A 121,896-nucleotide genomic window follows, 5' to 3' on the forward strand; every position below is an offset into this window, starting at 1 on the left:
CACTTTTTCAATACGGAAGCCAATCAACATGCCGTTCTACCCCATTTACCTGAGGCTCACTATTACGACCCCGACAACATGCGTACCGAACAACGAGAAGCTTTCTACGCTTGGTACCAGGCTCACGCCTCGGACCCTTTCGACTTTCAGGAAGAAATGCTAAAGTATTGTCGTTCCGACGTGGACATTTTACGGCGTTGCTGTGGAAAATTTCGAGAACTGTTCATGGAACACGGAGGGGTCGATCCTTTGAAAGAAGCTTGCACCATTGCCAAAGCGTGTTCCTTAGTGTATCGACAACGATTCATGCCTGAAAACACCGTGGCTGTCATCAGTCCTCAAACGACCCACTTTGTCAAACGTCAATACTCGGTCAAAGCCCTACGTTGGTTACATTACTTGTGCGACAAGGAAGACAAGTGGATTCAGCATGTCCGCAACGGAGGGGGCGAAAAGACCATCGGAACGTATTCGGTCGATGGCTGGGACTTAGAAAACCCCAAGATCGTGTACGAGTTTAACGGTTGCTTATTTCACGGATGTCCCGTCTGTTACCCTGACCGTGGTACTAAAAATCAGTTTTTGCAACGAACCATGGAAGACTTGTACCAGGACACTTGTCAGCGACGCCTAAAGTTAGAACAGGAAGGATACCAAGTGGTGGAAATGTGGGAACACGAGTACGATCACCGTATGAAAACCGATCCCGAGTTTAAACGTCTCGTGGAAAGTTACAAGCTGATGGACCCGCTGAACCCGAGGGATAGTTTGTACGGAGGAAGGACCAATGCCACCTGTTTGCTGTACCAAGCCGACGAAGAGAAAGGAGAAGAAATCAAATACTTGGACGTGTGTTCGCTGTATCCCTACGTGTGCAAATATTGTCGCTTTCCTGTAGGGCACCCGCAATTGTTGACGGAACACATCGACCTGGTCAACATTCGACAATACGAAGGCTTGATCAAGTGCAAAGTTTTGCCTCCCACGAACCTATACCATCCCGTCTTACCTCACCATTGTCAAGGCAAACTGATGTTTCCCTTGTGCCGTACTTGTGCCGAAACGTGCAACCAAGACCAGCCTTGTCAGCACAGCCAGGAAGAACGGGCCTTGACGGGAACCTGGGTCAGCGTGGAATTGTTCAAAGCTCTGGACATGGGATACCAACTGTTAGAAGTGTACGAAATTTGCCACTTTCCCAAGACACAACAGTATCGCAAGGGTGACCCCACGCAGAAAGGCATTTTCGCAGACTACGTGGATGCCTTTTTGAAACTGAAGCAAGAAGCTAGCGGCTATCCTTCCTGGTGTCACACTCCCGAAGACCAAATACAATTTAAAGAGAAATATTACGAACAAGAAGGTATCACTTTAGACCACATCGAGAAAAACGAAGGCAGGCGATCGTTTGCCAAAGTGATGTTAAATTGCTTGTGGGGTAAAATGGCACAACGACCGTGTTTACCCAAGACGGAATATTTGACAGAACCTTCCCGCTACTTCCAGATGATTCACGACAAAACCAAATACATGAAACACGTGGACGTCGTTCGAGAGAATTTGATCTTGGTCAATTACGAAGAAGATCTGGACTTTGTACAAGACGACCCTTTTGGAAATGTCATCATTGCGGCTTACGTGACAGCCCATGCTCGCTTAAAATTGTACGAAGCTTTAGAACTGTTAGAAGAACGCGTCCTGTACTTTGACACGGACAGTTGCATCTACATCCATCACCCGATTCAACATCACCCTAGCATCGAAGGAGACCGTTTAGGAGCCTGGACAGACGAGCATCCTGACGACAAGATTCTAAGTTTTGTCAGTGGCGGTCCCAAAAATTACGGCTACCAATACCGGGACAAACAAGGAGAAGTGCACACGACGTGCAAAGTGAAAGGACTGACTCTGAATTATCGTACCAGTCGAGTGGTCAACTTTGGGGTAATGAAAGAAGCCTTGCAATCGGGAGAGGATGGAAACTTTAAAGTGACCACTCACCAACCGAACAAGATTGTACGTTTACCCACTCATCACATCGTCAGTCGGCCCTTGGAAAAAGTCTATCAAATTGTATACCAGAAGCGAGTTCGACTTCCCAATCATTTCACCTTACCGTATGGACACGTTGGTATAAAACATTGGTTGTAAGAGGATAGCCACCCACCAGAAAGATGACTTCGCCACAGCAAGAATCGAGTGAGAAACCCGATGAGAACTCCAAGTTCAAACCCTACCATTTTCCAGTCTTCTTACCTGACTATTGTGATTGTGCCCGTCGATTGGACACGTTTCAGAAATGGCCTACGGATAGGGAAGGATTACCTTCTTCGCATGTTTTAGCTAGAACAGGATTTGTCTACTTGGGACCTGAGTCAGGATTGGGATACGAGGTACAGTGTTTCGCTTGCGGACTGAAGTTACGAATGGATCTATGTATCTATAAAGATTCAGCTATTCTGGAGCATACTCGATGGTCTCCGAATTGCCCTTACCTTTCTATGGCCTTTCCACCCATCACACTACGGTACAATGTTGACGGTACCTTAGAGACGGTACCTTCCAGAACAGGACATAAAAAACGTAAAAAAGGAAAGATGTACAAGTTGGAGACTGCATTGAGACTAGTATAAAAAAGGGGCTATGGTCAAGATCGATAGTTCATTGTGACTACCAAGACCGAGCGAACAAGATGAATACTTTGAAAAAGACATCGTTCCAGTTTGGGGATTGTAAAAAAGTTGTATCTTCCTCTAGTGTGACTAATACTGGATGGATAAGACCCATGCATTGCGACGGAAAATGTCCGGAAGGAAACTGCGATTGTCCATGTGGTTACCATTGTAATTGCGTAACGGAGTTTGCAGACGAGTGCGATTGTGAGCCTTGCGATGGGACCGATGCTGCACGTTGTGACCTGAGTGATGCCGTAAAGCATCATGGGAACTTTGTTTTCACTGCCCCTGTCATGGAAAGTGATGCTGTGCGTGTCAAACCTGAGGGATGCGAAAGCGATGCCGCTCGTCCTCTTAGACATTTTACCGGGTTTAAAGGGGAATGTTCACCTTCACGTCTACCCCCCTACGGATGTCATCCAGCCCTGAGCAAACTCCTGTTCATGTCACCCAACCCTTATCGAAACGAACCTGTGAAAGACGAATATTCGTTTCCTGTGCGTTTGTCGGAATACTGCGACTTTGAAAATCGTCTTCAATCGTTCAAAGGAAAATGGCCAAAGTATCTGGGAGGACCGACCCCCGAAGAATTAGCCAGAGCCGGATTTTTCTACTTGGGCGAAGGAGATAAAGTCAAGTGCTTCAGTTGCGGTGTGTCACTTCACCACTGGGAACCGCAAGATTCGGCCTACGTTGAACATGCTCGATGGTCACCGAATTGTCATTACTTACCCTTAGTGGGACCGAGACATTGAAGAAACTTTTTACCATAATCATCTGTTCATGGATACTTTACAAGAGAACATTCGTGCTTTGCCTGTGGAGTTGAGAGAACGCATTTATCGAGAACTGGTCAAAATACAAGTGAAACGTAAAGAACAATTGCATCCGATACGTCACCGGTGTTTGAACCACTGGTACCTTCAGGCTATACAAGGACTGATTCAATTGAAAGTGTTCCATTGGACAGACATTGATCAACGACCTCCTGGTTATAAAAAGGAATGGTTTGGTATTGACGATTCTATCTACTACATTGTAAACGTACTGCATCGAATTCCAGAGGAAGAGTTAACGAATTACCAACATCTTTCACGCAATGTCAACTTGGTGAAAGAGGAAACTTCTGAACGAATTGTAATGTGTAGATTAGTGACTCAACGATTTAAATTCGACACTGAAGTGAAACCATGTTTGTGCAAAGAGTACATTTCTTGTGTCAGACCAAAGAGGATTTAGTATGACCTATTCATGGATACTTTACAAGAGAACATTCGTGCTTTGCCTGTGGAGTTGAGAGAAAGGATTTACCGAGAGCTGGTCAAAATACAAGTGAAACGTAAAGAACAATTGCATCCGATACGTCACCAGATCTTTAACCACTGGTACCTGAATGGTATAAGAGAACTGATTCGTCAGAAATTCTTTCAATGGTCAGACATTGTTCAAAACTTTGAGGTCGCTAATGATCGACATGTTCATGATTATGGTTACTTCGAGATTCACCTAGTGCAAGGCATTGAGGAAGACAAGTTAAAGGATTACCAACATATTTTACGTGGAATCTACTTAGAGGAAGAGGAAACACCGAAACGAACTCTGACGTTTCGGTTACAGTATGCAAGATTTAGATTCCCTACTGGAGAACTAAGATCTCTGGCTAGAAAGTACGTGTATTGCATCCGAAAAAAAGAGAATATAAAAAGAGGCTGCCATGCCAAGGTTTATGTCACATGTCATCCAACAGATTCCGTGGAAGGAACTCAATGACCATATTCAAACCGTGGATCATTACCATCAATTATTACAAGAACTGTATCCATTCAATTTTGGACGACAAGTGGTGTGTGTCTTAGTGACTTGTTTTCTGGGATTTCGTTTACCAGCCGATTCTTTGTGGACTCTTTACGATCAGTACTTACCACCTCCATGGCCTTAAATGGTCACGAAAAACTCCTTTTGTTCAAAGCCTTGCGTTTTCATCTGGATACTTCTCGACCTCAACAGGAAAAAAAGATTCGTCAACTTTTAGCGACCCAAGACGTGTATGACGATGTGTGTGTAGCTTGTGACTTACACCCTCATTGGACAGATGTTCGTGATTGGAAAAAGGGGGGTTTTGAGGCTTGGACCCAAGAAGTGGCCCAGTATGCACAAGAGTTGTTCAAGGAAAAAAGTTACTTTTCAACCCGTGTTAGTGACGGTGCCAGAAGAACCCGTCACCGAGAACAACCACTCGCTTCAGGACAGGACTGTCATGGACATGCCTGAAGGTCATTCCGGGAGGACACTTGTGTGACAATACCTCATGTAGAGACTGTAAGAACATTACACACTGTCCCTAGGACATCTTGGTTACCCAAAACATGTTGTACAGACACTTGTTTATATTCCACTTTGATCGCTTTGCTGTGTTTTATATTCCTGTACATCACTATTTGGGTTGTATGTATTTTTGTCTTTCGTGTTCATATTTGAAACATTCAATAAACGTGTTCTGAAAAAGTATATAAACTCTTGTCTTGTTTGTTTTTCGTGTCACAAGTGACATTTCTCACACCATGGCTACCTCTGCTGTCTCTGCTCCCTCTTCCTCTACTGTCAAAGTCATCGACGAACACTTAGATCGTGCCAGTTGGGAGGCTTTGTATCTTCGCCATCCCTTTAACATGCTCATTGCTGGACCTAGCGGTTCTGGCAAAACCGAATTCGTCAAACGTTTGATCGAACATAAACATCATTTGATCGATCGGCCCCCTCAACGGATCGTGTGGTGTTACAAAGAGTGGCAATCGGCGTACAACCTCTTGCGAGAAAGTCAAGGCGATTCCATCGTGTTTGTGGAAGGCATTCCTAAAGAAGACGATGGCATCGTCTCTGACTCCCGTCTAACCCATTTGGTCATTTTCGACGACATGTTAGGAGAAGACGAAGAAGAAATTAAATTGTGGTTCACGCGCAAAGGGCATCACCGTAATGCCAGTGTCGTTTACATCACCCAAAATTTGTTTCAACAAAGTAAAGCCCATCGCACCATCAGTCTCAATGCGCATTACGTGGTCTTGTTTAAAAGCCCTCGAGATAAATCGCAAGTGCAAGTCTTAGCCAAACAGTTAGGAACGCCTTGGCTGACTCAGGCGTACGACGATGCCACTCAAACGCCACACGCCTATTTACTCGTCGATTTGAAACCTACGACCCCCGAGGATTTGCGATTTCGTACCCACTTGTTTCACCACTGGTGCCAAGACGGAGGGCCTGTCCTGTACACGTCTCCGTCCTCGACTTCATTTCACTCCTCCCATGAAAAAAATCTATAAAAACCTCAGACCCTTTTTCGTCTGTCTCACACAGTGTGAACATGACGTCCCTTCAGTCGCATCTTCCCGTCAAATTGATTCGTGCCTTGTATGGCATCAGCCGAGAAAAAGATCCACAAACACGAGCTCGTGTCTTAGAAGCTAGTCTCAAAGAAGTCTTACGATGGTTCACGGTGACGGCACGTCAATTACTCCAAGGAATCATTCAGATTCCTCATCAAACCCAACGCTTTTTCGATAGAAACAAAGTCGCTTTGGTCCAACTGGCCGATCCCCGCATCGACACTCAAACCAAAAAACAAATCATTTTGAAACCTGGAGGGAGCGGTACTCTAGGAGGGGTCATCATTCGCTCACTCTTAAGATGGGATCCTAATGCCCCCAAAGTTATCCCTAAGACAAAAGTTCAACGAAGCCCCAAGAAGAAAAAGAAAAAGACCAAGTCCCCAAGAAGAACTTCTCCAGTGGCAGGACCCTCCTCTTACCAGACACCACCACCATCACCCCGGAAAAAGAAAAGAAGCCCCCAGAAAAAGAAACAGAGAAAAAGTCCCCAGAAAAAGAAAAGTCCACAGAAGAAGAAGAAAACTAGTCGCAAGAGAGGCACTTCGGCCAGGACGCAACCTTACACTCGCAAGCCACGACCTGCCACAGCGTCTCCGGCAGCCTCACGTTTGTCCACTTCTCCGTTGATGTCACCAGGAACTGAAGAGTACTTGGAGACGTTGATTACACCAAGAACTTCTCCGTTGATGACCCCCAAAAGAACTTCCCCAGTGGCAGGACCTTCCAATTTAGCGGCAGTGGCTGCTGCTCACAAAGTACCTTCTCCCAAAATCAAAGTCCAAGAAAGATCGGGCATGTTACAAAGTTTACTGGATTTGTCCAAACAAGAACTGGCTCGATTTAGTCCGTTACGTACCCCTGCACGACGTGTCATGCCTGTCCTCAAACTGATAAAACGTAAAGACAATCAGTGGCGACGCGTTCCAGTATAAAAAGACCTGTGACCAAGTCGGGGTATCAGTGAACTTGTAAAAGATGTCACCTCCAAAAAGCCACAAAAGAAAGAGACAAAGGCAGACGCGTCATCCGACAAAGCGCTTAGCCAAGCATCGACGTTACCCTAAAAAAAGACACAGTCGTTCCAAGAAAAAGAGGCGCCAACAAAGGGGAGGATTCCTTGGCGATTTTCGGAAAAACATTGTTACCTTTATGACAAAGCGATAGTCCCAAAAAAAGATAAAAGGGTGTGCGTTAAGTCATCGACGTTAGTGTCTGTTCGGTGAATGTCCCGGAACCCACAAGCAAAAAAATGTCACCCTCCAGAAAACCCCAAGGAAAAAAAAGGAAAGGACTGCCACCACGTTTAGCCAAACATGGGGACATGTTATCTGTCCTGTCCAAAGCTTCTCCACCCCTACGAAAAAAACTCATTCAAACAGCCTCCAAAGAGGTCATCGATACCGTGTGCGAATGTTGTTTGAACGTTTTGAAAGGCACGATCCCTTTGTCCAAACACCAGAAACAATGCTTAGGCAAACATCGTCACGTTCTTCGGAAAATGGTTCAAAAGAAAATTCCCATTCGTCAAAAAAAGAAGATGTTGGTCCAACGTGGAGGCATTTTACCTCTCTTGTTAGGCCCCATACTAAAAGGAGTCTTGGGAACCATGTTGGGAGGACTGATGGGAGCAAGATAAAAAGGCCTTCGGAAGTCCCAAGATCTCAGAATTCACCCCTGACAACCCCATGGAAGGACGAAAACTAGCTTTAGTGCCTTACAAACGATGGATGGAATACCATCGGTGGCAAGAACAACGCACCCCGCATTTACCTCCCAATCCCAATTTGAGCGAAATGTCCCAGTTACAACACGAATTGCAGTCCTTGATGGATCGTCAAGATTTGTCCGAAACAGAAAAATCGCAAAAGTATGGTCAACTCTTGCAAAGACTGCAACTCTTTCACCAGAAAGCTTTAGACGAAACAGCTCTACCCACTCTAAAAGATTTTAAGACCTTGATGAAAAGTCCAGCACCATCATTACCACCACCACCACCACTACTGTCATCCCCAACCGTCACCAGAGATGCTACCCCACAAAGACCTGAGGAAGAAGAGACGCGCGAAGTGTTTCAAACACCGTCAGCAGCTCCCATTTCGAGTAAGATTGCAGGATCCTTGTTGACCCCGTCCCCCACACCCCAACGAGAAGAAATGAAAGCTTGGGTTAAAAAGATGATGTCCACGCCTTCTTCGACAGAAGTGAAAAAGAAAGAAGGGAAACCAGAAGTGAAAAAAGAAAAGAAAACCAAAGCCATTCCATTGCCACCTCCACCACTACCTTCGACTTCTACTCCCGTAGCCCATCGGACACGTAAATCCGTTTCCAAACCACCCTTTCGACCCACCCAAAGTAGCATCACCGAAGAGTGGGTGACTTATTAACACAAAAATGGAAAAAGTCTTAGCCAGCATTTACTACGATCCCTCGCATCCTGCAGGTTACGCAGGAGTTCAAAAATTGTATCGTGCTGCCAAAACGCGACTGAAAAGTCTCCGTTTACCTCAAGTGCAACGATGGTTACAAGAACAAGCTACCTACACTTTACACAAACCCATTCGACGCAAGTTTGCCAGAAGTCGCACCCGAGTGGAAGGCATCGATCATCAATGGCAAGCCGATTTAGCCGATGTCTCTCATTTGGCCAGCTACAATCGTGGTTACAAATATTTGTTTTGTGTCATCGACGTCTTTTCCAAATTTGCCTGGGTCGTGCCCTTGACTTCCAAATCCAGCAGTGAGTTAGTGCGAGCCCTGCAACGGGTGTTGAAACAAAGCGGTCGTCGCCCTCTTCGATGGCAAACGGACAAAGGCACCGAATTTCTGAACCAAGCTTTCCAAAAAGAATTAAAGAAACGTGACATTCATTTTTTTACCACCGAGAATCCCGAAACCAAAGCCAGCATCGTGGAACGTTTTCAACGCACTTTGAAAGAACGCATGTGGAAATATTTTACGCATCACCACACTCTGAAGTACATCGACATCTTACCGCACCTGGTACAAGCGTACAACCAATCTTACCATCGAAGCATCGGACGTGCCCCGCAAGACGTGACTCCCGACAACGAAGTGCTGGTGTTCGAGCGCCTGTTCGGTACGTCCCCGACGAGGGCTGTCCCCGAGAAAAGTGGAGAGTTGACCGTAGGAGATTGGGTGCGCATTGGCAAAACCAAACGCACTTTCGACAAAGGTTACTTACCTAACTGGACGACCGAATTGTTTCGCGTCACTGGACGAGTGCATGGCCGTCATCCTGCCGTCTATAAATTGGAAGACATGAACGGAGAAGTACTCAAAGGAACGTTTTATTTGCCCGAGTTACAACGTGTCACCAAAAAAGAAGACGACGTGTACGACATCGAAAGCATTCTCGAACGCAGAACCCGTAAAGTGGGCAAACGACGTGTCAAAGAAGTCAAAGTACGTTGGAAAGGATATCCACCCAGTTTCGATTCTTGGATCGACGCTTCGCAAGTCATCGACTATAAAAAGAAGAAGTGACCATCATGCCCTTTCACACATCAGACGCAGCTACGTCGACCACTCCTTCTTCCCCTAGTTCTTCTGTGCAAGATTTACAAAAACAACCCTTGTGGGTGTGGTGTGGAGAACGTGTGCCTAAAACGCAAATCGTCTTTTTCTGCCAAATCTTCGTGGTGTATTGTGTCATCGGGGCAGCCATTGCCAATTTGAGTTTGCAACAAGGAGACAAACAATTGTGGACCATTTTATTGAGCAGTTGCATCGGTTACCTGCTTCCTAATCCCTCCCTGAAATTCTCCTCGAACGGGAACGTTGTGTCCAGTGCCAGTCACCACTCCAACAACCACAACCAGAACCCCATTTTGGGCGGAGACACACCTCTGACATCCACTAATATTCCCTCGGACAGCCACAGAACTCTGGAATTATGAGTCACCAAAACCAATTTTACTTAACCTTACCCAGTGACAGTTCCATGGAGGTGTTTCCCAACAACACGTTGTGCTGTTACACGGCCAAATTACCTCAAGCCATCCCCTTAGATCACGAAGCCCATTGGGAAGTGGCTTTGGTAGAAATGATTCACCCAACCCAAGTCCACAATGTCATTCCCAATCAAAATTATTTTAAGGTAGAAGTTCATGACAAACCATTGCAAGATGAGTTGGATAAGATTGGCACATATACCAATAAAACCTATGATGACAAAACTAAAACGTGGACCTACAACTTGTCCATTCTCCCAGGCTATTATTTCAGTGGTCATCATTTGGTCAGCGCCATAGCCTCCAAGTTTAATGGCGTGTTTCTGAAAGCTTTGGGGAATGTCCAAAAAAGTGTCACCCTGGAATACCACAAAATAGCTCGTCGCTTTCTGATGAAATTTTCTGAGGGGTCCAAAAAATTCATGTCTTTCTTATTTTGTCCTGAATTGTTTGACATATTGGGCGGTGACACGGAGATGAGGAAGATAGGAGAACAAAAAAAATCCCCCGAATTACCAGTCATTTATGACAACGACTCTTTTGCCAAGTATTTTCGTTTCCCGGTAGAACTGAACCAAGGACTGAATTTGATCTTCGTGTACTCCGATGTGGTGGAATACAACGTGGTGGGACACACCTCCGTGCCGTTACTGCGTGTCATTCCTTTCAAAGTGGATTCTGCCACAAACGCTGACGAGGAAGGTGGAAACACTTATCACGTCCACCGCGAATTTGTCCATCCTCACTATTTGCCTGTCAGCAAGTCGTATTTGGACACGGTCAACATTACTATAAAAGGAGATTTGGGACAAAATATTCCATTCACCAAAGGAAAAGTCACGGTGAAACTCCATTTTCGAAAACGGTTCTCTCACGACTCGTAAGTAAGTCATGTATCCAGTGTACCAAGGGGTGGCTCGACAACGAGGACACGGTTTAGGAGACATGTTAAAATCGGCCTTTCGTTCGGTGGCCCCAGTGTTGAAACCGATGGTGACACGAGGATTGCACGCCTTGAAAGATGCGGCACTGACACAAGGCAAAGAATTTCTCCAAAATGTCATCATCGACAAACAAAACCCTAAAGAAGCCTTCATGAGGGCAGGCAAAAATGTCTTGCTGCAAACGGGAAAAGACATTTTGGGCCGACGAGAGACACCTATAAATGCCCTGCACGCTACCGAGTCCAGCATTCAGCAAGGACAAGGCAGAAAGAGACGACGAAGAAAACACCCTTTCACCAGACTTCAAGCGAGAAAGGCCAAGAAAAGAAGAACCGTTCGAGACTTAGACGTTTTCGATTATTGAGACACAGCAACAACAAAAAATGATGCACCGAGAGTCTTGCGCCTGTTCCAAGACGGAACTGGATCTGTTTGCCATGCCCCCCACCATGATGACCATGCAAGAATCCCAATGGGTGGAATTTCATCCCGTCTCCTCACTGACCGATTCCGCTCCCATCGAGTTTGAAATCAAAGGACAGCCCGAAGATTACATCGATCTGAATAGCAGTTACTTGTACTTGAAAGTCCAAGTTCTAGATAAGGATGGTAATGCAGTAAAAGACGATGACGAAATAGGTCCCGTCAACAATTTCATGCATTCCTTGTTCAGCTCAGTGGATTTGTACTTGAATAACAAACTAGTTAGCAGCAGCATGGATACATACCCTTACCGTGCCTACTTGGAAAATCTCTTGACGTACGGAATAGATGCCAAGGATAGTCATCTCAATGCCTGTGTGCTGTGGGTAGCTGACGAAGCGGGCAAGTTAGAAAAAACAGATACATCCAATTCCAGCTTTGAGACAAGAGCAGACAAAATCATAAACAAGAAAAGTTTAGAACTGATGGATCGTTTGCATTTGGACATGTGGTTGCAAGAGAAATATTTGCTGAACGGGGTGAATGTCCGCTTGAGACTGAATCGCAGCAGTGCCGCTTTCCATTTGATAGCTGCTGATCCTACTAAGTCTCCTAAAAGCACAATTTTAGAGGCCAAACTCTACGTACGACGCGTAGAAGTGTTACCCAAAGTAGGTAACGACATCAGTCAAACGTTGAGCAGAACAACCGCCAAGTATCCCATACGACGTGTGGAAGTGAAAACGTTCACCATTCCTGCTGGACAGCATTCTATGATCGAAGATCATCTGTTTCAAGGACAGCTACCCAAGCGTTTAATCCTTGGTACGGTCCTGAATTCAGCCTTCAACGGAGCCTTCAAAGAAAATCCTTTCAACTTTCAACACTTCGACGTGAAGAAAATCGAAGTCAGTCGTGATGGCAAGACCTTGTGTACCCGACCTTTCGAACCTGACTTTGCCAACAACAATTACTTGAGATCGTACTTGTCCCTGTACGAAGCCACGGGTCAGTTAGGAACCAACACCAGTCACGGCATTGAGTACGAAGATTATGCAGGAGGTTATGCTTTGTGGGCTTTTGATTTCACTCCAGACCAAGGCAGCGACGAGGGACATTTCCACCCTATAAAATCAGGCCAGATTCGTGTGGAACTTCAGTTTGCAAAGCCACTGGACAAGACAGTGAACGTCATCCTGTATGCAGAATTCGATAATACCATAGAAATCAACAGTTTGAGAGAAGTCATTCTAGATTATTAGAAGTCATGGAAGACTGTTATCCCTCTTTACCTAGTGAAGAAACTTTGGACATGAAATGTGAGGAGACTGTGGAAGAAGAAGAAGTGATCATGATGAAATCGAGATGGCCAGAACAAGAAGCCCATTTAGTCTCCTGTTTTGCCAAACACTTGGTCGACAAAATAACAGAATTGATCAAGAAAAACTGCTATGGATGTCAAAACGATCATCCCAGTCAAATTCAACACGATAAATGCCTGATGTTAAGTCAAGAAGAAAAATTGGACGAGTATCTGGACGAAGCTTGGAGTCTCATCTCGAACAAAGACGTGTTGCACCAGTGGTATAAAGACTTGCGTGAACATTCTTGTCCACCATTAACCACTCAAGAGATCCATCGTATCGAAACTCTCCTGAATCAGAGTGAGGAAACAGAACGAATAACCGTTTATTCGTCAGACATTTTCAAGCAAAAAGTCAGGATCGAATTGACCACTTATTATTACCTGTGAAGAAGAAAAAAAACACAAATCAATGGATACCTGGGAACTTTATTACCTTTTGAACCACAGTTCGTATACGGCTTCTTGGAATCCCGTCGTCTGTGCTAAAGATGAACTCCCTCATCGCAAACCTAAAGACCATCAAGCTTACGTGATCAACACGGACGACAGTCATCTCCCAGGAACCCACTGGGTAGCCGTCTACTTTCCTCAAGAAGGCTGTGTGGAATATTTCGATTCGTACGGATTGCCCCCTTTGGAAGACGATATCATCGACTTTATGAGAAGAAATGCTCAAACCACCCGATTCAATAACGTGAAATTACAAGGCACAGATTCCTTGGTGTGTGGACAATATTGTGTGTATTTTCTGCATCATCGCAGCCTGGGCTATTCCTTAGAACATTTAGTGACTCATTTTGATCCTCGTTCTTCTGCTAGAAACGATGTGAAAGTAGATCGATGGTTTTGTGACCATTATGCTTATCTTTTGTCTCAAGCTAGGAAACGTAGTGTCCATCAATGGCCTAATGATTTCCAACAGTGGAAATCACAATTTCATTCACAACGTTGTCAGCCTTGTTTAAAGTAGATTGTATTTGAAGAAAAAAATGTTTGTGATTTGAAAAAAATTGTTTGATGTTATAGTGTTGGATTATTGTTAAAAATGTTGTTGTTTAGTGTTAAGTGATTTTTGAATAAAAAATGTTGTGTTTAGAAAAAATGCCTTTGTCTTTTGTTTAGCTATAAGAATGTTGGATTGATGCTCTTTCATTTCTTACTATCCCTCTCATGAACGTTGCGGCTCGAAAACCGTGTGGGGATGTTTTCCTTCACGTCCGCGCTTTCACTTTAAGAAACGGGTTGTTCCCAGTCTAGCCATCCATTGTCGACTCATCCTCCTAAGAAGATGTGCTCCAAACTAGCTAAGCTCAACGAAGCCTACGTGAATTTGCATAGGGTCAGACACAGTCTGATACCGAAGCCAGAAGAAATAGAGAATGTGAGAATGTTAAAAATCACTGAAGACCTGATAGAAGAGCTCTTCAGAGAAGAAATGAACAGGGAGAAAGAAGAATGGACAGAGAAGTACAGACTTCAAAAACAGCAGCAACAGCAGCAACAACAACAGCAACAGCAGCAACCTGAAGCTGACAGAGGCTTTGTCGATTGTCGTATCGACACCAAAGAATTCTTCTTCTCTTTCCGAAGAAGCAGACCTATCGCCAGAAAGTCTATCCTCAGAGGACATCGCATTCTTAGAAACTAAAAAGAATGCCATAACAAAACAAAAAACAGCCCTTTTCAGGGCTACCCAATACTCTAGAAAAGAAATAACGATCGATTTGCCAATGTGTAAAGGTAGAGTAGTGTGAAAATAAACACTAACTCTTTATAAACATTTTGAGGGTATGTGTTAGTGTGATTGTGTTTATAAGTGATAAAGTAGGTTGGTGTGGATAGTAGATTAAAATGATGTTTGTTTTTTGGGCTGTTTGAGGTGTATATTTGGGGTTAGATTGGATTGTTTTGTGTATGTGGATAGTCTATTGAAGTGATTTATAAAAAAATTTATAATAGTGATGGGTAGCATAAAAAAGTGAGCGAGTGTTTCTTTTAGGTCGGCGCGTTGTTGTTGTTTTTTAGGTCATGATCTAGGTAAGATAAATTTTATGTTTTTAGGGGGATGTTTTCCTTCACGTACGCGCTTTCAGTATAAATTGAAACTCGTTGGGCAGTCCAGCTACCCTTGTTGATTGATCAACACAGCCAGAAGAATGACTAGCAGAATAGTGAAACTGTTAGAACTCCAGATGCACCTGGAATATGCCAGGCGGATAGTAAACGAACTATCAGCGGAGGCTATAGTAGAAGAAGCAAGAATAAAGAAGGAAGAAGAGGAGAGAAGACAGAGGGAAGAAGAGGAAAAGAAAAGAGAAGAGAGGATGTCATTTAATATTCCTGAAACAGAGGATTGGGGTGCTGAAGCGAACCATCCTCCCTCTGCGCTCCCCAGAAGAAAGGTGAAAGAAGACTGGGGAAGAAGATGCGTGTGCGGCGCAAGGCCAGGAAGGTGCAACCATTAGATAGGTGCATCTGGAGTTTTAAAAAAAAACAGCCCTTTTCAGGGCTACCCAATACTCTAGAAAAGAAATAACTATTAATTTGCCAATGTGTGTAGGTAGAGTAGTGTGAAAATAAACACTAACTCTTTATTAATAGTAGAAGTGTATGTGTTTGTGTGTTAGTAAGAGCTCAGGTAAGTTTGTGTGAATAGTAGATTATGGGTTTCTTAGCAAATGTGGAGAGTATAGTTAGGGTTATATTATATGAAATGAGAAAGTAGGGGGATGTTTTCCTTCACGTCCGCGCGTTGTTGGGTCATGATCTAGGTAAGATCCATTTTATGTTTTTAGGGGATGTTTTCCTTCACGTTCGCGCTTTTCGTATAAGAACCCACAGTATTCGTCGTTCAAACCATTCTGCAAAGAATAAAAAGAAGATGGCATCAAACCACCTTAACAAAATGGAAAAATTGCAAAACGTGATGGACAATTTAGGAATGTTTGAGCAAATGTTGGTTAACCTAAACGAGGATCACTACTCATATAGTCCCCATAGAGTGAAGATGGAGATAAACAATTTACGAAAAATGAAGGTAATCATTAGTGATCTGTTGAAAGAAATAAAGGAGGAAAAGGAGGATGAAGAGGAAAGGATAAGGATGAGAGAATGGAATGAAAAAATTGAAAAAGAAGAGGAAAATGAGAAGAGGAAGAAAGAAGAGGAGGAAGAGAAGAAAGAAGAGAAGGAGAAAAAAAAGAAGAGAAAGAGTGTTGGAGATAAAATAAGAAGTTGGTGGAGGAAAAGGAGAAATTAGAAGAAGAAGAAGAAGAAAACCCAAAGGCCCTTTTCAGGGCCAGCCATATTTCTCGAAAAGAGATAGTCTTTGAATTGCCTACCCCTTTTTTTAAAAAAAATTTTTAAAAAAAAATCCCATGTTAAATTCCCCTTGTCCGTAGAGTGACCCACGATTTATTGCCATGTTAAATTCCCCTTGTCCGTAGAGTGACCCACGATTTTCTCCATGTTAATTCCCCTTGTCCGTAGAGTGACCCACGATTTTCTCCATGTTAATTCCCCTTGTCCGTAGAGTGACCCACGATTTTTCTCCATGTTAAATTTCCATTGTCCGTAGAGTGACCCAGGGGTCCCTGTAATGCTAATTCCCATTGTCCGTAGGGTGACCCCTTTCACTACTAACAGCCTTACTAATTATAATTCTGTTCGTCTATTTACTCTTAAATTAGCTGCTTTAGTTATAATCTTTTTTTGAAAAAGTCCAAAATTGTCGGGCCCACGACATCCACCCTCAAGCTTGCGGTCCCGGTGCGATCGCACTTTTCGCACCTCACTAAGGCCGCTACTACTACATGCAAACGTAATAGCATAGCAATGTACTACCGGCAAAGACTACAATTATTTCATTTTGCGTCGTTGCTGCACCTCCTCTTACTTTGCACTGCTGCTATAACGTTCTCGCTACACCTCCTTTCCATACTTCACACTGCTACTATAACTCTGTCGTTGTACCTCCTTCTACTTCACACTGCTACTACAATTCTTCGTTGTACCTCCTACTTCACACTGCTATTGCAACTCTTTCGCTGCACCTCCTTCTCTTACGTCACACTTCTACTACAACTCTGTCGCTGTTTTTCCTTTTCCTACTTCACACTGTTACTACAACTCTGTCGCTGTACCCCCATCTCCTACATCACAATGATACTGCAACTCTATCGCTGTAGCCCCATCTCCTACTTCACACTGCTACTGCAACTCTGTTTCTGTACCCCCATCTCCTACATCACACTGATACTGCAACTCTGTCGTTACGTCTTCTCCTACTTCACACTGCTACTACAACTCTGTCGTTATGCCTTCTCCTATTTCACACTGCAAATAAAACTGTTGATGCACCTCCTCCTACTTCAAACTGCTACTGCAACTCTGTCGCTGTATCCCCATCTCCTACTTCACACTACTACTACAACCCTGTCGTTGCACCTCATCCTACTTCAAACTACTACTGCAACCCTGTCGCTGCATCTCCTCCTACTTCAAACTGCTGCTGCAACCCTGTCGCTGTACCTCCTTCTTCTACTTCACACTGCTACTGCAACCCTGTTGCTGCACCTCCTCCCACTTCATACTGCTACTACAACCCTGTCGCTGTAACTCCTTCTTCTACTTCACACTACTACTACAACCCTGTCGTTGTACCTCTTCATACTTCAAACTACTACTGCAACCCTGTCGCTGCATCTCCTCCTACTTCACACTGCTACTGCAACCCTGTCGCTGCACCTCCTCCTACTTCATACTGCTACTACAACCCTGTCGTTGTACCTCCTTCTTCTACTTCACACTATTACTACAACCCTGTCGTTGCACCTCATCCTACTTCAAACTACTACTGCAACCCTGTCGCTGTACCTCCTTCTACTTCACACTACTACTACAACTCTGTCGCTGCATATCCTCCTACTTCAAAATGCTACTGCAACCCTTTCGCTGTACCTCCTTCTTCTACTTCACACTACTACTACAACCGTGTCGCTGCACCTCCTCCTACTTCAAACTACTACTGCAACCCTGTCGCTGCACCACCTCCTACTTCAAACTGCTACTGCAACCCTGTCGCTGTACCTCCTTCTTCTACTTCATACTGCTACTGCAACTCTGTCGCTGCACCTCCTCCTACTTAAAACTACTACTGCAACCCTGTCGCTGTACCTCCTTCTTCTACTTCACATTGCTACTACAACTATGTTGGGGGCCCCGAGTGGCCGAGTAGTCTAAAGCGCTCACCGTTCCGGATCACTGCCATCTCACCTCTGTCTGCGTGGGTTCGAGTCCAAGGCTCGGCTAGCGTGGGTACGTGGGAAAGCCTGCCAGTAGCTTCTCGTGGGTCGGTGGTTCTTCCCTGGGTTTTCCAGGGTTCTTCCTCCACCAGTTATACTGGCCGCCATGTATAGCCTATCTTGTGCTGAAAAATGACGTTAAACCCTAGATCAACAACAACAACAACAACAACTATGTTGCTATACCTTCTTCTAGTGATTCGTGTGTGTGTATGTGTGTGAGAGAGAGAGAGAGAGAAATAAGATAGGAGAAAGGAAGGAAAGAAGGCGAAATAACTGCTTATACATATCTGTTTAAAATGTACATATAACGATTTATTATATTTGTGAATCAGCTTGTGAAGAAAGCTACAACATTCACAGCTCACTACACTGAAATAAGTTTTTTGAACTGTCATATTCTCTACGGAGTATCGTTGCAATACATATACTTTACAATACATGAGAAGCGCCCTTTCAGCAATACATTTTTAATTCCACTTAATTCAATCCCGCCAGGTCTACCTATCATATCAAATTTCAATTTAAAATACAGCCTTTTATGCCCAGCATATTGACGTACGAAGAAGGAATTAGATCAATTCATTGTTGAAGCAAATAGTTATTGAATGTCTTTTTCCAATGGTGACCTTGGTACGGGATCTTTTCATAATGGGACTTCGGTGCTAGCTCGGAAACGATAACAGAATGTTGTATCCTTTATGCCCTGTCGATCTTGACGTAACCAGAGTGCGATGTGTCCTTGTGAAGCGCGAGGAATGGCGCTATATAGTTATTACTGCTGATATGGATGATACGAAGAACGAGGTAAAAAAAACATTACGTTTTAGATGCTACCACACCAAAGGTTTAGAATCATATTCTTTTCTTCCCTTAATTCCTTGTTCTCTCTTTTCTTGCTTTTTTTCCATAATAGTAGTTTCTGACTGGCGCCGACCTTGATCATATGTGAACCTCTGTATTTATCGTAGGAACTGAAATTATATGATATTGAAAACGAAGGACCTGTAGGAAGGAGATGAATCAATTGGGTTCAGTTGTATTGATGGTTGCGACCATCATTCAAAGAGTGGTGTTGGCATCATTAATCAAAAGGCAATGAGGGTGGGGGTGAATCGCTATGCACAGAGCACCAAAATAGTATATGGACCTGACAATATATGATCGGACCTATATTAATGGTGATGAAAGAGGGCGTTCATCTTTTTGAGGATTTCTTTCTGACTATAATATATAAGTAAAAACAAATTATAGGGTATATCCTTAAAGATATTACATTCAGTAACATCCGACATAAATAAAACAGCTTAGGTCATTCGATTGCAATTTGCTATTGCGCCATCTTAAGAACACGCATAGAACAGATGATATGAGTGTCTGCATCACCTAGCGTTTTCCGAATCCGTACTTTAGCAGCCTGGCAATGGAAACTATTTAATATCACACCGATACTTTCTTCTCCAGTACCTTCCCCCCCCCCCCCCCCACCAGTTTTAGAGATAGTAAACATCAGTTATAGGATTGTAAGAATGGGTTTGCAGCATAATTATGCATAATTACCAATTTTCATACAACTACAAATATCCAACAATCTTTCAGTCAACTTGACTTTGTAATAAAACATGCACAGCCACAAATCAGCATTCCCTCGGAACGCCTCAGTGGGCAAGTCTGATTAATTGCAACATCGCTCTTAACCGTGTATTCCCTAAAATTATCCAAACACGAAGGCTTCGAACTATTCACAATGATCGTACATGGAGTAAATTCAACGTAAACACGTTCGTGAATATGTACATAAGTTTGGTATGCAAAAGTAAAGGAGAATATCATACAGCGTTATATGGTGCATTATTACATACCATTCATCTTAAGTTACAAAAAGTAGTTCCAGTTTTAACTTTTAATAATTTTTTATTCTGCAAAGGCATGTTATTAAAAGTATAATCAGCAGTGTAGTTTGATCTGGAAAGCTTTAATGTCTCGAATGGGTATGTCTCGTGAGATCTGCTGATATCACATAACCATTCGAGATGATGTAGCCATCATATCAACATATTATGTTAACGAGGAGGTAGCATTTTGGGCCTTTGTTCTCACCAAGAACTAATCAACAAAGACATTCTCAAAATCCATAATCCATTATTTCCTTGACTAACGGGATCTCGTTTAATCAAGTGTCTTTAAAAATACTGGACATCGGTTTACTATTGGACTAAACATATCTCTGAAAACCCAGTAGACAAGTACATAGAGCGACACACTTATGTACTCGTAATCCAAGGGTTGCGCGTTCAATACCTTCCAAGGCCAACCCTGGTCGGCTGCTTTTCTGTGTCCCATTAGCTTCAATTTGCTCGGCATGATATAAGTAATAGTGTTAAAAAGTGCAGACAAAACCCAACAAAGGATCTGAGGAATAAAATAAAATATATGTAAATAACTATCTATACCAGTTACAAATCACACGGCAAATAACATTCTTTTCAATGACACTGGATTAAAAGAGATCGTGTTAGTCAAGGAAATAATGGATATAATAATATAATAGAAAAACTGACAAACAACAGTGTAAAACTGGTGCAAAATCAGTCCAAGCACTTTCAGAATGTACCGATTCCTTTTTGCAGACAAAACAACACACGCGGCGAAAATAAACTGGCTATTTTCTATCTTTATCTTGAGCTAGCGCATCCATCATTTTATATATATATATATATATATATATATATATATATATATATATATATATATATATATATATATATATATATATATATATATATATATATATATATGACTTGTACATGACTTGTAAAAAGACCTGCGCGGGACGTTAGCGTTGGATAACACATCCTCGAAGAGTATAACTAACGCATTCATGTTTATCGCTGGCTTGGTTAGACTGATGTTCCACCTACATTCAGTCGTGTTTAGCACCACCGTAAGATGTCAAATCGCACTAGTGTTCTCCATATACTCTGTTGCCGGATCATGCGCGCGAGATCTGCGTGGGATACGTTGTTGAATTCTGTAGAGAGATATAGCCGATGGTGAAGCATCCCTTATTCGAAGTGATTTGGCCAACTTGTCGTTAAACACCGGCTCGAATCTGAGGCGGTGTGAGAGGCTGGACTAGTAATATGGAACATTATCATTGAGTAGTATTATGTCAAGCGACACTAAATGACGGTTCACAATCATAGCAGCGATGGACGCAAAGGACGGGGTGGCAGTAACAACAATGCCAGAACCGACACGTATAGTGGACACGTTCGCCTTTTATATTTTCTCATTCTCCCGGACTTGGGTTAAATAGTATCCCTCTTCTTAAGAACTGCTAGCAATGCATTCGGTTGACTTGCCTGAAACCTCAAGATAGCAGTCGCGTTCTTTTACGTTATCCGCTTCTCTGTGCAGGCAAGCGAGAGATCTGTATGCAAGCGAGACAGCTGGATGCAAGCGAGACAGCGGATGAACCACGGGCAACAGGTGATCACGACCGCTGATGCTACGACCGGTTGTCACACACCAAACGGCCCTCTTGATTTTGTAAAAGCGTCTATTGTTGACCTGTTAATGGGACTACTGGACGAGAACAGAGGTGGAATAAAACACTTGCATTATATTATCTTCATTCCCGATGGGTATGATAACAAATATGATCGAAAAAATGTTACAGGCAAACATTCCTGGTTTGACCACAACGCGGTGACGGAAGGGTTAGCATAACGTTTCCTGAAAATTCCTGCCTTATTTTATTATATCCAGGACTCACACGTTTAGCACCAAATCCATCTTCGTTCATAAACATCCACGGTTCCATGTCAACTTCTATCAGAAAAGCACAATCGAAAATGTTCTTAATGGAAGAAACAGAACTCTGCAAAACGTTCTTCCTGTGGTTGGTGAGTCCTAAAGAGGGATACGCGTACGGTCTGCATTTGGAAAACCACATTACAGCATATTACGTAAAGGCATCATCCATAAGCTCTCTATTCGTATTTCAGATGAAAAAAACGTATTATTTAATGTGATGGAGTGACCATCGCCTTGAAATTAAGCACTAGTGCAAGCTACGAGTCTAACTGATCCTGGCTTCGTTATTTCCCAATCTGCGTTCACCTGTTTTTCCTCGAAGTTAAAATACGCTGCCACTAGGTTGGTGTTAACTCGACAGTACCACCTTAAATGCCATGTACTAAACGACTGACAAAATCACGTTAATTGGTGGGGTTACGGCAATAAATGCGTCTGGTTTATATGGCTTGGAATCAATGAAAGACTTTTAAAATGTTAGTGGTTTCACGCTCAATATCGACAGCTATCCTATGACCTTCTCTGTCGCCGACATGTACTTCATTAACCTGCACAGCAGCGACTAAGACGGTATGTGAACTTCGCTTTCAAGCCACGTAAATCGTGCCATATTGACACGTAATGGACAATTGTTGTCCTTTCGGAATACGCCTCACACGAAAACCTTACAACTAGTGTTGCGTCGATGTTTGCAACAAAATATACCATTTTGGTGCGAAGGTCCTGCTTTCAACGCGCAGTTGGCTAGATTTTCAACCACTCTAACCACCTTTGAACTCACACTGAGCAGCAGTTAGAACTTACTTAACATTTCACAAATATCACGAGGGAGCAGCGACATACAGAACAAGAATTATTGGTGTCGCCTGAACGATGAAGGCGTTCCGCAGTTGGCATACCAAGCTGACATCGACACGAAATGCAAATGGTAGGAAAAGTAAATGTGTCCATATTGGGTTGATAAGGCCCGGTTAAATTAAGATTGATGTAGGATGCAAAGCATATAGACAGTGAGCACTAGGATCACCCAGACCACCCTAAGCCAACCCACCCTCAGGTATTGGTAATTTCGCTTTAACTGTTTGAAACAAACCCAAAGTACGCAGGTGCGATTGCTACAATATTACATGGCATTTGGCGAAACGGCATCCTCGATAACCTTTTATTTGGGGTATGTCATGCCCTCTATCACTCGACTGGCAAGACGGAAAAACCCTGTGATTTTTGAAGAGAAAAAAAAAGATATGTTCTGTCGCATTTTAGTGTCGGGCCAGAAGAACAAGCAATCACTAAACCTGCCAACAGAAGGCATGCTGGTTATGCCTCCTGGCGAGCATTTGGTTGGTGTGCTGAAGACCATGTTACCGAGACTAAAGATATTAGGAAAATTACATATCTTTCATATCATCGCCGTATTGTCTGTATACCATGGCGAACTGCTCTTGGGCTTTGGCTGTTCCACGGGCAATCAGCCTGTTATGTTCGTCTTGTGCGACTCGGCCATTCTTACGTTTTGCAAGGTTGTATACTTGCTATTTTTAGCGAGGTTGAGCTTAAACTCCTCCCCGGAGATGGAGTTTTCACGTAGCGTCTTGTATATGCGATCGGAAGTTGAATTTAAGCATTGTTTCGGACAAACACGGATTTAGACGTGGTTTGGAAAATATTGTAATGGCTAGTCGCCGGCTGATACAAATTTCAGCAATACAACTTAGCCAGCGCCCCAAAACCATGATCTCAAGGGCAATCGCGATAGGGGCGGCATTGATTCGTGACAAAATACCGATCCCCACCACGTCTTGTCCACCACACATGTGGCCGTAAGTGTAGCGTAAACATCATACACCGTGTTTATACTTTTAGTTCAGAGTTAACCTTTATTCGACCTCAGCCTGCAAGAAGGTTACAGACTCTAATATTTTTTCCAGAGATCTTCGCGGACAGAGTAATATTTCTGCGCTGACTTAGGTGTTTGCACTACTGCCTCTCAAAGAACCTTGGCAGTCTCAGTCGCTCGTATTTTATAAATCCTGCTGATCCACTAGAGGAGGCCGTAAACTACAGTACCACCGTTAGCAGTGTCCTTTCGACAGGCGGTCATTAAATCAATCGCGAAACTCCTACCCCAAAACAATCAAGCAAACAAAGGCTTCAATAAGAAAATATAAGACCATTTCCTACCTGCGTAAGCTCTTGAGATGTATAACAGAACGCCCCTCTCTCGAATATTCAGCGCCTGGACATCTAAAGACCGACACAATATCAGACCCCATGTCTGCTGTTTTGGTGGCGGATTCACGTTGTTAACACTCCACCGTCTAGGCGATGCGTTTTTCTCACATTCGTCTTTTCGCATGTGGATCTTGCATTCAGCGGCATGGCTTCACCAAACCAGCATAACCAGAAGTAATGTCAGAAATAATGTCCTTCCTACTTGGCGTGTACTGAGCTTCCATCTTGGCAAGGCTTCTAACGTGACTGAGGTGTGTCCCAAATTTTATGCATATTATTCCAGTTCTCTTAACTGACTTTTAGTATAAGCTTCCGGAAGTTCAGGCCCTATCCGGGGTGATGAGGTTGGTAGGTGGAGAGGCTGAAAACAACAGTTTAAAGGTTTGTCGTGACTTTTCAATCCTCCCTCGTCACCGATGGTAGTAAATATCGCCAATTTGCTATTATTCAATGAAAGTCTTGCCTATGCCGCGCATATCCCGAAGAGACAAATTATCAAATTTGACTCTGGACAAAATCGTAAACAAGGTCACTGCAACAGGACATTTTTACTCTACGTTTTCTATTCCAGTTCAATAGATGCATTTTAGGTCACTAGACGCATCAGTCTGGTTTTTGCATTAGATTGTAATACTAATAAAGTTACAACTGGTTTGATGGTGTTTTCCTATCCAAAATTAGAAAATATATGATTTGGGTACGTATAATTTAATAGTTGAAGTCTCATAGTGATCAGAATCTCTTATATATGTGCGTCTTTTATCATAATGGACGCTGGCGAAGTGCATGTGTACTGGATCGGCTCCCAGGCATGAATACGACATCAAAAACAGCGTTTTAATCGACTTAGAATAAATCTTTCCGGTCCATGTTGATTGTGTTCGCAAACATGTCGCTTGTAAAGTATATAAAACATGACTAACATCAAATGTAAGTCATCACACCAGTCCAAGATACAGTGATTACTGACATGTTCATATGGACCTTCATGTCTTAAATTGTCGATGTCGATGTCGATGTTGATGTCGATGTCGATGTTGATGCATGACATCCAATTATAATCGTTTTGAACAGAGCAGTTGTGTACGAAGGTATTGTGGGGTGTATCGGAAATTTCATACATGTATTTGTCCAAATATAAGTCATGCCGTTGTGTGTAATTTCTTTTCTAGTGATTATGGTTGGGGATGATACCTGAAATGCTGGTTGTTAATTTTCACCAACAGTTGGAAATCTTTGAGATATTTTTAGCACACGAGCTTTTAGCCTCGTTTATCGCTGAGGTGTAATTAAGCGGGTTAAGGAACTATTGCCTTGAGGGCTAGATGTACAAACACTTGACAATCAAGAGTAACAAAAGCAAATCGTAATTGTTACAGGAGACTACCGGTGCTGATTACTGTGTGTAACGTTTCATATTCCCGACTCTTGTTAACGCAATTAAGCAGTCTCTCGGTTACAGTTAGCAAGGCCACATTGTCGGTGCAAGAACTGAGGCAGCGTAAGCTATATCACAATAAAATGTTAAAACCCGAAACTAAAGAATGCTTCATGCCAGCAATATGATAACCAACCACCTCTCTCTCTCTCTCTCTCTCTCTCTCTCTCTCAATGATTTTACGTTGTACAAATTACTAAAGAAAAGACAAAGAAAAACGCGGCTGGAAATAACTACTTGCACGATGCTAATCAGTAATTACAGTCTACATAATTAACAAATTTCTCTTCACTTTTGGGCTTATTAATAAATGTGGGGGTGTATGGCACGCGGGTTCCTGATTATACATGTATCGTCGACCACCCGTTTCGTTGACCAACCTGTTTCCGTGACGTTTTCTTCACACAAGCTTATTGCCTAACGGGACGTTACTGGACATTAGCCATTACGTGTGTTTCGGTGCTAAACTCGGTTGTCAGTTCTCCTAACTGGAAAATGCGCTTTTAAACAGGTGAGTTCAGCAATTTTCTTTACTACTTTTAATACGAGCCTTTTATGCTAATTTCTTTTTTGTAATTAGAATTCAATACCGTAAACAAGCAATTAAAAATAATCCATCAATTGTCTGTTAGATATTAATATTTCATTTGCTCTCTAAAATCACATGACTGTCATATCATTAAGGTAGCATCCATACAAAATATAGTGATTCAAAATAATGAGTGATCTTCGTGTATCTTTCGCCATAGAGAGCCTGACAGCAGGATTAACCATTCATCATCTATAATTGCCTACCTTCATTTACATTCACAAATATCTTTTCTCATGCACAGGAAATCCCAAACAGTTCCATTGATAGTATTACTGATACATATTTAGTTAAATTTATTGATGACAAAATAAATAACTTTTATGTTTTATTTACCTCATCAAATATATATTGGGTATATTTTATACAGTGAATATATACATATTTTCCAATAAAGAATTGATAAAACGAAATTCTAAAGGCGATATATATATATATATATATATATATATATATATATATATATATATATATATATATATATATATATATATATATTCTTTTCCAAGCTATGCCGTAGAAGTTTTTTTTCCCAAAACAAGACTGCACTCTCCAACTACCATGACTAATGCCAACAAAATAGGAAATGGAAAAAGTGACAGTTAAGCCAGGCGTATGGTACTGTTTTCCTCAGACAACCGTGTGACAATGTGTACTTGGAAGGTAAATCGGATGATAATTTCGGATGCTTCGGGACGATGTGTCTAGGACTGAGACTGCATAAGCCTAGATCACTGTCAGATTACTGAACAATATCACATCAGAGGATAAGCCTTGATCACTGTCAAATTACAGAGCAATAGCAGCATCAGAGGATAAGCCTTGATCACTGTCAAATTATAGAGCAATAGCACATCAGATGATAAGCCTTGATCACTGTCAAATTACAGAGCAATAGCAGCATCAGATGATAAGCCTTGATCACTGTCAAATTACAGAACAATATCACATCAGAGGATAAGCCTTGATCACTGTCAAATTACAGAGCAATAGCAGCATCAGATGATAAGCCTTGATCACTGTCAAATTACAGAACAATATCACATCAGAGGATAAGCCTTGATCACTGTCAAATTACAGAGCAATAGCACATCAGATGATAAGCCTTGATCACTGTCAAATTACAGAGCAATAGCAGCATCAGATGATAAGCCTTGATCACTGTCAAATTATAGAGCAATAGCACATCAGATGATAAGCCTTGATCACTGTCAAATTACAGAGCAATAGCACATCAGAGGATAAGCCTTGATCACTGTCAAATTACAGAGCAATAGCACATCAGAGGATAAGCCTTGATCACTGTCAAATTACAGAGCAATAGCAGCATCAGATGATAAGCCTTGATCACTGTCAAATTACAGAACAATATCACATCAGAGGATAAGCCTTGATCACTGTCAAATTACAGAGCAATAGCACATCAGAGGATAAGCCTTGATCACTGTCAAATTACAGAGCAATAGCACATCAGAGGATAAGCCTTGATCACTGTCAAATTACAGAGCAATAGCACATCAGATGATAAGCCTTGATCACTGTCAAATTACAGAGCAATAGCAGCATCAGAGGATAAGCCTTGATCACTGTCAAATTACAGAACAATATCGCATCAGAGGATAAACCTAGATCACTGTCAAATTACATAACAATAGTACATCAGAGGAAGTAGTGGCAGAATACTTTAGGAGATTGGAAGAGGTGATTAATATGAATAATAAAATAATATGAAAAACAAACTTGTTGCAATGTACAACGTGGATGAAGAAGGGTTTCAGACTGAGCATAGTCCGACAGTCCGCCCTATTTTGTTAGACCAGAAAAGTCTACGCTTGTCATAACACCTTCAAGGTCTACAATTACCGTCATCATCATTGGCTCTGGTAAGGCCCTTGGTACACTGATACCACCATATTTAATTTCTAAAAGCAAGCGAATGAGATCAGATTTGCTGGAAAGATTCAGATGGGGAAAATGGAACTGTGACAGAGAGTGGTTGGTCCAATGCATCTAATTTTCATACGATAGCCAGAGGCACGCTTTTTTAGAATTACGTCCAAAGAAGAAATGAAGATCAGACAATACGGCTAATTTTTGACGGTCACAAGTCCCTAGTACTTGTTCCTTTGATTGACTGGGGTGAGCAGCATTACATTATTTTAGTTGTTTTGCCTGCACATATGAGTCACATTCTATAGGCTCTTGATTTTGGGCTTATTGGCCCATTATAGACGATATACTCTTTATGTTACGTGTTTAGGCTCGAATAAACAGTAACACAAGAAAGAGTGAAAACAACAAGCTTTGAAAAATACAGTAAATTATTTATTTCCCTAGAACAAAATTGTAAAAACTTAAAAAATAACTTAGGTTTCCAGAATAAAATCAAAAAATAATCAAATTCTATTATTAGGCATTCATGGAAAGATTCAGGTAAAACTGAATATTCTGGAAAATATCAAATTCCTAGTAAACAAAATGACATTACGTTGACATGTAAAGGAAATAAAAAGATTCCAAAACCCACAAACAATCAAATCAAATAAAATACAAATTAAATAAAATATCAAATAAATCAAATATACGTAACAATACAATCCAGAATGTCACAAATTCATGCATGAAGGATATACAACCCAGCATGTCAAACGTTCATACAAGAAGGATATACAGCCACGAATGTCACAAGTTCATGGAAGAAGGATATACAACCCAAAATATCACAAGTTCATACGAGAAGGATATACAACCCTGAATTTCACAAATTCATGCATGAAGGATATACAACCCAGCATGTCAAACGTTCATACAAGAAGGATACACAGCCATGAATGTCACAAGTTCATGGAAGAAGGATATACAACCCAAAATATCACAAGTTCATACGAGAAGGACGTACATCCCTGAATTTCACAAATTCATGCATGAAGGATATACAACCCAGCATGTCAAACGTTCATACAAGAAGGATATACAGCCATGAATGTCACAAGTTCATGGAAGAAGGATATACAACCCAAAATATCACAAGTTCATATAAGAAGGATATACAACCCTGAATGTCACAAGTTCATGGAAGAAGGATATACAACCCTGAATGTCACAAGTTCATACAAGAAGGATATACAACCCTGAATGTCACAAGTTCATGCAAGAAGGATATACAACCCAGAATGTCACAAGTTCATTCAAGAAGGATATACAACCCAAAATATCACAAGTTCATGCAAGAAAGATATACAACCCTGAATGTCCGAAGTTCATGCAAGAATGATATACAACCCTGAATATCACAAGTTAATACAAGAAGGATATACAACCCAAAATATCACAAGTTCATGCAAGAATGATATACAACCCTGAATATCACAAGTTCAAGCAAGAAGGATATACAACCCAGAATGTCACAAGTTTATACAAGAAGGATATACAACCCAGCATGTCACAAGTTCATACAAAAAGGATATACAACCCAGCATGTCACAGGATCGTACAAGAAGGATATACAACACAGAATGTCACAAGTTCATACAAGAAGGATATACAACCCTGAATATCACAAGTTCATACAAGAAGGATGTACAACCCAGAATGTCACAAGTTCATGCAAGAAGGATACACAACCCAAAATATCACTAGTTCATACAAGAAGGATATACAACCCTGAATATCACAAGTTCAAACAAGAAGGATATACAGCCCAGAATGTCACAAGTTTATACAAGAAGGATATACAACCCAGCAAGTTACAAGTTCATACAAAAAGGATATACAACCCAGCATGTCACAGGATCATACAAGAAGGATATACAAGACAGAATGTCACAAGTTCATGCAAGAAGGATATACAACCCTGAATATCACAAGTTCAAGCAAGAAGGATATACAGCCCAGAATGTCACAAGTTTATACAAGAAGGATATACAACCCAGAATGTCACAAGTTTATACAAGAAGGATATACAACCCAGCATGTTACAAGTTCATACAAGAAGGATATACAACCCAGCATGTCACAGGATCATACAAGAAGGATATACAACACAGAATGTCACAAGTTCATACAAGAAGGATATACAACCCAAAATATCACAAGTTCATGCAAGAAGGATATACAACCCTGAATATCACAAGTTCAAGCAAGAAGGATATACAACCCAGAATGTCACAAGTTTATACAAGAAGGATATACAACCCAGCATGTCACAGGATCATACAAGAAGGATATACAACACAGAATGTCACAAGTTCATACAAGAAGGATATACAACCCTGAATATCACAAGTTCATACAAGAAGGATGTACAACCGAGAATGTCACAAGTTCATGCAAGAAGGATATACAACCCAAAATATCACTAGTTCATGCAAGAAGGATATACAACCCTGAATATCACAAGTTCAAGCAAGAAGGATATACAGCCCAGCATGTTATAAGTTCATACAAAAAGGATATACAACCCAGCATGTCACAGGATCATACAAGAAGGATATACAACACAGAATGTCACAAGTTCATACAAGAAGGATATACAACCCAAAATATCACAAGTTCATGCAAGAAGGATATACAACCCTGAATATCACAAGTTCATGCAAGAAGGATATACAACCCAAAATATCACAAGTTCATACAAGAAGGATATACAACCCTGAATATCACAAGTTCAAGTAAGAAGGATATACAACCCAGAATGTCACAAGTTTATACAAGAAGGATATACAACCCAGCATGTTACAAGTTCATACGAAAAGGATATACAACACAGCATGTCACAGGATCATACAGGAAGGATATACAACACATAATGTCACAAGTTTATACAAGAAGGATATACAAGACAGAATGTCACAAATTCATACAAGAAGGATATACAACACAGAATGTCACAAGTTCATACAAGAAGGATATACAACCCTGAACATCACAAGTTCAAGCAAGAAGGATATACAACCCAGAATGTCACAAGTTTATACAAGAAGGATATACAACCCAGCATGTTACAAGTTCATACGAAAAGGATATACAACCCAGCATGTCACAGGATCATACAGGAAGGATATACAACACATAATGTCACAAGTTTATACAAGAAGGATATACAACACAGAATGTCACAAATTCATACAAGAAGGATATACAACCCAGAATGTCACAAGTTCATACGAGAAGGATATACAACACAGAATTTCACAAGTTCATACAAGAAGGATATACAACCCTGAATGTCACAAATTCATACAAGAAGGATATACAACATAGAATGTCACAAGTTCATTCAAGAAGGATGTTCAACCCTGAATGTCACAAGTTTATGCATAAACCCATTCAGTGAGAACACCCGACAAAAGTTCGTTCTCTGGCCCCTAAAGCTTTTGTTAATGTTAATGCATCAGTACCTGTCAATCTTAAAGAAGCCTTCAAAAAGACAGGTAAATATCCTTATGACCCTTCAGTTGTTGATGCCAAACAACTTAAACCAACTACTATATGCACAGTCCCTTCAGTCCTTCAAAGTAACAACACACATGACAATCTTATGGAGGTGTTGAGAGAATCATTGGAAAACAGACCTGATGATTTTTTTTCCAAGCACCAAATGAATATTATTGCAGGCCAGAAGAATTTTGAGGAACATTTGGAAAAGAAAAAAAAGTAGCATTAGCAATAGTGGATTATCTTCACAAAATCAGATATGAAAAGAAAACAAATGTAGAGTACGCAATGAACAGAAAATCAGTGGTAAAAAGGGTCCAAAAGAAAGCTTTAAAATGAAATTGCCATTTCTTTGGCTTGAACAAAGTGAGCTGAATGTGATTTTCATAACTGTAAAACACTGGGTCCATTGAGAACACTGTCGTAACGAAAAGGCGATGAAGAGAAATTATATATATATATATATATATATATATATATATATATATATATATATATATATATATATATATATATATATATATATATATCCATGTCATTTGGAAAAGTGAGAACCACATGAGACGTACCTTCTTGTGCAAATATATATTTTCGAACGTTTTATCCTTTAAGTTTTGTTTTTTGTCAGTTTACCTGTTGTTGAGGCCTTAATTTCTTTACTGCATTGTAAACAGACAGGTTCCCAAAACGGTCAAGGAGACGGGTTGATATTGTTGTATACATGTTTCTGCTATGGCATGGATCATGGATTCTCTCTTGACGATTTTCTCGATGTCCTGGAGTGGACATGTGGATTTGAGTTCGATACATTAATGAAACTGTAGTTTATATAATAATAGGTATATTTGTGTATCATTCTTCTTCTCGTAATATCATGTAATTTTACCATGGTGCTAAAAGACCCCGAAATGGGGCAGACCACGCTAACAGAACTTAACATGTTTGACTATCACACAGCTTTAGAACAATTTATATTTTTTAGCAGCTTAAATTACTTCCTAAGGAAGCGCTAGACTCGTTATTCTCGGAATCTATTTGTATTTACTTTGATATACAGAAAATATAAAGTTAATAACGTAACATTAAACTAATTTACTGATGAACGTAAATATTTCTTTATGATATGTTCTTCAGCATTGTGTCTAAATTTGTGCATCTTTAAGTAACGAGAGTACGATTTTTAAAAAATGGCCTGAAAATAACAATAATCGAAGCTCTCGCTTCGCTAAAAAATATTTAAAAGAAATAATTTTAAAAAATACTAGAAGCTTGCAGATACGCATGCATTTCTTTGGATCACAATTTTCAAAGAATGCTCAAATAGAAACTTAAATTAAAATGAATTTTAACAAATGAACCAGCAGCTCCAGTACTTTAATTGCGACTATAAAGATCTTTCCTTTAAAGTTTAACGCAAAAATTACTTCAGTGGCAACCCCAAACAAATCTGATGAAATGGTCTCTCTGTGTGGGGTGTTATGTTTACCAACGCCATCTGAAGAGCAGCTGCAGCTGTCTCTGACGTCACTACATAAAAAGCGCCATTTACTTTACGACGTCACAACGAAAAGACATAACTGATTTTTCTAACATTTAAAATGAGCAAAGAAATCTCGAAGACAATTTGCTGCAATACCTATGAGGTGACAGGCTCTCTACATGAAACGTATAGAGTAAGTTTGACTTTCCAACACATCTAGTTGTAGATCCTCAAGTTGTAAAGTGGGGGGGGGGTGTCATCAAACTAGTGAGTCACAGTAGGTCTACTGTACTCATGTTACTTTTTGAGCACAAGTCTCAAACATAGATGCCTGGAATAAGAAATATATTTTCAATTCTAAAGTAATTACCATAATAATGCAGAAGATATTTTACATTTTTTGTATTTATTTAACCGAGAGAGAGAGAGAGAGAGAGAGAGAGAGAGAGACTATCTTTCGTGCCTCAGATGGATTTAATTTTGACTTTATCGGTAGATTGTAACATCTGCCTCGTGTTAGATTGTAACATCTGCCTCGTGTTAGATTGTAACGTCTTCAGCCCCGTGCCCATCTCTACAAGAAATGAATTTCTGGCTTTTGTATTAAGTATAACAAAAAAGAACTTGTTCTACACGAAACCTTGTTTAGAGAAAGGGAAAGAATAACAGAAAATGCAATGTAAATTAGGTATGATGCCCTTATCAAAGCTTATGGTTTTATCAAGGTGGCAAAAAATCACCATATTTACAGCGTTGACCCACAGTAATCTCATTCCAAGCGGAGGTAACCCACTATGAGGAGAATGTGTACATGACTGCATGAGTTATTGATCTTGTCTGCCATTACTTTTTTTTAAAACAAACGTTGATTTGATGTTTTACGGCACAGCCATACACGTTGGCTATTTAATGCCAGTTCAGTTGGAGTTAAATTCCTTGCCCAATGACACACCACGCTAGTCGACCCAGGCTGATCCGCTTTTAGGAATCGACCCCTTCAGCCACTTTTCCAACAGGCCAAACACTAAATCAACGTGCCACCTTCCGTGATTAAAACAAATCCAGAAATTGTGTTGCCAAATTTGATGACAATCAGTCACCAGACTAATAATGCTTATTAGCATGACTTTTAAACACTAGTACGTTAAATTATTGAAAAAAATCCAGCTCTATCATCTCATTTTTTTTCACTCGAAAGACTTGTACCAGCTTGAATATTTTTGTAGGAGTCTGAAAAAAATGGCAATAAAATGTTTGGCGCCTGATTCAGTAATATAGAATCTCATTTGGGTGGGACTGTATCTATTGAAATATGAAAATGCAAAGTGAGAATAGATATCAGCACGAAAAATATATGTACCTCTGGACCAAACATTTAATTTAATTTTGAATGTGTCAACCGCATTCTAATTCGGGTTAATTGAACCAAAAAACTTCTCAGCTTCCGTACATAGGGCGATCGAGAGTACGAAAAAGCACCAATTTACAGTTGATCCCTTAGTCGATAGTGAAATCTAACAGTAAACTAATGTGGGATCCTAGTTATAACAACAACAAAAAAATAGCTAGGTTTTAATGGTTAAATAATGGGGAGGCCAGAGAAAAGTCTCTCAACTGAATAAGGCAAATACTAAAATTGTACTAAATACAAATTCAACTCTTTTATCACTTTTAAATTTTCCATCCATTGGTTCTGAAATGTTAAATTTGCAATGCAAAAACAACTTAGTGTATGTGCTATTTGTGTTTAGGTCTATGTTTATGTGTTATTTGTGTTTAGGTCTATGTTTATGTGTTATTTGTGTTTAGGTCTATGTTTATGTGTTATTTGTGTTTAGGTCTATGTTTATGTGCTATTTGTGTTTAGGTCTATGTTTATGTGTTATTTGTGTTTAGGTCTACGTTTATATGTTATTTGTGTTTAGGTCTACGTTTATGTGTTATTTGTGTTTAGGTCTACGTTTATGTGTTATTTGTGTTTAGGTCTACGTTTATGTGTTATTTGTGTTTAGGTCTACGTTTATGTGTTATTTGTGTTTAGGTCTATGTTTATGTGTTATTTGTGTTTAGGTCTACGTTTATGTGTTATTTGTGTTTAGGTCTATGTTTATGTGTTATTTGTGTTTAGGTCTATGTTTATGTGTTATTTGTGTTTAGGTCTATGTTTATGTGTTATTTGTGTTTAGGTCTATGTTTATGTGTTATTTGTGTTTAGGTCTATGTTTATGTGTTATTTGTGTTTAGGTCTATGTTTATGTGTTATTTGTGTTTAGGTCTATGTTTATGTGTTATTTGTGTTTAGGTCTATGTTTATGTGTTATTTGTGTTTAGGTCTATGTTTATGTGTTATTTGTGTTTAGGTCTATGTTTATGTGTTATTTGTGTTTAGGTCTACGTTTATGTGTTATTTGTGTTTAGGTCTATGTTTATGTGTTATTTGTGTTTAGGTCTACGTTTATGTGTTATTTGTGTTTAGGTCTATGTTTATGTGTTATTTGTGTTTAGGTCTATGTTTATGTGTTATTTGTGTTTAGGTCTATGTTTATGTGTTATTTGTGTTTAGGTCTATGTTTATGTGCTATTTGTGTTTAGGTCTATGTTTATGTGTTATTTGTGTTTAGGTCTATGTTTATGTGTTATTTGTGTTTAGGTCTATGTTTATGTGTTATTTGTGTTTAGGTCTATGTTTATGTGTTATTTGTGTTTAGGTCTATGTTTATGTGTTATTTGTGTTTAGGTCTATGTTTATGTGTTATTTGTGTTTATGTCTACGTGTATAACATTCGTAGATTTTAGCGATTATTTCTTGATTAATGGTATTCGGTGTTGAGAAGATATTTCTCAACCCGAGCAGTTAGCCACTTTCTCGGAGCATAATTCATAATGTACTGTTGTTGTTGTTGTTGTGGGGTTTAACGCCAATTTTCAGCACACGATAGGCTATACATGGCGGCCAGTAATAATGGTGGAGGAAGAACCCGGGTAAACCCCGGAAAGAACCACCGACCCACGAGAAGCTACTGGCAGCTTTCTCACATACCCACACTGGCTGAATCCGAGACTCGAACCGCCGCAGACAGAGGTGCAATGGCAGTGATCCGTAACGGAGAGCGCTTTAGACCACTCGGCCACTCGGGGCCCCGTCATAATGTACAACATACGTCATAATGTACAGCATACGTTATAATGTACAGCATACGTCATAATGTACAGCATACGTTATAGTATACAGCATTCACAAGACGGATTAGTTTCGTAAAATCGACCCTAATTTCTTAACACAGGAAATTATCTGGATACGTTTAGGTATATGATTTTAGTAATATGACATAGGAATAATTCTATGTATCGGGTGTTTGGGTCGTATTTTGTGTTGTATGGTGTGAGGTACTACTATTTGGCTGGAAAAGGCTTGATAATAAGCCGTACAAAATGTGAATCAAGAGAATAAACATCCAGTAGTGAAACGGTCCAGTTTATATCCAAAAATCTAACTGCGGAAGATCCTGCTTGTTCGTATATTGGGTACTGCTGTTAAAAGACTTCTACATTGGTACATGTTTGTATATTGCGTGTCGCTGTTACAAGACTTCTACATTGGGACATGTGTGTATATTGCGTGTCGCTGTTAGAAGACTTCTACATTGGTACATGTGTGTACATTGCGTGTCGCTGTTAGAAGACTTCTACATTGGTACATGTTTGTATATTGCGTGTCGCTGTTACAAGACTTCTACATTGGGACATGTGTGTATATTGCGTGTCGCTGTTAGAAGACTTCTACATTGGTACATGTGTGTACATTGCGTGTCGCTGTTAGAAGACTTCTACATTGGTACATGTTTGTATACTGCGTGTCGCTGTTAGAAGACTTCTACATTGGGACATGTTTGTATATTGCGTGTCGCTGTTAGAAGTCTTCTACATTGGGGCATGTTTGTATATTGCGTGTCGCTGTTAGAAGACTTCTACATTGGGACATGTTTGTATATTGCGTGTCGCTGTTAGAAGACTTCTACATTGGGACATGTTTCTTTATTTATGTAAGTTTTCCTGAAACAAGAGGAAACAGTGCACAGGCCAACCCTGCTACAAAATACGACCCTCAGCGCAATTCTTGTATTGGTGTTGACCTCAGGAACATACCATGGCATAGAGCAAGGGTGCAAAACCTTTTTGCGGCCATGGGCCAGATTGCATTTTCTAAGACCACTCGAGGGCCGCAAACACTAATTTATTTAATATAATTACTGTTCACGGGCCAGATTTCTGTGTTGTTTTAATTTGCCCTGAGGGCCGGACAGAAGACGTTCGCGGGCCGGGGATTGTGCACCCTTGGTCTATAGCTAACTGCCGTTGGCAAAGGAAGGTATTATTTTTCATCTCTGCAGCAATTGCTTCCGTTAATCTCGATTGATAGCAAGCCTATAAATCCGTCTTGATAACGAGGTTTTTATTCTCATTGTAGTTATTGAATTTCAAGTGTCGACCACCATATTAAAAATCTTGTTATCAAGACAGATTTAGTGACTTAAAGAGGTAACATCCTTAACATTTAGCTGTGAATCGCATTCCAGTTTTAAAATATCATGACTCGGGTGTTTCTTGCTTCATAAATTACTACCCATACCATAGACAGATAATATGTACCTTTCTGAGTGATTGTTATGAGATATTTCAAGGTCAAGCTTAAACATCGTATTGTAACGCGTAGTGGAGCAAGGAGATGATATAAAATGTTTCCACTTCACAGTGACATATTTCCTTATATCTGCTCTAAAAAAGATGATTTTTTTACATGCATATAAAGCAAACATTGTAGATTTACATTATTTTCATCTCTCCATTATATGCGATTGCGATAAACGGATGTATTACAACATCGATAAAAACGGAATTATTTTCGTGATTTTATAATAATGTTACAAGCCATGGGTCTTTACTTGACCGAGCGGTTTTCAAACCCTGGCGCGATTCTCGCTAGAAGTCAAAAGTTTATCCCAACTTTCCAAAGACTTCCATACAACTTCAGTTGTAAATTAGAAAGCCCGACGTGTCCATTCTATACCTCAATTTTACTATAATCAATGCAAGACCACAAATAAAACAACCTGCCAAATATATATCAACCGAACATCTGCATGGTTTCTCATCATTAGGTTTCAGTACCACCAGCTTTTCACGCCGTCGAAACTATACGAGTAGCCCTAACACTGGGAACTATTTTAACTCCGTCACCTTAGGCCAATCAATGTATGCTTCCCATGCACATTTCGCCGATATAACTGCACCACATTTGCCACCATGGCGACATAAGCGGTATCTGCCAAGTCCCTTCTTATTTATTCCTTTGTGTAATTTACCATTTTCCTACCGTCAATACTGCCACTGCAGTCACACCACCAATATACACCACTAGATTTTAATATGGACTATCTTACTCATTCATTCGGTTTTGGCCTGAATTCACTAATAGTGAACCATGACATTATGGAAATTCACTAACACATCACTACGTAACGTTTGCTCCTAGTAACTTTGTTTTACTTTGTAGTCTAGAGAAATAAATTATTTTTTAAATTCACAAAGCTTGTTGTCTTCAGTCTTTTCTGTTACTTATTTTAAGAGTCTTAATATATATATATATATATATATATATATATATATATATATATATATATATATATATATATATATATATATATATATATATATATGGGATGAGAAGACGAATGCGAAGTATGAACGATATACATATATGTTTGAATAACATTCATAAGAACTGTAATAATTCCTAAATGGGAATAAATATAGTTCAGAAGGTGATATATATATATATATATATATATATATATATATATATATATATATATATATATATATATATATCGTATCGCCAATGTGGAGACATCATTTTTCCCCACTGATATATTTCAGTATCTAATTATAAAATATATAATAGAACAGAATAATTTGCAGTCTCTGAATGACACAGACGTTTCTGTCTCTGTCAACTAAACGTTTATTGTATAGAATAAATTAACGTATCACCGTATGTCGCTCAAACCCAAACACGTGCCGATACTGATGAATAACCGAATCATACAACGGCTGACAAAAAAAGTGTGAGCATCACGTGATTTAAAAGTACATTTGCAGCCTGACGAACTTTTTTGCCTAATATATGTTACCTCTCCGAGTGTCCCTATATTTTTGTTTCAGTAAACACCACACAAATTAACACTAGGTAAGTGTCAACATAAAATACTTTGAGCTTGTGCGATACTCTACGCTAAAGAGTTGGGTGTGATTATATCTGCTATGACGACAATCGGCCTTAGCAAGCAGTCACGTTTTGTGCAACATACCTGTAATGTGCTGTCAATGGTCAGTATCAACACATCAAATGACAATTATTCCTGTAACTACATCCGACGTTATTTCACAACCTAACGGAATGGCCGAGCTATATTCCAATCAGAGTTCGTATGTATCATGAGTGGGACGGGGGTCGAGGGTGGGGGTGGGGTGCGGTAGCTTACTCTTTGGGACCTGGAGCAAAGCCCCGGCTTGGATCATTGGGAGCCCACCTCCCCCAAGTCAAGGCGACACCAGTATAATACTTCTCCTGGATTGTTTTTGAAGAAGAATTTTGAAAATATTTTTTTGCTACTGAACCTAAAATTTACAGTACATATGTTCAGGCCCGGCCCTAGGGCAAGGCGAACGAAGCAACTGCCTTAGGCCCCGCGATTTCAGGGGCCCCGCCCTACTGATGGAAATCATCTCCGCAATGCAATTTTTTCCTTGGGGCCCCGCTCATTGCTTGCTGTCTTGGGCCCCGCACATCCTAGGGCCGTACCTGCATATGTTGAAAAATAGATGTAAAACAACCCCAGTATTCATTGTTGTTTTAAGATTTTTGAATATGTAGAAAGCACGTGTCCAAAAACATTGTCAATAATGAGTGAGAACATTCAGGATGTGCTTGTAAACGTGATGCAGTGGACGAGACCTGGCAGGTGTGCTCGTAGAATTCACTCGCAATTAAGCAGGTAAAAATGAACAAAGTTAAATTTGTTTTTAATAATGGTCATTGCTATTCGTAGAAACATTTGAATTTAAAGAAAATGTTGAGAATTTACATTATCAGGTTATATAAAACATTATGTCAAACCGTACACTAACCTCCAGTAACATTGTTACGGTTAATATTCTTAGCTTTAATGGAACACGCAGTATACATACAGTGGATGGGGCATATGTGCCGACATTTTATCTTTTGTTCTCGCACAAAATAAGACCAAACTTCATAAGAAAAACGCAATTAGTAAATACTGTGTGGACGACTGTTTGTATTGAAAATATGCAATCATTGGACAATAAAAGATTCAATAGGATCGATACATTTAGCAACTTAGGACAATATTTGAGCTAGCTTTGTTGGTTGAAGCTTTCGTACAATGAAATGCCGTATATACTTGCGTACAAGTCGAGTCTAACTGCAAACAACACAGATCCTGGTCTGGTATTGCATAATGCGCCGGCAGATCAGGATCTAATGGCATTTGTTCTACTGATAACTCCTAACAAACTGTATAGATCCAAATCTAGGTCCGTGCTGTTTGCAGTTGGAAGCAACGTATAAGCAAGTATATACGGTAGGTATTATATCGGCGAAATTTCTCTCAAGCAAGTCGGTATTTATATTTACTGTTACTCGGACTTAAATAGCGATGGAGGAGTTGCGAATTCAAACGTGCGATCTCGACGGAGAATTATTATAACTGTTTGTTTGTTATTTTTTTACTGGGGTACCTAATAAGAGCATGAGCTTGTATACCCATTATTTATCCCCATTATGTATCCCCAGTACAAAGGTAGAAAACAAGGCCTACTTACCGCCTTATCAAAAGAAGTAGGATATCACGACACGTCCCTCCGACCTAATACGGCCTGCTTCAACGCTGTGGTGATAGTTGTCTTGTATTTCTTATCAGCAAACCCAGTCTAGTTATATAAATCACTTGTCTTTCGAGCGTCTGAAGATCATTTGCAGATCTAAGATATCAACAAATAAACAAAATATGCCGTGCGAGATATGATAATTGGGGTATTGAAAATGTTCAGTAGGTTTAACTGTGTTCCGATATGATTCAATGAAACAACGTACATGAATGACAGTACTGCTATCTAAAAACAGCACGATTTTCTTCGTAATGATTGATCGATATGAAACCCTAATTCTCTCTCATTTCTTCGGGTAGTTGTACTATGTGGTCTGAAGGATTCTTCACCTTGCGGGATAAATACATTCTGTGGTTGGCAGGTTCGAAAGTGATTTAAAGAAAGTATCACCTGTACAATTTTAGATCAGATGTGATTTTAAAAAAAAACAAAAACAGATAAGATTATCCAGAGACACTGCTCACATTTGTACTGACTGCATTATTGGACTTTTCCATGATTGTACTTTTGACTACAACTGAAATTGTCATATCCGTATAGGTATAATATATTACCTGCTGAGGTGAACTATTTTAGCAGGCCTTACATAGTGTCATGCCTCGTGCAGTGATCTGCATGCGCCTATATGCAAGAACGTATTTTATATTCGATTACCTTAGCTAGTACTAAAGTGAACAACAAGTGCCTGAACTAACTCTGATTTCTCAAGTGTTGGAAATATATTTTGTATTTATTCTTCTTTTGCAGCGATATACATTTGTATAATTTGTCCGAGTAAACAACACAATATTTGGAATTTGTTTCAAGTTTTTAGATTGTTAATATACTAAAAATGCAGTCTCGTCTTGCTTCTTTAAAGATGCCGTCATCATGGAATGAATACATCAACACCGTCATGCTAGAAAGCGGCTACGTAAGCAAGGGCGCCATCTATGGTATCGATGGCAAGAAATGGGCGACGTCCCAGGGATTTGAGCTGTCCAAGGATGACATCATGACGCTGGTCCGAAGTTTCACCGACCCAATAAAGCTTTACACAGATGGGATCCGAATAGGTGGGCGGACATTTACGTGCACACGCTCCGACAGTGGGCTGATCGTGGGTCGGGAAAGCAGTGCAGGGCACGGATGCATCGTGTATAGATGTAATAAGTGTCTTGTAATTGCCGTTCATGAGGACGGGGCCCATCCCGGTGGATGTCACGTGACTATCACAAAACTGGGAGACTATTTGAGAGACCAAGGTATCTGAGCAAGCACCCGATACGTTTGAATTCATCATGTAGTATTATTTATATCACATATCATTATACTTTAGTTGAAAAAAAAAACGTGAATTTTATGATTGGGACACGATTTTCATGACTGAGACGAGAAACAGCCAGAGGCTATTCCAGAGCTGGAGTCTCATAAATGCATCTCTATTCGAACTCGTGATTTTTATGGTGAGATTTAGGATGGTGTACTCGACTGGAAAAAATGTAATCTTGGAGATAACATCAGTTTCTAATTCTTCAGGACAGTATATAGGACAAAACATGGAAACGTTATAATATTATACTGAATGCTATAGGCAGGGATATAACACGGTGTTAAGTCAATTCCTACACACAAACCATTATTATAAAACAGTTGCCAGAAGTAAACAAACATTACCCTCTACTAGCATCCAAGTAGTTTTGAATTACTTTTCATGGATTTACTATGTGCGCAACTTGTATGGAAGCAAACTCTCCTGCATTGAGTTCTGGCAACTGTATCGTTACTTCTTTGGCTGCCGTTGAAAATTGCACGTGCTGGAGTCAGGTAACAGGAATCTGATCAAATTGATTTTGAAATTCATCTGGCTTATATATGCCTCAAAGACTGAGATAAGGTAACAAGATGGAACGTCACTAAGTGAATTGTATTTAAGTATGCTAGTATACATTTATAGTTATCATGCCCTTGCAATATTAATGTTAACTGTATACATCAGTAAGGTAGATAGTAGTAGTTGATTGATTGATTGATTGAGAGATTGAGAGAGAGAGAGAGAGAGAGAGAGAGAATGAGAGAGAGAGAGAGAATGAGAGAGAGAGAGAGAGAGAGAGAGTAGTTCATTATTAGTATTTATTACTATTAGTTGACATTTTACTTGCGATTGGTACTTTAATTCAATCAATGCTCATGTTTCAGAATTTAATTAGCATTACAGGTACTGTGACTAAAACCTATTGTTTACACCCTGGTCAGCATGGATATTGTTGCACACATTCTTTCTGTTGGGCGAACCTTGTAAGTCTCTACACTTTCCTAGAGGATAATTAAATATCATGATTGATTATAAATAGTCTTGTCTTTTGTCATTTAAAAATGTACCAGATTCAACCACCCTATCAACTTAAAGTTGATTATAGCAAATTTCGATATTAACAAATTAGTGAATTAGTCTGCGTTTATTTAATACTCGAGGAGAAGAGAGAGAAAAGTGTTACTATATGAAATGCACAGGGACAAATAGTTATATAATTCAGCATCGTCATCTAAGTAAACTGAAATAATTAGGTCAATGTTAGCAATATTTTGTTGCACAGTTATTTGTTGTTTTATTCTTCAGAACTTCAGTATCACCAAATGTTTGACTGATAGACCCAAATCTTCATAATAAATAGCTGAACAAGTAATCAGCGGGTTACTCACAAATTCGGTCATTCTAACAACACGTAATCCGCGGCTTACTCACAAACTCGATCATTCTAACTGAACACGTAATCCGCGTCTTACTCACAAACTCGGTCATTCTAACTGAACACGTAATCCGCGTCTTACTCACAAACTCGGTCATTCTAACTGAACACGTAATCTGCGGCTTACTCACAAACTCGGTCATTCTAACTGAACACGTAATCAGCGGCTTACTCACAAACTCGATCATTCTTCTGACGCGAGAATTGTTTATAAATCAGGATTATTGCAACTGCTAGAATGTATATAATTTGGACCTCATGATGAAGAGTAGAGGGCGCAATCCATTCCAAAGGGCAAAAGGGCAATACATTCTAAAGGGCAAAAGGGCAATCTTTTTTAAAGAGCAAAAGGGCAATCTATTCTGAAGGGGAAAAAAACTATGAGTGGATTTTTTAAAATAATGTATCTATAAATTCAGCATGCACGCGCAAGACAGCATATACAACAATCAATACCTTAAATATGACAGTGAACTGCAAATCGGGGGAAAAAAAACCTGTATCATGGCTTAATCGTGTATAACAAGCAAAGACCCAGATTCACCGTCGCTGCATATGCTAGAAGACCATGGTGGATGATGTTCACTTGAACTAATCCGTATAGCCTACAGCATGGAGTTGCAAGCTGATCACGTGTCAGCAGACGTGAGTCTGTTACGATCGTAGTCGGAATGAGATGCCAAGCAATAAGGTAGATCGATGCGAGTCGGACTGATATACATAGCAATACGGTATATCGATTTGGCAAATGGGAAGTTTGCATATCTGAATGTCATCTAAGAGAACGTTTATTGAGAACTTGAGAATTCGCGATGAGCAAAAACATTACTTATTGATCTTTTATGCAAATGTAATTGATGTGCTGTGTATAGGTCCATGTATGGTATATTAAAGGAAAGAATGGGGCAAACCATGTCAATAGGAACTATTTTTGACGTTAACCATGTATTTATAATGAAGAAACTGATGGGTCAATCGAATAGCTGCATATTAATTCTTCAGTATTTTCTCTTCCACGTGCTTTTAAGATATATCTTTCTTTCTGGTGTTGAGCTGAACTATGCAAACATTTTATACAACTCTCTGATTTGTACTGTATTTAAAACACTAAATATGTCTGAATGCAGTGTGCATACAACGGGTTGACTGCGGGTTCCAGCATTACTGTCACGTAAATGCAATATACGGGTGCTAATAAATATTAAAATTAGTATTTGAAAACTCCAAAATAAGCGTAAAATATGAGTTATTTTTGTACCATGTCCTTCAGATCAGGGGTCTCAAACACGCGGCCCGCCAAACCGTATCATGTGGCCTGCCAAATGATTGGCGTCACAATGTGTCATGACATATAACAAAGGTGGTGCGGACTTTGGGCCTTCGAAAATACCCTCATTTGGCTATAATGGTAGATTGAGTTTGAGACCCCTGCTTTGGATTATAAGCATGATCAAATGTGATGCACTAGGTATTTAAGTTTTCGTCTGGTAATACTGGCACGACTTGCTTGTAGTTTCGACCGTTATTTATGAGTGTTTTGCCATTACGTTGCATATTACAATAAAGTGTATATGGTCAAACAGTTGCTATTCCTTGGTCTAAAATTTGTTCTTTCTTGGTAGAAGCAACTATATGATTTGAGTGACTTGCAAATTGTGACGAATAGTGTCAGAAAAACCCCCATAAATTATGCGACTGACATGATGTAGGTCACTTGTCTCGTTAACTGTACTGCGTCGTGAATGTACCGAAGTTCCGAGGCAGCACGACAGTAGGTTAGTTTCGAATGGAATGAAAGTCTCGTTTTAGTTCTCGTTTGTGTGCTACTATTACTAGTTTTGTCTGTGGGATATGTTTCGAACTAAGAGGAAATAGCCTCTGTTTTAAGTCACGTGTTAACATTTCTTGATATAGTATTTATGACTGTACCTGAGCAAAACAAATTACTGAGCCTGGAAAGTGTGCGTATTAGTAATTACTGGTTTATATTTGTGTGAAGTTGTTTGCATTTTCGACATGCACAGTGGAGAGAATGTTTTCATACCTCTGGCTGAAATTTCTTTTGATATTGTACTGTGGAAATTATACCTGCTCGAAAAAGCAGCATATATTTATCTAAGTACACCATCTTTAGCAGTTAATAAAATAGGGAAAATTAATTTTGCCAGACTAGACAATATCAGCTTCTGCAATGAATGAATTACCAAATATATACAATGTAAAAATGGTCTCAGCTCTTTTTCTATAATTTACTTCTGAAGCCAGGAAGTGAAAATGACTAAGCGGAGCTAGCAGATCTTTTGATAGGTACACATCCGAAGTAAGGCCAAGCTATATACTCTATACCCCAAATTATTACCCATCAATCATAACCAAAGTAAAGGGAATTCAAAGTTCTTTTAACAATACCTAACATATAAAACGTCTTTTTTTTAAATAACCAGTGTAACCAGTAAGGAAAACCTTGCAAAATCTTTTTTCTTTAAAATCTAACCCTACGCAAATTACGAAACTGTTGAATGCAACCTGTATTGTTGAACAGTCAGTGCTCATGAAAAGGGCTGTTTACGTATTTTTATTTACATTTAAGTTATAAAAAGTTACATTAAACGTAGTATCCTTACATTGGTTTGATATCATCATAGATGTTACCTTAAGCACACACTTGTTAATTTATCATAAAAACGACTGAGAGGATGAAAAATCCATTCATTTGGATTTTTAAAAAATGACCAACATTAGACTCACCTTTAGATTTTTGGTTTTGTGGGTTTAACGTCTATCTTCAGCACATAATACATGACGGCCAGTATATTTAGTGGAGGAAGAATCTAGAAAACCCCCGAAAGGAACCACTGACCCAATGGAGTTACTTGCAAGCCTTTTCACATACCGACAGTGGCCGAGCCCGAGGTTCTAAAGCACGCTGTCAGAGGTGCGATGAAAGTGATCTGTAAAAGTGAACGCCTTATACCACTCGTTCCCATTCAATTTTAGACGAATGCTGCAGCTGTTGATGTTGGATAATAGCTCTACAAGAAAGCTTAGAGAGAAATTATCGCGACAAAAGTGCAGCAGACGCAGCCTTGACAACAATTGTTTTGAACATTTGCTTGCGTACGTTAATATCAGGTAATTACATTCGTGTTAACTGGAGAGAAAAGTAGGTCAAATTTGTATGCTCTTCGTAATCCTAGATGTATGCCACACAGTTACATCACGATTATTTAAGCAATACAAGGTTTGTAACATTTTATTATTTATCTAATACTAAGTTGTTTTCTATCATTTATTTCCCATGTCAAAATTCAGCCAAATTACGTACACAGTCCCATTAAATTAACTTTAATTTCGGAAACTCTGGGGCTGCATGCAATTGTATGCTGTGTGTTGTCATTCGATTTCGCAAGCCACGAACTAAATAAATTCCGCTATGCACTTTCTTCACCAGCATGCATTAAGAGTTATGGTTCCTAAAAATGAATATGCATAAACCTGGAGAAGATGTTCTTAGACCTTTGATCTAATATGTATAAGCCAATCAAATCATTACCTCCAAGCATGGTCATATTTTAAATATATATATCGACAATAGAGCAAACTCGCTGATGTGCCACAGCAACCGGAACATCCTCTGTTTTCCATCAAATCAAGGAGGAAACTCGGATGTAATTCGTCGCCATTGAGAACCATATACTTAACTACATTCGTTCACATCAAAAAATATATTAGCGGAAGGGTACACAGTTACAGTCGGATCATTCTCGGCCTTTACTGTTGCATCGTGTGGTGAACTCCGCTGGGGGGAGGGGGATCACAAGCAAAGCAAATTGACGTATTCTTAAAACTACTTCCGGTGATATTTTTCGACTTGATGGAAATGACCGACAATGTTCCGATCGGTGTGATAACTTGTTTCATTGTTATTTTTATGACGTAATCTTGTTTATGGATAGTCGTGAGAATTACCACCAAGCAAAAATGTCGTGCTTTTTAAAAAATTATTTCTTTTATATTTTATATTTTTTAGGTTTGTAACTTCAGTTTAGCTTAACGCAGACAACTTACGCTGTCTCTATGAACAGAGAAATAACTTTGGTCTAAGCTGAAAAAATAGATTATGGATGAGTGCCTTCATAGATTATGGGTGCAAATAGCAGCCAGAGACCGAGGTCACGTGTTTAACTCGTCTCTTATAAAGCATTATACGTATGATCCAATGCAAGCGCGAGTCATATTAGTGATCTGAGGAAACATTTTTCACTCGATATAATTATATTTTTTTCAAGGTGTTATTTATCTCTTTGCATATTAAACTTGCATCAGCCACAAGTGTTTCTAATAACCACGACATGACATCGATTGAGGTTGTCAGCCACGAGTGTATCTAATAACCACGACACGACAACGATTGAGGTTGTCAACTACGAGCGTATCTAATAACCACGACACAACATCGATTGAGGTTGTCAGCCACGAGTGTATCTAATAACCAAGAAACGACATCAATTGAGGTTGTCAGCCACGAGTGTATCTAATAACCACGACACGACATCGATTGAGGTTTTCAGCCACGAGTGTATCTAATAACCATGACACGACATCGATTGAGGTTGTCAGCCACGAGTGTATCTAATAACCACGACACGACAACGATTGAGGTTGTCAGCTACGAGCGTATCTAATAACCACGACACAACATCGATTGAGGTTGTCAGCCACGAGTGTATCTAATAACCAAGAAACGACATCGATTGAGGTTGTCAGCCACGAGTGTATCTAATAACCACGACACGACATCGATTGAGGTTTTCAGCCACGAGTGTATCTAATAACCATGACACGACATTGATTGAGGTTGTCAGCCATTAGTGTATCTAATAACCACGAAACGACATCGACGGAGGTTAGTGTATCGTAACTAATGTGAAATTTGATTATAATCAACGATGCGCCAGTGCATCAGGACATATGTGTGTAAATATCTGCTTCTATAACGATTGTCCATTTCCGTGTAACACCTAACTGTATCAATGCTTTCTATTCAAAGTATTAAGACATTAGAACCGAACGCAGAGGTCCCACATAATCGCGAGAAAGTCTACTACAACAAAGCAAGGCACGGAACATGTAAACATGATCTTCCAAGCCACGAGCTAAATTACGCTATGCATTTTGACACCAGCAAACCAAGCAGAATTAAGCAGGCTATTACAAAGTAGGAGCTCAAAACTGGAACTACATATTTCAGATTGTATCTTACTTTTATTTTCTCTTTTTAACAAGTATTTTGAACATTCACTCTATACATTATCAGGTACACAGGAATAAAAAGATAACTGCTTATCAGAAGAAGAAAAAAACAGGAAAATGCAAAGTTTGTTATGTGAATAAAATGGGGAATAAATGTTGACATTCAAGGATACAAAATAATTTCAATGGATATGCCACATGGCATTTCTTTATATCTATTGTGCTTCTTTTCGTTTTCACAGAAGAAACAATTCTTCAGACAAATTCATATATTTAGCTCAGCTTTCCACCGTTTATGAAGATGCTGAATCACAAGACATATTATATAGTCCTTTGAAATGAACAATGTATGTACTCGGCCTCAAGTTCGTATGTAAAGGTATGACCAATACACTTGCTGACAGCATATGTAGATGTCTCCTTGAAAGGTTATTACACTGAAATTTCCTGGAAATAGTTATCGACAATGGCATTATTCTATCCTCCAATCTTCGCCTTTACGAAAAATCTTGTAATAAAATTAATGTATTTGAAAGTCGTTTTTTACAAATATGTTAGCTGTCACTTTCTTCCTTCTTTGAGAACTGAATAGTCATGTCGTCACCAGCCTTTGCCTTGTATCTCGTGTAGCCATACAGGATACCGCCTGCTAGTAGAAAACCGATGACGAGCATAGCAAATGCCAGACCAGCCATTGCACCTGAAACAAGGACATTTGGTGCTTAGTAACACGTCAGTCTGAACCGACTGTCAAGTTCCATTGATTCCTGCATGATACAATTGGAATACTATTATATGAGATGCCCCTTTGATATTTAATGAAATATCCCTTTGACATTATATGACATATCCCTTTTGTATTATATGAGATACCCATTGATACTTGATAAAATATCCCTTTGTATTGTGAGATGTTCCACTGATACTTAATACGATGCCCGTTTGGTATTTAATGAGATATCCCTTTGGTATTTAATGAGATATCCCTTTGGTATTATAAGAGATACCCCTTTGCCATTATATGAAATATCCCTTTGCCATTATATGAGATATCCCTTTGCCTTTATAGGACATATCCATCTGGTAGTATATGAGATACCACTCTGCTATTATATGGGATACCTCTTTGGTATTAATTGGGAACTGCTTTTGGCATTTGCTTAACCAACGAAACGTTAAAGGCCCATAACTGTAGCCCACAACCGCAATGCGGGATGATATTGCTTTTTCTAACTGTACATATTTTTCAGGATACAAAGTACCAACTATTCTCCACATATTACAGAATTTGGTATGCAGAGTAAGAACTTTTTAACCTGGCCACTGCAATGCGAGGGCCAGAAATTAAACCGGCAATGCATTTTCATTGTTGTGGTGTTAGTGCTTGTAGGTTCCCTCTGGTATTGCGACATCCGGTAATTTTAGATGTAATGCTAATATCTGTATCGCTTGGAAAAATAACCATATCTAATATGGATTCGGAAATTGTAAGGTATCTTGCACACATTTTTATTTTCACTTGAAAAAGAAAGCACATTTTTAATCGTCCACTTAGTTTTTGAGCTTGGTGCTGTAAGGTTCAGAGATATACACAACTAAAAGTAAGATCAAATAGTTCTCTTTTTTACGTTGCAAAATGTAACAATTAACAATAATCATGATAACCTAAGCAATCAACATTTTCCATTTTGTCCAGCAAATTTTGACCTATATTAGAGAACTAAGAGCGTATTTTTTTCTGTAACTGACAAAAATATACGTACCGGCGGTGTATTTCTTGCTTGTATCTTGCTTAGGGAGGTTGTAATATTTCTGAGCGTTAGCCACATAGGGTGTTCCATCGGGGAAAGTTTGTCCTGAAATCATTTGGAGAAGTTAAATGAATTTGATCAGCGCTTGAAACATGAAATTATGGACTGTTTGAGCTTCAGCTTAGTTATCAACCAATCAGAATTGATTTTACAACAGTAAATCTTCTTGCTGTTATTTAAACACAAATCCCAAAATAAAGCTCAAAAGGCATTTCATCATTAGGACCAGTTTATTTATATAAAAAACACGTTGCATTACAAATATTGTCAACATGGAACAAATTGCCTAGAACCCATACCATATTCTAACAGTTTGAAACACAATTTTAGGACATATTTTAAATCAGAACTATTTACAAGAAAGTGAGTAAATAAAAAGCGGATGAAATGAAGAATGGTGAACACGCGTGTTTCGTGCTACTGAACAGTATAAATCCAGCGAAAGAAAAACCGTCGCAAGCGAGCTTAAAGACGGATGAGTTTTCTTATGAATCGAAAGCAAAATGCAGTGACAAAAGTTTATCATCACAACATCAAATTTCATTACGCACGGGTGTCATCTTTGCACTGAAATAGAAGAACTACAGCAAAATTAGTTAATTTGGCTCGTTTTATAGCCTGTACCGAAATTCAGGAGAATTTAGATTATAACCTTTTAGTCCGAATGTATCAAGTCTTCTCTCCATTATTTATATGTTACAATAGGTGTATGTTGAAACTTTGATTTTTGTCAGTCCTTCTTGTAGCTTTCAGTTTCTGAGTAACTATTCATTAATGGTGTCTGAGATTATTACCATTCAGCTGCCCAACATTGGGTATTGGGGGTGGGGTCATTGCATCAATACTTCTGCAGGATAAAAGGTATTTACTACGGGTGTTCATTTTAAAATATGGGTGATTTATTTTGCCTAAAAATGCCCTAATTACTCATTTTTCATCTTGACAATGTGATTCTGTCAAAACGTTTTGTCATAATACAACTAAAGATATGAATGAAAATTTGTTTTCTATGCTGTGTTACAAATCTTAATATCACACACACACACATTTTGTATAAGAAAATTAGGATGTATTGAGACGTTTCAAGTTAGTCTGCAAGGCACACTGCATTGCAGCGGTCTAGTCCGAATCTGTACCAGCGAGACTTTTAATACGTGCTAATTTTAATTATCACTGTTTTAAAAACTTAGATGAAAACAAGTACAACTAACTTTTAAGACAAGTTCATAAGGACACAATTAAGAGTTATACTGGGTGTATGGTTACAATTCAAGCAATGGTTATTTCAGGTAATTAATTAGCATTTACCATGTAAAGAAATCTAATCTGATTAAATTCTGACAAGCGAATTAATGATGACATTTTATTGTTCGTGCAAGAGAAGGCAAGAAAAAGCCCCTGTATAAGTTATTGGACTATTTATAGTACCTTTAGAATAAAGATTCTTGACAAAAGATATAAAAAAAAGATTATTTATATGAAGTTGTGCAACAGTCGCCAAAAAACCCAAAACGAAATGTGAAAAAAATTGAAAAAATTGAAAGATTGTCCTGCCTGAAAGGCACATATCAAATAAAAATAAGTTTAGGACTAGCTTTGTTGAGGTGTCCAAGGAAAGAGAAAGGGCTGAAAGGCACATATCAAATAAAAATAAGTTTAGGTCTAGTTTTGTTGAGGTGTCCATGGAAAGAGAAAGGGCTGAAAGACACATATCAAATAAAAATAAGTTTAGGACTAGTTTTGTTGAGGTGTCCAAGGAAAGAGAAAGGGCTGAATAGCACCTTAAACCATGGAAAACGCTTCGTATGATTCGTTTTACTTTCTGGTACTGCACTTACAGTCAACCTGCTAATTGTGCTGTTTAATTTGGTTTTGCTTTTAAGTATAAACTTTACTGTATAATTTCCATCAATGGAATACAAAACGTGTTTTTGCTAAGATCCAAAGTATGCATTTTATCACTTATGTACAGTGCTTTAAAGAATTTAATCGGATGCATCAGTTCATCCTCGGTTGTTTTTTGAACTACGAATGGCCTCCGTAAACAAAAGTAACATGCAAAGGACGTTTGTTATTCCTGCCTTTGCAGAACTGTCAGTAATAATATAGAAACCGTCAATGAACAAACTTGACAAGGCACTGGCTAGCAACTTTCATATATTTAGGATAAGTTTTGATATAGATTCCATGTGACGTGAAACATATGGTCAAATTCTTACGAATTAAATAACATGAATAAGGTCATCGTCATACAAAAGATATAAAATTAAATGATTTTATTATGTGAAATTAATGCATTATTCAGTTGTGCATAAGAACAAGCGAATGTACGTCAATGATATAAAAACTGCACATTTGTTTGTTCATGGTGAAGGTGCTGTTAAAATTGTTAGCAAGTCAATACGTAATATATATTACATGTTTACCCTTGTTAGGGCCTAATGCTGGGGGAATATGCTGCCTGAACTAGCGTACCTATACATTCTCAGAGGTGCTGAAATCGTCTGCAAACGTTGTGAGGCGCTGCTTCTTATTGCGTGTTAAATAACGCATTAAAATTTCCTAATTTTCTTAGCACCCTGGTTCTCGGATATTTTTCAAGCTCGGTTAGACTAACCAGTCGAGCGCTATGGCAAAGAAAATCATATTCGTATGTGTTAGTACAAGGCGCTTAGACTAAATCGCATCGTTCAAATGAAAAATGAGTGCTCAGGACGATATTATAGTTTCTAGTGGTTGTCTTTCTTTCATTGAAAATAACATTTATTAAATTAAAAATACCCCTTTTTAACCGGAAAAGGAGCGTTTATCATCCCGGCCCCAGACCAACGACTAAACTTACAATTCACTGGCCATCTGGTTGTGTAGAGAAATGCAATTTCACATTCTTCTAAACCACTTTGAAATTCAGGGGAAGCTTCGCATCAAGATTCCTCTTCATGCCGGACATGTAACCATCTTGCCATTAAGTGAATATTCTTGGGAACTAACCAGGGATTCAGACTTACCGTTATTCCACTTAAGCTCAAAAAGACTCAGGACGATGACTACATGCAAAATATACACAATCATGTACGCAATAATGTACACAATCATGTACACAATCATGTACACAATAAATGTACACAATCATGTATGCAATAATGTACACAATCATGTACGCAGTAATGTACACAATCATGTACGCAATAATGTACACAATCATGTACCCAATAAATGTACACAATCATGTACGCAATAATGTACACAATCATGTACGCAATAATGTAAACAATAACGTACGCAATAAATTGCTTCTCGCAAACATCTTTATGTAAATACCTCTCGAAGTTCGGGCAAATGCCATGGAAATGTCAGGTGTTTTTTTAATAGTTAGTAATAAGTTGCATGCTATGAGAATGACGGATGTGACACAGCAACAGTTTCAATAAAAACTTCGCTAATGTCAAATAGGGATTCTAAAAAATGGGAAATGATGTTAGATATAATCTACTCTTTAACACTCAGACACTCGCACACGTGCACGTACTTGTATAAACGTCACACCAGTCCTGTTGTTCCAAGGTGACTTGCCCAACGCCCTTCATGGCGGCGGTACTCAGGCGGCACTCCGTCACGTTACCGCAGTAGTCAAAGCTGGCGCAGCTGAACGTCTCCTCATCTACACACAGCTTGGCGCATTGGTCTACACTCACACCCGCAATGATGCGGTCGTCTAGATTTTGGATCACTTTCCTAGAGTATTTTTGGAAGTCGTACAAGTATTTCACTGCAAGGAAAATTATTCCAACGGTTTCACATCACCATGTTGGTATTTATTTTAAACCACTATGGTTGCGTACCTAATGCATTTTGTATATACTACGAAATTTGAATTTGTTTGGAACTGTGGTTATCTCATGTCACATCATCTTTTTCATTTCACGATGTTTGGACAGAACAATAAAACAGGAAAATATTACGAGAGGGCATTATGCCTGCAAACATTCAACGTGATTAGTGTCGGGACGTGAAATAGGTTTTGATTGTCTTTATTGTACAATTGTACATAAAATGACGGTGGAACTTATAGCTTCAGCAACCATTTGCTATTAATGTTTTTGTGCGATTTAAACGTTATTCTGAATACTCTTTTTGGCGCTATGCTGACAGTTTATTACTGCTGCAAAAAATTAAAATTATTATTGTTCATATTGGGAGTGAATATTATAAACAATCACACACTCGTATACACAATCACACACTCGTATACTCAATCACACACTCGTATACACAATCACTCATTCGTATACGCAACCACACATTCGTATACACAATCACACACTCGTATACACAATCACACACTCGTATGCACAATCACACACTCGTATACTCAATCACAAACTCGTATACACAATCACACATTCGTATACTCAACCACACATTCGTATACACAATCACACACTCGTATACACAATCACACATTCGTATACACAATCACACACTCGTATGCACAATCACACACTCGTATACACAATCACACATTCGTATACTCAACCACAAATTCGTATACACAATCACACACTCGTATACACAATCACACATTCGTATACTCAACCACATATTCGTATACACAATCACACACTCGTATACACAATCACACATTCGTATACACAATCACACACTCGTATGCACAATCACACACTCGTATACTCAACCACAAATTCGTATACACAATCACACACTCGTATACACAATCACACATTCGTATACACAATCACACATTCGTATACTCAATCACACACTTGTATACACAATCACACATTCGTATACACAATCACACACTCGTATACACAATCACACACTCGTATGCACAATCACACACTCGTATACTCAATCACACACTCGTATACACAAACACGCATTCGTATACTCAACCACACATTCGTATACACAATCACACACTCGTATACACAATCACACACTCGTATACTCAAACACACATTCGTATACTCAACCACACATTCGTCTTGAATAAAATATATTCATAGTGCACTCACACACCTGTTTTGAATAAAATCTCATTAACCTACATTTTTTTTACCACAAATGATTCGAGAAAACTTATTATTATTTTATTAATTTATCTGGTCTTCCTGTTTTGACATTTTTTTTTAATACGAAGGACTATGAAAACTTACTCCAATATACTCAAATATACAATTTTTCAAAGAATGTCTTAACTTGGTTCAACTTAGCGGCCGTCCATTTAGTACGTACGCATGGAGGGGTGAGGGGGTAACCCGAATGCATACGCTTACGTATGGGGGTGGGTCTACTGATAATGTACGCACGCATAGAAAACGGTGTGTGTGTGTGATTAGGATTTTTGACGTTACTTTAAAAAAAATTCAGTCATATTGCTACGATGTCTGCATTTTCGGAGTTTATAGTGCTGTCTATCACTGGGGCATCATGCCGCAGACACGTAGCATGATGTCACACCCAGTCATGTTATCCTGACACAAGGCCGACCAGTCCAAACACTAACCTCTTAATGCTGAACGCCAAGCAAGGCAATTGTTAGTACCATTTTTGTAAGTCTTTGGTATAACTCGGCCGGGTTTGGAACCCACGACCTCCCGCTTCCGAGGCGGACTCTTTAACCACTAGGCCACCGGAACGGTCGAAACGAGGTTACGCAGCTTATTTATTTATTTATTTTTTTAATATTTTTTTTTGATGCAGCCAGACATTCAACGTCGGTGGACTATCTGTTTCACTAAACTCGTTAATATTATTAATCCTTGATCGTTTCTGCGTGGATTAAATAAAGGCCGTTCTATAGAATTAGGGAAAAGGGTGCGTATAGGGTACGTACGCATGTGGGGGTGGGGGTGTAAAAAGTACGCATGTGTACGGGGAGGGGGGAGCTTTGCCAGATTTTTGCGTACGTACTAAATGGATTACCTCGCAGCATATTCTGTGTGAGTTAACGGAATATGCGAGCATAAAATGTTTTCTTATAAATTAAATATAATTTGATTGCAATAACTTCATTGACCAGTAATTCAAAATACTATTTGGGTTTGACTATCTTACTTACACGAATAATGGCTACACATTGGATCCGCCTTTATATTGGCTTTGGGGACATCATAGTAGTGGGTTTTCCCGAGGAAGCACGTAGAAATATCATCACAATAGTCAAAAGATTTGCAGTTGAAGCCGTCATAGTCGATACAGAGCTTGGCGCACTCGTCGGAAGAAAAGATGTTCTGATAAATAGCGTCAGAGCTGGACAGAACTGTCGTTCCTGGGATTTGGTTGAACGCCGCTGAATATTTACCTATAAGACAAGGTACATGGATGATATTTGCGTACCAAATACTAAACACAATATTTAATTTAGAAATTGTGGAAGTCTGAATTTCTGTAACATCATGTACATTCGTTGGTGTAAAATTTATTTTATTGGAGTAAATATGCGATTTTGTGTTGATACAGTTACCTGGAGTCACGCTGTCTGACTTAACTTCAGAAGAACAATACATGTACTAGTTTTAATGGTGGAATTAATGTTCGTTATCCATAAGAAAACATATGGATCCTCCACGACCATTTAAAATTTTAGAGTGATCAAATATGTGACAGTTACTGGGAATATAAGCGAAAATAGAACAGATACTTCATGGAATGAAGTCATAGACAAATTGTCTGCTCTTGCTTGGCCAGTTTCATTTGCATTCAAATAAGTGCAACCTGGTTAATAGAATTATGATACGTTTAGGGTAGAATTCAAATAAAAGCTATTTTATTGCACGTTACGCTAACGACATGACGGGCTAATCGTTTGATGTTTTTGGAGGGCAACTAAGTCCGCTATTGGAATCTTTTAATTATCTGAATGAATTGGTTATCTCGATATGTGCCGACATTTGGCACGATTTTAATTGAGAAAACCACTTGATAATTTATCAATGGAAATGTACATTACATTTCTTGTTCTAATCCGTCTCGCAGATCATGATGCATCGCTTTTACGGTAAATAAGCAAGTTTTGTTCAGGGTATTTCATGTGAAAAATTCAATCGGTATATATTTAGTACCATATGCAAGCACACTTTACGAAACATTTGGAACTCCGAAAAGATCTGTAATAGTTCCCAAAACAAGGTTTGTTGTTCGCTTTGCAAACTGTAGTTCTATACAGGACAAATTGATTTAACCTTTTTATTCATATTAAAACTATTAAATAAAAATGATTAACTGGTATGTAAATCGTGCCATTTGCTGAGCGGTCAAGATATGGCAGCTTGAACACTCACGTATATAGAGGTCAACGAACTGCTGGTTCTGAATAATTTTTGGCATTTCATCTGGGTGGAGCTTGGACAGAACGCACCAGCCGGAGTCGAAGTGGAACTCGAAGGAATTGCAAACCCACTCTTCCTGGTTGATGCAGGCGGCCGCGCAATCGTCAATGGCCATTCCAGTCAGAATCAGGTCGTCGTAGCCAGGGATTGCCTTGTTGATCTGAGCCCGGAACTGGTCCAGGAACGAGGCTGTGAAAGGTAATTGATTAAATATTCTGTTTTATTCATTACAGAAGTACAGATACAGCATGACCTTGCGAAATAAAGGTAATATGGGATACTGCTATCTTATTTTTTGTCGTAGATGATACGATTTGACTTAATAATGTTTATTACGAAATATATACTACTGATAGTTTTGATAACCTATCCAGAAATTTTGACAGTATTTTTTGACCCGTTCCAAGCAAACGTCCATAAATATAATATAATTTGCTCTGGAAATCAACGTGTTAATGAAACATCGTTTATCAGTACATATTTATTCAACAAACCATCCTAGTTTTAAGTCGGTCGCTATGGACAATAAATCTGACTCGGATAGGCCACTACATTCTACCATTTAATATTACCCTTTCATTAGAACTTGCAAATTCAAGGAAGTATAAATAGCCAATTCGGACTTGTATATTCAAGGTGATATAAATAGCCAATTCGGACTTGTATATTCAAGGTGATATAAATAGCCAATTCGGACTTGTATATTCAAGGTGATATAAATAGCCAATTCGGACTTGTATATTCAAGGTGATGTAAATAGCCAATTCGGACTTGTGTATTCAAGGTGATATAAATAGCCAATTCGGACTTGCATATTCAAGGTATAAAAAATAGTCTAAGTTAGCAAAATAAGACGGAAACATGGACAAAACTTGAAATGTAAGAGATCTATTTCATTAAAGTCATAAAAGAGAACCAACAAAGCAACTGTACTAACTGTTATACTATGAATTTATTAACAATAATACCACACATAGTGTTCAAAAGAGTTCGTAATGTTTTAGTGTGTTGAACGTTTTGAAGAAAACAAATCTTAAGCAAAGACCGTACAAAAAGGTTGTTCATTGTGTTCTGGTGACTAATAAAACTTTACTTACATGACGATGTCTGTCTGGTGTCACTTCTTAGAACGTTGTTTGTGATGGCTGACGCAGTATAGGTCTTTTGCTAAACACAATGAGCCAGAAGAAATTAAATGTACACAAATTGGTCTTGTATTAACGACTACATGTGAGAAACATAGTTTGCTCCCAAGCTTATTTTAAATAAACAATGTAACTGTCCTTTCACAGTTAACAGCAAAGTGATTAACTTAACATGAGGGTTAAAATTAGAACGATAGAGACAAGACAATATTTCTTTCTTCTAAAGCGTTTTATACATTCTTAAGCCAACTGAACGAACTTGTTCAAATTCTTGCATCTCAATCGAAGTTATTAAACCTATAACGTGATATGATCCAGTATGAATAACAAACTATGTCCAGTAGAGTCCTGATTATCCGACGTTCGATTATCCGACATTTAGCTTTATCCGACATAGCCATACAACGAATTATTTACAAATTTATGCTGCGCGCATTGATGTTCGCGCATCCCACTTTTTCTTAGTATCCTTTAGTCCAGCAGTGTCAGTTTTTATGATACTTATATTAGTATCGTGTCATGCTGCATGCTCAATGTTGCATTGAAAACCCCATTGTTCAGTTTACTTGATTGAAATGTATTTCTTCGAATAATAGTTCTGTACTCTATTATGTTAGATTTACCTTATAACAATTATTAATAAATCTGATACCATACTTCTACTGTACTTCCATTTAATTTGGGATTTGTTTCGGCCCCCGCCCCCATCCGCATTGGCCGACATTTTCGGTAATTCGACCACTTATCCGCCCGTTTAGGTCAATTAGTCATGACTCTACTGTAATATAGTCTTCCCAATTTGAATTTCTTTGTGTCGCACGTTCTGATACATATAGATTGGTCACACTGTTACCCTTGCATGCATCAAGTTTTGTTTTCAAACATAGTATTATGACTGTAAAATTTTCATCATATTAAAAGGTAATAGAAACTCGATAAATAAAATGCACTTGATAAAGTAGCTAGTCACATCAATCACATGAATCGATAAGGAGATCGAGTTATAATATTAAAACGCCGATAAACGTTAGAAAATCCGAGAACAAAATACAATCATCACTTCACTTTGTGAAACCGCGTCATGAAAATGTAATTGTCGGTGACACACTTTATAAAGATGTGTCATGTTGTCATAAAGATGTAAAATTTTCTGGATAGGTCTAACTGCTTAACCATTCCCATGATTCATGATTTCCCATCAAGGAAATGCTCAAGATGTTGCAACTGTATATCGTGGATTTTCCTGCCAAGATTACTGACGTTCAACCAATCAGAATCAGCGTTACAAACACTGCTGTTTTAAAATCTTACTCAAGAAAGTTCATGTGAAAAGAAAAACGAATTGCCCCATCGATCCCAAAATGTAACGTCTTATTCATTTATTATAATGTTAAAATGGTTCTTTAGCAGATGAACAGACTGGAGCTATATCTTTTCCACGCAAGACCGAAGGCAATGAACATGTCTTGTCCCCCCTAAGACCGAAGGCAATGGGCATATCTTTCCCCCTAAGACCGAAGGCAATGAGCAAATCTTGTCGCCGTAAGACCGACGGCAATGGGTATATATTGTCCCCGTAAGACCGAAGGCTAAAGGCATATATTTTCCATTAAGACCGAAGGCAATGAGCATATATTGTCGCCGTAAGACCGAAGGCAATGGGCATATCTTGTCTCCGTAAGACAGAAGGCAAAGGGCATATCTTCTCTCCGTAAGACAAAAGGCAGTGGTCGTATGCTTGTAACTATGCTAATTTTAAAGAATACTCATTGCCATGAAAACATTGTCACCATTTTCAATCAGTAAATTTGTTTATTCATAGACTAAGTGATAATTCTCATCTTTGTAATTATAGTATCGAAAACCAAACACTGAGCATCAACCTGAATCTCAAGTTCAGCGGCAACACTGTCCAGTGCGCAAGTCTGATGATGTATGGCGCAGATTACTTTAAACAATACGTCTCTGAGAAGGATATACTAAGCAGTGACGGTTGCAATGTACAATCAATCAGTTATTAAAGACGATAATTGTAAAATGTGAATGAAATCTTCTTAAAATATTTCTAAATGAGCGATACTCACCGCGCCTGCGTCAAGTGTCATGGGGATCTTGAAAGATCCATGGATGACTATATCACGGAGAATCTGCCAGGCTTGGGCCAGTGTGATCAGCAGAGAGGGGTTATTGACCGTTCCTACGAAGCAAAGGGTACATTTTGAATGATTTACAAGAGATAAGTGATGCGGCATGTTTTTTAAAAAAAAGTTAACGTAAAACTATATTCCCCGCTCGCGGAATGGAGAAATGAGATATTTTTTACAAAATGGTGGTTAATGTCAATTACTGTTGAGATAATGGTTAGGAGACTCATGATGGGTCAAAATGTCATTGGAATACTTTGTAAATTAGGATAAAATAACCATACGGACAAGGAAAACAGTGTGTATATTTTAAGTATTTGTAAGCAAGATTAGATTTTCGTCTTTGAAAAAAATGTCTAAATGGATACAATATAAAAATAGACGATGCGAACATAGATTAAAAGCAATACATTTAAAATCCAGCAAGTTTCAACTTATTAAATGGTTACTTTAATGGAACAACAAACCACAAAGTAAAACGTTAAACGCCAATACATATCAGCGAGTATATAAAATGTGATGACAGTTATGAAGACAATTTATTGCACTCTCAAAAAAAGCAATAAGCGAAACGCAGTTGTATTACACTGATTCTTGATATAAGTAATGATGCACGTCATGAACGTAGGTATCTACTCTGGAAGAGGATTTCACAAGGAAGAGGATTTCACAAGAACTGTCTAAAATGGTATTGGTTAGTATCTACCTAACGTCAAATAAATGCGCATTCTTCATCGGATATTTCGCCACAAAGGAATACAGCCATATTTAAAACGGCTAGCTCAAATTCAGTGATTTGGCATCAGGAACTGTTTCCTTCCCATAAAGATTTGGTCTCGGAAAAATAAAATAGGCGAATGAATGAATGAATCTACGATAGAAGGGCTAGAAATAAAATAGCATTTAGCTTTCTTTTCATCCACAAAAATACGGAACAAAGCGCTACCTGCATTATGTGAATCAAAATGAGCAAATCATGCCGAAAATGCATAGATCTTAGAATCTCTGTGTCATATATTCTTCCTCATTCACCGTATTTTATTTGGTTACATCTTTTGTATTTATGCATATCCCTTGATGATGATCTGTTCTTCATAAAACTCTCTATGCTAGTAACGATCAGCACTGTGACAAGAAAATGTAAATTTTAAAGAAGCTTAATCATTTCGTATCATTGTAACATAATATTACGATTAATCTGTTCATTATCAGCTAAAGTAATAGCAGGTATAAATTGTGTCCCCCCCCCCCCCGCCATCTCTCTCTCTCTCTCTCTCTCTCTCTCTCTCTCTCTCTCTCTCGTTTTGGATACTGGCTAACAGCTGAAGGGAAGAGGAAGACAGTTAGACTGTCCCTCGTTCTCATCTGAAGAGAAGAGAACTACTGCTAGTCTCTCTTAGGCCGTCGGCTGAGTGGAAGCGAAAGACTAACGGTTTTTCTCTGGCTCTCAGCTAATAGGAAGAAAAAGACAGATATACTGTCTCTATCTCACAGCTGAAGGAAAGATAACTACTGCTCTGGCCATCGGCTGAAGGGAAGCGAAAGACAGTTAGTCTGTCTCGGACCATCATTTCAAAGTACGAGAAAGACAGTTAGTCTGTCTCAGACCATCGTTTCAAAGTACGAGAAAGACAGTTTGCATATCAGCTGAAGGGACGATATAGACAGCTGGATTGTATCCCGATCATGATGACATATATTTTCGATATAATTAGCAGCTGTAAACGATGTTTAAACAAAATGGTTGGTTGTTATGGGTTTAATGTCATCATTTAGAGCATGATAGGATATACATACCGGAAAAAATTGTCAACTCACATGAAGCTACTAGCAAGTTTTCTCCTGTACCCACTGACAACGGTGAACTAGCTTTTAGTGTGAAGTCTCGAAATGCAAACAAGACATTTTAACAACATGCAATTCTTATGACGTTGCATATTTGTAAAAAAAAAAAGGTTGTGGAAAATAACGCGCTGAAGCTAGAGAGACGGTATTGGATACACTGGTCTAAATATCTGCTTTTAAAAAACAAAGTAAAATCGTTCGTAAGGCAAGAAAATGTGCGATCGTTAAACGCGGGTCGTAACAAACTTTGCAGTCTACAAAAAATGCCAACGTAAAAAGTTTAAGGCCCTTCGCTCTTTTAAATACCAAAGCGTGTTCCTGCGCCTAATCCATCATTTTGAATATTATTTTCGGTAGCAAAAGGTCGCTTCATAAAACTCACATGACATACTGTAAAATAAGTAACTGACAATGTTACTAAACAATGTTGAACTCGTTAGAACATGTGAAGTCTACGTAGAATAGATAGTTTGAATAAATACTTTACTCACTTGCGAAATGGTCACACTGGCCTGAAGAGTCTGCCAGCTTTCCATCCTCGGTGTGTGTTTTACTGAGTGTGCATGTTTTCGTGCCGGGACAGTAATCAAAACTGTTGCAGATGAAGTCTGTGTTCTGGTTACACTGTGATGCGCACCCGTACTCATCGTCTGTTGTTAGGGCCTTGTCGTTAGCATACTGCATGTATACTCCAGGTAGACGTCGATAAAAAACTACAGAAAAAAATATTTAAGTACAGTGCAATCACTCTTTATCAAGCAAATGTGCGACAGAAAAAAATTGGTTCGCAGTAGTCGTTACATTTATTAAGGTAGGTACAGTATATTTGTGCAATTATCGCTGGTAAAAGTCGGACACTGGCTGGATATGAGCTGTGATTGTTAATGAGAAATGGCTGTTGATCGAGGTTGCAAAGTACTAGTCTTACGCAAAGATATTTGCGACAAAGATACAATAATAGAACATTAAATGAATATGTCGTATTGTGTATTATCTACAAAAATTACACACGTCTACCTCAAAAACCGGTAATCTACGTTAAACTTTGAATTGAGTAATTTTAAAGTTTTATAACATGACATAGTTGTGTTATTTATATTTTGATCCCTGGCTGGTCCTGCTGATATGTTGAGCCTTTCCCTTAATATTGTAAACAACGCAGCACCTGTCAAAAAGACACAATTTGGCACAATTGGGAATATAGACGTTTTCTGTATAAAGCTATAAAAGAAGTTACCATTTCTTTTAAATTGCTTTCCTGATCTTAAATTGTTCATTAATGTGTCATTTGATACTTTTTACTTATACGTAGTCTGAATCGTTGTTTGTCATTCTAAATATCTTGATGTTCCATTGGTATAAAAGTGGGATCCACCCAAAATAGTAAGAAACTAATCCGCATAGACGCAGCACAATGTTGTTATAGGGTTTAGGGTATACATGGCGGCCAGTATTAATGGTGGAGGAAGAACCCGGGAAAATCCCGGAAAGAACCACCGACCCACGAGAAACTACTGGCAAGCTTTCTCACATACCCAAATTGGCTGAATCCGAGACTTGAACCCACGCAGACAGAGGTGAGATGGCAGTGATCCGTAACGGAGAGCGCTTTAGACCAATCGGCCACTCGGGGCCCCGACGAAGCACAATGGTTTAGCAAACTTTAGCCGATCCATCTGTACAACAGATATATAATCCATGTAGAGAAAAATGTGCATAAAAATAGACGATCCAACAGAGTTTAGCCGGCCTAGGTGTACGGCAAAATATACAATCTGAAGAAGTGCATGAGATGTCAAAAATGAGTACCTGTGGGTGGAGGGACCTCCAGCAGGGTTCCTATGAAGAAGGAATTGTCTGGCAGCATAGTAAAACTGGTTTTCTGAACGCGGATGGGGGAAATCTTGGTCAACTGCGTGATCAGCAATATTATCTTCTCCATGAAAACCTTCTTGTATTTGTAGGTTCCGTCATCATAAGTATCTGAAAGAAAAAGAAACACAAAATATGAAATCAGCTGCCATGCTCTGTGTCAGGTCAAGGCCATCGACACACACGTCACGGTAAAAGGTCATACCTATTGAATGCTCGCAGATGTTTCATCGATTGTGTGCATCATTTGCGTGTTATTACTTCTATCATCTAAAAAACTGATTTTAAAGATAAAACACTATTGTAAACTGCTTCGTATTGGGACCTAGAGATTATTATTAACATTAATTTCCAATGGAGAGAAAAGAAAAGTATATCACTGAGATATAATTCTTTCTTCAACTATACCCGGGAAGTCTATTCTGAAGTCCATCCGTTGGTCTGGATTGAAGCAGGTGGTGATGTCAAAGCTGCTAAGGGCGGGGTGCTCCTGGTCAAAGTTGTAAATGTTGTAACTGGCTGTGTAACCAACCTATAAATATTGAAGCAGAAGTCTACAAAAAAGAATGCAGTATAACTAGTCTTCATAGCTAATCGAAAATTAAACATAGAAACAGTGATATACTTCCTTACCATCGAAAGCGGGATGTGTGTGTGTGTGTGTGTGTGATCTTTATCTCAGTCATCTGTCTGAAGTCATGTGATATGTCTTCGACAATTACTAAAACAAAAACAAATGGTTAACAAACATTTATTGTTGATTGAAACTATATTCCTTGTTTTTCTGTATTGTGGTTAAAATTACAAATATATTCGCCACGATTGCGTTGATAAAGCACGTACTTTTATGATAGGTATGCATTTAATTGATGGTTTCTCCAATACCAATGATAAATCTTGAATTGTTGTATATTCTTGATAAGGCATCAGAAGTTATTTCTGTGTTTGTCCGTAATTGTGTGGGAGTTTATTTTGTTTGCATTTTTAATGTAGCTTTTCATGTCATATCGCTACAATGTCTGCAGTGTGGCAGTTTATAGTCATATCTAGCACTTGGGCATCATGTCCCACCCAGTCACATTATCCTGACACTAGGTTAACCAGTCTTAACACCAGCCTCTTAATGATGAAAGCGAAGAGAGGCAACTGTTAGTACCATTTTAATAACTCTTTGGTATAACTCTGCACGAGTTCGAACCAGCGACCTCCCGCATCCAAGGTGTACGCTCTAAACACTTAGCCACCGGAACGGTCAGATATTTATGTTGTTTTCACTCAAGAGTCCATTCATGAAAAATAGGCCTGATTTTCATTTCTGGTGATATTTTGCTTTTACGGTCACAAAATCTCAAACTAGGTTTGTATATATCTCTCGGTTATAAACTTTTATATGTATCGCCATACTCTAAAACTACAATAGCAAGATTGAAAATATTTTATGGAAGAATCTACATTTATCGAACGCTTCTGTCTTAACTCACCCAAATTTCTGTTGTAATATCCAGTCTTATGGGAACACTTGTAGATTGCTGTGTAGAAAAGCCGACATTGTTGACCGCTGTCCAGTCACTCTATAATAATAATAATAATAATAATAATAATGATAATAACAATAATAATAACAGAGGATCACGAAAATGTAATTATTTAATATTGAATTTATGTAACAAGTTGAATAATTTCCATGCTTTTTGAGACCCAGAGAGAGAGACAGAGAGAGAGAGAGAGAGAGAGAAAAGATGATTTTCGGCATATATAAAAGCTTGGCTCAGATATTGCTTTTTCAATTCATGCATGTGAAAATATAGTCCAGGACGCGAGTTGAATCAGTAATTCACAATTCGATGGCCATAAATATTTCAAAGAAGACCGTTTTACAAATTATAATTCAAAGAGAAACTGTCCTTCCAAATCAAAAAAACTTTCGACACTTATAACATCCTATTTCTAAAATAGATTTCCAATGGAAATTCCTAACTCACAGTTTGCTGCCTTTGAATACTGTAGACGCCATATATGGATTTGGTTGAGACTGTTGGTTACCATTTTTACACCTAAAATGTGTTAATTCCTCTAAAGTAGCATCCCAGTTTTAAAAAAAAAATATATATTTGTGTGAAGGAATGATTAATGGATGCAGAAAGTTTACTAATCTAGACGATAAAGATGTTGCTGTGCATAATAGTGATTAAAAATTGTATGTTTTGGGACCAGATATATGCATCATTTAGTTTGGAAATATACTGAGCTTGCATAACTTCCTGTCAATTGAGAGATCGGCATTTGTCGACATTCTTTTGAAACGAGAGATGAGTTTATTTACTCCTGTAGGCTAACATTTAAGCCACGCTAGTCAAGGTAGTGGGGTGCCACTAATAGCCTCAGTGGAATAAATTGGCCATACTCCATATAAGTAACCTTTTTTACCCAGTAGTTATCGGTATAATTTTAAAGCGTGTAATTTTAAAGGATATAATTTTATACATTTGATTTTGGAATTCGAATTCTTAGTTCGATGATTTTACAGTTGTGTGACTGCATTTAATCGAAATCAAGAAATTTTACTTTGACAAACATCATTTTCTACAACTTTTCCTCTGAATTAAAGGTAAGGCGAAAAAGACCATTTAGCTACAGATCAGAATGGTTTCTGTTTAAAATATTTTCTTATATACATAATTTCTAGCTCATAATATGTATCAATGAATTATATTTTACAGTCTTCGTGGATTTTAGAGTTAAGATACCCAAAATTCGTATTTGGAAACCGGATGCAGAATGCAATGCATTAGTCTTAGTAGTAAACGGGGCTTTAAATGTCTCTTTTATTAACGTTTGTATCAAGGATACATGTTGCTTCTTTTTATATTTTTTATCGTAATCCTATTTTGGAATCCATATTACACTGTTGTTTATTATATACATTTATAGTTTGTTATTATATCGACAAAATAGAAATAATAACCCATACATTGTCTTTCTCGCAGATCTAAATAGATAGAAGACAGAAATTAAAATATAATAAGATCTAAACAAATAAAGAGACACCTACCGCCAAAAAATAATATTCAAATGTTGTGTTAAATGATCCGTATCCGTCTAGATGAAAATCATTTCTGTTAGAGATGAAAACGTCACAATTCATGTCCCGGCATTTTCGCTAAAAATTAGGAAAGAATTAATTCAATTTAGAACCTTCTTAATACTGAATTCTTTCATCTAGATCATCAGTGTTTCCGAAGCAAAATTGTGTCCTTCACGAGTGCAAATTTAGTATATTTCAATTCGTTATCCAAACTCCTCTTTATCCGAACAAATTTAGTGTCCCAGAAGAGTTCGGATGAGTGAGATTCTCCTGCGAAGAAAAGCTCTATAAAATCACAATGTTGATATAAAACGTATGTTTTCTCGAGATCGTAAGAGATACATTTTTGTCTAACCTTTATCAGGAAGTTGTATTGCCATTGAAAGGAACTATTGGATTGATTTGTAAATTTTTGCATTGTCAAATGCAACTGATAATATAAAAACAATATTTTTGTCTTTTTAAGGTAGTGAGTGTAAAAGCAAGGTATCCTAGACTCAGACCTAACACTAAATTTGTGGCATTGACACATCTTGGTTGCTAATAAATAATAAAATGCCAATTTCTTCATCATAACTGAATACAAACTTAGATTTCAGGTACGTATTAATTATTAATGACACAAATTGCTGAAAAACATACAGCTTTCGTCTCACAAACTTTCAAGCACTCTGATGGAACATTTTATACAGTTAAGTTTACAAGCTTGTGTTGATTTTATGTTCACTGCTTTTACATATGTGTTGTTCAATTTCATTATTTATTTTCATAAAATTAAAAGTAGAATCAGCTATATATAGTTCTCTGTGCTTTGAAGATAAGATTTATTTGGTTGCGCTCGTAAAAACTTTGATGTAAATTTGAACCAAAAAAAGCACGTAGGGCCAGATAAATCTCAATAGTTTCCAAGTTATGACCCAGGAGCAAGGTCCCTGGGAGCAGGAATCGGTCAATTTCAGTTGCATGTATAAATTTGTCTTTTCATGTTCTGTAAGTACATATCCAGTTGGTTATACGGCGGACATCTCAATCGATTCCAATTTATGGCACAGGATCTACGTCTTTGGAATAATCCAGCGTCATGCAAGTTGAACATATAAATTTATCTTTTCTTGCCTAGTAAGGGTATATATGGCTATAGGGTGACAATCTCAAAAGTGTCTTAGTTGTGACCCGGGGAATAAGAGTCTTAGTATAAGACCCTGGGTGCAGGGATAGACACCGTGGTCCGTGGATATTTCATGCATGCGTCTTTTCATGGCTAGTAAATGCATATATTGTTATTGGTGGGGATCTCAATATTTTCGAATTAATTATAAATAATTTCCAATGTATGGTCCAGTAGCTAACTTCCTGAGGGTAGGAATTATCCTAGAATCAAGGAATTACCCTAGAATCAAGGAATTACCCTGGAATCAAGGAATTACCCTATAATCAAGGAATTACCCTAGAATCAGGCAGGTTTCATTTATAAATTTGTCTTTTGATGCCAGGTAAATGTATATATGGTTACAGAGTTGTGATCTCAATAGTTTCCAAGTTATTATACAGGGGCTACGTCGCTAGTGATAGGGATGAAGCCATGGTCAGTGTCAGCTGTATGTATAAATTACGTTTTTTGGGGGGTAGGGTTCTCCGTAGTTTCGATGTTATGACCCAGGAATTAAATTATTGGTGGTAGGACAATACTGTTAGCAGTGCCGCCTTAAGGCATGGGCACACTGGGCAGTTGCCCAGGGCCTCACGCTTCTAGGGGCATCATGCTGCCCATATTGTTAATGAATATTGGCCGGTAGGGGGTCCCAGTGTATTGCTTTGCCCACAGCCTACAATGTTGTTAAGGCGGCCCTGACTGTTAGGCATCACAAAGGATTTCCAGCTCGACATGTCTTAACACTTGTTTCATTGATCACACATAATGATTTTAATACATGCGGAACACATTTCTGCAGTTATTGGAAATGTATGGAAAAACACACAAAACCTCACCCCACCATAAAAAAAATCTGAACGCTTTGACACAACCTACATTCAAACAGCTAGTACTAACCCATGTTTTACGTGTCGGGCGTCAGTACTGCAGTAGGAGGGATATCAAGGACATTTCATACGAACGTACGCACATCTGTACGGACGCATTATATCACAATCTCCCTACCTTTATTTAAAGGCATGTAAATGATCAACATGCTACACTTACCTGACCTTCGTAAGTGTACGTTGTACTATCGAGATAAAATAGTTGGGATGCGTTTTTCATTTTAAAGAAAAATTCAGGGCGTCCGTCAGCTGTTTGTGTCTTGTTTAAAGAGGCGGTAAATGTGGCATTCTCAATAGGCATTATGGTGCAGTTGCCAATAGTCCTGTCGACGGCATAGGCGATACCTTGAGAAAAAATAAACACGACGATGCAATAAATATGAAAGGTTATATTTAAGGTAGAGCTTTAACGTTTGTATTGTATTTGCACAGAGATAAACAATAATTTTACTGACAAAAAGCAAATATATCTGGCTCATTGTGTTGTTATTTGTTGGGGGTGGGTGGGATTTGGGGGGTGTTTAAACGAATCAGCCCATTATATTCGATTAACAATAATATTCTCATAAAACATAGGATGAAGCATAGACAACACTTATTAAAAAAAATTGATGCAAACTTATTTGCATTTAGTTCAAGTATGTTTTATTAATTAAGAATAGCAAAATGTTTAGACAATAAGTATTTTCCAATGTATATTGTCAAATAGAATTAGTTGCAAACGCTGTGTGTGTGTGTGTGTGTGTGTGTGTGTGTGTGTGTGTGTGTGTGTGTTATCAGCTCACCAGTGACATAATCGTGTATCTCGGAGGCAGCATCAGTGGACCAGAATGGGTATACAGACGCTGATGGACGGTAGTCAAACCGTACTAGCTGGTACGCATAGTCGTACCATACCTGTAGAAAATGGCAAGAACATATATCTTGGTATTCAATTGCCACACAAAATTACTGAACTGAATAACAGGGTAACAGCTAACGCTAATACACTGCGAGAGTTTTAGATAAATAACGATGCATGAGAGACAAGCTAAAAGTAAAAAGAGGACGTAAGAAACAAAGTGAATCCGAATGGAAGAACGATTTGGTCTGTGTAAGCCCTATGATTAATTTATTACAGATTTTGAGTGATACGATCAAAAACTTGAAAAGAACGTACGTGCACCGAATTGTGCAACAGATTTTATAATGACGTTGAACAATTTAAAACGGATACAAATGTTTATCTGGATTGTCAACAATATTGGTATGGCATAAGCTATTATTAACCAAACGGATGAAAATTCTCATACATGAGAATAGCTGATTTGAAGGAAACGTTTGTAACAGTTTTAGACGCATTAAAAATGAAAAAGATGCAAAAATACTCATGTCACGTGGTAGAATCGATACAGATAATTGAAATTATTATTTTAATAATAATAATAATAATAATAATAATAATAATAATAATGTGGACTTAGTACGGCGCCTAATCTCTAGAAGCTCTAAGCGCTTTACAATGTTAGGCAACACATAAAAACGTATACAACGACAAGTTTAAAAAAAACAAACAAAAAAACATGAAATTACAAAACAAAAAATGCTGACAATAATTAAGAAAGTATACACCATTAACACTTTAAGTCGGAAAATAAATGAAAACACAGAGACATTCAAAACTAAACTGAATACAGCAATAGATGGAATTATATTGCGTTCTTCGATAGAACCAGACTACTTAAAGAGGAAATCGTTAGTAATAAAAAGGGAGTTTAATTAGTATTCGCTATTGATAATGAGAATTCACTTCGTCCTAACTGTAAATTCGCTATATCCATGTTCATACTGTGTCTTACTGTAAATTTTCTTAAAACGCAACACTTGGAGTCCGTAAAATCAAGCCAATAAAACTTGATGAGGCAAGTACATGTGCATAGTTTGGATGAAAGGATTTTAGAATAGTAGAAATATACATTGAAACTGGACTTACATCTGCCTGAGACTCTTGTCTGCTTCCTTTGTTGATTATTTCTTCACGGTAAGAATACTGGCCCATTAGTTGGGGAACCGGTCTTGTCTGTTTCCGGTTACTGCAAACCATTCCTTTTGGGGTCTTAAAGATATCGAGAAACAATTTACGTAAATTTAGATTTCTTGACACGCTCATATTTTATACAATTTTAAAACCAACTTCAACTAAAAAAAGAAGTGCGTAAAGAATCAAGATAAATGCTTTCTCCTAAAGGGTATTTGAACAAATGTGACAATATTTTGGTCTATAAATAATACTGGTTTCGTGTTAGCTTACTAGGGTGTACGGAATGTTGTGACCGTCTTGAGTCTCATACACCCTGATCATACAGTTTAAGACAGTCACAACATTCTTTACACCCGAGAAAACTAATGTATAATGAATGTTTAACGTCATGATTGACTCTAAAGTTATTGTTCAAAGAGTAACACCTAATAATATCTTGACTGTCACTGTTATGGTATCCACCCACCCTTAAGGCACCTTATAACCCAACAACCCAACCACGACCGCCACCACCACCTATTTTATAAAGGAAATGCATCAAGAACACAAAAAAATACACAAAAGTTGGCCATTTTATTCATTAATTTATAATTTATAACCTGATTGTCGACAAGGGGCCTATTACACTGTCATCTCCTTTGCGTTTCAATCCAAATGTGACATTCTCCACTCAGACGGCCGATATATTTGCATGTGCGAATCTGTACTTTCTAGACAACACCACTTATGTAAGTCATCGTCTTCAATGCGCTCTAAATAATTCCGTAAATTTTGGAGTTACATCCTTTTTAACGCTTGCCCTTTTTATTTTGTTCAATTTTTATAGAAATATTTGAAACTAACATTCCAAATATTGGGTGTAGCCAACGGTTTTAGGGGGGATGAGAGGGTCGTACCTTCTACTAATGAGTAATCCAAGGAACATCACTCCGTCGCTGAAAATAGAGTTTTCCATGAACCCACAGTGGGCTACCTGACTTTTTTTTTACACTGAAAACTCCATTTGGATTGAAGTATTAACCAGATGATATTGGTAAATACCACTTGGAGCGAAATATGTATTTCTTTTTAAAAATTAGTAATTGGATACCAACTGCCAGAATGGGTAGCAAATAGTATAACTACGCAGATGATTGTTTACAAACATCGCGTTAGTAAACGACAAAACAGCATTATTAAATTAAATGTTTGTTCTGGGAATAATGTTCACATAACAGTTGATGTGAACAGTAGTTTGAGGCTGTGGAAACTGAATTTTTTCTCTTTTTATTCCAAATTCCAGAAATTACTTTAAAAATTAAAAGCGCAGGCATTTCAATGATGGCTAAAACGTTTTGAAATGTTATTTTCAACTTTAGACTTTCACTATGTGTATCTATGTCAAAGACAATATATGCCACACGCCCGACCAAATTAACTTTCATTCAACTAGCTTTCCTGGTGACAATCTCCAGTGTCAGAGAATGACATTGTCATGGTGAGGAGTGAGGAGACATGCTTTTCCTTTCAAAAAAAAAAACAGAAGAAAATAATCTACGTACTATGCAATTTGCACAAATTCATATGCGTATCCATCCAGAAAGATATTCTCTTCCGTTCCAAAAATCGGTGACAGTAACCCATAATTCATGTGCCTTTAACCATGTTTGACTCTGTGAGAATCTCATTGTAAAGACTTTTATTCTAAACTTAACGTTACGGTGATATTGTATCCCCTGTGTATATGCAATGTTTGAACAAAATTTTCATTTTCACTTTCTGGATTCAGTGGTAAATTTGAAAGACGGAAAAGTGTCTTTTTCGCTCTCTGGACTTCAGTGGTAAATTTTAAAAAAATGCCGATAACGGTTTAAATTTTTTATATTTTATAATTAATGTATTGCACTTTCAGAAGTTAGTATTGTCCAATCTGGCAACATTAATGTTCACTTTTTTAATAGCTACTTTTAATAGTGTACTTTGGACTAGTTCAAGTTCATTTGTCGAGCATAAGGGAGTGGCCATTTCGATTAGACGTCTGCATTAGGTAGCGTGTTGTTTCCCTGGTACCACATATAAAGATATTTCAGTCAAAGTACATGAAAGTAGCATATATGTATGCCAACATTCTCTCCACTGTATTTGTTGCAAATCCACCCAACTTTACCTGTACCTGTCTCTTTTTCAGCATAACCAGAATTTCAACAGAATGCTTGTATATTGTAATGTGGTCCTTCTACCCAAGAAACTGCACCTTCATGTGTTTTTATCCTCTGTATTTCGTCGTTTTTATGTTTTTAAGTTGTTGGTCATTCTTTATTTATTCAAGGAGCCAAATGTTTGCTTGCAGCCTACGACACCTATAAAGAGCATTTTATCACCTGGAACACTTTTTCATGCTGACGTGATCATTTGAAACTTCTATTGTTAGTGCAGATTTGTATTTGCATTCGCGTATTACGACGGGAAACTTAATGTTTTATGTTTCATCTTGAAATCTACTTTGCAGGTTGCTTTTAATAACTATTAACGCTCAAACGTTGCTTATACCACACGGATGAAACTTGGCGAGTAGATGCATCAACACATTGTGCATCCTGACATCTAGAAATCAAAGTGGCCTACTATTTTGTTTGCTGCTAGCATTATAATTAGTGTTTGCTTCCATATCTCTGGCAATATTTTAATTCAATTATATTGATAATTGATGAATAACTGCATCCAGAAGTAATACATTTTTCTTCTGTTTTTGTGTATTTGAATTTGAGGTGATTTCGGGATTGTGTTCACCAACTTATAGCCGCATTAATCCTTTATTTATACAGGGCACAGTTACTAAAATAATTTAGAAACATATAACTTAACAGTTAAAACAAATATTGTGCAAAGGTAAAACTGAATTTATTATTACCATGTTAATTCCTATTGGATTAGATCAAGGCAACTTTGAAACATAATCTACTCTATAAAAATGTGGCCAACATCTATCTTAGTTTCATGTATCAATTTGTGTCCAAGTGATTCTGCATATTATACAACTTCCCATGGTAACAATCAACTATTATGTTCACTGTGTACGAATGAGGTAGGGGTGGGAGCTCTTGCATAAAACAATTAAAAGAACATTACTGTTAAATAACACAATTTATGTTTGTTGCAATACAGAATAGCTGAGCTGTCGTGGTTTCTACGAGTAAACCAGCTCTTGCCAATCAATAAAAAAAGAGAACCCAATTTATTTTTTCCGAACAGCAGTCCTTAAAATCAACTATTACAATGCTGCGTTCCCTTGTTCTAACCAACCCTCAGTAAAACAGTGAAAACACCAAACAATGCAACACTTGATTTAATATTTCATTAATTATTTTTTCCAGTAAATTTATTTCATCGACATTATTATTTTATATTCATAAAGTTTTCCCGAAATCAATTTCATCTCAGTCATTTTCGTGTACATTAAGTACATTGCCCACCGCAATTTTGTTGTAGGAAAGGTCAAGCTTGACAAAAGGGCATGCCTGTCATTACGCTAGCTAAACAACAACATAGGACTAGTCTGACAGAGAGTCTAACAACAGGCAACAAAACAGGAACAGATGTCGATTTTAAGTTTAACTTCAAAGAAAAGATACGAGGAACAAAAATATGTTCACAGCAATAAATTAATTTTGGAATAAACAAAGTTACTTCACTTTCATAAACAAAAGTCACGAGGCGTTCAGATAGCTATGCAGCCTTCATGTGATTGATAATGCACTAATTAATCGGTTTCAGTGATTCACAGTGTGAAATTATCAGAAATAAAAATGATAAACTTTCTGGTAAATTGATATCGAATTAATAATACAGGCTTAAAACAAAAAGAACTATAAAATCTAGATGAAATATTTGTTAGCCAACAAACTCTGATGAAAACTTGATTTTATGGTATTTAATAAATTGTCTAATTTATATCGCTGCTACAAATCTTTAATTCAAACAATATCACAAATGCGAGGGGATGAACTGCTTTTTCCCAGGATATTGTATATTTGTGCAGGACTCGCAACTTTCTTGCAATCGCTACACATGATACCGGAGCCAATATGGGCTGCATGTCTTTTCTCTTTTTACATGCCTCAGACACCATGGTCAATACCAACTGATCTATTTAAAAAAAAGTCTACTCTAGACAATTTTCGAAAGTGTTTCCCTTAAAATGTTTCAAATTTTGTCTCCAAATATTCCGCAAATGTATAATAACTTTATGATAGAGACTGATCTTAAAATGTATTCTATATTGCTCAAAACAATTACCTGTATTTTTTTAAATCTTAGAGTTCTGGTAGCGATAGTGGTTTCAATAATATGAGTTAGAGTTGTCTTTGTTTTCCTTTTTTGTTTATTTTCGTTTTTTTTTTTTCGTTTTTTTTCTTTTTCTTTTTTACCTACCTTAAATACGTTGTCATCAGCCCATAGTTGGTTTCGAAAATCGAAATAGTCGTAGTAGTGTTCGAAGTCATGGAAGGTCCCATCATTGAAATTAAATTGTCTTCCCTTTATTATTGCTCGCACTGGTATCTGGGGCTGGGAAACCGGGTCAGTCCAGTTGGGCACTATTGTTGTGAAATAAAACTCAGTAAAGTATGTAAATTTAGACGTAGTCGGAGTCACTGATGTCAATTCGCTGGTGATTCTGATCATGTATTTTGAAAATATGTTGCGGACGAAACTCAAATCCCCAAATTAAATATACTACTTTGGTTACGTCTACATTCTTGGAATTTAGCATGCTCGAAGAAGACCTCAATCTGAGGGTATCTTAAAATCTCAAGATTTTAATTTTATTCTAAGCAAAGCTAAAATATAAAATTTATCGGATTCGAGTTTGAGCCTGTAGTTTGTATATTTTGTTTATTTATTATGTTTTTTTGTTAATATTGTTTTGTTTAAATCCTGAAGACGGGCAGTTACATCAGATACCATCGGCGGAATGGCATTGGAAAGTCAGGAAAATCCAAATTTTCTTCTTGGCTGAATTACAAAAGCTATGTAGGATATATGCATACAACGATGATTCTGCATTTTCGAACAAAGAATGAAACTAGGTAAACTCGATATATTGGCTGTATGACCGTGGTAGGTTCAGCATCGGTCTTGACTTATGCAATGATACCTGACTTTTGTAGCAAGTGACATGTTCAAAACAAGTTAATCATCGGAAACATAAGTGATTCTTTTTAAGTAGGAAGTAAAAATGTTAATGGTTTTTCATGATAAGATATATGAGCTACCATTTCAACCTAAAAATATATTCCCTACAGTCAAACTATGATATTCTCTTTCCGTACGATCTGGACCCTATTCATAATTCAATATACGATTACTTTGGTTTACCTGTAAAATAATAGTCCAGAGTGAAGTTGGCAAACAGTAAATCCCACGTCATACAAGACTGCCAATGGTCCGCGTCGACACCTCGTACTGTAGTCTGTCCCATGTATGCCTTTAGAAGAAAAAGGTTCCATTTGCAGAGCACGAGTAAAAATGAGAGAAAAAAATATTATTTAAAAAACTCAAAGAAAATAAGAAAACAATATGTTATGTTCTTAAATAATTGGCATGTATTCTAAGATGTATGTGTTCTTTTCAAATGATGTCTATTTAGCTGTTAATATTTAGAGTGAATAAAGTAGTAACAGCTGTTAAGATATCGACATATTTCAGTGATTTAGTCTACATAAAAATGTCATATTTCAGTGATTTAGTCTACATAAAAATGTCATATTTCAGTGATTTAGTCTACAGAAAAATGTACGTTTTTTAAAGGTATGAGAAAAGTATTAATGGAAAAAGATTTACATTTTTTACGTTTTATAAATATACAAGAAAACACTTGCTTGACAGACATGGGTTATTAATGCATTCCTTCACACATTAATGTCAAAACAAGAAGGCAGTCACATAAGATGTAATAATAGATAAATTAAATCTTGTGAAATCGATTTTATTGGATTGTGTTCGGCCAGTGGAGGAGAGGGGTGGCGGTGGCCGCAAGTAGTTAAGTGGGGCTCTTTACGTACAATGGGAATTAGCATTACAGACCCCCCCCCCCGGGTCAGATTACGTACAATGGAAATTTAACATGGCGAAAAATCGTGGGTCAGATTACGTACAATGGGAATTAACATGGCGATAAATCGTGGGTCACTTTACGTACAAGGGGAATTTAACATGGGAATAAATCGTGGGTCACTTTACGTACAAGGGGAATTTAACATGGGGGAATAGAGTTTGGGTTTGTCTAGGGACAAGGGGAATTGAACATGAGATTTTTTTTTTTTTTTTAATTTAAAAAAAGGGGTAGGCAATTGAAAAGTCATTCTCTTTTCGAGAAATATGGGTGGCCCTGAAAAGGGCCTTTGGGTTTATGTTAATGTATCCATTAACATAAAGGGGACCGCATTGGTCTTCTTCTTGTCCTTAGGCTGCGTCTCACTGTTGGCTAGTAAATCAGCACTCTTTTGAGGCATCCTTGTCTTTCTACGTAGATCCTACGTATCCACAGACTGGTGTTTGTCCTGTGGACAACGGTCCACTTGGATCGGACATACATGAGCATGTCCGTCCTAAACATCATGGAAGACACAAGGGTGGATGATTCAACTGTGGTCCACATCTTGAAGCGACGAGAACAGGTGAATCAATGCAGTGAACTGTGCTTATTTATAGGTAGAGGAAGGATTGAAACGGATTGAGTTCATTCACCAATCCGAACACGCGTTACAAAATTCAGTCAGCCCGCATCCAATCCGAAGAGAGCAGTTTGTGACGTCACGTGGTCTATATAGATTCGCTAGCGCTTGTGTACAGTCAATCTATGCGACAGTGATTCAACATGACGGAAACTCAGAAAACGATCCACTGGGGTGCACCAGCAGGGGAGACTGCCCAAGGGAACCCGGACTTACTTTCAGAAGAGGTAAATTGGGATTTTGTGGATTTTCTTACCTTGCAAGAATTTGTTCCGGAACCTTCGTTACCTTCTTCATTACCGCAAGTGGAGAATTTTAGACAGAGACAGAAAGCAGAATTGGAGAAATTTATACAACGACAAAAGGAAGCGGAACAAGCTTTTCTCCTACAGCAACAGCAGAAAGAAGAAGAAGAGGTAAGAAAAAAACAACAGCAACAACAGCAAGAAGAAGTAGCAGCAGCAAAGAAACAAGAGGGTGAAAATCAAACGGTCACGGTACTGTTGGACATTTTAGCGGAGTTAAGGAGTCTGAAACAAATGTATCAGACTTCTTTATTACGACCGAAGAGAATACGACCTTCCCGAGCTAAACACGTCAACCCTGTGACTAAGCCTACCGTACCACCCTTAGTGATTTCAACCCAATCATCAACATTACGCAGTCCAGAAGTAGGCCTTGGCCGTGGCAAAGGCTTAAGGCAGTTAAAGTTGATTGCTTAAACTCACCCCTACACCATAATAAAAAGGCCCTTTTCAGGGCCACCCACATTTCTCGAAAAGAAATACAATTTCAATATGCCAATAACTCAAAAAAAAACCACCAACCCATTTTACCCCCCTATAGTACGTGTTTTTGTATGAGTGCGTGAGTGTACGTTCTTATTTTAAAATCATAACTCAAAGACACTTACCTTATATCATTAATTTATTCTTTTCTCCATTATTACAATCCAATTCACAATTCACAACACAACATTTTAATAAAAAGTTCATTGACTTCTTCTGTCTCCTTGTTTAGCCTCTCTGTTTTTTAAATTTCTTCACTGTCACACTCTTTTCCTCTTCTTCCTCCTCACTTTCTTCCCTTCTTCTTTTCTCCTCCTGTTTCTTTTTCTTCACCTGTCTGCTTTCTTCCTCTGAAAAATCCCTCTCTTCTTCCGAAGAATCCCTCTCTTCTTCTGAAGAATCCTTCTTTTCTTCTGACTCCTCTTGTTTCTTTTTTGGGCAATCTGGAGACCAATGTCCTTTTTCTTTACAATAATAACAGGTATCTTGACTTTTGTCTTTTTTACCCCCTGTTTTTTTTTGACGGTCTGGACACTCTGAAGACCAATGCCCTTTCTTCTGACAGATATAGCAAGTATCTTGACTTTTATCTCGAAAGGAAGGAGAGTAGTCCGTGGGCTGGTCTGAAGAGAATTTTCTAATGACCCCTCGCAAAGCTCTGACGAAACGTTCGATTTGGTTAGTCTCTTCCATCGTTGTGCTCGGCTTGAGAGTGAAATGAATAGTGAAAGGACAAGACACACACCCTTTCCTATACGCTGGTCTGCCATGACTATAAATTAGTCTATGGTGTTTAAACTTGAGTCATTTGACGTTTTTCACTCAAGATGAAATGATCCTATTCATTCGAGAAGAAAGAAGAAGAAAGTAAGAGGCAGAAACATGATCTATCGCCTCGTACCAGAGCTGAAATCTTGGCACAAATTTATGGCAGTGATTTTGAAGAGGACATGAGTGAACCAGAATTTGAAACCTCTAAACCAAGTTCACCACCCTTAGTCAACCCTGAAAATTACTATTCCATTCGAGAGACGGAAAAGCGCTCCTCTAGAAAATTTAGAACCACGGCTTACAAATACACGGTGAAGTTTAAAGATTTCAAGGCTGAAGTGCCGTTAGAGAAAGCAGAAGTGTTTATCACTGGGATGTGGGATTCTTTGCTCACTGCACTCAAGCGACAATGTCAACCCAAAGAAGACGATCTCTTGAGACTTTCCATACAACACGACGGTTTGAAATCCCCTGTTTGGATCGAGTTCAGCACCCCTGCAGAATTGACCGCTTCCAAAGTCATGGACAAGATTCAACACGTACAACAATCTAATGATCAGTTTGACATCACCGATGGTAAAGCCACACTGGACATGACCCACGTCTCTCCTCCTCAAGGGACTGGACGCAAAAAGATGTCATTGGTGGACGACCTTCGCAACACCAAAAAGAGTCTCGTCCGAATTAACAACACTCATGACCAGATGTGTTTAGCCCGTGCCATCGTGGTGGGACGAACCAATGCCAACAAGAACGACACGGTAGAATGGAAAAGAACCTGGAACACTATTCAACGTTCCTATCGAGCCAAACAACGAAACGAAGCAGAACTCCTGTTGCAACAAGCTGGCCTGTCCAAAGAGACACCCTGTGGCATTCCTGAGATGCAAAAATTGCAAGATGTCCTAGCTCCACGATACACCTTGAAAGTGCACCCTCAAGAAGTGCGCGGACCTCTGTTGTTTCGAGGTCAAGACTTTAAGGACGGAAAATACATTCATGTCTATTATCACGATGAACATTTCGATACCATTACCAGTATCACCGGATTCCTGGGATACAGTTAGTACTGTGACAAATGTGACCTTGGTTATAATAATCGAGAGCAACACAAGCATTGTGGATCGAAATGCCCAGGATGTTTGGCCTCTCCACCCTGTCTGAGCGAAGGACCAGTGCCTTGTTCAACTTGTCTGCGCACGTTTGTCAGCCCTGCCTTTTACCAACAACATCTGAAAACACAAGGTTCACAGCAGAAATGTGCTTGTCAACTGCTGAGATTGTGCCCTACCTGTGGACAAGGCATACTTACCAATAATGCCAAGGCACACGTATGTCGAGGAAAGAAAAAATGTCACATTTGTCACCACATCGTGGACTTGGAACACCAATGCTACGTGCAAAAATACCAACCCCCACCAGAGAAAGAGGACGGTCACAAGAAGAAAGGCAATTTCATCTTTTTCGATTTCGAATGCATGCAAGAGACCGGCATTCACATTCCTAATTTCTGCGTGGCTCATCGAGCGTGCGAGAAGTGCATTCAAGAACCTATCTTCAGTCATTGCCCTCACTGCAGCAAGATTCCTGGAGGGGATGAAAAAATCTTTCGGGGACCGAACACGTTAGCCGATTTTGCCCAATGGGTTTTAGACCCCATCGACAAGACGTGGAGCCAAGAGGACATCGAACGTTACGGAGATTGTCATCGTCATGCCACGGTGATGGCTCACAATTTCTCCGGATACGATGGACAGTTTCTTCTCAGATACTATACAGAACATGGCACCGAACGTCCTAAAGTGACTTTGAACGAAGCCAAAATCATTTTCATGCAAGTGGGACAAGTACAGTTTAAAGATTCGATGAGCTATTTGGCCATGCCTTTGAGTCGAATGCCTAAAACGTTTGGAATGACAGAAATGGCTAAAGTGTACTTTCCACACTTTTTCAATACGGAAGCCAATCAACACGCCGTTCTACCCCATTTACCTGAGGCTCACTATTACGACCCCGACAACATGCGTACCGAACAACGAGAAGCTTTCTACGCTTGGTACCAGGCTCACGTCTCGGGCCCTTTCGACTTTCAGGAAGAAATGCTAAAGTATTGTCGTTCCGACGTGGACATTTTACGGCGTTGCTGTGGAAAATTTCGAGAACTGTTCATGGAACACGGAGGGGTCGATCCTTTGAAAGAAGCTTGCACCATTGCCAAAGCGTGTTCCTTAGTGTATCGACAACGATTCATGCCTGAAAACACCGTGGCTGTCATCAGTCCTCAAACGACCCACTTTGTCAAACGTCAATACTCGGTCAAAGCCCTACGTTGGTTACATTACTTGTGCGACAAGGAAGACAAGTGGATTCAGCATGCCCGTAACGGAGGGGGTGAAAAGACCATCGGAACGTATTCGGTCGATGGCTGGGACTTAGAAAACCCCAAGATCGTGTACGAGTTTAACGGTTGCTTATTTCACGGATGTCCCGTCTGCTACCCTGACCGTAGCACTAAAAATCTGTTTTTACAACGAACCATGGAAGACTTGTACCAGGACACTTGTCAGCGACGCCTAAAGTTAGAACAGCAAGAATATAAAGTGGTGGAAATGTGGGAACACGAGTACGATCACCGTATGAAAACCGATCCCGAGTTTAAACGCCTCGTGGAAAGTTACCAGTTCATGGACCCGCTGAACCCTAGGGATAGTTTGTACGGAGGAAGGACCAATGCCACCTGTTTGCTGTACGAAGCCGACGAAGAGAAAGGAGAAGAAATCAAATACTTGGACGTGTGTTCGCTGTATCCCTACGTGTGCAAATATTGTCGCTTTCCTGTAGGGCACCCTCAATTGCTGACGGAACACATCGACCTGAAAAACATTTGACAATACGAAGGCTTGACCAAGTGTAAAGTTTTGTCTCCCACGAACCTATAACATCCCGTCTTACCTCACCATTGTCAAGGCAAACTGATGTTTCCCTTGTGCCGTACTTGTGCCGAAACGTGCAACCAAGACCAGCCTTGCCATCACACCCAGGAAGAACGTGCCTTGACGGGAACCTGGGTCAGCGTAGAATTGTTCAAAGCTCTGGACATGGGATACCAACTGTTAGAAGTGTACGAAATTTGCCACTTTCCCAAGACACAACAATACCACAAGGCTGACCCCACTCAGAAAGGCATGTTCGCTGACTACGTGGATGCCTTTTTGAAACTGAAGCAAGAAGCCAGCGGCTATCCGTCCTGGTGTCACACTCCCGAAGACCAAATACAATTCAAAGAGAAATACTATGAACAAGAAGGCATCTCTTTAGACCACATCGAGAAAAACGAAGGCAGGCGATCGTTTGCCAAAGTGATGTTAAATTGCTTGTGGGGTAAAATGGCACAACGACCGTGTTTACCCAAGACGGAATATTTGACAGAACCTTCCCGCTACTTCCAGATGATTCACGACAAAACCAAATACATGAAACACGTGGACGTCGTTCGAGAGGATTTGATCTTGGTCAATTACGAAGAAGATCTGGACTTTGTACAAGACGACCCTTTTGGAAATGTCATCATTGCGGCTTACGTGACAGCTCATGCTCGCTTAAAATTGTACGAAGCTTTAGAACTTTTAGGAGAATGCGTCCTGTACTTTGACACGGACAGTTGCATTTACATCCATCACCCGAGTCAACAGCACCCTAACATCGAAGGAGACCGTTTAGGAGCCTGGACAGACGAGCATCCCGACGACAAGATTCTAAGTTTCGTCAGTGGCGGTCCCAAAAATTACGGCTACGAATACCGGGACAAACAAGGAGAAGTGCACACAACGTGCAAAGTGAAATGACTGACTCTGAATCATCGTACCAGTCGTGTGGTCAATTTTAGGGTATTGAAAGAAGCCTTGCAATCGGGAGAGGATGGAAACTTTAAAGTGACCACCTACCAACCGAACAAGATTGTACGTTTACCCACTAACCACATCGTCAGTCGGCCCTTGGAAAAAGTCTATCAAATCGTGTACCAGAAGCGAGTGCGACTTCCCAATCATTTCACCTTACCGTATGGACACGTCGGTATTGGTCTCTATATAAAAAAGGAACCCTAGGCAAGATCGATAGTTCAATGGGACTACCAAGACCGAGCGAACAAGATGAATACTTTCAGAGAAACACAAAACAAGTTGTTTAGAAAGGCACAATTCAAATGTGAGGCTTTGGAAGTGGAATGCGATTGTGAGCCTTGCGATGGGTACGATGCTGTACGTTGTGACCTGAGCGATGCCGTAAAGCATCATGGGAACTTTAGTGTCACTACCCCTATCATGGAAAGGGATGCTGTGCGTGTCAAACCTGAGGGATGCGAAAGTGATGCCGCTCGTCCTCTTGGACATTTTACTGGGTTTCGTTTTAAAGGGGAATGTTCACCTTCACGTCTACCCCCCTATGGATGTCATCCAGCCCTGAGCAAACTCCTGTTCATGTCACCCAACCCTCATCGAAATGAACCTGTGAAAGACGAATATTCGTTTCCTATGCGTTTGTCGGAATACTGCGACTTTGAAAATCGTCTTCAATCGTTCAAAGGAAAATGGCCTAAGTATTTGGGAGGACCGATCCCCGAAGAATTAGCCAGAGCCGGATTTTTCTACTTGGGCGAAGGAGATAAAGTCAAGTGCTTCAGTTGCGGTGTGTCACTTCATTACTGGGAAGCGCAAGATTCGGCCTACGTAGAACATGCTCGATGGTCACCGAATTGTCATTACTTACCCTTAGTGGGACCGAGACATTGAAGTAACTTACCATAATCTGTTCATGGATACTTTACAAGAGAACATTCGTGCTTTGCCTGTGGAGTTGAGAGAACGCATTTACCGAGAGCTGGTCAAAATACAAGTCAAACGTAAAGAACAATTGCATCCGTTACGTCACCGGTGTTTGAACCACTGGCACCCGAATGCTATACAAGGGCTGATTGAGTTGAAAGTGTTCCATTGGACAGACATTGATCAACGACCCCCTAGTTTTAAAAAGGAATGGTTTGGTATTGACAATTCTATCTACTACATTGTAAACGTACTGCATCGATTTCCAGAGGAAGAGTTAACGAATTACCAACATCTTGAACACAATGTCAACTTGGTGAAAGAGGAAACTTCTGAACGAGTTGTAACGTGTAAATTAGTAACTAAACGATTTAGATTCGACAATGAATTAAAACCATGTCTGTGCAAAGAGTACATGTCTTGTGTCAGACCAAAGAGGATTTAGTATGACCTATTCATGGATACTTTGCTAGAGAACATTCGTGTTTTGCCTGTGGAGTTGAGAGAACGCATTTACCGAGAACTGATCAAAATACAAGTGAAACGCAAGCTCAAAGTGATTGAACCGTTTTTAAATTATGCTCTGTTCCAAAGTATAAGAAGACTGATTATGAGTGGATATTACATCAGGCACAAAGGTAAACGAGGCATTTGGCCAACACCCAAGGATTCCAAAAACAGTGTATATACTTATGGATACTTTACAAGAGAACATTTTGGGCTTGCCTGAGGAGTTGAGAGAAAGGATTTACCGAGAACTGGTGAAAATACAAGTGAAACGTAAAGAACAATTGCATCCGTTACGTCACGAGATCTTTAACCACTGGTACCTGAATGGTATAAGAAAACTGATTCGTCAGAAATTGTTTCAATGGTCAGACATTGTTCAAAACTTTGAGGTCGCCAATGATCGACATGTTCTTAATTTTGGTTACTTCGACATTCACTTACTGCAACGCATTGAGGAAGACGTGTTAAAGGATTACCAACATTTGTTACGTGGAATCTGCTTAGCGGAAGAGGAAACTTCTAAACGAACTCTGACGTTTCGGTTACAGTATGTAAGATTTAAATTCCCTACTGGAGAACGAAGATGTCTGGCTAGAAAGTACGTGTATTGCATCCGAAAAAAAAGAGAATATAAAAACAGGCTGCCATGCCACGACTTATGTCACATGTCATTGAACAGATTCCGTGGAAGGAACTCAATGACCATATTCAAACCGTAGATCATTACCATCAATTATTACAAGAACTGTATCCATTCAATTTGGGTCGACAAGTGGTGTGTGTCTTAGTGACTTGTTTTCTGGGATTTCGTTTACCAGCCGATTCTTTGTGGACTCTTTACGATCAGTACTTACCACCTCAATGGCCTTAAATGGTCACGAAAACCTCCTTTTGCTCAAAGCCTTGCGTTTTCATCTGGATACTTCTCGACCTCTACGGGAAAACAAGATTCGTCAACTTTTAGCTACCCAAGACGTGTATGACGATGTGTGTGTAGCTTGTGACTTACATCCCCAATGGACAGATGTCCGTGCCTGGAAAGAATGGGATTTTGAGGCTTGGACCCAAGAAGTGGCCCAGTATGCACGAGAGTTGTTCAAGGAAAAAAGTTACTTTTCAACCCGTGTTAGTGACGGTGCCAGAAGAACCCGTCACCCAGGACGGGACTGTCGTGGACAGGCCTGAAAGACCCTTTCGGGAGGACACTTGTGTGACCTTACCCCTACTATAGAACTGGTTAGAACATTACCCAAAACATGTTGTTGTACAGACACTTGTTTTTATTCCACGTTAATGGTTATCATATGCCTTTTATTCTTGTACTTAAGCCTTTAGCTTTTATGTATTTTTGTCTTTCGTATTCATGTCTGAAAAAAATCATTCAATAAACGTGTTCTGAAAAAAGTATATAAACTCTCGTCTTGTTTGTTTTCGTGTCACAAGTGACATTTCTGACACTATGGCTACCTCTGCTGTCTCTGCTCCCTCTTCCTCTACTGTCAAAGTCATCGACGAACACTTAGATCGTGCTAGTTGGGAGGCTTTGTATCTTCGTCATCCCTTTAACATGCTCATTGCTGGACCTAGCGGTTCAGGCAAAACCGAATTCGTCAAACGTTTGATCGAAAATAAACATCATTTGATCGATCGGCCACCTCAGCCGATCGTGTGGTGTTACAAAGAGTGGCAATCGGCGTACAACCACCTCTTGCGAGAAAGTCAAGGCGATTCCATCGTGTTTGTGGAAGGCATTCCTAAAGAAGACGACGGCATCGTCTCTGACTCCCGTCAAACCCATTTGGTCATTTTCGACGACATGTTAGGAGAAGACGAAGAAGAAATTAAACTGTGGTTCACGCGTAAAGGGCATCACCTTAATGCCAAGTGTCGTTTACATCACCCAAAATTCGTTTCAACAAAGTAAAGCCCATCGCACCATTAGTCTCAATGCGCATTATGTGGTCTTGTTTAAAAGCCCTCGAGATAAATCGCAAGTGCAAGTCTTAGCCAAACAGTTAGGAACGCCTTGGCTGACTCAGGCGTACGACGATGCCACTCAAACGCCACACGCCTATTTACTCGTCGATTTGAAACCTACCACCCCCGATGATTTGCGATTTCGCACCCACTTGTTTCACCACTGGTGCCAAGACGGAGGGCCTGTCCTGTACACGTCTCCGTCCTCGACTTTATTTCACTCCACATCAAAAAATCTATAAAAACCTCAGACCCTTTTTCGTCTGTCTCACACACAGTGTGAACATGACGTCCCTTCAGTCGCATCTTCCCGTCAAATTGATTCGTGCCTTGTATGGCATCAGTCGAGAAAAAAATCCACAAATACGAGCTCGTGTCTTAGAAGCTAGTCTCAAAGAAGTCTTACGATGGTTCACGGTGACGGCACGTCAAATACTCCAAGGAATCATTCAGATTCCTCATCAAACGAAACGCTTTTTCGATCGAAACAAAGTCACTTTGGTCCAACTGGCCGATCCCCGCATCGACACCCAAACCAAAAAACAAATCATTTTGAAACCTGGAGGCAGCGGTACTCTAGGAGAGGTCATCATTCGCTCTCTCTTAAGATGGGATCCTAATGCCCCCAAAGTTATCCCCAAGAAAAGAGTCCAACGAAGCCCCAAGAAGAAAAAGAAAAAGGCCAGGTCCCCAAGGAGAAGAACTTCTCCCGTGGAGGGACCCTCCTCTGACCAGACACCACCCCGGAAAAAGAAAAGAAGCCCCCAGAAAAAGAAAAGTCCACAGAAGAAAACTAGTCGCAAGAGAGGCACTTCGGCCAGGACGCAACCTTACACTCGCAAACCACGTTCTGCCACGACGGTGACACGGTCACCGGCAGCCTCACGTTTATCCACTTCTCCATTAATGACACCAAGAACTGAAGAGTACTTGGAGACGTTGATCACACCAAGAACTTCTCCGTTGATGACCCCAAATAGAACTTCCCCAGTGGCAGGACCCTCCAATTTAGTGGCAGTGGCTGCTGCTCACAAAGTACCTTCTCCCAAAATCAAAGTCCATGAAAGATCGGGCATGTTACAAAGTTTACTGGATTTGTCCAAGCAAGAACTGGCTCGATTTAGTCCGTTACGTACCCCTGCACGACGTGTCATGCCTGTCCTGAAACTGATACGACGTAAAGACAATCAGTGGCGACGCGTTCCAGTATAAAAAAGACCTGTGACCAAGTCGGGGGTATCAGTGTTTTTTGGTGCTCCTGAAGACTCAAAGATGTCACCCTCCAGAAAACCCCAAGGAAAGAAAAGGAAAGGACTACCACCACGTTTAGTCAAACATGGGGACATGTTATCTGTCCTGTCCAAAGCTTCTTCACCTCTACGAAAAAAACTCATTCAATCAGCCTCCAAAGAGGTCATCGATACCGTGTGCGAATGCTGTTTGAACGTCTTGAAAGGCACGATCCCTTTGTCCAAACACCAGAAACAATGCTTAAGCAAACATCGTCACGTTCTTCGCCAAATGGTTCGTAAGAAAATTCCCATTCGTCAAAAGAAGAAGATGTTAGTGCAACGTGGAGGCATTTTACCCCTCTTGTTAGGCCGCATACTGAAAGAAGTCTTGGGAACCATGTTGGGAGGACTGGTGGGAGCCAGATAAAAAGGCCCTCGGAAGTCCCAAGATCTCAGAATCGACCCCTGACAACCCAATGGAAGGACGAAAACTAGCTTTAGTACCTTACAAACGATGGATGGAATACCATCGGTGGCAAGAACAACGCACCCCACATTTACCTCCCAATCCCAATTTGAGCGAGATGTCCCAGTTACAACACGAATTGCAGTCCTTGATGGATCGCCAAGATTTGTCCGAAACAGAAAAATCGCAAAAGAACGGTCAACTTTTGAAACGACTGCAACTCTTTCACCAGAAAGCTTTAGACGAAACAGCTCTACCCACTCTGAAAGATTTTAAGACCTTGATGAAAAGTCCAGCACCATCACCAGTACCAGTACCAGTACCACCAGTACCAGTGACCAAGACAGAAAAAGGAAAAGAAGAAGAAGAAGAGTTTCAAACTCCACCAGAAAAAGTACCCAAGTTAACAACACCACCTACCTCCAGAATTGGATGGATTAAAAAGATGATGGCCATCCCTTCTTCATCACAAGAGAAAAAGAAAGTGAATACAGAAGTGAAACAAGAACCGATATCCCCCGCTCAGACATCCTCCTCCTCTTCAACACCTATTGCCGGTCGCACACGCAAAGCATTGCAATCCCTGAAAGTACCCCAAGAGAAAAAGAGTAGCCTCTTCCAAGAGTGGGTACCTTATTAACACACCAACCAACCAACACAAAAAATCAAAAAATGGAAAAAGTCTTAGCCAGCATTTACTACGATCCTTCGCATCCTGCAGGTTACGCAGGAGTTCAAAAATTGTATCGTGCTGCCAAAACTCGACTGAAAAGTCTCCGTTTACCTCAAGTGCAACGATGGTTACAAGAACAAGCTACCTACACTTTACACAAACCCATTCGACGCAAGTTTTCCAGAAGTCGCACCCGAGTGGAAGGCATCGATCATCAATGGCAAGCCGATTTAGCCGATGTCTCTCATTTGGCCAGCTATAATCGTGGCTACAAATATTTGTTTTGTGTCATCGACGTCTTTTCCAAATTTGCCTGGGTCGTGCCCTTCACTTCCAAATCGAGCAGCGAGTTAGTGCGAGCCCTGCAACGAGTGTTGAAACAAAGCGGTCGTCACCCTCTTCGATGGCAAACGGACAAAGGCACCGAATTTCTGAACCAAGCTTTCCAAAAAGAATTAAAGAAACGTGACATTCATTTTTTTACCACCGAGAATCCCGAAACCAAAGCCAGCATCGTGGAACGTTTTCAACGCACTTTGAAAGAATGCATGTGGAAATATTTTACGCATCACCACACTCTGAAGTACATCGACATCTTACCGCACCTGGTGCAAGCGTACAACCAATCTTACCATCGAAGCATCGGACGTGCCCCGCAAGACGTGACTCCCGACAACGAAGTGTTGGTGTTTGAGCGCCTGTTCGGTACGTCCCCGACGAGGGCTGTCCCCAAGAAAAGTGAAGAGTTGGCCGTAGGAGATTGGGTGCGCATTGGCAAAACCAAACGCACTTTCGACAAAGGTTACTTACCTAACTGGACGACCGAATTGTTTCGCGTCACTGGACGAGTGCATGGCCGTCATCCTGCCGTCTATAAATTGGAAGACATGAACGGAGAAGTGCTCAAAGGAATGTTTTATTTGCCCGAGTTACAACGTGTCACCAAAAAAGAAGACGACGTGTACGACATCGAAAGCATTCTCGAACGCAGAACCCGTAAAGTGGGCAAACGACGTGTCAAAGAAGTCAAAGTACGTTGGAAAGGATATCCACCCAGTTTTGATTCTTGGATCGACGCTTCGCAAGTCATCGACTATAAAAAGAAGTGACCATCATGCCCTTTCACACAGACGCAGCTACGTCGACCACTCCTCCTTCACCTAGTTCTTCTGTGCAAGATTTACAAAAACAACCCTTGTGGGTGTGGTGTGGAGAACGTGTGCCTAAAACGCAAATCGTCTTTTTCTGCCAAATCTTCGTGGTGTATTGTGTCATCGGGGCAGCCATTGCCAATCTGAGTTTGCAACAAGGAGACAAACAATTGTGGACCATTTTATTGAGCAGTTGCATCGGTTACCTGCTTCCCAATCCCTCCCTGAAATTCACCTCGAACGGGAACCACGGAAACCTTGTGCCCAGTGCCAGTGCCAGTGTCAGTCACCACTCCAATAACCACAACAACAACCCCATTTTGGGTGGAGACACGCCTCTGACGTCCAGTAACCCCTCGGACAGCCACAGAACTCTGGAATTATGAGTCACCAAAACCAATTTTACTTAACCTTACCCAGTGACAGTTCCATGGAAGTGTTTACCCACAACACGTTGTGCTGTTACACAGCCAAATTACCTCAGGCCATCCCCTTAGATCACGAAGCCCATTGGGAAGTGGCTTTAGTGGAAATCATTCACCCGACCCAAGTCCTCAGTGTCCTTCCCAATCAAAATGTTTTTGATGTGGAAGTTCATGACAAGCAAGTGCAAAAGTACTTGGATAAGAATGTCAAATATGACAAGAAAACCTATAATGACAAAACTCAAACGTGGACCTACCACTTGTTTATTCCCCCAGGCTATTATTTTAGTGGTCAACATTTGGTCAGCACCATTACCTCCAGGTTTAATGTCGTGTTTCTGAAAGCTTTGGAAAGTGCCCAAAAAAGTTTCACCATGGGATACCACAAAGCAGGTCGTCGCTTCTTGATGAAATTTGACCGGGGTAAAATCGTGTCCATTTTATTATGTCCTGAATTGTTTGACATGTTGGGCGGAGACATGGACATGAGAATGGCCATGCTCAAGAAAAATGAATTACCAGTCATTTACGACAACGAGTCTTTTAGCAAGTTATTTCGTGCCCCGGTAGAACTGAACCAAGGACTGAATTTGATGTTTGTGTACTCCGATGTGGTGGAGTACAACGTGGTGGGACACACCTCCGTACCGTTACTGCGTGTCATTCCTTTCAAAGTGGATTCTGCCACAAATGCTGACGAGGAAGGTGGAAACACTTATCACGTCCACCGCGAATTTGTCCATCCTCACTATTCAGCAAGTCTTATTTGGACACGGTCAACGTTGCTATAAAAGGAGATCTGGGACAAAATATTCCATTCACCAAAGGAAAAGTCACGGTGAAACTCCATTTTCGAAAACGGTTCTCTCACAATTCGTAAGTCATGTATCCAGTGTACCGAGGGGTTGCTCGACAGCGAGGACACGGTTTAGGAGATATGTTAAAATCGGCTCTTCGTTCGGTGGCTCCGGTGTTGAAACCGATGGTGACACGGGGATTGCACGCCTTGAAAGATGCGGCACTGACGCAAGGCAAAGAATTTCTCCAAAATGTCATCATCGACAAACAAAATCCTAAAGAAGCCTTCATGATGGCAGGCAAAAATGTCTTGCTGCAAACGGGCAAAGACCTTTTGGGCCGACGAGAAACACCTATAAATTCCCTGCACGCTACCGAGTCAGGCATTCAGCAAGGACAAGGCAGAAAGAGACGACGAAGAAAACACCCTTTCACCAGACTTCACACTTCTAAAGCTAGAAAGGCCAAGAAAAGAAGAACCGTTCGAGACTTAGACGTTTTCGATTATTGAGAAAGAGAAAAAAAATGATGCACCGAGAGTCTTGTGCTTGTTCCAAGTCGGAACTGGATCTGTTTGCCATGCACCCCACCATGATGACGATGCAAGAATCTCAGTGGGTCGAATTTCATCCCGTCTCCTCTTTGACGGAATAAGCTCCCATCGAGTTTGAAATCAAAGGACAGCCCGAAGATTACATCGATCTAAATAGCAGTTACCTGTATTTGAAGGTCAAAGTGAGCAAAACGGACAACAGCAATCCTGGAGCCAATGATAGGGTAGCTCCTGTTAACAATTTCATGCATTCCTTGTTCAGCGAAGTGGACTTGTACTTGAATAACAAACTGGTCAGCAGCAGCATGGATACTTACCCATATCGTGCCTACCTGGAAAATCTCTTGACGTACGGAAAAGAAGCCAATAATACTCATCTGGATGCTTGCGTGGTATGGAAACCTGACACGGCAGGTGTAGGCACGTTTAACGACACAGCCCTGACAGAAGATGACAATCCTCACAATGTGGGGTTTAACACACGTAGAAATAAAATTCTGCAAGGGCGAAGTTTAGAACTGATGGATCGTTTGCATTTGGACATGTGGTTACAAGAAAAGTATTTGCTGAACGGGGTGGATATCCGCCTGAGACTGAATCGTAGCACTGCTGCTTTCCATTTGATCGCCCATAACAACGAATACAAAACTGTTATCCAAGAAGCCAGGCTCTACATACGACGTGTGGAAGTGTTACCCAAAGTGGGAAACGACATCAGTCAGACGTTGAGCAGAACCACCGCCAAGTATCCGATCCGACGCGTGGAAGTGAAAACGTTCACCATTCCTGTTGGACAACGATCCATGATCGAAGATCATCTGTTCCAAGGACATTCACCCAAACGTTTGATTGTTGGTATCGTCAGAAATTCAGCTTTTAATGGACTTCACAACGAAAATCCTTTTGAGTTTCGACACTTTGGTGTGTTCAAGATCGAAGTCAGTCGCGACGGCAAGACCTTGTGTACCCGACCCTTTGAGCCTAACTTTACCCAGAACAATTACTTGAGATCGTACTTGTCCCTGTACGAAGCCACGGGACAGTTAGGAACCAACACCAGTCACGGTATTTCGTACGACGATTATGCAGGAGGCTATGTTTTGTGGGGTTTTGATTTCACTCCAGACCAAGGCAGCGACGAGGGACATTTCCACCCAATAAAATCCGGCCAGATTCGTGTGGAAATTCAGTTTGCAAACCGAGACCCTGCTGATCCAACGTTGAACGTCATCCTGTATGCAGAATTCGACAACACGATAGAAATCAACAGTTTGAGAGAAGTCATTCTAGACTATTAGAAGCTATGGAAGACTGTTATCCCTCTTTACCTAGTGGAGAAACTTTGGAGATGGAATGTGAGGAGACCGTGGAAAAAGAAGAAGTGATCATGATGAAGTCAAGATGGCCAGAACAAGAAGCCCATTTAGTCTCCTGTTTTGCCAAACACTTGGCTGAAAAAATAACGGAATTGATCAAGAAAAATTGCTATGGATGTCAAAACGATCATCCCAGTCAAATTCAACACGATAAATGCCTGATGTTGAGTCAAGAAGAAAAATTGGACGAGTATCTGGACGAAGCTTGGAGTCTCATCTCGGACGAAGTCGTGTTGCATCAGTGGTATAAAGACTTGCGTGAACATTCTTGTCCACCATTAACCATTCAAGAGATCCATCGTATCGAAGCTTTCCTGAATCAGAGTGAGGAGACGAAACGAAGAAACGGTTACTTGTCAGACATTTTCAAGCAAAAAGTCAGGATCGAATTGACAACGTATTATTACCTGTGAAGAAGAAAAAAAAAACAACACACAAAACATGGATACCTGGGAACTTTATTACCTTTTGAACCACAGTTCGTACACGGCTTCTTGGAATCCTGTCGTCTGTGCTAAAGATGAACTCCCTCATCGCAAACCTAAAGACCATCAAGTTTACGTGATCAACACGGACGACAGTCATCTCCCAGGAACCCACTGGGTAGCCGTCTACTTTCCTCAAGAAGGATGTGTGGAATATTTCGATTCGTACGGATTGCCCCCTTTGGAAGACGATATCATCGACTTTATGAGAAGAAATGCTCAGACCACCCGATTCAATAATGTGAAATTACAAGGCACAGATTCCTTGGTGTGTGGACAGTACTGTGTGTATTTTCTGCATCATCGCAGCCTGGGCTATTCCCTAGAACATTTAGTGACTCATTTTGATCCTCGTTCTTCTTCAAGAAACGATGTGAAAGTAGATCGATGGTTCTGTGACCATTATGCTTATCTTTTGTCTCAAGCTAGGAAACGTAGTGTCCATCAATGGCCTAATGATGTCCAACAGTGGAAATCACAATTTCATTCACAACGTTGTCAGCCCTGTTTAAAGTACAGTGTGAATTGAAGAAAAAATGTTTGCCATTTTTTTAAGAAAAAATGTTTGATGTTATAATGTTGGATTATTGTTTAAAATATGTTAGAGTTGTTGTTGGTTAGTGTTAAGTGATTTTTGAATAAAAAATGTTGTGTGTTGAAAAAAATGCCTTTGTCTTTTGTTTATCTATAAGAATGTTGGATTGATGCTCTTTCATTTCTTACTATCCCTCTCATGACACTCATTGAACGTTGCGGCTCGAAATCCGTGTGGGGGATGTTTTCCTTCACGTCCGCGCTTTGACTTTAAGAACCGGGTTGTTTACAGTCTAACCATCCATTGTCGACTCATCCTCCTGCGAAGATGTGCTCCAAACTAGCTAAGCTCAACGAAGCCTACGTGAATTTGCATAGGGTCAGACACAGTCTGATACCGAAGCCAGAAGAGATAGAGAATGTGAGAATGCTAAAAGTCACTGAAGACCTGATAGAAGAGCTCTTCAGAGAAGAAGTGAACAGGGAAAAAGAAGAATGGACAGAGAAGTACAGACTTCAGAGACAGCAGCAACAACAACAGCAACAACAACAGCAGCAGCAGCAGCAGCAGCAGCAATCTGAACCTGACAGAGGCTTTGTCGATTGTCGTATCGACACCAAAGAGTTCTTCTTCTCTTTCCGAAGAAGCAGACCTATTGCCAGAAAGTCTATCCTCAGAGGACATCGCATTCTTAGAAACTAAAAAAGATTGCCATAGCAAACAAAAAACAAAAAACAGCCCTTTTCAGGGCTACCCAATACTCTAGAAGAGAAATAACGATCCATTTGCCAATGTGTGTAAGTAGAGTAGTGTGAATATAAACACTAACTCTTTTTCAAAAAATGTGAGGGTATGTGTTTGTGTGTTTGTGTGTTTGTGTTTGTAAGTGCTCACGTACGTTGGTATGGATAGTAGATTAAGATGATGTCTTTTTTTGGTGTTTGAGGTGTAGATTTGGGGTTAGATTGGATTGCTTTGCGTATGTGGTTAGTCTATTGAAGTGATTCATGAAAACATTTTACGATAGGAATGGGTAGCATAAAAAGTGCGTGAGTGTTTCTTTTAGGTCCGCGCGTTGTTTTTTGGTCATGATCTAGGTAAGATCAATTTTATGTTTTTAGGGGATGTTTTCCATCACGTCCGAGCTTTCACTATAAATTGAAACTCGTTCGGCAGTCCAGCTACCCTTGTTGATTGATCAACACCAAAAATGAACACGAGACTGGCGAAACTGTTGGAACTTCATGTGCATCTGGAATATGCCAGGCGCCTGTTGAAAGAACTGGCCGCGGAAGCCATTGTGGAAGACGGAAGGATGAGAGAGCAGGAGGAAAGAAGAAACAAAGAAGAGGAGGAGAGAAAGTACAAAGAAGAGGAGGAGGAGAGAAGAAACAAAGAAGAGGAGGAGGAAAAGGAGAGAAGAAGAAGAAGAAATTTCAGAATCCCAGAGAGCGAAAATTGGGATTCTGAAGCCACATATCCTGCCTCTGCTCTCTCCCCCCAAAAGGTAAAAAGTAACTGGGGGACAAGATGTGTATGTGGCGCCAGGCCTGGAAGGTGCCACCATTAACCAGATGTCCATGAAGTTCAAAACAAAAACAGCCCTTTTCAGGGCTACCCAATACTCTAGAAAAGAAATAACCATCCATTTGCCAATGTGTGTAGGTAGAGTAGTGTGAATATAAACACTAACTCTTTATTGATAGTGCGAGTGTATGTGTTTGTGTGTTTGTGTTTGTGTTTGTAACTGATCACGTAAGTTTGTGTGAATAGTAGATTATGGGTTTCTTTATTGTTTCTTAGCGTATGTGGAGAGTATAGTTAGGGTTTTGTAACGGTTCACGTACGATTGTGTGGATAGTAGATTATGGATTTAGTTTTAATGATTTGCGTGTGTAAATAGTAGATTTGGGGTTTGTTAAATGTTGCTTCACTTATGTGGATAGTATATTACATGAAATGAGAAAAGTAGGGGATGTTTTCCTTCACGTCCGCGTGTTGTTTGGTCATGATCTAGGTAAGATCAATTTTATGTTTTAGGGGGATGTTTTCCTTCACGTACGCGCTTTTCGTATAAGAACCCACAGTATTCGTCGTTCAAGCCATTCTACAGAGAAGATGGCTTCGAACCACCTCGATAAATTTCAAACATTGCAAGACGTCCTTGACAATTTGGGCATGATAGAACAAATGCTAGTACGACTCAATGAAGACCACTATTCTTATAGTCCGCACAGAGTAAAAATGGAGATTAACAACTTAAGAAAAGCAAAGGACATGATAAGTGGTGTGATGAAGGAAATAAAGGAGGAGAAGGAGGATGAAGAGGAAAGGATAAGAATACGAAAATGGAATGAAAAAATTGAAAAAGAAGAAGAAAATGAGAAGAGGAAGAAAGAAGAGGAGGAAGAGAAGAAAGAAGAGGAGGAGAAAAAAAAGAAAGAAAAGAAGAGAAAGAGTGTAGGAGAGAAAATAAGAAGTTGGTTGAGAAAAAGAAGAAATTAGAAGCAGAAGAAGAAGAAAACCAAAGGCCCTTTTCAGGGCCACCCATATTTCTCGAAAAGAGAATGACTTTTCAATTGCCTACCCCTTTTTTTAAATTTTTTTTTTTAAAAAAAAAAAAATCCCATGTTCAATTCCCCTTGTCCCTAGACAAACCCAACTCTATTCCCCCATGTTAAATTCCCCTTGTACGTAAAGTGACCCACGATTTATTCCCATGTTAAATTCCCCTTGTACGTAAAGTGACCCACGATTTATCGCCATGTTAATTCCCATTGTACGTAATCTGACCCACGATTTTTCGCCATGTTAAATTTCCATTGTACGTAATCTGACCGGGGGGGGGGGGGGTCTGTAATGCTAATTCCCATTGTACGTAAAGTGCCCCACTTAACTACTGCCGCAATTCAGCAAACAAAATATCTTCAATAAGCTTTCCTTATTTGGAAAATCAAACTATGAAAATCTTCATTGAACTTTGGGGTTGAATAGAAAACACAAAATGAATTTGCTGTTTGCATGATAAATGTTAATTTAATAAGAATTCATATGTTTTTGTACAATCTTACCAGCCCATTTCGCTTTGCAAACTCCAGAGCTCCGCTTGTGCTGTAAACGTGAGGGACTCCGTTGCCCGATAAACCACCAAACAACAGGCTGTTCGTGTCAAGGGAAAGATTGTTTGCGTTGCAGGCGCCATCTACATAAATGAAAACAACATGGTACATGAAAGAAGCCTCAAAACTTACATCAGTGAGTTTCATATTTTTTCTAGTCTGGTGAATGTTTGAATTTATAAAATGTTGTTCAGAACATACGGTGATGCGGAAGACACCATAGCAACTGTAGCAGTGTCAATCATGGCATCTTCGCTTTTTCCACATAATAACACCGGATGTGTCAAGAGAGATCCATAATGAATTTCATTTACCAGCACAAACATTTAACCTTCTGGGGTCACGTGGACAAGTGAAACGTTACCAAGGAGATGATGACGAAAATACTGTTTAAGTAAGAACAAGGTTCCAAAGCAGCATTCAGATGTGAATCGCTTTCTTCACTCCAAAACGGTTAAGTGATTGACTGCTTTGCCGATATGGAATCACAAAGCACAACGTAGTCAGCGTATTATTTTAATGCACAAGAAATTTGAGCTATGGAGTGTTAAGTTCTTCCCCATCACACACACACACACACACACACACGAAAGACAATCTGTTTTATAAGTTCAAGATTTTATAGGCTACAAAGAAAGCAGTTGTTCTTACTGATGGGGAATAACAAAATAAAATTTGGCTCAGTCAGGTTTCGAACGAAAGTTAATATTAAGGACTACGTCTATGATTATCCATCACGTACTCGTACACGCACATTTCAGCATATAATGTAGACAGACAAGAATTATAGCACACTTTATAATTGGAGAAATTAGTGATAATCCATACCAGAACAACCGTTATCTTTTCATATATCTGCCTGATTCCAAGTAAAACTAACTTTGGTATAACAAACAGATAGTCAATCCACATATTTGCCTACCTAGTAATAGCATACACAACGATGACTGACATGAGTGCAGTTTCGTAGCGATCTCCGAACCTTACTGCCTAGGACGGGACGGGATGTCCCAATGGAGGCACAGAATTCCCATCAAAGTACTTTATTGAGAGGGCAAACTATAATTAAGTTTTGAGGGGAGGGGGCAGAATATCTTGCTATGCTACTGCATTGGTTCCAATAAAGATGCCGAAAGAAATATGGTCTGAATTTTCAAGTAAATTATTACGAAGTTATGTATCTAGCTATTGATATGTACTGCTTATCTCCCTTGCCGAGTTTAATAGTCCAATTAATAATATTCTGTTATGTCATGCATTTTTCTGTGTTTTAATATCTTTGTGACTACGGTAACAACAGAGTCATTCGAAATTTAATTACGACGTCAGATACAACTTTTTATTGCACAGAGAGTTGAATATACACGAGATACTACTATTTAATCTAATAATAGCCAGAGTGAAGACGGAAATCAAATATAAAAACTTATGTTGTGAACAAAGTGTAATGTCTGCCAGTCTAAAGTACAACTCTCATTCAACTCTTCCTTCATGGTGCTTGTATTTCCACTTTCTATAAATTTACTTTTATGTAAAATTGTGGTGGAGGTTTGGGATTCGTTGGTTCTAATCTTTAAGGACAATGACAGACCGACCAACACCACCGATTTCTTATTTTTTTTTTTTTTTGGGGGGGGGGGGATAGATTATCAATGTTTTTGCAAACATTTTCTTTAGCTCAGTCGTCCTGCCTCTCTCTATCTTCATAATGTTTGCAAGTATGCAAAGGGTTTAGAGCAATATGGCAATCATATACATCGTTAAGTTTGTTGATAGATAGATAGATAAATAAATAGATAGATAGATAGATAGATAGATAGATAGATAGATAGATAGATAGATAGATAGATAGATAGATAGATAGATGGATGGATGGATGGATGGATGGATGGACGGACGGACGGACGGATGGATGGATGGATGGATAGACGGAAGGATATATAGAAAGACGGACGGACGGAAGGACAGACTGATAGATAGATAGCTAGACAGAGTGCGAAGCAATAGAGAATTATGATTTTGAGATATTTTGATTTTGGTGTGGTTTAATAAATCCATAGAGTGTGACGCCATGGTGTTATGTATATCTGGTTTTGTCACCATGGTGTTATGTATATCTGGTTTTGTCACCATGGTGTTATGTATATCTGGTTTTGTCACCATGGTGTCATGTATATCTGGTTTTGTCACCATGGTGTCATGTATATTTTGGTTTTGTCACCATGATGCTATGTATATCTGGCTTTGTCACCATGCTGTTAGGTATATCTGGTTTCGCATTTGTTATTTTTTATATCCATGATTAGTCATCGTGTATGATTGTATTCTGGACTTGACCTTGTCCAAAAGCAGGTTCACTGTGTACCTGACCAATAACTTTTATTTTGTAAACAAATAATACATTGTCAATTATTTCTCTATGAGTCTGGATTAATTATTAGGATCATGATCGAGGGAAATTAAACATTTTATCTTAATCTGCGTATATGACATCAGAATTCTCCCATGGTCTACCTGAAGTTTCCCATTTTCTTTATTATAATTTTAGTCATAGACATTTTCTTGATAACGTGGAATATTCTAGAAATCAACTTTTGACTCTCATCCTGGTTCTGCTTTTGTGTCTTAGTTTTTTTTATGTAATGTTGTTCACTTGAGAAATTGCTCATTCTTGCATTTAACATCTGAGGCAGAATCAGTATTATTTTTGTATTCAGTATTTGATTTGGGTGGAAATATTTATCGAAAATATTATTCACTGGAAATAAAAAAGTGTACATCTGTAATATCCTTTGACTGGAACATTAATTTGGAATTATAGTGAATTCAGGTAATGACATATTTGGATTATCATATTGTGATACATCGAGACATTGCCACGCTACAGACCACTGGCACATTAGCATATTCAAGACAGCACGCACATAAACACATTCAAAATTAGAAATTATTTGGAATACGACTTGAATTCAGTTGGAACGTCATACATTTTGATTTGTGATAAGATGTTAGGACAAAATGGGATTTACATCAAAAATAATAAAAATTCTTTTATAAATTTTCGCTTTGTATTCTAGAAAAAAAGTTATTTATTGAATTTTACAAAACTTGTTGGTTTTCGTTCTTTTCTGCTACTCAGCTTAATACCATAGAGTCGTAACACCAGATTTAAAATATGAAAGGAACACAATAGCTGGCCACTTATAACCACTATTTTCACACTATTTCAGACCCTCAGGAATGCAGGTTTTAGCTAAAGATGTTTGTCTCTGTGTATATGTGTGTACCAGAGTGCGTTACAGAATTTACTTAAAATGCAAATTGAATAGTAATAGAGAAACACCTATTGAAGGATTAGAAGTTAACTCACTAACGACATAGAGTATCTGATTGTTGGCGTAGTCATAGATGAGTGCGTTCTGAGAGTTGTTCGACAGCAACCATAACGATGCACGGTTTCCAGGGCCATCAAAATACTCCTCTGCTGTAATGGTGTAATGCTTGTCTCTGATATTGGCTTCCACACGGGTCTGGAATTGTTTTGGCATTTGGGGTAATGGGGGCATGGGCATGTTTGCTACAAAATAAAGACAGTATTTTGATAAACATATACAATTACAGTTGACAATATTTCCAATTAGGATATCACCGTCAAAGATAAATATAATAAATCATATAAACCATGAAACGCATGTACATTGAATATACACATCCAAAATATTATGAAATCATTAAATTTGCGTGAAAATTGTTATTTGATCGGTTTAATTGTGAGGTTAAGCGATGAGGATAGACGGCATTTCATGGAAGCAATGGTACATAGGCAAATAGTATCCTTTGGGATGACATAAAGTTTATCACATATACGAGATGATTTGCCAGGTCAAGAATGCCAGTTCGAGCTTCCATATAACGAAAAAGCTGTAACCAACGAATGATTATAATAATGCAGTGGAAATTAAAAATTCTTATACCGTGAATATTTATGTCGAGACGAAATGGAAGAATGCGAATTAACCGTTGACCCTGAATGGAAGGAAAGAAGGAACTAATGTTTGTTGTGCAAGGCTCTAATCTGGAAAGGAGTTACTTCGCTTTCTTTAGTTATAGGTTAATTGTTTGATGGATGAAGAGTCGAGAACTAAAAGTTAACATATTATAATGTAATAAAACTACAAGCAGAAAATTGGGAGGAAAACTTACAAAAATTTTGCGTTTGATTCGGTTTTAGACAATTCGCCCCTGGGTAGTTCCACCACGGCGTTCTTGGCTGGGCTTGAACCGTCCTCATCGCCATTATAACACAAAGGGAAAGTACAACATATATACACTGGTAGTTTGAACTCTGTAAATAAAGATATTACAGCAAAATATGAGCAGCTAGCTGAAACTATTATAGATTTTATTCATAATAAACATTTCTCAAACGTATAACGTCCAACTTTTGATGATAATTCAACATGACCTTTTCTAATGCAACTGTTGTTGTTACGGGTTTAACGCCATTTTTCAGCACACAATAGGCTATGAATGGCGGCTGTACAACTGGTGGGAGAAGAATCCAGGAAAACGACGCTAAGAACCACCGACCTACGGGAAGTAATTGGCAAGCTTTTTCCCATAACCACAATGGCCGAACCAGAGACTCCACACGGACAGAGGTGAGACGGCAGTGATCGGTAAAGGCGAGCGCTTTAGACTATTCGGCCACCCGGGATCCATGTAATGTAGCACTTCGTTCAATATATAAAGATAAGTAAGCATAACAGGCACAGAACTTAATTTTTGTGAGAAATATACACAAAAATATTTTTCATAACCTTTCATAAATTAAGGCCTAATAATTACTTATCATTATGAGATACACCGACTAGAATAATTTAGTAGGTCATATCAAGGAATTTGTTTTGATTCGTCTCAGTGCAGTATTTTATTTCTTTGTGCATGTAACACTTTTTGTCTCACAGATATTAAAGAGACGTGGGTTTTTTTATCTTGCAGTAGAGACGTGAATAGAACCAGAGCAGTATATATTACCTAACGTTTTGGAAAAGATAACGAAGAATAGTTTCTTCCGTTCACAACATTGACAGATGTACCGTTTTCTTACACCCCCACCCCCAGCTTTATAATAAACATTAAATCTCGTCAGTTACAAGAATAAGAGCGGTACTAAGGGATAATTACTGGCTTCATATAATATAGGAGATAACACTATAATGCTTGAACCTACATTTGTAAGTGTTGATTTTATAAACAATTCAAATACTAACGATAATCAATCTGTTATTCTACAACATTTCCGAAAACTTTCAGGATCCGCAAAGAGACAATAACAAACACAAATTCAAATCTTATATTGAAAAATTTGTTTCATTCTTCTTACATAGATAATCGAATGCACAACAAGAAAAAGACAACACCGAAAGCTACGTAATTCTAGCGTAATTGAAATTATAATGAATAAGTAATTGATGTATAGTGTGAAACAAACTTGGAACTAATATGTCCACACATGCACTGAACATAAAAGCATCTATCACGAATATGACGACATAAGCACTGAAAATATATGCAGTTAACACTATTGAGAACAAAACTGCTGACAGAGTGATAAGCACTCGTCCGATATGAGCATCTGCTTGCGACAACTCAGACAGGATTGGACGGAATATATGGAAAAACACCGAAACATAAGAGCTACATTAAAATGATGTCAAAAATGGGATTTGTTTGGTACAAAATTTTCATAATCATGTTGAAACCTTTCATTCAAAATCACATGATTTGACTTTAAATATGAAAACTAATAGAGGAAACTGAGGAATTTATACTTGTGTGTATAATAAATGGATGTTATGGTAAATATAAGTTTGCATGAAATAAAACTACCAAATAAACAAAAAACGCGGTTAAGAAGAATTTCCACATATAGAGCATGAACACTGTAAAATATTTTGTGAGAGAGAGAGAGAACACACAAAATGTAAAACCCTCGTGATAGTATGTCTTTGACATTTCCACATTTGACGAAGATGAATACGAATTGTATAAACCTGATTTATGTGAACATTGGCACCATTTAATTTCAATCAGGTTGTATAAAGTAGGTTCCAGTACGGTTGAATCACGCACGCATTTAATAATGTATGTACCTTTAGACGAATGGACAATTATATTAAGTACGCAAACGAATTACATCATTAAATCGAATTTTCTGGCTGAAATATCAAATACAAGTCACGAGCTTTTGAACACAGAAATAAAAAGAATTGGAAAGAAACTCCACATTAATGGATACTCCAGATCACCAGAAGAACATCAGTATTTTCTCCCATCGAGTTGCCACTCAAAATATTGTATTCAAGCCAAGCTCAACTTAGACATTCAACAACCATACAACGAATTGCCGTAATACTCAATCAAGCGGAACTAGAACAAACTGTGGATGATGCCGTAGGAAAGACGAAAATTTAACAACCGGGACGACCTTCAAATGTACAAAATTAGGGACAATATTTAAAGAATACCATTCGTCCTGACATTGGATCCAGCTTGCCTCCAGTACGCAAAACCATGGAGCAAAACTGGTCCACGATTAAATGAACTAAAACCCTAAACAAGTTTATTAAAAACCCACTTGATTTACAGATTAACATAATATAGCATACCGTGCACCCCAAACAGTCGCAGACACATTCTTGTTAAAGCAAAGATAAGCCCAGCACAAACCAAACTACGCATGGATCCTCGGAACCCTGTTTGGATAAAAGATGCAAGGCATGCCGAAATATGACCAACATATATCATATTTTGTGTTTTCCATGTGGAGGTACTGCTGTGAATACTCAAATGACTGGGTTTCTCGACCCCGCCACTACAGCGCCTGCACATCGAATATCTTCTCTACAACAAACGGGACACTGACAACTGGTTAAACGCGCCGGCACCTCATACTAACCAAGACGGAGACACCGCAGATATAATGCTATCGGTTCTTATTTACTGCTCTTACGTTTTCCATGTAAACAGTTGCACACTATCATTTTCCTACCACCTACATCATATCCTTTCTACCAGCCACAAGTGACACCAACAAGGCGGCAAAGATACTGCGTCCGAACAGTCGTCGGTTTCAGACTATGTCGCGTTACACTGTTGCAAGCATGTAAACACTACGCTACTATGACAGTTAAGAGGCTTGCATAGGAGACTTGAAGCATCATCTGCACGATCAACAGTCATGGTGTCACTCCTTCCATGTGGTCATTCTGCGGTCGAACCAAAAACCAGAGTTTTCCCAATAAACACTGATCTTTACAAGCTGATTTTTTTTATCTATACACGACGAAAAATAAAAGACTATTACAGATGATGTGATGGTACTCAACAGTTTCCAAGCTACACTAGACTATAGAAAAGGCTTATGAGGAAACGAGTCTATAACACGTCATAAATCCAAGCACTCCCTGCTTGCCACGTTCAAGGATATGATACATAGAGTGCGCATCCTACATGACAACGCATCTGCGTCTCTACCAAACCCATAAACCTTCCCAGGACCTCAGCTCCTCTACCTAAAGAATTAAAACTTTAAATGTCATATTTCACTGTTACGACTGACTCAAAGGCACTCTATGCGAGTGGTTCAATTTAAAAATCCATGGCACTATTGAGGATTGCTTCCCAAAAAGAAAAAGAAAACAAACCAGTTCTAATTTACATCAGTTGTGCTCGAAGCAGCAAATAAAAGACTTCTAACTTAACTTCTGGAAGTTAAATCTGTACATGATTAATCTTAAAAAAATTACCAAAAAACAAAAGAGGCATCTATCTTGACATAATAATATTTAGCAAAAACTTTACAAAATTCGTTCCAGTGAGCACTGAGAGCAGCCGCTGAATTTGGTGTCAAATGGCTGTTTGATCTTGCATAGATGTGAAGGTAGGCTGCTGTTCGAGTACTTGGTGGAACACTCAACATTTTGCGTCGATAGTACTGCACTGACCTGAGTGTACTAATCATCAGTCTGCAATTAGCTACATCAGCAGTCGGATTCAGTAACGTATTGGCACCGTTTTGTCTGTCGTTTTAGCAACTACTCGAGCGATAAGTATTTTCGTTAGAGACTCTATTAACAATTCTGCAGATATCCTCCACATTCAACATTCGCAATCCATCCTCGTGCGATAACTTTCCTGTATGCACGGAACCGCGTTGTTCTCAGCCAAACTAATACGATGACAACCCAAAGTTCCCACAAAATATCACTGGAGCAACAGTCTCGGCATCCGAAGAGTGCTTTCAGAAATGCTAAAGTCACACTTATACAGACGAAATATTCTAACCCACGAATTCCTAATGTCAGCTTCAACGTAAACATGTCATCTTCTGAAGCCTTTCCAAGCAGCCAAGAAGTTGGCTCCATCACGAGTTTTCATGGTGTTGCAGTAACCACTGATGAGTTGGCTATGAACGGTGATCAACATTGGCTTTCGTCGACTAAGTTGTTCATACCGCCGCATGCTGATCATAGACGTAACAGCTCTATCGCATTTCACTAAACAGTGCATGTACAATAATTGTTCTTCATTCACATAACTTACAGGCTTGGGGTTTTCTGTACGTTTTTATTATTATTTTGGAACCTAGATTACACTAGACACTCTTCCTTCTCCAGCCAATATCTTTGTTTAAAGGCTTGGTACACTAATATTGGTAAAGACCCCGAATCATTACTATTGCAGCCCTGGATTTATGATCTCGTTTCATGCGGTTTGCATTGTTGCATGTGCCACTGACTTTCTCCTTCTTTATGTTATTCGTCTAATTTCTTGCTTTGTTCTTATAATAGCTCTACATTCGCTTCGAGTTACAATTTTACGATCGGTATTCTCTTCTCCACACCTGGTTTTAAAACCTTTTCCGACCATTGAAAGCTCAGCTTACGGAAAGCCTCCCATTCGATTCCGATTCGGATTGCTTCCTGAAAGCTGCTAGGGTATTGCACCAGATCTTAAGTGTCAGGTCTTCATCCTGAACGGCTCCCAATAAATGATCTTTTGCAAGTCGATCGCAAATACCAATTGAGCAGCCAGGCAACACCAGCGAAACAAATCTTCGTATGGTTTGCTCTAATTCGGGTAGCATTTCGCCCTTTTTCTGAAACGGCTTCGACGCTGAACCTAATAGTATTCGTCTTGGATGTACGGCACGAAGCGTGTGTGCGTATGATTTGGATTTTGAACGTATATTTAACAATTTTCAGTCATATCGCTACGATGTTTGCAGAGTTGCAGTTTATGGTGCTGTCTAGCACTGGGGCATCATTCCGCATACATGTAGCATGATGTCCCATCCAGTCACATTATTCTGACACCTGGCCGACCAGTCCTAACACTTACCTCTTAATACTGAGCGCCAGCGAGGCAGCTGTAAGTATCATTTCTTTAATTCTTTGGTATGACTCGGCAGGGGTTCGAACCTCCGGGGCTGACGCTCTCCAGTTATTGATCATTGCACAATGTCCGAAATGGTTATAAACCATCATTTTTATGTGATTTAATAAAATTTGTTTATTTTGAGCTGGAAAATAATCTCTCTCTTTTTCCAGTGCCAAATTCCTTGGTCGATTGCGATTTTTGGCGTGGTGTCTCTCGTCTTTCTTTCTTCGCTGAAGCTCTCCTAAATAATGGCCCATGCCTATGCTTACTGTTTCAGATTTATCTGTGACGAGGGTGTCTTTGGTTTTCACGAGGTTATCGGCCCGCGAACTAATCACCCTCCCAGGAACTTGGGAGGTGTTTCGATCATAACTATCATACCTCTTGCCGTCAGGTGCCCCCTCTTTAATTGTCAGGAAATTCAAATGTTCAGACCTGGTGTAGAAGTCATACTGAACTGAACATCATTGTCAATGTCGATAAGCATACCGCGTTCCCAATAGTGGATGGCCGTTGTAATAGCCATACGACAGATTAGTAATAAGTCACACTTCAGTTCTTTGTTTTTTATTTCTTTTGCGACACAAAAATGATTATTATTGTCTAAGCAATGTTATCTGTTAATGATTACTATTCAATGACATATCCACAGACGTAGAGATTTTGTCAAATCTCTACAGATTTGGAAAGTTAACAGAAATAATATCGAGTTGTCGGCTTTAGTAAAAACAGAGACTAGGTGGGTATAAGCTACAACAGCTTCGTATGGTTCTTCTAAGTTATAAATTCATGACTCCCGAATGGAAAGAACTCCTTACAACATCATTTTGGTCATTTTAATTCACGTCCATTTTCGTCAAAACTCTCGTTCTGATATGGTGTAGACTGAATTGATGAACATCAATGACAATGTCGTTAAGCGTACTGCGCTCCCACTAGTAGGTGGCCATTGTAATAGAACTTCAGTTCTTTCCTTTTCTTTTGCGATGTCAAATGATTACCAGCTAACGACTGCTAGTCAAGAGTGTATCCACAGATAAAGATACTTTGTCAAATCCCTACAGATTTGTAAATTTAATAGAAACAATATAATGTTTGCAGCTTTAATTAAACCAGAGCCTGGATGGGGGTAAGCTACAAAAGCTTTGCATACACATAATCCTTCTCTTCGTAATTAAACACAAATATATATATATATATATATATATATATATATATATATATATATATATATATATATATATATATATATATATATAAGAACTCACGAATAGAAAGAACTCCTTAGAAAATAATTTTGGCCATTTTAATTCACCCTAGAGAGATTATAAGACTTCAATCAAGTCCGCCATTTTAATTCACCCTAGAGAGATTACGAGACTTCAATCAAGTCTGCCATTTTAATTCATCCTAGAGAGATTATCAGACTTCAATCAAGTCCGCCATTTTAATTCACCCTAGATAGATTACGGGACTTCAATCAAGTCCGCCATTTTAATTCACCCTAGAGAGATTATCAGACTTCAATCAAGTCCGCCATTTTAATTCACCCTAGAGAGATTATCAGACTTCAATCAAGTCCGCCATTTTAATTCACCATACAGAGATAATCAGACTTCAATCAAGTCCTTTCTGCCTGAAAATGCAACTGACCTAAGGTCTGGTCAGGACAAAAAATTACTCACTGACCCGATTTTCGAAAGCAGAATTGCCTTCTATTATTAAAAACATACTCTATTTTATATTCTAATAAAATTTTACGTGAATAGTATCAGTTCATAAAGAACTATATCTGCTCCCATTTAAATGGAATGAAAACAAAGAAACATATCTTCTTTCATGTAATAAATGTTGCGATAGTCTGTTTCTCATATTAAAATGGACCTCAAAACAACAATCACTGTCAATTGAAGGGTTGTTAAACGCACAAACTTTACAAATAATAATATAATCTAATCACCTAATGACCACACATCACGAAACCTTAATAATTTCACTGTCATGTATTTTCTTGCTCATATTTGTATGATTCACCAGTAAGCTTTTCTAAGCAGAATATTGATACTTCACACGATACAATACAAAACACAACCCAAGCACAACACAAAGATGAGGTGCTGTCACAAATTACTAAACACGTTTAACAACAAATATCCAAAATTATACCCGATGATAAAAAATTCGGGAGGGTCCATATTATGAAACTAGTACATGATGTCACAAAGTCTCGTGAATGAATTGATTGTAAGTTTAAGAAATACTTCCCAACACCAACTCAAAAGGATCGACAAATACTCACTAAAACCTAAAGCTATTCATTAAAACCTAAATATAATTAGCACAATGAAATATTATAACATGACACATTTGTTAAATCCAGTATGTTGGGGAGACCGAAACATTCAACAAAATGACGAATCTACATCGATCCGATTGGCAAACCAAACAATTTGCTAGCGGCTACGTTTTTTCGCCTGCCCACCCTTTCAGCTTCATATTTTCCTGACTGGAATAACCAACAGTCGAAATTTGAAACTCGAAGCCTGAAGACCAAAGGAAACTTATTGTTTTTGCTGCGTCTGAACTTTCAGACCAGGCCACTTTAATCAGGAGTAATAAACACCGGTCCCTTTCTCATGTTTACGCTTGTTTGGAAGGTTTTACCTTCCATAGGGCTATTGTGCGATTCTTGGTTTTTACATTTTTGAAACTGTACTTATAATTGCTACCATATATTCACTATTTTTCTGAGGTGTCATTAATATATTCATATTATCTCGTCTTTGATTTTAAAAGCACGTCATCTTTACTCTTTGGATTATAACCGTGTAATAGATGTTTTCCGGGATAAAACTTTCGGTAGCCATATATCACCATCATTGCCGTAAACCAGTGGTTCCCAACCTTTTCGAATACGAGGAATCCCTCATAACTTAAAACGTTTCGCGGACCCCTACGTGATATTAGCTGTATCTTTAGGCTCTGGCAAGTGAGAAAATACACAACTCTTGGAATAACGTTAATAATAATGTGTCCACGGCCCACAGGATGGGAACCACTGCTGTTTTAGTCAGTCCAAAAGGACACCCTCGGTTAATCTCAAAACAGTACTCTTGCTACCTGATATACCAAAATGTAAAATAATTCAAAGTACGCAGTTTTCTGGTTTTCAAGATATATTGATACTAAACGCTTTGATTGTGATAAAATAACAAAACATTATGCAAATAGCTATTATCTTCACGTTTTCGTGTTAGTATTGCTGATTTGTTTGTGTGTTTTCTCTTACTCCACCTTTGCTTGCCACGCTGCTGTTCTCTCTCTCTCTCTCTCTCTTATATATATATATATATATATATATATATATATATATATATATATATATATATATATATATATATATATATAATTTATATGACGCTGAAGTAGGTTGGTAAGTTATATTGGTGAATGGAACGATGGATGAATACATTGCGAGATGAATGCGAGTCTCTGGTTATCGGAATGTTCGATATCTTTCTCGTGATAGGGTGTTTTATAAAGACCGTGAGCCGTGCTTTTGTGATAAGGTTATCGCTCTACCCACCGTATGATGTACCCGCTTTGATTCGCTTGATACCAGTACAAGTAGACACATGTATGTATGTATGTATCGGGGTAAGGGAGTGAGAAAGTGACCATTCTGAATTAAAACTTGAATCTAAATTATTTAAATATTTTGAGATATTTACAAATGTTTGAACGAAATAATGCATTAGATAAAACTAAACAAGAAGTTAATTTTTTTAAAGTCCATAAAAACACTAAGTTATAACGAATGCCAAGTTTGTCAGTGTGATCTGCACACTACGGCGGTTATGCTTAGCCCTACCGTAGTTTTGACGCATATTCCGAATTAGAGGTATCGCAAATTATTGCCCATACACCGTACTGTGACTTAGGAACATTTCCAAAAATGAGGTACTGATTTAGGCTGTTGTACTGTCCTTTTCTCAACAGATCATCCGATGACATCATGATAATATCCAAATATAAACATATCCAAGGTAGTAAAATGCAATTAAAACTTTTATTCCGTCTCATCACCAGTATTATTTTTTTTTAATTCAGTCAAAATCACATCAACTGTGTTTGCAAAAAAAAAGCATACTCATTGTCATACAAATTTAGGCGACATTAAAGCGTTTCAATGCAGTGCCATCGCTTTCACACGCTGATAAAATAGACAAAATAAATGTCCAGTAATTTACCCCACCCCTTGAATGTGTCTGAACCTGAGACTAACCACTCTCCTGTGAGTGCGAGGAGAATTTTCTTGAATACGAGTTAGTGGTCCTATTCCACTCGCATTCTTAATCGTTTGATTACCTGATACTTGTTTAATGTATATCCTGTGTGGGAGTATTTCTCTTGTAAATCCTTTAACTGAAGATAGGCGATGAGATTCCAAGTCTGCTATGCAAATGAGAGAAAGATAGAGAGAGAGAGAGAGAGAGAGAGAGAGACTTTACAAGGTAGAAGATAGTTCCACTCAAGTTTTTTTTACTTTTTTCCAATCATCCGTATTTTAATAAAGAAAAGAACAAAGCTGAAAAATTTGTAATGTGTAACAAAAGGAGGATAAACGTATTCTTATTGTCTGAGACTGTTACATGCGCTTTTAAAAATCATTCCGGCACACCTAGCATGCTATCTGCTGAGAATTTGGTCAAAAGATCTCCAATTATACGGTCACAGAAAAGTACTTTTTTAATTCTTGTTCTCATACTTACTGACAGATTTTTTCTTCTCCAAAATATAATGAAAAGCGATAAATATGGTCCCGTTGAACTAACTTGAGGTAGGAAAGGTGTAGTTTGATATGAGTTACTTATTAAGATTCAAACCACAGTTAAAAAATTTCTTCTTTCGAATTAGTACCCTATTGTTAATTCCATAGTGCACCGCCTCTCATTTTATCTAACACATCTAGCCCTGATTTACTTTCGTGATACACATGTACCAATAGTTTGTCTCGAAACATTGTAAAATCAAATAAATATATATATATATATATTTTTTAAAAGACTTAAACACTGCATTGTGATAAAATGTTTAGAAATCTGATTTGTCAGATATTCTGCCTTTCCATTCAAAACACGCCCGTTTCACTGGCTCAGTCCCAAAATCACGTGAGATTAGGAAACTCCTAGTCTAACTCAGCCTTCTAACTCCGACTTTTATGTTAACATAAGTTATATTACAAAACACATCACTTCCATATAAGCCGAACTGTAATATTCAGAGTATAAAATAAAAGGAAATATGACAAAATACAAACCATTTTGTATGAAGAAAATCTAGAATGTTGAAGGTGCGCAGCTTCTACAGTTCTGTCTCAGCTCTCCATTTGGACTGTGAACGATAGTTATCATTTGGTGTCAATTATCTGGATATTATCTACCCCCATGTAGATGATCTAGACCACGCAACCTGTACCATCGTACATCAAACTAAGTTCCTACGTGTACCCAACCTTGTTATCTATCATCCTCATGTACATTTATGTACGTTTCATTCTGGAATTTGTACGTAATCTGTCTAGTTTTTAAACATTACCATTAATTTACATAAGGCTGAATTCAAAACTGATCAAAGTATGCATGGATGGATGGATGGATTGGATGGATAGAAGGATGGATGAATTGATGGGTGGATGGATAGATAAATGGATATATATATATATGAATGTACTTGCTGAATTTATTTTATATTACATGTGCATGCATAATTTATTCGGTTGTCGTCTGAATTGATTTTTTTGACTGATTGATTAGTTGGTGTAAAAGGTATTTCATTACCAATTTACCTTTCAATTATCCTGCATTTTTTGTAAGGACAGAAGTTAAAGTTTACTTCATTACCTTGCTGTACTTCCTCACATGTCCTACGGTCTTGGTTTTCGATGATATACTCTTCAGAAACTAATTATTAAAATATTATAACATTCAGAGAAGGGTTACTTTCTATTTCTACAAAAGGAAAATACAGGGGGTGGGGATGGAGTGGAGTGGGATGTAATACTAATTACCGAAACCATCTACCTGCAATAATGCAAACACAGCCAATCAATATATATATTTCCAGTTTATCAATATTAGTGGGTTATAAATACATACCACTGGAAATTTCGGAGATTCTTATTTCCGATATTTCTTATGTTAAAAGCCGGAAACATTTTCTTAACTATATCGGAATTACTTTTAATTTTCAAATATAGATTATGGCAGCATCTATTCAGTTGTTTCGCTATCTCTCCGTGTAGCTGTTCTTCGGTTGTATCGCTCTCTACCCGTAGTAGATGTCATTCGGTCGTGTCGCTATCTACCCGTAGTAGATGTCATTCGGTCGTGTCGCTATCTATCCGTAGTAGATGTCATTCGGTCGTGTCGCTATCTATCCGTAGTAGATGTCATTCGGTCGTGTCGCTATCTATCCGTAGTAGATGTCATTCGGTCGTGTCACTATCTATCCGTAGTAGATGTCATTCGGTCGTGTCGCTATCTATCCGTAGTAGATGTCATTCGTTCGTTTCGCTATCTATCCGTAGTAGATGTCATTCGTTCGTGTCGCTATCTATCCGACATTAATAAGCTGTATGCTAGATAATTCTTGTCACATTATTTCGAATGGAAATGTTTCTGATTGTGAAACAGAGATCCACTCAATTTAGAGTAAATATAGGCAACTTCATACATAATCATTTCGAGTCAAGCATCTGAGGATATGATATTATGGGACACCCCCACCCACCCGATCATTTTCACTCTTCACAAGATATAGTTACGTTTTGATCAATTAATTACTCCTGATTTTGTGATTATTCTAATAATTTTATTATTATTATTATTATTATTATTATTATTATTATTATTATTATTATCATTATTATTATTATTATTATCATTATTATTATTATTATTATTATTATTGTTGTTGTTGTTGTTGTTGTTGGTCCGATAGGCTATATATTTAAGTTTAGACAGATATAAGATTTACAAGTTAAATAATGCGTATGTATATCGAAGGAAATCAAGAACTCAAGAACAGTTAATATTTTTAAAGGGAGCTTGAAGTGTTGGTCATTCTTTCGCTAACACTGTCTAACAGTGTGTCCGTAATAGAAACTGTCTGGTAGCGAAATAGCCTTTAAAACTGTATATACTTATTGTATGTGCTCACAGTGCGTGCAAGATAAATAATAGAAATATTAACAAAATGAAAGAACATATTTACAAATATTAATCCTAGAGGAAATAACTGTAAACAACATACCTAATTGTTCCAGCGTGTGGTTTTATCAAGATAGCAAATACTGCTTTTAACGAAAATCTAGGCCATTGAAGTGCAAGTCCCGTTGTGTAACCTTTATATTTAGTACTGATTCAGTTAGTACAACGTGAAACCATTAAAATGTAACAAAGATGGATAATAACTTGATATTTCTTTTTGATGAGTGGATATCTCCCTATGATATTAAGACAACCTGACCAAAAAACAAAGAACAATTACTAGCTGTTTCTTTTGAAAAATTCAGTTTTCCTTTTAAAAATAGTCCGAAATGCTTTTAAAAATAGTCCGAAATTTATACACTTTAATCGTAATTTGTTTTATGTAATCGTCTGCTAATAATTTTAGCTAAAATATAAGAATATATTTTTTCTATACGAAAACGAAACCACTGAGAGTTAACTAGTAGTACGCATGCCACAGCTCTTAAATCTGTTCTTACACGTTTGTTGGTTAAGTTACAAACACAATTCTGTTTTTAGAAAGAAACCCATCTTTTTCTCGCATCAGTCCGTATACTATGAAACTAATCTCAGTGGTAATTTCTGTTCTACTGACACGGGGGACATCTTCTGTTACATCGTCTCTGTTTTCCGCGTATGAACAAGTATCGTTGATATAAATGCATCGTGTGATTATGGACTGGATTTATGTGGCAATTCTACATGTAGTCATCAGATTTCAGCGGCGACGGAGCAGATTGTTGACATCGTAAATTGTGTTTCTGTTCCGCCACTGAATGTTTGAAATCATAATGTGGGGAAAATATGAAGACTTTCAATAGCAATTATCAAAAAATATGCTATGGAATATAACGTTTATTTCATTTTGAGTGCAGTAAGGAGGATGTAGTTACACTGGGAATATAGTGGAAATTACAGTACAATTTCGAAATGCGTAATCAAGCTTGAGAACCCATGACATGGCTCATGTAATTCGGATTTGCAGAACTAAGTACATTTTGAAGACGTACAGGATGTAGAACTGTGAGTATATTTTTGCCATTCTTGTTACCAGTGAAAGAATACAGTGTATGCCTTGTCACTTGCATGTTATTTGTAAGGACTCTGTCTGGCGTCTGCTGTATAGCTAGCCTAAATCCGAAACAATGTATAAAAAATTATTTATTTTGGGACTTATTCGCAGCCTAGACGAAGTATTGAAGAAGTTCTTAGAGTGGAGTCGGAGAAATAGGTGAGTCTAATGGGCAACGGCTAGATAAAGACGGTTTAGAGAGGACAGATTCCATCAGGAGTTTGAACTACATGAACCTCTACTAAGGGATTTTGATATCCGCCACTCTTTAGGAGTTTAAAGTTAGGGATCTGATCCAATATTAGAAAAGGCTTATAGGATTCTGTTCAAAGTTTGTACTACTTTAGCCACTAACTAGACATTTTTGATTTCCCCCCTCTTTCAAAGTTTCTAGTTAGAGATATGGTCGAACAGTAGAAAACGTTCCGTCGAAATTCGTCTAGAAATCGGATGCTAAATACATCCTGTGTATTGTCTAATAATATTTCGACCCCAAGAAGAGGAACTGACAAAATTCGTTCAGCGGAATAGGAAATATGAAGTCCCGTGTGGGTACCATCATCGGAAAGTCCATAGAGAGGACCGATTCTATCAGCAATTTAGACTACGCGAACCCTTGCTTTAAGTATTTTAACTGACACTTCTCTTGAACTTTTGCAGCTTGAAATATGCTCCAAGAGTAAGTATCAAACTACGAAATTATGTTAGTCATATATATATATATATATATATATATATATATATATATATATATATATATATATATATATATATATATATATATATATATATATATAAGGGTAACAGGGAACACCATATGGGTGAAGTAAGTTGCACAGACGTTGCAGAGTTATATCACAAGGTGCTACGCGAAGAGCAGCAGAGGGGGCGAATCCCACAACTTTTAGAAGCCTCCAAACGCCGAAATAAACCCTTTATAAAAACCCAACGCCGTTGCAAACGTAATTGTCGCGGCGTTTTTGTTGTCGTCGTCGTTGGAAGGGGCGCTGCCTACAACTTGTCGCCAAGGCCGAAATGGAGGGCTCTAACCTTACGAGTTGTAGACGTAATTGTCGCCGTCGTTGCTGAGTTTTGTTGTCGTCGCCCCCTCTGCTGCTCTCTAGCTGAAAATTGTATCTAACCCGACTCGATACCGTGTTCGAGGATCATGTAAGTTTATCGTTACAAATCCATGTGGTTTTGCCTGAGCACGACCAAAGAAATGTTTAAACTTATTTACATCCATATCGCCGCTGCACCAAGTCTGATGTATATTTCGTAACGTGTGTGTGTCAACGCCGCTGAACAGCGCATGAATCTTACAGTTGTCCCTGATCACTTTTGGGATTTGTGTATATCGCTGGGTTACATAAATCACATCAGTGTTTTTATGTCTGCCGCGTGAAAATATGCTGGCAGGGTTTGATTGTTTATCCAACATCACATCATCGTATACGACTAAATTATTGATGCTCACGTCAATATCATCAATACTTGGTGCTTCAACGATGTCAGTGATAAATTCAATAACACCATCGCCGCCACTTATCGATTTTGCATTCTCGTTAAAATCTTTAAACACGCTGTAGCATCGCTGATCGTCCACAGATGGAGCTACCAAATACAACTTATCCCACTTCATCCACTTCATTATTAAATTAAGTAACAACTGCGTCTTGCCACTCCCAGATGGGCCTATAATTATCATTCGAATTGAATTTGGTAGCACCAAGTTATGTTTGATTGGCTCTCGTCGTTTTGTAGCAGAAAAGTCAGTGATCTCCATTGGATATATTATAAAAAGAATATGGATTTATATTGTGTGAAATGTAGAGTACGTACCCCAACTGCAGACATAACAACCACTACAACAAAAAATAATCGACAAGAACTTACAGGCAAGTGTGAACGATGCGGCACAAAAAAGTTTAAATTTATTCCGTCAGGTGGAGCGCCGAAACCAAAGTCAGCGTCGAGTAAAAAAAAAGGAGGTGATATCGCAGCCTAGTTAGGAAAGTTACCAGGAACTCCGTGAGCGAAATACCCAGGAGAAAAACATCTTCCAGGATATAACTGATGTGGTCCTGGAACCCGACTTGATATCAGACTTGATGACCAGAATCAACCAAACCCCGGAGAAGAACCAGTAAATGCCATCGATAGCGCATGCCATGTCCATGATGTAGCTTACCGAAGTAAGGATTTGCAACAGCGCCATCTCACGGATGTGAAATTAATCCACGCGTTAAATGCCATCACTGATAAATCTTTCAAAGAAAAGTTAGCTAGCTGGTTAATAAAATCTGCAATGAAATCTAAGCTTGTATTAGGCGCTGGTAATTAATTATAATGGAGTCGATTTATTATTCCCCAAGAGGATACTGGAGAGGTAGCGCATCAATCGGCAAGCTTGCCAACGCAGCAGCGGTTACACGTGATACTGCTAAGAATTGGTTATCCAAACAGGCAATATGGCAAATTTACCAACCACCGCCTAAACAAATTCACTTTGCACATTTCGATGTTAGTGTGCCAAATGAAGTTCATCAGGCTGATATATTATTTCTGCCACATGATACCATTCGTCGCCGAACATACAAGGATGCGTTAACTGTAGTTGATGTTGCAAGTAGATACAAAGATGCGGAACCGTTAGCGACTAAAACAGCATCTGAGGTTGCTTCTGCGTTTGAACGAATTTATCAACGAGGTGGTCTGCGATGGCCACAGCTGCTACAAGTTGATCCTGGTAAAGAATTTCAAGGCGCAGTATCATCACTGATGAAGCAACATAGCGTCGCCATCAGGCGAGGACATACTGCATTTCATCGTGATCAAGCAATTGTTGAGCGATTTAATCGAACACTTGCTGAGCGGTTATTTGGATATCAGTACGCGAAGGAATTTATTCAAGATAAAAGATCGCGTGAATGGGTTGCAAGATTACCAAGCGTGATAGCTGCGCTAAATAATGAAATTACTCGAACAATCAACATGAAACCTGCCATCGCGGTCACTAAAAAAACATATACCACAACGACGGGATTTTTCAGCACAACCAATACAGTTAGATATTTATATGAACCAGGCGAATTTGAAAAAGGTAAACGAAGAGCGACTGATCCTATCTGGAGTATTACCGCGCACAAGATATCCACCGTAACTAGATCCACTGGTAGACCAGCAATCTACAGGCTGGATTCGACTGCTGCTCAGCGTGGATTCACACGTGAGCAATTACAAGTAATTCCCGAGGACACACAATTACCACCCCGATCACTTAACTAGTACCCAAGGCGCTGGCGCCTCTACGTCGATTACATTCAAGACAGGTCAGCATCACATTATCGCGTGTATGACCGCAACTATTATCTTTTCTGTCTACGGTAAATTTTCTTGAAATTTTATTCGAATACTGCCATAACATTATACAATTACAGCTCGCACAATGATTATTCTGCTGTTGTTTCAGCGCGTTAATAAATTCAACATCGAGGTCGAAATCGCGATTATTTTTTTTGTCACTCTGTTTGTAACCGGCTAATTTTTTTCTTATTATGTCGCTGTTGTTTTCATTATTAATTTCATTAGCCATTGACTCTTCCAAGACAATTCTTCGCAGTTGAGATATTCTTCTGACTCTGGCCAAGTAAACCAAGTTTGACCACTCGATTCGATCATCAACGATCCAGACAGTTGTATCACTGATAGTCAGTACTTGAGATTAATGAATTGTCATTGCGTATCCTAGCGTCCACGGAGATTTATTCATTTTTAGCGCGTTTTTGACAGCATTAATATCAGCTAACACAATATCATTCAATACTAAATTCTGTTTCCTTGACTGTCCTGGAATATCAACATCTATATTCTGTAACCGCGTATCAGCTGGTCTATAACACAATGGCACTGGCAACAAAGAAACCTTTTCTCGTTGTAATTGAAATAACTGCTGTTGAAGTGTGTCTCTGACTATCTTTCTACTTGCCACTATCAAATCGTCTGGTTTCCACGCGCTCCAAAAGTCGCTGTTTGAAGTTTCAGGAATCATCTCGCGCATAATTGCGCATTTAATTTTATTCGGTTGTAATCTGATTAATGTTTTAAATTCCTTCAACGTTGCATCAAGTGCTCTATGATCATCAGACACTTCTTCATAATAATCAACAAAATCTTTTAACCACAAATGCGGAGATGGACCAACAAAGGGTGGTGGCTGACCGTGATCGCCGCACATTATCACAGCTGTATTTTTTGTTAGCAGCCAATCCAGGAACAATTTTAATATATATAACGGTACCGTACATATCTCATCCCAAATTATTTTCCCAGGAATATATTTTGTTCCCATTCGATCTGGAGTCTATACACCGCCGCTGTATTTGAAAAAGCTGTGATAAGTACAAGAATTGACTCCTCGTTGTTTCATTTCCCTGGCTAGTCTGTGTTATAGGTGTTAGCACAATCATATCTGAATCGAAAATCTTCGATTTTCCACACAATAATTCAACCGCTCGAGTTGTCTTACCAGACCCACCCGGTCCGCTCAAATAAACGGCTTTGTATCTGGTGATTGGATCATACACAGATGGTGCGTTCGACATTTCTGATAATTCTGATTTACAATAATTATCTTTGATAGCAACATCAGCGGATTCACAATATCCATGTAACATTTCCTTTTTTATTCTCCACGAACTCCATGATTCATCGTTGCTTGTAAAACGAGTCAGTGATTCTGAATATCTTTTACTGATACAAAATGAATCCGTTGCAACTCTAACTGCCGTGTCAGGAAATTGATTTATCATTGATAGCAACTTTATAGAAACATAAGTCAGCATCGAAGACAAGAGCGCGTCCTCCCGATTACAAAATATATTTCTCGCAGTGGCATCGGCAATTATAAAATTTAATTCAGCGTCATCGATAATCAATAGTGAGTGATGTAGTTTATGATCATATGCGCCACCTGAGTAAATTTACCGATTATTCTTCTCCCGAGATCCTTTGCTGTTTTTTTCACTATTGCTGAGTTTAATCTTAAGAATATTAGGAGCCTCACCAACAATGACATCCATGGGAGTATTTGGGCTCTCTCGTGCATACTCTTCAATGACTTCATCGAGACTGATACGCTCCGGTGTTGGCAACCAAACTGAAGTCTGCGGTCGATATGATATGATTGCTTCACTGACCGTCAAGGATACCAGTATTCGGCTGTCAAGCATATATCGCAATAACACTATTGGCGCCCAACGCTTTTCACTAAAGTGTCTGCCAAACCAAACTTAACAGCACGGATAAAGTTTTTCAGCAAATTTAAACGATGTCACACGAGCAAATCCTGTCAGGGGAAAATCG

At 39.0% G+C, this 121,896-nt stretch overlaps 2 protein-coding genes across 3 annotated transcripts; one reads left to right on the plus strand and one right to left on the minus strand.

The window, feature by feature from the left end:
* The first annotated feature begins 18,624 nt into the window (after positions 1-18,624).
* LOC149808219 (profilin-3-like) lies at positions 18,625-43,360 on the plus strand. Of its 2 annotated transcripts, none has more exons than XM_089975051.1 (2): positions 18,625-18,875; positions 41,890-43,360. In XM_089975051.1, exons 1-2 carry the CDS (start codon positions 18,756-18,758, stop codon positions 42,280-42,282), a joined length of 513 nt encoding a protein of 170 aa, XP_089831177.1. In that variant the 5' UTR covers positions 18,625-18,755; the 3' UTR covers positions 42,283-43,360. The 2 variants fall into 2 exon arrangements, with proteins under 2 accessions (XP_089831177.1, XP_089831185.1); XM_089975059.1 differs by lacking the exon at positions 18,625-18,875 and adding an exon at positions 33,126-33,255.
* A 5,644-nt stretch (positions 43,361-49,004) lies between these two features.
* LOC149808220 (uncharacterized) lies at positions 49,005-113,645 on the minus strand. Its single transcript, XM_089975072.1, has 21 exons — positions 113,489-113,645; positions 102,928-103,069; positions 102,095-102,301; positions 98,677-98,807; positions 77,685-77,793; positions 76,740-76,903; positions 72,282-72,404; positions 71,095-71,206; positions 70,470-70,654; positions 68,237-68,344; positions 66,666-66,755; positions 65,593-65,716; positions 65,122-65,295; positions 63,804-64,025; positions 61,408-61,520; positions 59,276-59,345; positions 58,131-58,367; positions 56,909-57,151; positions 54,353-54,592; positions 50,776-50,868; positions 49,005-49,712 (listed from the first exon to the last, which is right to left on the minus strand). Exons 1-21 carry the CDS (start codon positions 113,489-113,491, stop codon positions 49,567-49,569), a joined length of 3,036 nt encoding a protein of 1,011 aa, XP_089831198.1. The 5' UTR covers positions 113,492-113,645; the 3' UTR covers positions 49,005-49,566.
* Positions 113,646-121,896: the final 8,251 nt, after the last annotated feature.

This window comes from Sinohyriopsis cumingii, chromosome 1 (genome assembly GCF_028554795.1).
Source record: "Sinohyriopsis cumingii isolate HCF-2022 chromosome 1, ASM2855479v2, whole genome shotgun sequence".
In the NCBI taxonomy this organism is placed as follows: Eukaryota; Metazoa; Mollusca; class Bivalvia; order Unionida; family Unionidae; genus Sinohyriopsis; species Sinohyriopsis cumingii.

Excerpts from the sequence above, each read along its gene's own strand:
- LOC149808219 (XM_089975051.1), top strand. The coding sequence starts at position 18,756 with ATGTTGTATCCTTTATGCCCTGTCGATCTTGACGTAACCAGAGTGCGA. Across the intron at positions 18,876-41,889 it reads TGGATGATACGAAGAACGAG|ATGCCGTCATCATGGAATGA; the intron begins GTAAAAAAAACA and ends GCTTCTTTAAAG.
- LOC149808220 (XM_089975072.1), bottom strand. Across the intron at positions 77,794-98,676 it reads TTGCAAAGCGAAATGGGCTG|GCATACATGGGACAGACTAC; the intron begins GTAAGATTGTAC and ends TTTCTTCTAAAG. Across the intron at positions 54,593-56,908 it reads AATGTGTAGCCATTATTCGT|TGAAATACTTGTACGACTTC; the intron begins GTAAGTAAGATA and ends TTTTCCTTGCAG.